General features: G+C 42.6%; 3 protein-coding genes across 3 annotated transcripts; 1 reads left to right on the top strand and 2 right to left on the bottom strand.

Annotated features, from left to right (window-relative positions):
- Nucleotides 1-51405: 51405 nt before the first annotated feature.
- anln (anillin, actin binding protein) lies at nucleotides 51406-79613 on the bottom strand. Its single transcript, XM_078267444.1, has 24 exons — nucleotides 79416-79613; nucleotides 74480-74630; nucleotides 73943-74368; nucleotides 70048-70367; nucleotides 67974-68376; nucleotides 67559-67764; nucleotides 67003-67110; nucleotides 66777-66888; nucleotides 65426-65748; nucleotides 64791-64939; nucleotides 63214-63355; nucleotides 62898-63033; nucleotides 62241-62423; nucleotides 61238-61364; nucleotides 60904-60952; nucleotides 60396-60449; nucleotides 59507-59539; nucleotides 59369-59387; nucleotides 57934-58046; nucleotides 57149-57202; nucleotides 55601-55687; nucleotides 55107-55214; nucleotides 54598-54770; nucleotides 51406-53404 (listed from the first exon to the last, which is right to left on the bottom strand). Exons 1-24 carry the CDS (start codon nucleotides 79431-79433, stop codon nucleotides 53290-53292), a joined length of 3609 nt encoding a protein of 1202 aa, XP_078123570.1. The 5' UTR covers nucleotides 79434-79613; the 3' UTR covers nucleotides 51406-53289.
- A 1069-nt stretch (nucleotides 79614-80682) lies between these two features.
- matcap2 (microtubule associated tyrosine carboxypeptidase 2) lies at nucleotides 80683-97252 on the top strand. The gene is made up of 7 exons (XM_078268211.1): nucleotides 80683-81051; nucleotides 83787-84460; nucleotides 89456-89599; nucleotides 91219-91351; nucleotides 91659-91964; nucleotides 92185-92282; nucleotides 94968-97252. The coding sequence occupies exons 1-7, from the start codon at nucleotides 81027-81029 to the stop codon at nucleotides 95124-95126; spliced, it is 1539 nt and encodes a 512-aa protein (XP_078124337.1). The 5' UTR covers nucleotides 80683-81026; the 3' UTR covers nucleotides 95127-97252.
- Nucleotides 97253-103321: 6069 nt separating this feature from the next.
- Nucleotides 103322-138756, bottom strand: eepd1 (endonuclease/exonuclease/phosphatase family domain containing 1). Its single transcript, XM_078268004.1, has 8 exons — nucleotides 138468-138756; nucleotides 137423-138353; nucleotides 118472-118523; nucleotides 106594-106704; nucleotides 105992-106126; nucleotides 104981-105119; nucleotides 104601-104795; nucleotides 103322-103782 (listed from the first exon to the last, which is right to left on the bottom strand). The coding sequence occupies exons 2-8, from the start codon at nucleotides 138268-138270 to the stop codon at nucleotides 103595-103597; spliced, it is 1668 nt and encodes a 555-aa protein (XP_078124130.1). The 5' UTR covers nucleotides 138271-138353; nucleotides 138468-138756; the 3' UTR covers nucleotides 103322-103594.
- Nucleotides 138757-144179: the final 5423 nt, after the last annotated feature.

Raw genomic sequence — 144179 nt, 5'->3', positions numbered from 1 at the left:
GTAGCTTTTCCGGTTTTCCTGTCCCTCTATAACGCCATTGTTTTGCCCGGAGTTGTTTGTTTCGTAAAAACAACGATGGATCAAGTTGAGGAGCGTCTTATAGAAGAAGTAAGAAGGTACGACCATCTTTATAACTCGTCTTCGGCGCACTACAAAGATTGCCAGATGGCAAACAATTCATGGAGGGAAATTTCCCAAAATGTTGGACTGGACATCACAGAGTGCATGAAGTGGTGGAAAAGCCTGCGGGACAAATTTGTTCTTCTCTGCAAAAAGCTGGCGCCAAGAAGCGGTGATCCAGGTGACAAAAAGGTGCCTGCTTTATACCATTTTCTGTCCTGGCTGGCACCCCATGTCAAGCACCAGGACACCGAGTCAAATTTTGAATCTAAGGTAAATATAAGTTCATTGTTTACCTCTGTTTTGTGTAGGCTACTAAGCGAGCTAGCTAACAATGCTATCAGGTTGTCCAAATACATGTCGCCATGGTACATAGTCTGTAACGTCTGTGCAAACAAAATGTAACATAACATAGCATGCTGAAAATGTTGGTTTGATATGCTGTTTTTATAGCGCTAAGTTCGTTGTTTACCTCTGTTTATGTGGGCTACTAAGCTAACAATGCTATCAGTTTGTCCATATACATGTCGCCATGGCACATAGTACATAGTCTGTAAATGTTGTTGTGATATGCTGTTTTCATAGCGCTGCTAATTCCATATCTTATAACAGACTTCTGGTCGCAAATCACACTGCATAGACCACAATTTAATTACCTGCACAGACAAAGACCAACCAACTCTCTCTTTGTCTTTCACAGGAACAGACCTCAACAACAACATCCTCAGATTCCGACTCTGTGCCATCCACTTCACCTACTGAGCCATCCTCAGTGCCCCCCCAGCCACCAGCCTCACCTGCACAGCCATTGTCAACCCAACCACCACCACCACCTGTGTCTGCTGTGTGTGGGTCCCCACTTTCAATGCTGCCAGAGTCACCTGTGTCCCGAGTGGGGTTGAAACGGAAGAAGAACCCGGATGACTGGCTGGTAAAGCAGATGGCGCAGCTAGATGAACGCCAGATGGACCTCCAAGAGAAGCTGCTGCAGGACACCGGCGACGAGTGTAGCAGATTTGTCCAGACAGTTGCTGATCTGCTACGGAGGATGTCAGAGGGCCGGAGGTTTGACGTCATGTTCAATATGTACAAGATGCTGTATGACAGCAGACAGCAGCATGACTGAACATTTGCACCCTTCTACTGATTCAGTGCACTTTTGTAAATAGTTAACATTTTCATATGTTGTATATTACAGTAAAGTTGTGTGTTGTTTTTTTATATTTCTTGTACTTAAACCGTTGCCCTTTGTTTTTGGCACTTTACTTATTTTTACATTAATAAATCCAAGTTTGTTTTGAAATAAGTTTGTTTATTTACAATTCAACATTCATGGTTACATCATGGTATCATAATCAGAAAAAGCTTCATTTCCAAGTACGTTTTTTACATGAGGAACTTGTTTTGGTGTTGTCACACATTCTCTAAATGTAAGAAGGTTAAGAAAATCAAGTATTAGAATATAAACAATATAAGTATAACATATATACACACAGAGCAGTACAGCAGAGTAAGTACAGTGGCATGTAGAGCCAGAGGTGGAGTATATATATATATATATATATATATATATATATATATACACACACACACATACATATCACTGATTGACCAAGTATGGTCATTCCGAACAGCTATGGCAGCTCGGGTGGAACGGGCCCTGGACATCTGTGTTGGATCTACAGGGGCAAAGTTTGTGTCGTCTGCCACCATTCTGCGCCACTCTCCAGGCTGCACCGTTCCATCAGAGTCACATCTGCAAAATGTGGGGGTACGTATCGGCTCCCTGGGGTGCTCGCTTCGTCTGTGTAGGTAAGGTAGTTATGCAGTACCACACACGCTTTAACTACACTCACAGCTTTGTCTGGCTGGAACTCAATTGGTCTAATGTCACAATGTAGTGGTGACTATCAGGAACCGTGCAAGGTCTGACAGAGACCTGAACATCCTTGAAACGGCATGAAATTAATTAATTATTAATTAAAGAATTGCAAATAAATGTTTATGTGGACATGTCTTTTCTACCTAGGAAATCTTTAAGAGTGTGGAGGGGAGAACACATCAGTGTATGGCGGAGGACATTAATGTGTATGTGTTCCAGAAGCTGGAGAGTGGAGGGTCAGTATGTCATTGATTTTAATTTTAAGATATAAGTACGGTATAAAAGTTACATTTGTTTTGTAGATCTTGGACTATCACTCTTCACATCTAGCAAAATATATCCAGAAGTGGAAAATCTGCTGTGGGTACAGTGTGAGTCCTGTAAAGGATGGCTGCACATAGAGTGTGCAGGCATTGTGGCCCCTAAAGGACAATTCACATGTGGCGGCAGGATTAAACTGCCACTGAATGTGAATACGTATGTGGCTAGGGCATAGCAGGTCGTGCAGCAGGACCACGGCGACAGCTGCAACCATGATTTTGGTGCCACCTTACATTCACTCTAGTAATTTTGTACTCTTCGTGATGTACAGTTAACAACATTGTCACACTTCCAGGGATGAAAGCACCCAAATGCAGGGAGAGGCAGGCAGGCAGGCAGGAGAAGGTTTGAGCTCGAGGATTTATTAATCAAAACACAAAAATGAACCAAGGGAGTCCTGGGAGAAGCAGCAGGCAAAAACCAATTCCAAAATAAGTAAAAGGCATCCAAAAAACCAAGGGAGTAAAAACCCAGGGAAATACAGGAAGGGTAGAAGCTGACCAGAGCAGACACGGGGAAAACACACAAACACACATAAACTGACAGGAATAAGACACAAAACGATCTGACAAGAGACAAAGGAAACACAGGGGCTAAATTAACTAGGTAACGAGCAAACACGGGACAGGTGACACCAGGGCTGGGGAACAGGTGGAGCACATTAGACAATCACACAGGCGGGAAAACACAGGAAGGAAAACTAGACATGACAAGACAGAAAACAGACTATCAAAATAAAACAGGAAACAGAACATAATACAAAACAAGACCGTAATTTACACAAACACAAGGGGCGTTTCTCAATCTTCAGTGTTCTTCTATTGACTTGTGTTCTTGTGTCCCTGTGAAACATCATCTTGTGTTGCCAATGTACTGTTCCAATACACAAGTTCGCATTTCGCCAAGAACAGTTGAAATTCCCGGATGTGAACTTGACACGCCCATTTTACCAAGGATACATCGGTTGGTAACTTGTATGAACTTGGCAGGGCCAGTATCCCAGCATTCAGTTCGGGTATAAAGCGCGGATGGTTTCCGGTACAGAGATACAACAGAAGCGGTAAGTTTTTCACAAGTTTTGTCTATTATTTAATCAGGAATTTTACTTTTGAGATGTTTTAAGGCGAGAAATCAACTGTGTAGATTTCGAATATAGGCAGTTTAACGAAAATTGACAGTGAATTAAAAATGTGCTCCTACGCTTTCGGAGTTGGAAAGCTCCACAATCCCCGGCGGGCGTAGAAAGCTCGCCAGCCGGGAATGACTCTCGCGAGCCGGTCAGTCAGTCAGCTCACAGACCCCTCTTGCTCCATAGACATACCAGCAGCAGCAACAACAATGGCAGAGGAAAGCCAGGTCCACACCTGTAAGATATTTAACATTTTTTACCGCTGTTATTCATTATTAATTCATTCAATAGTCATTACATTCTGAGTTTTGTTCAGTGTATTGTTGTTTTTGTTTTTTTAATCAAGGGACATCTGAGGAAACCATTGAATGGCGCAGCGCCAATGACCGGCTGTTTACTGGTAGGAGGAATTCCTCAAAAAGTGCAAGGGAGTGAGTCTGCTTTTTAACAATAATGATAATAATAATTATATCATTTATTGACGCCATTTATGGCACTCAACATAACCTCCCTTACAAAAAAATCATGCAAGAATTTAAGATTGTCTATAAAAATCCATCACATCCTGCATAATTAAGAATATTCCTTCAGGAGTTCTGCAGGACTTTTTTGTAAGGGCTTTGTCACACCAGCACTGGGCTCTCCCTCAGCCACGCCCACTACACAGTCCCCTCTCAATCAGTATCATCGCTCACTATCCCCAGCCTATTAGCACTCCTCACCTGTTGCCTGTTTGAACTTGTTATCCCATCTACAAGAACCCTCTCCATGGCTCAGTTGTTGTCTGGTCTCATCACTATAAGACTCCACATGTCATTTGGACTCGCCCCTTTTTGGCTGCTGTGCCAGATCTTCCTGGGTTTATCTCCTGGCCTTTGTTCCTTTGAGCTTCCTAGAACTATTTTGACTTGAAGTCTCCAAAGTTTTCTGTGTTTTTTGGAATCCTAGTTTCCTGAGTTTGAGCCTGTGTTTTTGACTGGAAGTTTCCTGAGTTTTCTACAACTGTTACTTTTTGTAACCTGTCCAAGACCTCCATTAAAGATATTCGGATGGTATTCTGTGTCCTGAGTCTGAGTCTGTGACAGAAGACCAGACCACACACATGGACACCACAGACATCGAGGCGGAAGCTGCCAACCCCGATCACTTCAGGGAGTTGATAGCCGAGTTGCGACGAGCCATCAATGCAGCAGCTGCCTCTCCTGCGCTACTTCCAACACACCTTGCCGGTCCTATGGGCACACCCGCTCCATACTCCGGTGCCCCTGAAGACTGTAATGGCTTCCTGCTGCAGTGCTCTCTAGCACTCGAGGTGCAGTCTCACCGCTACCCCACAGACCGTGCCCGGATCGCCTACATCATAAGCCTGCTCACTGGGAGAGCCCTTCAGTGGGCCGAAAGTGTTTGGAAGCAAGCCGGCCCGGTCACCAACTCGCTCCAGGCATTTACAGAGCACTTTTGTGACGTTTTTTGTCTCCCCTCCGGTGATACCACTCTTCAAGAGTGACTTCATAGCCTTCGACAAGGCAAGAGCTCCATCTCTGACTACGCCCTCCAGTTTCGTACCTTGGCTTCTGCAAGTGGTTGGAATGAGCCAGCTCTGCTCACTACCTTCTGCCAGGGCTTAGAACCATCACTCCGTCTGCACCTCTCTTCCTATGATGACAGCATGGGATTGGAGAGGTTTATTCAACTTGCGATCCGGGTGGCCCATTGGCGCGAGAGTTGCTTGAGTAAGTTGACAGCTCCACCACGCTACAACCCAGTTCGCCGTCCCCCAAGTCCATCCTCTGAACCAGGAGGTAAGCCCATGCAGTTGGACTATGTACGCCTGACCCCGGCTGAACATCAAAGACGATTAACCCAGAGGCTCTGCCTATACTGTGGGGCTGGAGGACACCATAGCAGCCTGTACCAGTCGTCCACCACGACCCTTGTTGAGTGCTATTCAAACCCCATCCTTGTGTTCCTCTCCATTGTGTACCTCCATAACCCTCACTGCTCCAAATGGCTCCCTTGCAGCCACCTCCCTCATTGACTCGGGCTCCGCCGGCAACTTCATCTCCGGGGCCCTCTGTCACCGCTTCAACCTCCGTCGCTTCCGGTGCCAGACCTCGTTTACCATCCAGTCCATAGTAGGCAAGCCCCTGGACCGACGTTTGTTCCACCATCTGGCTGGACCTGTTAAGCTGCAAGTTGGTTGGTTACATACTGAAGAAAACACTTTCCTGGTTCTAGAACACTCCACCACTGATGTCATCCTGGGTTGCCCCTGGCTGTTGCATCACTCACCCACCATCGACTGGAGCTCGGGTAACATCCTGAAGTGGGGAACAGACTGTTTTCCACATTGTTTCCCTGACCTACCTCTTACTCGTCCACAACCCCTCCCTCCACCCGTGGCACTCTGCACCACTTCGGTGGAAAGCCCAAAAAGCAACAGCCCGGTAGAGATCCCCCAACTACCTCCACTTCAGTGATGTGTTTTGCCTGCAACAAGCTGCCAGGTTGCCTCCGCCCATGGGACTGTGCCATTAATCTCCTACCACGTGAGCCAATGCCCAAGGGCAAGATTTACCCTCTTTCTCTGCCCGAACAGAAGGCCATGGAGGAGTTCATCAAGGAGGCCCTAAACCAAGGCTACATCAGATCATCTACCTCCCCTGCTGCTTCAAGCTTCTTCTTCGTGGCTAAGAAGGATGGCGGTCTCAGACCCTGTATTGACTACCGTGCACTCAACAAGATCACCGTCAAATACAGGTACCCTCTTCCCCTTGTCCCATCCTCCCTAGAGCTTCTGCGAGGTGCACAGATTTTCTCAAAACTAGACTTACGTAGTGCTTACAATCTCCTTCGGATCCGGAAGGGGGACGAGTGGAAGACCGCCTTTGTTACCCCTACGGGCCACTATGAGTATCTGGTGATGCCATACGGATTAGCTAATGCCCCCTCTGTATTCCAAGCATTTATGAACGAGATATTCCGAGAGTACCTCCACCGTTTTGTGTTAATCTACATCGATGATATTTTGATATAGTCCAGTAATATGGCCGACCATCTCCACCACGTAGTCTTGGTCCTCCAGAAGCCCCGCGAATACAATCTCTATCTCAAAGCTGAAAAGTACTCCTTCCATCTGTCTCAAGTCCAGTTCCTCGGATACAACATCAGCCACAACCACATCAGTATGGATGAGGGGAAGGTAGCGGCGGTGCACTCCTGGCCAACACCCACAACCATAAAAGAACTCCAATGCTTCCTTGGTTTTGACAATTTTTACCACCGCTTTATAAAGAACTACAGCTATCTCACTTCCCCTCTCACCTCCCTCCTCAGAGGTAAACCCAAGACCCTCTCCTGGAACGAAACCGCCACCCAAGCCTTCAAGGACTTGAAGAAAGCCTTCACCACAGCTCCAGTCCTCACACATCCTGACCCGGATAAACCCTTCATCATCGAGGTGGATGCCTCAACCACCAGGCTCGGAGCAGTGCTTTCTCAGCAGCAGGGGAAGCCTTCGAAGCTACATCCATGTGCCTTCTTCTCCAGAAAACTTTTACCGGCGGAACAGAATTATGACGTCGGCAACCGAGAGCTACTAGCCATCAAGCTAGCCTTGGAGGAGTGGCGCCACTGGTTAGAGGGGGCTAAACATCCATTCCTGGTGTTGATGGACCATCGCAACCTAGAGTACCCCCGACAGGCCAGGTGGTCCCTCTTCTTTACCCGCTTCAACTTTTCAATTTCCTATCATCCAGAGTCCAAAAATGTGAAGGCTGATGCCCTATGCCGGCTCTACGCCCCTGAGGAGAGTTGTGATCACCCTGAGCTCATCCTGCCGCCTCATCTAATCATCAGTCCCATAGAATGGGCTCTGGATCAAGACATCGCAGAGGCCTCAGTTGCTGACCCTGCTCCGCCTGGCACCCCGGCACATCTCACTTATGTTCCCAAAGTACTCCGTCTCCAGGTAACCTCCATGGTACACTCCTCACTGGGCACTGGCCACCCTGGGACCAATCAGACTCTCTCCCTCCTTCGGAACTGGTACTGGTGGCCAGGGATGGCAAAGGAGGTCAGCCGCTTTGTTGCTGGCTGGTCACACCTAGGAGTTGACTTCATCACGGATCTCCCTTCATCAGAAGGTCATACATGCATCTTGGTGATCGTGGACAGATTTTCCAAATCCTGTAAACCTATTCCATTCAAAGGCATTCCTACAGCTAGTGATACCGCCCAGGCACTCTTTCACATGGTCTTCTGAAATTTTGGTATCCCAGAGGACATTGTTTCTGATCGTGGCCCCCAGTTCATCTCCAGGTTCTGGTGGGCCTTCTGCTCTCTCCTAGGTGTGACCGTGAGCCTCTCCTCGGGTTACCATCCACAGACGAACGGGCAAACGGAGAGGAAGATCCAGGAGATCGGTCGGTTCCTTCGGACCTTCTGCCAAGGTCAGCAGCACAATTGGCATCAGTTCCTGCCATGGGCCGAGTACGCACAGAACTTTCCTGCAACCAACAACGAGCCTCACCCCGTTCCAGTGCGTACTTGGCTACCAGCCTCCCCTTTTCCCCTGGACGGGGGCACCGTCAGAAGTGCTAGCGGTGGACCATTGGTTCCGTCAGAGTGAAAGGGTCTGAAATGAGGCACACCACCAGCTGCAGAGAGCCATCCGGCACCACAAACACCATGCTGACTCCAGGCGGGCATCTGCGCCATCCTACATCGTCGGACAGAAGGTATGGCTGTCTACCAGGGACATCCGGATCCGCCTTCCCAGCAAGAAGTTAAGTCCTTGTTACATTGGTCCCTTCACCATCACTGAACTCATTAACCCAGTCACTGTTAAGCTACAACTTCCCCCACATTATAAGATCCACTCTACTTTCCATGTCTCCCTGCTCAAACCGTTTGTTTCCTCTCCTACAGAGCCTGGTGCCACGGAGGAACCTCCCCCGCTGCTCCTGATCGAGGATGGCCCAGTCTACGCCGTCCGGGACATCCTGGACTCCCGACGCCGAAGGGGTCGCCTCGAGTACCTAGTGGACTGGGAGGGCTATGGTCCAGAGGAGCGATCCTGGGTATGCCGAGGCGACATCCTTGACCCGACCCTGCTAACGACGTTCCACGAAGAACCTCCAGATCGTCCTGCCCCTCGGGGTCGGCCTCGGCGTCGGGGTCCTCGGCCATCAGGAGCGGCCCGTGGAGGGGGGCGGGGGGGGTACTGTCACACCGGCACTGGGCTCTCCCTCAGCCACACCCACTAGAGTCTCCTCTCAATCAGTATCATCGTTCACTATCCCCAGCCTATTAGCACTCCTCACCTGTTGCCTATTTGAACTCGTTATCCCATCTACAAGAACCCTCTCCATGGCTCAGTTGTTGTCTGGTCTCATCACTATAAGACTCCACATGTCATTTGGACTCGCCCCTTTTTGTTTGTGCTGCTGTGCCAGATCTTCCTGGGTTTATCTCCTGGCCTTTGTTCCTTTGAGCTTCCTAGAACTATTTTGACTTGAAGTCTCCAAAGTTTTCTGTGTTTTTTGGAATCCTAGTTTCCTGAGTTTGAGCCTGTGTTTTTGACTGGAAGTTTCCTGAGTTTTCTACAACTGTTACTTTTTGTACCCTGTCCAAGACTTCCATTAAAGATATTCGGATGGTATTCTGTGTCCTGAGTCTGTGACAAGCATACAATAACCACGAAAGCACCAGGAAGTTGTGATGTAGCTGTGGTATGACAATGCATGTAAGTCCTGCAGGTATTTGTAAAGTCACAGGTATCAATGTAAGTTATTATTTTTTAGATACTCAGTAAATTCTACCACGCTTAAATGTTATTATTTTTGCTTTGTCCAGTGTCTTCATAAACAAGTCTGGCATGGATATCACAGTCAAACAGGCCATGAAGAAATGGAATAATTTAAAACCTAGGTAACCTAACATTGTTGTCTCTCTCTTTCAGTTGTGAAGTTGTAGGACATGCTTGTAATTAAACATAGGATTAGCAAGTTAATGTGCAACTATTTTGACTAGAGGAGAAAACTTATAATGCAAATTCAATAATGTTAATTCAGTAATATGTTAATTTTTAGGAACTTAGGGATCCTCCTACAGGAAAAGGGGTGGAGGCGGGTGGGGTGACTGCTACCACCTGGCAGTGGTACAGTCAGATGGATGCTGCACTCCAGGGGCAGCACTCAATAAGTCCGCCTCTGGTAGTTGCTGCAAATCTGACAGCCACTACAGGTGGAGTTGTCACCTCTCCGTCCTCTTCATCTCCAAATGAACAGGCCAACCTGCCACCAAAGAAGAGGGCCAGGGTCAGTGAGGTGCTCCTGGACTTTATGAAGGAGCAGGCAGAGAGGGAAGAGGAGAGAGAGCAGCAGGCAGTGGCGAGGGAGAGAGCAGCGTCTGACAGGGCTGAGAGATACCTGTCTCGTTAATGACTGACTGACTGACTTGTTAATAAATTATTGTTATATGTTAAAATGAAACATATTATTTTAGTTCCTGATCACCCTGCTGTTTTTCCTCCTCTTCCTCGTCCTCATCCAGAATATTGCCTGTCAACAGACAAAGGTTGTGGAGGATGCAGCATGCCGAGATGACTTTGGGAGCAAATAGAGGCCGGATCTCCAAAGCCCTCAGGAAAATTGTTTGCCAGCGGGTTTTAAGCATGCCAAAGCAGCGCTCAATGATGCCCCTGGCCTTGGCATGGTGCTTGTTAAAGCGTGCTTGAACTTGGCCTGATGAATAAAGAAGAGGTTACATTTAATGTATGTACTGTTTCTATTGCAAGTGAACAAATGTAATATTGTATTGTGTATTCTCACCCGCTACAGGCTGGCGGTATGGCGTCATGACGGTGACCGGATGTTGCAGGCATGGGTATCCCCCATCTCCAAGGAGAAAGAAGCCAGCTGGTGGATACAGAGACTCCTTGTACATCGGAGACCTCCGGAGGACAAGGGCGTCATGGACTGACCCTGTGTTGCCAACGTATGTATCCAGGAATTTCCCTCTGCTGTCACACACCCCCTGAAGGATAACTGAAGGGAAGAGCTTGCGATTTATGTAGCACCTCTTTTGTGGTTCAGCAGGTGGGAGAATTCAGATTTGGCATCCATCTATTGCACCAGCCACATAGCGGAAGGCCTCATGACCAACCATGCGAGCAAAGCCAGCCCCCACCTCCTCCATCTCATCTGGCTTGGGGAAATTAATTATGTTGTGCAGGATGGCCCTCATCTCTTCCACTACACTGTGAACTATTCGTCCAACAGTGGCTCTCGGAATGCAGGATAGGCACGCAGCCATTCACTTGTGCATCTCTCTGAGAAGGACTTTGATCCTGTTTAAAAAAGAAAAATACATATTTAATATCAACTGTTATCATTCTAATAGTATTTATTATTAATCTTGCAATGTCTTTTTTTGTTTATTCATACATTAACGTACATTTCATGTATATTATGTAATGTTACATGTAGTATTTTATCAGGCTCTCAAACATTTACTACATTATGAAATTATGAAAATGTCTGTTCTGTGTGCATTCCATTAATTCTATTCTGGTCATTTATATTTCATTAACAAAATGTACGTTTTCAACCTGTTTATACTTCATATAAACAGTATGCTAATCATCTACCGTCCCTCTGAGGACTTATTGCCATCCTTTGAATTTGAGATTTTTAACATTTCTTTTATGTTTTCCTATAGTCCATTTTAGAATATGGGCTATACAGAAACATTACTTGATTTATGGTACAAAGATTATTAAACTTGTTTTTATCTGCAAATGAAACCTGAACCTCTTGGTATAGGTGAATGTGTGCAGAGTTAGTTATGTAATGTACTAAAATAAATAAAACTATCCATGTTATTATGCCCCTGCCTATTATATGGTTTTTACCTTAACATTTTGTATCTACTGTATCCTATTTTGTCTATTATTGTTGTAAAGGTAAACACTGCTTTAGGTAGGCTAAATTTATATGTGTATATCATATATAAAAATGTATATGATACTTACATTGCCAGAGACAAAAGCTGAAATAGCCAAATGCCGTTCCAGCCTCCTCCTCCTCATCCTGGCTCTCCTCACTCGCAGGTTCCTCCTCAGCTCAGCAGCCTCCTCTTCTGCTTCTCGGTAAAGTATACCGACGGTAGTGGCTATCTTTACCTGGTCCATTTTATAATCTTAATCATTATTTTACCGTTCTTTTCTGCTTTCAATTAAAAGTGAATCACAAACAATGAGGTTTTTTTTCCCGCCATTGTTATTTATACAGTTATTGGCCTGTGAAACTTAATAGCACTTTAAATTAAAAACAAAACAACAAAGGCAGTATGAAAGAAGACCATAAGCTTTATTATAAATACACACATTTGCAACGTCAAAGCAAACTATAAAGTGGCAAGCCCTCTGTGCTGGGGGTGTTGAGCAATAACAGGAAGAACGCATCGTCTCAAAACTGTCAACGTAAGTGTGCTTCTGAACTTGCGAGTTCATTCTTCCAGGTACAACTAGCAAGAACGTTCTCCAGAAGAACACAAATCCGTTCTTTACATTCTTGAGATTGAGAAACGTCCAAGGAGACAAGACATTGAACTAAAATACCAGATACAAATAAGAAAAACAAAGCAAAAACCAAAACCATAAACATGTTATCAAGCACACAGAAAAAATGGACCCACGAAAGCACGACTCAAAAAATGTAAAATACAAAATAGTTTATTTAACAAATTAAATAAACTCAGCAACAGTGTCCAGAATAGGCAGGCAAAGGGGAAAATCCAGAAAACAGGCAAAGATCAAAATCCAAGGGAATCCAAAAAACACTTAGGCAACAGGAACACGGGGAAAAACGCTCAAAAGCTGTACACACGGGAAACAGACGATCTCGCCCTGGGGAGAGGGGAAGACTGCACTGATTTAGCATTAAGCTTTGTATCAGCAGAAACACAGTCATTTTCAAATGACCGTGCTTCCCTTCCTCATGTCCCCCTGAGAACAGAGATCTCTGTATTGTGGGCCTGGAAAAAGAATCTCCTGATGACGTAAGACAAGAGGCAGAGGACTACAGACAGTACTAGGAGCTACTTCCACATAGCCCATAGGGGGTTGGACTGTCGGCTTTTTCCGGAGATTGCCGAGGAAAAAAACGAGTGTCAGCCATCTTGAATTCTCGCTTAGCTTCTCAGCAGAAACTGTTAGATTTATTCATCCTGAAGGAAATTTTAGAACAATAATTATGTGCATTTAAACTACCGCACACGTGTACCACCGGGAGACATTGGTAGAGATCGGAGAATATGCAGGACACTTTATGACAGACGGAATACTCCACACGCTTCGCCTGCTGGCTATCGAGACCAGCGGTGTTGCTCGATGCATCTGGCCGGTAAAGGGACATCATCAGCGGGGAACGTTGAACGAATGTGTCGGTGGAAAGCTAACGCTAGCCGGCCACCTGTTCCATCAATCCTGCTTGCAAGTGTCCGCTCATTAGACAACAAACTGGACTACATCCAACTTCAACCAAATTCCCAACGCGAGTTCAGAGACTGCTGTGTTTTTGTTGTTGTGGAAACATGGCTGTACCGGACTATCAATAAATAGTCACTGTCTGGAAACGGTAGGCGTGGCTTGGGAGTAGACGCTAAAGCAGCAAAGCAAGTGCATTCTGGGATTTGGTGTCTTTCATCCACATGAGCCAAAAACACTTTTTCTAGCTTTTCTCGGCCTAGAAGCCACCAATTTCTAAGATTTTTTTCACATTTCTACTACATAAGTGACCCAATTTAAAGATATATTCATCTTTCCAATGGTGAAATATCCCTTTAAATACACAAGGCAGGAGAGACAATGAGACACAGGTGCAGCACATTAGGGCGGGGACAGATAATCACACAAGCGGGAAAAACTATACAACAGGAAGTAGAACAAGAAAGCACCAGGGAGAACAGATAACTTTCAAAATAAAACAGGAAGTGGAAAAACAAACAGAAAATGTGAATTACACTCAAAACAATAACTTGACAAGGAACGAAGCATGACATGTCTTGGTAGGACTCTGAGGATTCTCCATCAGAATGGGATGGAAGGTCTGTGGAAACATCCTGCCACATCTTTGGAACTTTGACAGCTTTTGCGTCAAGCAAAAATGTTAGCGATTTTGGAAAAAGTTGCATGTATTTATGTCAAATAAGGAATCTGAAGATGACATCAGATAGGCGTGAAATTGCATGCCAGAAAACTGAACTTGATATGAATACAGTACAGTTTTAGTGATAATGCACTGGTTATGAATAACTCTTTTAAGTAAACATACAATTAGTAATGCAAAACGTTATTGTTCTAAGATTCATTTCTCTTTTGTGGCCCCAATTAGTATATTGATACAGGCTGCCATAATCTGCAATGAAGACACCATAGATGTCGACCTTGTGCTCGACATAATGATGCCTGAGGTAAGGAAATATGAATATAAAAGGCCATGTTATAGTATGATCAGTGTTACTATGGTTTCTCCAGAATAAATAAACCAAACTGTACCCGACATGCATGTGGTCACTACATTATTTCATGCTATTTCCACGTTCAAATCTGTTTGCATTTTAAGGTTTCCATCAACATTGTCACGAACCACGAGGGTTTATGGCTGACAGGTTCATGTCCACACATCCGGCATTGGAGTGACAAGCATTGCTGTCTTTTTCTGTATTATTTAGTCCTTTTTTTAATAATTCATTATTTATTAATTTCATTATGTCCTATTGGATTTTAATGTATTCATTTCATGATTTACTATGTGTGTACTGTGGAAATTCTATTTTATTATTTTAAGTTTATGTGTATTTTGCTCTGTTATCTGTATTTGCCAACATGGCCTACTACTAGCTGGCTTCAAGACAGTAGTATTATGGCTCAGTTAATTATCAAACAATTATAGGCTCTGGAGTTCATCATTAGACTGATAGAAGTTGGCACAGATACTGTGATCGGGCATCGACCGTGAATGTTGTTCAGTAGATTTCAATCTACTGAGACAAAAAGCAAGTGGTTGAAACATTGAAGATATTGACAGGATCAGAATGTATGCTGTCTGAAGATATCTGAGATTACACACATCTGAACCTGCGTTTCAGATCGAATTGTTTTTATTACAACAAAGCCTACCAGTTTAGGTAAAACAGAGAGACTATGGTCTAATCCAAGCAGAAGTTTTGTCGTTTCATTTGTAAATATTGACCTGGAGTGAAGTTGGACGGTTTATTTCTGCATTGCACTAAACCCCCTCCAATGTCCAGAAGGTGCTTAAAGAGATACATGCGCAAGGTGAGAGAGTAGGGGTGTGTGTTTCCAAAGTTTTTTGTTCTTATCATGTTTAAGGATTAAAATGTGTTTTATTTTTGTTATAGTCTACATATTTCATGGATGGATAGGCCCACAGATAGGCTAGCCTAAAAGAATGTTTAGCCTCTGACTTGAACAGACTGGGTAAGATGCCTAATTATTTTCAAATTTGCTATAAGTTGAGCTGGCACAAGGAATGCTATTACTTATAATTCCATTTATGAGTACATGACAATAAACTACTTGAACCTGAACTAATGTTGCTTGTGGAAAATCAATTTACATTTAAGTGTTTAGTAAATACATCTTTGTTGTAAGTAAGAAAATTTGTATTTTTCTTGGTTACAAGTAGCCTAGGTTACAAGCTAAAATACATAACTAGAACATAAATAAAAAGCTAGAAAAAGGTGAAAGGTAGCCTATAGGCCTAGGTAGCATGGATATCATTTTTCAATGACATACACATCGTACGGCCAGAGATACTGCTTTACGGCAAGCCAGAGACTGACACAGGTTCCGCTTCGGATGCCATCAAGCAGGATCTCCGATCGTAATCAGTCCTTCACTGACCAATCAGCATTCATTAGCAGAATGCTAGCATGTTATGGGCAGCAACGACTCAACCTGTAAGAAATCAGAAGGACACAAGTACTCGTTCATTCAACTTTTGACCTATAATCCATGTTGAACTTAAAAGAGAAGAGATTTTTCAACGACAGTCAGGGGAAAGAGACAAATGTAGCCGTCTAGCTCCATAGACTCCCATTCATTCATTTTGCACTCGCCTGCGATCACCCCCAGTGGAACTCTGGTGGAACTGCAACCACATTTGGTACAATGGGGCTTAATAGGGAGTGAACAGGCTCTGTAGACGGGCTCTGAGCAGGACAAAGTGGCCGCCCAGCAGCGAGAGAAGGAGGGCGTGATAGTCTCCAGCAGCACTGTCATCTAGCCAGTGATTGGCCAGCACGGCTGTCAGTAAACCTGATGGGATGAAGCAAAAAGCCTCAGGCTATATCTATACTGTTACGTTTTGGTTTAAAACTAATGAAGCTCAGCGCAAATGCTTTCAGGAAGGTGTCATTAACCCAATAACTACTCTTCTTAAATCAAATCAGCTGTTTAGAAGCGATACTTTCAGTTAAACCAATCCACGAAATTCAAGGGCCAATCACGACATTACAACTCTGCTTTAAATCCGTTCTCTCCCTGTGCTGTCAGCTGTTGTTTCAGGCAAAGCGCTCAACCCTCCACCTCCGGTCATCGTGTTTCTCCCGGCTGACGGCTGCGTTGCCTCTTCGGTCTGGTCTCCGGTCTCTTTCTCCGCCGCCACTAGTGTCTAGACTCCATCGGGGGGTTATGTTCCTGTTCTCTACCCCTTTCAAAATATTAATTCAATGAGTCTAATCGCCAAAAGACATTGTACATTTTATTATGCAGTTGTACAATATTTTTGGATCTCTGGCAACAACACACCTTCGACGTTTTGTGTGTGTCGCAGTTTATTGCAGCGCCGCTATGACAATCAGCCAAGCTCACCTCACGCATGAGGCGGTACGGACGGGGCACCGCGGCCGAGTCGAGATGGAAAAATGCCATAAGACTGTTTTAAAGCTGGCGTGGAGAGATTTGCATTATATGAAACTAGACGGGAAGGTGGCTAAATAGGCTACATTTTGGTGAGGGAAAAAAAACTAGCATAGGCATTATATTTTAGGAAGTATGGCTTTAGGTATATACACTGATTTGATTTCTCTTTTACTATTCTTTATTTCTTTTTTACAATTTTGTTCTATTCATTTAAAACTCACTGACTTTAGAGTCTGTAGAGTAGCACTTTGTGTTGACTGCCATAGTGTGTTCTTGTGAAATAAAAAGTACATCCATAAATCAATAACAATTTACAGCATTATATCTGAGAATCTCTTCTGTCAGTCGGCTGATAACGTAAATGTATCAATGTGTGTACCACTGTGACGCAGACTGGCAGCCGTCTTCAGCACGGCTCGTTGGACATCTGTCATCGCCTCTCTGAGTTCATCCAGCAGGGCTCTGACTGACCAGACGGCAGAGTCACACCCTGGACCTTGGCCTCCTTCACACAACGCTGGGATCATCTACACAGTCAAAAAACTGTTTTAGGGATGGAGAAGGCAGTAAGAGGCCCAGGAAAAGGCTTCATAATCAATCAGTAAGTCAAATGTAATTATTTGGGTATTTTGGAAGTAAGTAGCACGTGTCTTCACCCATCTGAGATAGCGTCATCTTGCCTCTCTCCACCCGGCTCATGGCACTGTCCTTCTGGGACACCACACTGGACAGAAAACCACTGAAACCCACAGAGAGACAAACAATAAGTTTACTATCGGTAAATAGGGTTAAATTAGTGGCGGTTTTTTAACTGGGCAGTCGCCCAGGGCGGCATTTTTCTCATGACTCATGGGGGGGCGGCACGAGAAAAATCCTTTGCGCCACGAAGCGGTTTTCTGTTATCATTTCACCTTGTGGGGAATTGGCAAATCGGCACCCCCTGCAGCTGCAAGCACCCTGCTTGCTGAGAGAGGAGAATCTCGCTGCAGCCCGCCGGAAAGCCCCGTCTGAAAGAAATGGCTTTAAACAGAGAATCATGTTGACCGAGTAATATGCCTTGAATGGCTAGGGCAGTCCGAATCTGATTAATATCAGGTGTGATCTCAACGTTACTGTCTGCTGGGTTCATGTTTTGGTCAGATCATACTGTTACGTGTGAAACTAAAGTTGAACCCAAGTGCAGACAACAACGCAGAGTCAAATGAAAGTTTGAACAGGTTTATTGCCAATGTCCAAGTTCAGGAATGCAACCGGGAAAAAGCAAAGTCCAAATCAAATGGATTTCAGATCCAGGGTACAGAGCAGGAGTGGTACCGTAATGTCCAAGTGTCTGTGTCCAATAGTCCCGAGATCCAGTGTGGAGTGCAGGAATGGCAGCTGGCAGGAATGGCAGCTGGCAGGAATGGCAGCTGGCAGGAGTGACGTTGCAGCAGGAGTCAGGTTCCCTTGACTATGATCTGACAAAGAGTGGTAGGTTGACCGGGTATTTGAAGCAGAGGTGATTAGTGTAGATGAGCTGCAGCTGGAACCCTGACTCCCACACACCAGACTTCCCTCCTGCAATTAAGGACAGACAGAGGGGAGGGGGAGAGCAGATACAGAGAGCTACCTAGCAGCAGCAGCAGCAGCAGCAGCAGCCACAGCAGCAGCAGGCCTAACAGGTGCGCCTTATTTTGCCTTCCCCTGAGTGTGATATGTCTCTCGTCTCCGGGGAAAGTTTCTCTGCCGTGTTTAAATCTGCGGATCCCAGACTTTGCAAGGAGCTGTCTATCGGGCACCGTCTGTCTACCACAAAGCCTTCTCTAGTAAATCTGTGCTCTATATTGCCCAGTCCAATGTGCGCCAGAACTGGTCCATACTGGACACCGAGCTGGTTATGATTGCGGGAGGATCTCAAGTGTTGTCGTGCTCAACTTGCGGCGTTGCGGGACACTATCAGTGTGTCTCAAACCGCGCACTTCCCTTAGTGCACTAAGTACACACTTTGTACACTACGTACTTACTTGCATAGTGCGTAAAATTTGACGGGGGAGTGTTGTCTCAAATCGCGCACAGCCTTATGTACTTACTGGAAGTGACGATCACAACATCCCAGCCTTCCTTCTTCTTCTTCTGTGAAATTGTGAATTGTACCCAGGGCAGAGCATTCCCGCCACCTATTGTCCCCTGTTTTACGCAAGGATGAGAGGATTGCGACGACGCCGTCGTATCATCCAACTCCTTTTAGCGGAAAACATACCGGTATGTTGATATTCATACTTTTCCTCTTAATTAATTTTAAAAAATACCCCAAAATGACCATTATGAGTTCTTTCAGCAAAAGTGGAGGAATAAAATTGTGTCCAACTGACATATAGCTAACGTTAACATAGATAATAGTCATATTATATGTTATATATATCATGTTTATATAAGGGTGTTGTGTAAATGTTTGATTTATTACTATAACTAATTCTATTTTTTCTATTTCTTATACTTGATGTACTTTTTTATATAAGCTGGAACTATTGAATTTTGGTTATTTTTGCTTAATTAATGATTCATCTATTAGCTAGCTAACAGTGACAATACAAGAGTGAAAGCATAGGCAGCCCAATAGATTTTATTTTTCTATTAATTTTTCATTTCATGTATGTTACTACAGTCATGCAAAGTGCAACGCTAAAGATAACACATAACATTAAATACATTCAATACAATTTTACTTTAAAAGACTGTACTGTGTTAATTGTTCTACAGGCTCCCAACCCCAGGCAGTACTGCCAGCTCAACAATACGGTGCCATTGCTGGCGATATGAGGGTGGACTTCAGACTCTCCAGGGGATCCTTTAACGGTCTGATGGCCATCCTCGGCATGGCGTGTAACCATGGCTGGGGACCAGTCATCAAGGCCCTTGTCTTCCTTTTTTGGCTAGCCAGTGGTACCTCTTACCGCATTGTAGCAAGAGCCTTTGCTATGCCCTGGGCCACTGTGCACAGTGTTGTCCACAAGACCAGCAGGAAAGTCCTCTCTCTCCTCCCCCAGGTCGTTCGCCTTCCAACAGAGGAGGACTTGCCTCATGTTGGTGCAGGTTTTGCACGGTTGGCCGGGTCAGTGGCCTTCAACAGGGTTGTTGGCAGCATTGAGGGCTGCCACGTCCGCGTGACATCCCCCATTGAGGACGCAGCCTATTACCTGAACAGAAAGATTTTTTTATTCTGTTCAATTTCAGGCTGTGTGTGACCACACAGCCAAGTTTATCGATGTGTTCATTGGCTTCCCCGGGTCAGCTCATGATGCGAGGGTTTTAAAACACAGCCCCCTGTACTACCAGCAAAGGTACCCTCCTCCCGGTTTCTGCATCATTGGGGATGGTGGCTACCCCTGCCTCAGGCAACCCATCACCCTCATGACTCCCTACAGGCAGCCTCTACACAACCAACTCCAGGTCCACTTCAATGGTCACCTGTCTAGAGCGAGGTGTGTTGTGGAGAGGGCCTTTGGCATCCTGAAGACCAGATGGAGGTCCATATTTTTGAAGGCACTGGAGGTGGATGTCCTCTATGTCCCAGAGGTCATGCCTGCTGCAGGGGCACCGACAGGAATTTTGGAAAAATCAAATTGGGCCCCCTCTGCGCGGCTGTTGTCACCACATCTCTAGGACCTAACTGTCCCATCAATCTGTTGTTAAGTCTGCTAAAAGGGGCAGGGACAATGATTTAGTATGAATATCTTGCTGAACGTTTCCTTGCACTGATTAAATGGTGATTAAATGTAGGCTAACACTAGTCTGTAGCTAGCTAGCTTATTTCACTATGGACAACCACAACAGGTTATAGGCTACCCACCTTTCTTGGTGAAAAACTGGGTTACCCTTTCCTTTGTCTTTCCTCTCTCTCCTTTCTCTTTCCTTTTTTGAAAACCAGATTTTGATTTAACGTTACTTGGTGAGACCCTTTCCACACAGACGCCATTCAGGTCGAGTGGGGCGTGGGCTGTGCTGCTTCGTCTGAAGTCTATGATGATCCCCTTGGTTTTTATTGTGTTCAGCAGTAGGTTATTCAATGAGCACCAGGTTGACAGTTGCTGGACCTCATCTCTGTACTCTGTCTCATCTCCACCTGAAATGAGACCGACCACCGTGGTGTCATCTGCAAATTTTATAATGAGGTTGGAGGGGTGAGAGGGGGAGCAGTCAGATGTGTAAAGTGTGTACAGGAGTGGGCTCAACACACAGCCTTGGGGGGGATCCAGTGCTGAGTGTAAGGGGGGAGGAGAGATGGTGGCCGAGTCTCACTTGTTGAGGTCTGTTTGAGAGGAAGTCTTTTATCCAAGCGCAGGTGGAGGGGGGAGGTGTAAACCCAAGAGTTTTTTTAATCAGAATGTCCGGGATTATTGTATTGAAGGCTGAGCTAAAGTCTATGAAGAGCAGTCTTACATAGCTACCTGGGTGTTTGAGGTGGCTCAGCATTGAGTGGAGAGTGATGTCAATGGCATCCTCAGTGGAACGGTTTGCCCTATAGGCAAACTGGTGAGGGTCAAACAATGGTGGGAGGCAGGCCTTGATGTGCTGGGCAACCAGCCGTTCCAGGCATTTCATTACCACTGATGTGAGTGCGATGGGCCTAAAATCGTTCAGGCTTTTACGAGCTGATGTTTTCGGAACTGGGATGATTATGGCGGATTTCCAGCAGGATGGGACGATGGCTTGGGTCAGGGAGATGTTGAAAATCTCAGTGAGAATCCCTGTTAGTTTATCAGCACAGGCCCTGAGTACTTTCCCCGGTACTCCGTCGGGTCCAGCCGCCTTCCTTGGGTTCACTTCCCTCAGTACTCTCCTCACCTGATGTTCCTGGAAGGATAGCGAGATGTTGGTGAAGGCTGGGGGAGGCGCTGATTGTCCGTTTTCCTCAAATCGGGCAAAGAAGCTGTTTAATTCCTCTGCCATTGTAGCATCAGGGGAGGTAGATGTGATGTTGTGACCCTTGTAGTTGGAGATGTGTTGTAATCCCTGCCACACTTGACGTGGATTGTTGTCCATGATGTATCCCTCTATTTTCCTTTTGTATGCTACCTTAGCAGCCCTAATGCCCTTCTTTAGGTTGGCTCTGGCTGAACTGTACTGTACCCTGTCTCCTGACGTGAATGCTGTGTTGCGGTCCCTGATAAGGAGCCGCACTTCACTTGCCATCCAGGGTTTCTGGTTTGGGAAGACCCTGATCCGTTTTGTGATGCAGACATTTCCAGCACAGAATGTGATGTAGGATAGGACAGTCTCTGTATACTCCTCCACATCCAGGCTCTCAAATAGACTCCACTCCGTGGTTGAGAAGCAGTCTTGGAGCTGGGAGAGGGCGTCCTCCGGCCAGGTGTTGATCTTCCTAATGGTGGGCTTATTTTCCCTGATGTGAGGGATGTAGGCTGGTATAAGGTGTATTGAGATGTGGTCTGACAGGCCAATGTGTGGTTGGGGCACTGCTCTGTAAGCATGCTTAATATTATAGTAGACGTGGTCAAGTGTGTTGCTTTCCCTGGTGGCACACTTCACATATTGGGTGAATTTAGGGAGGACAGCTTTTAAGCATGCCTGATTAAAATCTCCAGCTACTATATGTACCCCATCTGGGTGCGCCTGCTGCTGCCGCCGCCCTGGCTAGGTCCCTTTCTGGGGTCACCACCGAGGGGCGTTCCATAACCGCCACGTCCTGGCATGATGAGGCAATGAAGACTACTGAGTTACTGACGGCCTGCCCCCAATTGCCTCATCCATCAAAGGATACCATTTCCAGGACGCAGCGGTTGCCTCACCCCCCTCAGTGCTGACCCCAGTTCTGAGGCACCTACGGACAACAGAAAACACAAACAACACAAAGTGACACTTTGAGTGTACGCAAATAGCTAGTATAAGTAAAGAAGTGCGCGGTTTGAGACACACCATATGCCTCCCTCAGCGTCCTCCTCTGAGACATCCTGTTCCTGGTGTGAATTCCCGTGGGCGTCAGGTTCATAATTCTAGATATACTCCCATTTGCAATAATTTTATTGAAGGCATTTGTACGTTCCCCAACTGCGTTTTCCTTCACGTTTGCAGTGACTGCTGAGATGCACATCCCCGGTCAGTCTGTCCCCGGTGCCTGGCTCCGGCCCGGAGAGCCCAGCAACAGTTTCAACGTGGTTCAAAGATATTCTGAAGATACATCCTTCCACTCCAATAAATGTACAGGCACTAGCATTTGAACTATCATCTCATCCTAATTCTGTGTTTGTGGATCATCTTCTCTCAGGTCTCTCTCAGGGTTTTCGGGTGGGTGTGCTTTCCTATCCTACTGTGACATACGTGGCTAAAAATCTTCTCTCCTCTCTGATCCTGATGCCGTCTTCCTGCTATTAGCAACAGAGGTCAGGAAAGGGTATGTCATCGGGCCGTTCACTTCTTCCCCATTTCCTGTGTTTCACACTAGTCCTATTGGTGTTGCTACTGGCAAATATTCAGGCAAGAAGCGGCTGATTTTCGATCTGTCCGCGATGCGCTTCGGAGGTATTGCTAGTGTAAATAGTCTCATTCCGCTTGTCCCCTTTTCACTATATTACGCCACCGTTGATGAATGCAATCAGACTGATTAAACTGGCTGGCAGTGGGGCTTGGCTCTCTAAGGCTGACATCACCGACGCTTTCAAAATTGTGACCATTCATCCTTCCCAATGGCCTCTTTTTGGCGTCAGGTGGGAATCCAAGTATTATTTTGGGGTGCGGCTGACTTTTGAGTGTAGGAGTAGCCCGTGCATTTTCAACCACATTTCAGAAGCACTGTGTTGGTTCCTACTTAACAGGGTTGGGGTTCCTTCCTTTTGGCTCGTTGATCATGATAGTGCTGGCTCGTCCCTGGGCAAACTGAGGGTTTGTTTTCAGTCCCTCGGTGTACCTCTGTCGGAGGCTAAAACTATTGGTCCCGATACACGCCTGGATTTTCTCGGCATCACTCTGGATTCTATCCGTATGGAAGCTTCTCTCCCGCTCGAGAAATTGGAGCGCATCCGAGGGATAGCTGAGTCCTTTTTATCTGCGGGTAATGTCACCAAACGCCTGTTGCTCTCTCTACTCGGGCATTTGAATTTTGCAATGTGCGTTATTCCGCAGGGATGCTCCTTCATATCCAGGTTACTGGATATGGCTTCTTCTGTGCCGGATCTGCATGATATCCTGTCCTTGGATGACCGGTGCCACTCCGATTTGAGTTTCTGGTCTCGTCTTCTGGGTGAATGGAATGGGGTTTCCTTTTTCTATGATGACGTGGTGTATTCCTCTGACTCGTTGCAGTTGTTTACAGATGCTGCCCCGTCTGCAGGGTTCGGGTTTTTTTTCCTCGGCCAGTGGTTTGCAGGCCACTGGCCTCCCGGGTTCTCCCTGTCTGATTCTTCTGCGTTGTACGAGATATACCCCATTGCTGTCGCATGTCACATCTGGGGCGGTCACTGGAAGCGGAAACGCATCTCTGTACTTTGCGACAATCAGGCTGTAGTCAGTATCATAGAGGGCGCTCTTCATGTAATAAAATCATGCCTTTTATGAGACACATCACTTGGTCAGCTGTCATTAACAACTTCATAATCACTGCCCGTCATGTCCCTGGTCACTATAATACAGCAGCTGATGCTCTGTCTTGCTTTCACTTTCAGACCTTTTGGAGCCTCTTGCAGCCAGCCCTGTACCAGTAGTGCTTCACTCTATGATAGATCTAGCTCTTCATTGAATCAAATACCCCTACAGGCTTATTAAGATTCTGACTCAACTTTAAGAACGTATGATTTTGCTTGGTGTACTTTCGCATTCTTTTGTCTTTCCATTGATGTACCACTAAAACCTGTTCTCATCAACAGTATTTGTGCTTTTATTTGCTATTCAGTATATTACTCAGTATACTCGTGGGTTGCTTACTGGCATTCAGTTCATTGTCAGATGTTATGATCCCTCGTTTCCATGCTTATTTTCGAATCCAGCAATTAAACTTATTCTGAAAGGTATATCTAAAGTGCATCCGTCTTCCCCTGACCATAGGCAGGCGATTACCCTCAGGATTTTGGATAAATTGATATCGACACTTCGTATTGGGGTTTGAGTTTTTTAAAACTCAAACATTCTAAACGTGGAGGCGCTTGTTCATCAATCATTGTTGCCCGCACTGACACACAGTTTTTCCCATTTAAATCTATGATTAAGTATTTCTCTGTCAGGCCTCATGCTAGTCCCCTATCACCATTATTTGTTATTCCTGGAGATTTCCCTATGTCAAAATGTTTGTTTAACCAGCATTTGAAACTCGTCCTTATCAAAGCTAACATTTCACCAAAGCATTATACGAGTCATTCATTTAGAATAGGGGCTGTACTACTGCTGCAAGTCAAGGTGTCTCCAGTACTTCTCTACAACAACTTGGACGGTGGGCTTCCTCTGCCCACTCATCATATATTCGCCCTGATGTCGAGGACATCATCAATAACCAGAGATCTCTTAAACCATGATTTGTGGTAAGATTGCATATAACTGGTGGTGGTATAATGGATGGGTTATGTTCTCAATTTACTGAGTAATCGTCTTGGCAGTATTGATCATTTAATATTCTCTTTACAGAGATATATATATAATTAGGTGATCCTTCATCCGTCTTTAATTTCCTTCTGGCTGGTGTGCCTTAAGTATTTTGCCAACGGCTATTTCAATATTATTTATTTTTATTATTTTGCAACCGGCCCGAATCGCCACCGGCTTGGATCGCCGAGGTTTTGTTTTGCTTTCGGCCTGAATTGCTGAAATTTATTTTGCCTTTATTATTTTTGTACTTGCATGACTGCAGAGGTCTGTGTTTGTTCCGGCCGGACTATTTTGCCACCAGCCTAACTGCCTAGTTTTATTTTGTCATGTGCCTTTGGGGGCGTGATTCATTATCAAGTTGTGGTTGAGATTTATTTAATTACTCTAATTATTCACCTGCTGTATTTACTACATTCCTGTTTTGTATCACTATAAAGATTTGTTGCTGCTATAAGGTACAGTGGTGTGAAAAAGTGTTTGCCCCCTTCCTCATTTCCTGTTCCTTTGCATGTTTGTCACACTTAAGTGTTTGAACATCAAACCAATTTAAACAAAAGTCAAGGACAACACAAGTAAACACAAAATGCAATTTGTAAATGAAGGTGTTTATTATTAAAGGAGAAAAAAAATCCAAACCATCATGGCCCTGTGTGAAAAAGTGATTGCCCCCCCCTTGTTAAAACATACTATAACTGTGGTTGTCCACACCTGAGTTCAATTTCTCTAGCCACACCCAGGCCTGATTATTGCCACACCTGTTCACAATCAAGGCATCACTTAAATAGGAGCTGCTTGACACAGTAAGGTCCACCAGAAGATCCTTAAAAGCTACACATCATGCCGAGACCCAAAGAAATTCAGGAACAATTGAGAAAGAAAGTAATTGAGATCTATCAGTCTGGAAAGGGTTATAAAGCCATTTCCAAAGCTTTGGGAATCAGCGAACCACAGTGAGAGCCATTATCCACAAATGGCGAAGACATGGAACAGTGGTGAACCTTCCCAGGAGTGGCCGGCCGCCCAAAATTACCCCAAGAGCGCAGCGACGACTCATCAAGAGGTCACAAAAGACCCCACAACAACGTCCAAGAACTGCAGGCCTCACTTGCCTCAGTTAAGGTCAGCGTTCATGCCTCCACCATCAGGAAAAGACTGGGCAAAAAATGGCCTGCATGGCAGAGTTCCAAGGAGAAAACCACTGCTGAGCAAAAGAACATCAAAGCTTGTCTCAATTTCTCCAGAACACATCTTGATGATCCCCAAGACTTTTGGGACAACATTCTGTGGACCGATGAGACAAAAGTGGAACTCTTTGGAAGGTGTGTGTCCAAGTATATCTGGCGTAGAAGGAACACTGCATTTCATAAAAGAACATTATACCAACTGTAAAATATGGTGGTGGTAGTGTGATGGTCTGGGGCTGTTTTGCTGCTTCAGGACCTGGAAGACTTGCCGTGATAAAAGGAACTATGAATTCTGCTGTCTACCAAGAGATCCTGAAGGAGAATGTCCGACCATCTGTTCGTGTACTCAAGCTGAAACGAACTTGGGTTCTGCAGCAGGACAATGATCCTAAACACACCAGCAAGTCCACCACCCGAATGGCTGAAGAAAAAACTAAATGAAGACTTTGGAGTGGCCTAGCCAAAGTCCTGACCTGAATCCTATTGAGATGTTGTGGTATGACCTTAAAAAGGCCGTTCATGCTCGAAAACCCTCTAATGTAACTGAATTAGGACAATTCTGCAAAGATGAGTGGGCCAAAAATTCCTCCAGGGACGCTGTAAAAGCCTCATTGCACGTTATCGCAAACGCTTGGTTGCAGTTGTTGCTGCTAAGGGTGGCCCAACCAGTTATTAGGTTTAGGGGGGCAATCACTTTTTCACACAGGGCCATGATGGTTTGGATTTTTTTTCACCTTTTAATAATTAACACCTTCATTTACAAATTGCATTTTGTGTTTACTTGTGTTGTCCTTGACTATTGTTTAAATTGGTTTGATGTTCCGAAACACTTAAGTGTGACAAACATGCAAAGGAACAGGAAATGAGGAAGGGGGCAAACACTTTTTCACACCACTGTATGTATATTCATGTCATTCAATCACTAAACTCTTTTCAAGTTTTGGGGGATATGTTTGGGTTTTTCTAAACCTCTAAAATATATATATACCTTTTTACGATGGAGTCTAATCTCCAAAGTTTGTTGACTATCAGTTGTCTTTTCAGACGAGCGAGGGAGGAGGTGCGACCCACTTCCTCCCCTTCTACCTCCAGGCATCTTCAACTCCCTTTTGGCTTTTTCATCCGGTCTTCAGGTTTTTAGTCGCCACCACCAGTGTCTAGACTCCAACGGGGGATATGTTTGGGTTTTTAACCTCTAAAATATATATATAGACCTTTTTACGATGGAGTCTAATCTCCAAAGTGTATGTACCTTCTTACTTTGCACTTGTAACTTACAAATAAATGTTTGCATATCTGCAACAAAGTCTCTCTTGATTGAATTATTGTATGTAACGCTTTGTGTTGTATTACTCAGGTATGAACTTTGCCAGTAAAGTTCCGACACATTGAAACCAAAAAAGTTCTTGAGGCATTTCAGGAGGATGTTGTGGTCCAAAGTGTCAGAGGCAGCACAAGTCTAGTAGCAGCCAGACAGAAAAAACGGTCAGAGTTCATTGCAACTAGTAGGTCATTAGTTACCCTAGTTAGTGTCGTTTCAGGAGAGTGTTTGGGTCTGAAACCAGACAAACTCATCAGGGAGTTCATTACTGGATAGGTGGGCAGTGATTTGGTTGGAAACCACCTTTTCTGTTTGGACGTGAGGGAGAGATTTGAGATCGATCTGTAATTGTTTAGAGATTGTGGGTTGAGGTTAAGTCTTTTAATTAAAGGTCCTGTGACATGCTGCTTTTTGGATGCTTTTAAAATTTCCTTCGGGATGAATAAAGTATCTATCTTTATATAGGCCTTAGTGGTCCCCTAATACTGTATCTGAAGTCTCTTTTATATAGACCTTAGTGGTCCCCTAATACTGTATCTGAAGTCTCTTTTATATAGACCTTAGTGGTCCCCTAATACTGTATCTGAAGTCTCTTTTATATAGACCTTAGTGGTCCCCTAATACTGTATCTGAAGTCTCTTTTATATAGGCCTTAGTGGTCCCCTAATACTGTATCTGAAGTCTCTTTTATATAGACCTTAGTGGTCCCTAATACTGTATCTGAAGTCTTTTATATAGACCTTAGTGGTCCCCTAATACTGTATCTGAAGTCTCTTTTATATAGACCTTAGTGGTCCCCTAATACTGTATCTGAAGTCTCTTTTATATAGACCTTAGGATTGCTAAGCTTTAAGTAAGGACTGAATCTGTTCGCGTCATCTAGGACACATTTCCTCAGCTGAACAAAGGTCGGTGAAGCTATTATAACTATGAATATCTGTTAAAAACAGTTAGGGATTGTCTACAGTGAGAAACATTTTTTTGAAAAGTATTGTTTTTCTGTCACACGTTGGTTTTGTGTGATTTTATTTTTTTGGGATTAATTCCTGCAATAGCAGAGTTGAAACTGGTCAAATTTAATCGGACTAGGTTTGATTTACAATATTTTAAAGGGTCAGTCAATAAATTTGTTGAGATATCTACTCAGTTGTTATTGCAAATTATATTGGGTTTATATTGCTAGGTATAGGATACAGGGGGGAGATTGTGCAAACTTTAAGTTCGGTTTAGGAGCACATCACACTTCAGGTGGTCACCTTGTTAGAGATACGAGTCCTGAAGCCCATCCTACCATACTTTCATTGCTTCACGTTGATCAGGGAGATCAGCCAGATAGGTGACAACATACTTACTGAATTAGGTACTGGGGCCAATTGCGCTGGGACGTACAGACCCAGATCTTGTACTCTTCCAGTCGTTCAGAGCAGAACTATACTAATAACACCCCTACATAGTGGGGCTTATCCTCCACTACACCAACCAACCTCCTTGCGCGGATTTTCGGCTTTTCAATACTACTCGCTACCATAATCGTGCTGTTATCACGTAATATGCTTCCCATTCAAATACATTAGTTTAAAATTCGTGCTCACCAACACGATAAACAACAGAAAAACGTGTCCCTGTACACGAATCAATAGATTAAATAACGTCACCATTTCACGAACTGCCATGAGACTGGGCTGCACACACAGCCTCTCCTCATCTACCACGATCTGGTCCCAAGGCGAGGACAATTTGTGGTTGGGTACCTTAAAAGAGATTCTGTCCACAAAACAGCATTGAAGCAAAACTTCAATACTGTAAGGAATTGGACCCGGCAGGTACTTAGCCCTATCATCAGGGCGATGATTTATGTTCTGGGAGATGAATGTAAGGTGCTGCAGCTACAGGTGTGGTTGTGCTGCTGATGATGGCATAAGGAAGCGTCAAGCTTAGCTGGAGGGTAATGTTTGCTCGACGCTGATTGCCAAGCAGCGTGAGGCAGTCACTTCCTCTCGGGTGCTTAGGCTTCATTGATGTGTGAAGGTGCGCGGATGCAGTGAGTCTTATAGTCAATGATTCTAGACTGGAGGAGTAGGAGCAGAGTGTTAAGACCTATGCCACTGTTTTGAGGTAGTTAACGTTGTTAAACTGTATCACCATCAAAAGACAAACTAAAGTTGTGAATTGAATAACTCTTGCCTGCTGATAAAATTGTTTGGGGCGTTCATCTTTAATTAAACTGCACACACATTACACAATTATAACTGCAGGATATCTTCTGTTTTATATTGTAGTCCTTTTGTGAGGCTGGATTGTATCTCGTGATTGGGAGGAACGGCCTCCCTGATCTAAACCAGAGTGGTTGTTTGTTGTTGGACTTCTGTGCTAGTCATGGATTGTCTATAACGAACACCATGTTCGAACATAGGGATGCTCATAAGTGTACTTGGTACCAGAGCACCCTAGGCCAAAGGTCAATGATCGATTTTATAATCGTTTCATCTGATCTGAGGCCATATGTTTTGGACACTCGGGTGAAGAGAGGGGCGGAGCTGTCAACCCGATCACCATCTGGTGGTGAGTTGGGTCAGGGGTGGGGGAAGACTCTGGACAGACCTGGTAAGCCCAAACGGGTAGTGCGGGTAAATTGGGAACGTCTGGAGGAGGCCCCTGTCCGACAGACTTTCAACTCACACCTCCGGCGGAGCTTTTCGTGCATCCCTGTGGAGGCTGGGGGCATTGAACCTGAGTGGACAATGTTCAAAGTTTCCATTGTTGAAGCTGCGGTGAGGAGCTGTGGTCTTAGGGTCTTAGGTGCCTCAAGGGGCGGTAACCCACGAACACCGTGGTGGACACCGGTGGTCAGGGAAGCCGTCCGACTGAAGAAGGAGTCTTTCCGGGATATGTTATCCCAGACGACTCCGGAGGCAGTTGCAAGGTACCGAAGGGCCCGAAGGGCTGCAGCCTCTGCCATGAAAGAGGCAAAGCAGCGTGTGTGGGAGAAGTTCGGAGAAGACATGGAGAAGGACTTTCGGTCGGCACCAAGGTACTTCTGGAAAACCGTTCGCCACCTCAGGAGGGGGAAAGCGGGGAACCATCCAAGCTGTGTACAGTAAGGATGGGGACGCTGTTGACCTCAACTGAGGAGGTAATAGGGGCGGTGGAAGGAGCACTTTGAGGAACTCCTAAATCCGACTAATACGCCCTCTATGGTAGAGGCAGAGCTGGAGGATGAGGGGGGGGACTGGCATCAATTTCCCTGGTGGAGGTTGCTGAGGTAGTTAAACAACTCCACAGTGGCAAAGCCCCAGGAATTGATGAGATCCGTCCAGAAATGCTTAAAGCTCTGGGTGTGGAGGGGTTGTCTTGGTTGACACGCCTCTTCAACATTGCGTGGAAGTCTGGGACGGTGCCTAAGGAGTGGCAGACCGGGGTGGTGGTTCCCCTTTTTAAAAAGAGGGACCAGAGGGTGTGTGCCAATTACAGGGGTATCACACTTCTCAGCCTCCCCGGTAAAGTCTACTCCAAGGTGCTGGAAAGCAGGGTTCGGTCGATAGTCGAATCTCAGGTTGAAGAGGAACAATGCGGATTCCGTCCTGGTCGTGGAACAACGGACCAGATCTTTACTCTCGCAAGGATCCTGGAGGGAGCCTGGGAGTATGCCCAACCAGTCTACATGTGTTTTGTGGATCTGGAGAAGGCGTATGACCGGGTGCCCCGGGAGATACTGTGGGAGGTGCTGCGGGAGTACAGGGTGAGGGGTCCCTTCTCAGGGCCATCCAATCTCTGTACGACCAAAGCGAGAGCTGTGTCCGGGTTCTCGGCAGTAAGTCGGACTCGTTTCAGGTGAGAGTTGGCCTCCGCCAGAGCTGCGCTTTGTCACCAATCCTGTTTGTAGTATTTATGGACAGGATATCGAGGCGTAGTCGGGGTGGAGAGGGGTTGCAGTTCGGTGGGCTGGGGATCTCATCGCTGCTTTTTGCAGATGATGTGGTCCTGATGGCATCATCGGCCTGTGACCTTCAGCACTCACTGGATCGGTTCGCAGCCGAGTGTGAAGCGGCTGGGATGAGGATCAGCACCTCTAAATCGGAGGCCATGGTTCTCAGCAGGAAACCGATGGAGTGCCTTCTCCAGGTAGGGAATGAGTCCTTACCCCAAGTGAAGGAGTTCAAGTACCTTGGGGTCTTGTTCGCGAGTGAGGGACAATGGAGCGGGAGATTGGTCGGAGAATCGGCACAGCAGGTGCGGTATTACATTCAATTTATCGCACCGTTGTGACGAAAAGAGACTGAGCCAGAAGGCAAAGCTCTCAATCTACTGGTCAGTTTTTGTTCCTACCCTCACCTATGGTCATGAAGGCTGGGTCATGACCGAAAGAACAAGATCCAGGGTACAAGCGGCCGAAAATGGGTTTCCTCAGGAGGGTAGCTGGCGTCTCCCTTAGAGATAGGGTGAGAAGCTCAGTTATCCGTGAGGAGCTCGGAGTAGAGCCGCTGCGTCGAAAGGAGCCAGTTGAGGTGGTTCGGGCATCTGGTAAGGATGCCCCCTGGGGCGCCTCCCTAGGGAGGTGTTCCAGGCACGTCCAGCTGGGAGGAGGCCTCGGGGAGACCCAGGACTAGGTGGAGGGATTATATCTCTAACCTGGCCTGGGAACGCCTCGGGATCCCCCCAGTCGGAGCTGGTTAATGTGGCCCGGAAAGGGAAGTTTGGGGTCCCCTGCTGGAGCTGCTACCCCCGCGACCCGACCCCGGATAAGCGGATGAAGATGGATGGATGGATGGATGGATTGTATCTCTGTATTTTCTGGGCCAATAGCGCCATCTTGTGAATGTCAGAGGATGCTACAAACATTGACAGTTACAGGATGTGGTTATGCAGCAAAAGTGTAAGTAAGACAGACCAGGAAGACATTGTGCACAAGGCTCCTTGTAAGGTTAGATTTAAAAAAAAAAAAACATTGACTTCCTAACACAGAGAGAACCCCACTAAACCTCACTGAGGGATAATAAGCTTGCATTGTGTCATACAGGTAAGTGTAAAGAAGAAGATCAGAACATTATTTTAAAAAGGTAGATTGAGAACAATATACCATACTGTACAGGCATGCCCCTTTGTTTTCACTTATCAATGTACAAAGACTAATTTTAAGAAAATACCTGTGGATGATGATTATGTCAATGCCTGCAGTGTCGTTGCATAACTTTAGTAGTGTGGTGTCTTTAATAGTAATGCTGTGATGCTGTATGAAGAGGAATCCGCCGACACGGTTTCTTGGTTATAAAAAGGTTTATTACATCCAAGAATTCGGCATCAATTTACAAGCTTCTGCAGGAGCTCGGCGAGACGACGGACCTGATCTTCTAAAAAGTCGCTCTCCCGTTTTGCTGTTAACACATGGTATATATTCTGTGCATTGTATAACATAAGTGGGAGGGTGTATGTGTGTTCCTGGGGTCCCTCTACTATTGTAATCAACCTTACAGCATAATCTTATAACAAACATGTTCCCATACGCTGTTAAACATGGGTTTCCTGTAGGCCTCTCCAAGGTCATAGGTTAACTGTGTCTAAACTTGTTATTTAGCTGTAGAATGACATAATACATATTTACCAGGACATATACTTATCAGGGCCCCTTTCCTGTTATCTCCCAGACCCAACATCTACATCCTCTCTCATGTACAGGGCTCTAACTCTCTCACCATGACCTCAATAACATATTACAATATGGAATACATTGGGATACATGCAAACTTGATTAAAACTTAAGTCAAAGTGTAAATCGTCAGATACTACAGTAGCTCACCTAATCCACTCTATTAAAGATTTAGGACTGTTTGAGTAACATCCCAGCCCGTCTCACTGGTCTAGCTATATGAAATAAGTATTGATCTCTGTGTAAACATCATGGCAGAGTACTAGTTCCCGATCAAAACTGTAAAATGACCCACATTCATTGTTTGATTTGACAATGATGTGTGCAAACCTGGTGCAACCTACCTAGCTGTATTCATGGATATTTTTTTAGACCGGTTGTAATTGTGTTACTTCCTGTACGGGCGGCTGCGTTTTATTTTGAAAGGAACAGTCTAATGTGATTAACTGACTGTAATGGAAGAAAGTAAGAAAAAATTGACGGAGCTCGCGGTCTTTAAGTAAAATTAAAACATTATGAGAGATGAATGGGGTCGTTTCTTCTTCCGTCTAAGATAAAACAAATTGCGTTGAGATAGCTAAGTAACTTGTATATTTGTAAGTATTTTAAGCTACTTGTTAAAGTGATAAGTTAACTTTGTGTTAACGTTAGCTAGCTAGCTAGCTAGCTAGTTGTTAGCAAAGTTTATGTTAACATGAAGTTAGCCTAAAACTAAAGGTTGAAGTTCAATTCAATTAAATTGTTTTTATAATGTCAAATCATAACAGGAATTATCTCAGGACACTTTACAGATAGAGTAGGTCTAGACCACACTCTATAATTTACAATAACTCATTACTCCCTAATTATATGTAAGCTTTCTATGGGGAGAAGCAGAGATAGAGTGGGGGTGCACCATGACTGTGGCTACACACCCACCCCCGCCAGTCTAGGCGAACGCTGCAACTCCTCACTCCCTAACTATAAGCTTTATCGAAGAGGAGAGTTTTAAGTTTACTCTTTTCGGGAGGCAGACACCGTCTGCCTCCCGAACCCAGACTGGGAGCTGGTTCCACAGGAGAGGAGCCTGATAACTAAATGCTCTGACTCCCAATTCTACTTTTAGAGACTCTAGGAACTACAAGTAACTCTGCATTCTGGGAGCGCAGTGCTCTAGTGGGACAATAAGGTACTATGAGCTCTTCAAGATATGATGGTGCCTGACCATTTAGAGCTTTGTAGGTCAGGACAAGGATTTTAAATTCAATCCTGGATTTTACAGAAAGCCAATGGAGAGAAGCTAATACAGGAGAAATATGATCTCTTTTCTTAGTTCTTGTCAGAACACGCGCTGCAGCATTCTGGATCAGCTGGAGAGTCCTAAGAGTTTTATTTGAGCATCCTGATAATAGGGAATTACAATAGTCCAGCCTGGAAGTAACAAATGCATGGACTAGTTTTTCAGCAATGTTTTGAGACAGGATGTTCCTAATTTTGGCAATGTTAGAAAGGTGAAAAAATGCTGTTCTAGAGGTTTGTTTTAAGTGGGCGTTAAAAGATATATCCTGATCAAAAATAACTCGTGCTGGAGGCCATGGCAATGTCATCTAGAGTAATTATATCTTGGGATAATGATGTTCGGAGGTGTTTAGGGCCCAGCACAATAACTTCAGTTTTGTTTGAGTTTAACATCAGGAAATTGTAGGTAATCCATGATTTGATATCTCTAATGCATACTTGAAGTTTAGCTAACTGACTGGTTTCGTCTGGCTTGATTGATAAGTATAATTGGGTGTCATCCTAATAATATTGCCTAGAGGAAGCATATACAAGGAGAAAAGAATTAGTCCAAGCACTGAGCCTTGAGGAACGCCATGGCTAACTTTAGCGTACCTGGAGGATTTATCGTTGATATTGACAAATTGAGATTGATCAGAGAAATAGGACTTAAACCAGCTTAGTGTGATTTCTTTAATGCCAACTAAATGTTCCAGTCTCTGTAAAAGGATGGTATGGTCAATAGTGTCGAATGCAGTACTAATACCTAATAAGACAAGTATGGAGACAAGTCCTTTGTCAGCAGCAATTAGTATCGTCGTTAGTAATTTTCACCAGTGCCGTCTCGGTGCTATGATGCTTTCTAAATCCTGACTGAAAGTCCTCAAATAGACTATTCCTATGTAAAAAGTCACATAACTGATTAGCGACTACTTTCTCAAGGATCTTGGAGAGAAAGGGAAGGTTGGATATAGATCTATAGTTGGCTAAGACCTCAGGATCGAGGGTGGGTTTTTCAGAAGAGGTTTTATCACAGCTACTTTAAATGACTGCGGTACATAACCTGTTAATAAAGACATATTGATCATATCTAGTAATGAAGTGTTAACCACAGATAACGCTTCTTTAAGTAGCCTCGTTGGGATGGGGTCTAATAGACAGGTACATGGCTTTGCTGAAGAGACCTTTAGCATTAATTGTTGAAGGTCTATAGGAAAAAGTATAAGTATATGTCAGTTCCTGTCGTTCTTTCTAGCATTCCTGCATTCAAATGTGAACCGTTAGAAGTTAATGGCAAAAGGTGATGAATTCCATCCCTAATTGTTATAATTTTATCATTAAAGAAACTCATGAAGTCGTCACTACTAAGAGCTAGGGGAATAGATGGCTCAGTAGAGCTGTGGCTGTCAGTCAGCCTGGCTAAAGTGCTGAAAAGAAACCTTGGGTTGTTCTTATTTTCTTCTATCAATGATGAGTAATAGTCTGATCTGGCATTTCTGAGGGCCTTCCTATATGTTTTCAAACTGTCTTGCCAATCTAAACGAGATTCTTCCAGTTTGGTGGAACGCCATTTACTTTCAAGTTTTCGTGAGATTTGTTTTAATTTGCGAGTTTGGGAGTTATACCAAGGTTCTAGTTTCCTTTGCTTCATCATCTTCTTTTTGAGGGGAGCAACGGAGTCTAAAGTAGTCCGTAGGCAGGCCGTAGCACCGTCTACAAATTTATCAATTTGGGAGGGACTAAAGCCAACATAAAGGTCCTCTGTTATATTAAAACACGACACTGAGTTAAATGCTGAATATTTTCCTTAAATTTAGCTATAGCACTGTCAGATAGGCATCTAGTGTAGAAGGTTTTATTTAATTTCGTATAGTCAGGTAGTAAGAATTCGAAAGTTATTAAAAAATGGTCTGATAATAAGGAATTCTGTGGAAATACTATTAAATCTTCAATTTTGATGCCATATGACAGCACAAGGTTGAGTGTGTGGTTAAAACAGTGCGTGGCCTTATGCACACTCTGACTGAAACCAATTGAATCTAGTAGTGAGTTGAAGGCAGTACTAAGGCTATTGCTGTCAAAGTCCACATGAATATTAAAATCACCTACAGTAATTATTTTATCTGATTTTAGGACTACACATGACAAAAACTCAGAGAATTCAGATAAAAATTCAGAATACGGGCCTGGCGCCCGGTAAACAACAACAAATATAATTGGCTGTAATGTTTTCCATATCGGATATTGAAGATTAAGAACAAGACTTTCAAACGAGTTATAATTTAGTTTAGGTTTAGGATTAATTAACAGGTTTGAGTCAAATATGGCTGCAACTCCCCCTCCTCGGCCTGAGCCTCTAGGAATATGAGTATTATTATGACTGGGAGGAGTGGCTTCATTTAGACTAACATATTCTTCATGGCCCAGCCATGTTTCAGTAAGACAGAATAGATCAATTTGATTATCTGATATCAAATCGTTTACCAATATTGCATTAGAAAACAGAGATCTAATATTTAATAGTCCACATTTGATTCTCCTATTCTGTTCTATCGTTGCAGTGGTTGTTTTAATTCCAATTAGGTTGTTAAGTATAGCACCTCGTTGGTTTACGTTTGATTTTACCGATCTCAGTCGGGGGACAGACACTGTAGTTATGGGATTATGAATGGGTGGCTGCTCCAAAGGAAGCACAAAGGAGCGTGTAGCGCTGTACCTGTGATTACTGATATTATTGATTCTTACTGGAATGATATAGCTGGATTAGCCGAGTTATTTGTAAAGGAGTGAGAGCTTATGGGAGAGTGTAACTGGGAAGTGCGCTTGTGCGTTTGTTTACGGGGTGCAAACAGTCAATCAAAGGTCTGGGTCTGCACCCAGGTCTTGGTCTGCACGGCGTGCCGCAGATTCTCACATAGCATCTGGCTGCCGCGTCTATTGGGATGAATCCCGTCCCTGCTGAACAGGGGAGCCACGTTCCCAAAACAGATGAAAATTGTCAATAAAACCTATCATGTGGATGTTGCATGTATGCTGGAGCCAGGTGTTGAGGATGAGTAGTCTGCTAAAAAGGCATACTCCGCGACCTCGAGATGGAAGTGGGCCCGAAATAAAAATCTTCTTCCCAGTGCTTTTTAAAGCTTCAATGAGAGTACCAAAGGCTTTCTTTGTGCGCTCACTCTGCTGATGGGACATGTCGTTATGTCCACAATGAACCACGATGCGTTTAATAGAGGTCGAGGGTATGAGGAATGATGAATAGAGGTAATGAGGGTATCAGGTCCACAGCTTTAGCCAGGATGTCTACAACTTTGGCTCCAGGAAAGCAGTGTGTGTGACAGCATTAAAAAAACGTATAAACCGGGTGATGGAGTCACCAATAATTATTGTGGTTGGGGGGAAGAGCGGACGAGGAGTGGGGGGGCGTGAATGGCCGGTGGCAGGAACAAAACAGCCAGTATCGGTTTCAGATGGACAAGGAAAAGAAGAAGAATATTGCTTACCATTCAGTGGGGGAGATTGTTTTTGAGGAACGTTGTCATTTGGCCGGTTCAGGCAAGGGAGGCCATCGGACCGTCTGACTACTGCATCCCTCAGAAGTTTTCGCCGCGAGGCAGCGGTCCTCTCCCGTGACGACAGCTGGTCAGTCGACTTTGAAGCGGGGCGAGTCTGGGTAACCACATCAGCCGTTACCGGGGGAACATTCGGCTTCGACAGGGCATCGAAGCGAATGGAGAGGCTGAGGGCAGGAGGCGATTGAGCCCTACCCGAGGCTCTCTTTCGGCCACAAACCACTTTAGTCCAGGATGGCCTGATGGTCGGTGTTGAGCAAGAAGATGGATGTGGGCAGGTGGATGGGTCCCAAAACGCAGTATCCTGGAAAGCCGCCAAGAGAGTTGTGATTTGGAGCGATTGATTTTGAGCAACGTCCAGCTAGGCTGTTAACAAGGCATCTTTGAGCCGACAAACTTCTTCCCTAAGGTCAGAAATTTCTTTGTTTGCATTTTCAAGCAACCAGGAAATCCTGTGGGGAAGTGGGGAGGTAGCCATGGAGCTGGCGTTAGCCTGAAGCTAATGTTTACTACTCGTAGAAAATGTGCAGTCCTCCACGCACAGGTACGTAGATTTGCGTAGATGCTGGCTTTTTCTAGAGACTAAAGGCTACCAGGGGGTTAATAAGAAACAAAAAACTAAGCAACTAGTACAACATAAAATATAATAAAGTCTATCTTATCGCATCATGTTTAGTTACATTGACAGAGACCCATGTAATAAATAATGTTGTATATTTCTATTCTATACTTAAAAAGAACATTGGCATGTACTGTCTTATGTTTGGTTGATGTTAAATTGTAGTGTTTTTCTTTTCTTTTTTTAGAGAATATTTACTTTGAATGACATATTTATAAAGTGTTACTTTTTCAGCCTTGAGTAATGTCTATAGGTCTCATTCTCAGGCTGCAATGACTTCTTGCCTTTAACTTATTTGATTACTTGATATCTCCGGGAACCATCACCTTATCGTGGTGGAGAGGTTTGTGTGTCCCTATGAACCTGAGGGCTGTGTTGTCTGGAGCTTTGTGCTCCTGGTAGGGTCTCCCAAGGCAAAGTGGTCTCAGGTGAGGGGCCAGACAAAGAATGGTTCAAAAATCCTATGAAAAATTGAGGAAGGGATGAAGTGACCCTGCCCGGAGGAAGCCCGGGGCCCCCGTCTGGAGCCAGGCCCAGATGGAGGGCTCGTCAGCGAGCGTCTGGTGGCCGGGTTTGCCACGGAGCCCGGTCGGGCACAGCCCGAAAAAGCTACGTGGCGGACATCCCTCCATCCCATGGGCCCACCACCTGTGGGAGGAACCGCTGGGGTCGGGTGCACTGCCACATGGGTGGCAGTGAAGGTCAGGGGGCCTCGACGGACCAGACCCGGGCAGCAGAGGCTGGCTCTGGGGATGTGGAATGTCACCTCTCTGTGGGGAAGGAGCCGGAACTTGTGCGGGAGGTGGAGCGCTACCGGTTAGATCTGGTGGGGCTTACCTCTACGCACAGTCTTGGTTCTGGAACCATACTCCTGGATAGGGGTTGGACTCTTTTCTTCTCCGGAGTTGCCCAGGGTGTGAGGTGCCGGGCGGGTGTGGGGATACTCACAAGCCCCCGGCTGAGCGCCGCTACGTTGGAGTTTAACCCGGTGGGACGAGAGGGTCGCCTCCCTACGCCTGCGGGTTGTGGGGGGGGAAAAACTCTGACTGTTGTTTGTGCATATGCACCAAACAAGAGTTCAGAGTATTCGGCCTTCTTGGAGACCTTGAGTGGAGTCCTGCATGGGGCTCCAGTCGGGGACTCCATAGTTCTGCTGGGGGACTTCAACGCACACGTGGGTAATGATGGAGACACATGGAGAGGCGTGATTGGGAGGAACGGCCTCCCTGATCTAAACCAGAGTGGTTGTTTGTTGTTGGACTTCTGTGCTAGTCATGGATTGTCTATAACGAACACCATGTTCGAACATAGGGATGCTCATAAGTGTACTTGGTACCAGAGCACCCTAGGCCAAAGGTCAATGATCGATTTTATAATTGTTTCATCTGATCTGAGGCCATATGTTTTGGACACTCGGGTGAAGAGAGGGGCGGAGCTGTCAACCGATCACCATCTGGTGGTGAGTTGGGTCAGGGGGTGGGGGAAGACTCTGGACAGACCTGGTAAGCCCAAAGCGGGTAGTGCGGGTAAATTGGGAACGTCTGGAGGAGGCCCCTGTCCGACAGACTTTCAACTCACACCTCCGGCGGAGCTTTTCGTGCATCCCTGTGGAGGCTGGGGGCATTGAACCCGAGTGGACAATGTTCAAAGTTTCCATTGCTGAAGCTGCGGTGAGAAGCTGTGGTCTTAGGTGCCTCAAGGGGCGGTAACCCACGAACACCGTGGTGGACACCGGTGGTCAGGGAAGCCGTCCGACTGAAGAAGGAGTCTTTCCGGGATATGTTATCCCAGAGCGACTCCGGAGGCAGTTGCAAGGTACCGAAGGGCCCGAAGGGCTGCAGCCTCTGCCGTGAAAGAGGCAAAGCAGCGTGTGTGGGAGAAGTTCGGAGAAGACATGGAGAAGGACTTTCGGTCGGCACCAAGGTACTTCTGGAAAACCGTTCGCCACCTCAGGAGGGGGAAGCGGGGAACCATCCAAGCTGTGTACAGTAAGGATGGGACGCTGTTGACCTCAACTGAGGAGGTAATAGGGCGGTGGAAGGAGCACTTTGAGGAACTCCTAAATCCGACTAATACGCCCTCTATGGTAGAGGCAGAGCTGGAGGATGAGGGGGATTGGCGTCAATTTCCCTGGTGGAGGTTGCTGAGGTAGTTAAACAACTCCACAGTGGCAAAGCCACAGGAATTGATGAGATCCGTCCAGAAATGCTTAAAGCTCTGGGTGTGGAGGGGTTGTCTTGGTTGACACGCCTCTTCAACATTGCGTGGAAGTCTGGGACGGTGCCTAAGGAGTGGCAGACCGGGGTGGTGGTTCCCCCTTTTTTAAAAAGGGGGGACCAGAGGGTGTGTGCCAATTACAGGGGTATCACACTTCTCAGCCTCCCGGTAAAGTCTACTCCAAGGTGCTGGAAAGGAGGGTTCGGTCGATAGTCGAATCTCAGGTTGAAGAGGAACAATGCGGATTCCGTCCTGGTCGTGGAACAACGGACCAGATCTTTACTCTCGCAAGGATCCTGGAGGGAGCCTGGGAGTATGCCCAACCAGTCTACATGTGTTTTGTGGATCTGGAGAAGGCGTATGACCGGTTGCCCCGGGAGATACTGTGGGAGGTGCTGCGGGAGTACGGGGTGAGGGGGTCCCTTCTCAGGGCCATCCAATCTCTTTATGACCAAAGCGAGAGCTGTGTCCGGGTTCTCGGCAGTAAGTCGGACTCGTTTCAGGTGAGAGTTGGCCTCCGCCAGGGCTAAGCTTTGTCACCAATCCTGTTTGTAGTATTTATGGACAGGATATCGAGGCGTAGTCGGGGTGGAGAGGGGTTGCAGTTCGGTGGGCTGGGGATCTCATCGCTGCTTTTTGCAGATGATGTGGTCCTGATGGCATCATCGGCCTGTGACCTTCAGCACTCACTGGATCGGTTCGCAGCCGAGTGTGAAGCGGCTGGGATGAGGATCAGCACCTCTAAATCGGAGGCCATGGTTCTCAGCAGGAAACCGATGGAGTGCCTTCTCCAGGTAGGGAATGAGTCCTTACCCCAAGTGAAGGAGTTCAAGTACCTTGGGGTCTTGTTCGCGAGTGAGGGGACAATGGAGCGGGAGATTGGTCGGAGAATCGGCACAGCAGGTGCGGTATTACATTCAATTTATCGCACCGTTGTGACGAAAAGAGAGCTGAGCCAGAAGGCCAAGCTCTCAATCTACCGGTCAGTTTTTGTTCCTACCCTCACCTATGGTCATGAAGGCTGGGTCATGACCGAAAGAACAAGATCCAGGGTACAAGCGGCCGAAATGGGTTTCCTCAGGAGGGTAGCTGGCGTCTCCCTTAGAGATAGGGTGAGAAGCTCAGTTATCCGTGAGGAGCTCGGAGTAGAGCTGCTGCTCCTTTGCGTCGAAAGGAGCCAGTTGAGGTGGTTCGGGCATCTGGTAAGGATGCCCCCTGGGCGCCTCCCTAGGGAGGTGTTCCAGGCACGTCCAGCTGGGAGGAGGCCTCGGGGAAGACCCAGGACTAGGTGGAGGGATTATATCTCTAACCTGGCCTGGGAACGCCTCGGGATCCCCCAGTCGGAGCTGGTTAATGTGGCCCGGGAAAGGGAAGTTTGGGGTCCCCTGCTGGAGCTGCTACCCCCGCGACCCGACCCCGGATAAGCGGATGAAGATGGATGGATGGATGGATTACTTGATATAAATATATATTTTTCTTGTCATCAGGAAAGTCTGTTACCGAAGGCGCTGAACAGCTGATGGAGTCTATCATCAGAGACTTTGAGGCCGCTGTGTGTCTCTCTCTCTCTGATATTCAGTCTGCACGTGTCTGTGTAAAATGTAGTAAATAATTACTGCTTTTTTTCTGTCTCTCTTCTTTGTTACAGTTTTTTTCAGTTGCTTAAGCACAATTCTGAAAACAGGGACCGTCTTTTTCAAAACACTACACACAGTTAAGCAAAATGAAACACTCTTGCAAAAACTATACACTAATTTATAAAAAACATATTTTGTTACCATATGAAACGCACACGTTTCATTTGACTTAATTATGTTTGAACCAGATACACACTGCTGTTGCTGACCTAAAACACTTTTAGCAATTCTACTTCTCAGTGATTAGAGTACTATAAATGAAGTACACAAATATACAATAAGTTCACCAAACACTACACAAGACCAATGCTGCAGACTGAGGAAAATATCATTTATTTCTCCCCATATACCCAAATCAGTCAACATGTCAACATGGAGAATCAACAACAAAACCAGTCCCAGTTTTCATACAGCTACTACAGTAGTGTGCATAACACTGTTAGCTCAGCAAACAACAGACAAACATAAAATACGGTATTCAGTACAGGTTACACTCACAGAAAAAACAACAACAAACAAAAATATGATCTGAAAAAGTACAGAAAATACTAGACATTATCTCTTCGCCTAGCTGGATCTGGCCAGAGAATTTCATCAACATCACAGGCGACATCCTCATTGGCGAGACAACGTGGGAAGAACCGTCTTGAATGTCGAATCCATCCTTGCACATCTGCGGCGTCGACTTGGTCACAGGCGTCCTCCATGGCCTGAATGAGGGGTACCTGAGGGAGGGGCCGGAGATCGTAAACCCTCGCGTGAATATGGGCCCCCTTCCTCCTTGTCGTTCTCGACCCTCAACCCTACGTAGAAAATAATACATGTAACCTACTATAAAATGTCACAGGGAGGGGTATCAAAAGTGCTGATATGGTGCATACAATGAGCAGCTGATTACTGTAACTGTAGACAGATTTTCTTTTACCTGTTTCCTTGTCAAAATGTCCTTATGACACATGCCACTGTATATCTGCTAAGATTTGGCTGAACTCTTAGTCCAGCCTCCCTCAGCGTCAGTCCGTGGTTCACAACGTGGTCCACTAGTGTTGCGCGACTTTCATTTGATAAATTTGGTCGTCTTCTTCTTTGAGCATATTCTCCGGCTTCAGGTCTTCCTCTCCCTCTCCCTCTCCCTCTTCCTCTACCTCCACCTCGGCCTTTACCTCTGGCTGGGCCTCTTCCTCTACCTCTTTCTCCTCCTCTGTGGATTCCCCCTCTCACTCTCAGTCTTCTTCTGACTCCTTCCATTTTGGTTGAAGGCAGGTGAACATACCTGCTGCATTTTATATAGTGCTTAAACCTGATTGGTGTGTCACAATCACGTGTTTGCGTACCTGGTGGCTGTGTTTAACCAATTGGTTCATGGGTGTGTTCATTTGAAAGCCTTTGCTTTGAAATTGCAAGGAAATGACATCATGATACATTTCTGTGTCAAATGCATACAAGTGTGTTTAGTGTTTCGCAAATCACTGTGTGTAATGTTTTGCAAAAAGTGTGAAGCTGACAATGTGCTTACAGTTGTGCAAATCTAGGCCAGTGTTTTGCTCCTTGAGTGTAAGGTGTTGCTAATTGTGGGAAAGTTTTAATTTTAGTGTGTAAGCAATTGAAAAAAACTGTAATGCAGTTTAAGCATTGTTTTTCGGATACTTTTGAGTTGGTTTTATTGTATGTTATAGTGTCATTTTTCATGAAAAAAGTATGCAATATACCTCACTAAACTAACCTGTGTCTTTAGTTAAGATGCTACATCACACCCATCCTTCACTCTCTCCACTGGCTTCCTGTCTCGTTCAGGATCAAGTACAAAATCTCGCTGCTCACCCATCCATGGAAACGTCCCTCCCTACCTCAGAGAACTACTCACACCACACACCTCCTGGCGTAACCTCCGCTCCAGAAACAAAGCCCTTCTTGCTCGGCTGCTCCTCTTCTGTGGAGTTCCTCCCAGACCACCTGAGGGCTCCGCTAAACACCGACTCCTTCAGGGAGGGCATGAACACATTTCTTTTTCAGAAAGCCTTCTCCTAAACTTTGTATTTTTATGCTCCTGTTTTTTAAACCTGTTTTTAATATTGTTTACTCATTACAGTAAATGAAAATATGACTGTATTGCCGGTACTAATACTGTGTTTGACGTCCGTTTCTGTGAAGGCTGAGAGCAGCCGGCAGTGTTTGATAATAATAATCTGGAGATCATGATTTATCTCTGGTTCTGGAGGAATCTTTTATTTATGATTGACACCTCTGAGATTTTTCTGTTGGGATCATGATTCAAAACAAATTTTTGTACTTTATAACAATGTTTTTGTCATTTGTGATAACACGTCAGGATCTCAGGAGAATTATCTTAAAATGTAAATATGAGTCTAATAAGGGGAGAACTTCCACTCTCTGGAAACTTCCGGCTTCTGAACTGGCTGCAGTCCCCCTTCTGGTTCCATATGAGGGCGCTCACGGGTGAGTGCAGAATGAATGGAGGTCTATGGAGCTATACCCCTCAAAATCCACTTTTCTCAGGATATCATTTTTTGTCTAGTAATTTGAATGTTGCATTTGAGAGGGGAGGCTAAGAAAAGACACACTGCTGGGTGTTAGATTTTTTTAAAGTGGCTTTTTTGTTCTAAAAAGCTTTTTAAAATGTCGATGACATCATACACATCGTACGGCCAGAGATACTGCTTTATGGCAAGCCAGAGACTGACATTCTGGTTCTGCTTCGGATGCCATCAAGCGGGATCTCCTTCACTGACCAATCAGCATTCATTAGCAGAATGCTAGCGTGTTATGGACAACGACGACTCAACCTGTAAGAAATCGAAAGGACACAAGTACTCGTTCATTCAACTTTCGACCTATAATCCATGTTGAACTTACAAAAACTACAATAACATCTGAGATTTCTCAACGACAATCGGGCGAAAGAGCCGTCTAGCTCCATAGACTCCCATTCATTCATTCATTAATTTTGCACTCGCCTGCGATCACCCCCAGTGGAACTCTGGTGGAACTGCAACCACATTTGGTACAATGGGGCTTAATAGGGAGTGAACAGGCTCTCTGTAGACGGGCTCTGCTATAACTGTAACTTTGTCCAGTTTATTTTTCCGAGGCGAATAGAATGGGCAGCTACGTGCGGGGTCCAGCCATCATAACGTATTTGTTTATATATATATATTATATATATATTAGGTTTATAAAGGACGCACTCTGCTGTCGACATACTGTGGCAGATGTGACGCATTTGTGCTCCGTGTATTTCTGCTGTAATTTTGGTTTTCCACCGCCGATGTAGAGCAGCGTACACACACTTCCCTAAACTTTGTCTCATTCAGAGACCAGAGACCGAAACGGGGCTCTGAGTCTGTCAGAAGGTCTGAGATCTACCATTTGATGCAGAAAAAGGTAGAAATAAAATCAAAATTAACCAGAGTGCAGGAAATGAAGTGTTTAATGCTCAAAATTATGTGGGGGACGACCCCCAGACCCCCAACATAATAAGTCACCACACAAATCTGGAAACAAAACCTTGGCCTTTGGATTGCCAAGCCAACTAACTGGAACAGCTGAAATGAACATACACTGGCTATTGAAGGTGCTCTAAGCAATGTCCCGCGTTTTTTTTAGGCTACAACATTTTTTGTCACATACAGCAAACATCTCACTCTCTGCTAGCTGCCTGTCCCCTGAACACACTGTAAAAAAACACAGCCCAGGCTCCACAAACGGCAACAAAAACAAACCGTGCCAACCTGCACCACCAAACATAACAGTGTTCCAGCCAATAACCGACAAGAAGGATGGGGGTTGGGGGGGTTAGTGCGCGGAAGCATGGAAGGGAGGGGACGGGATGAGGAGGAGGGAGGGGCGAGCTAGCCTTCGTTTTGTTTGACAATACTTCGAACGTCAACAAGAAGTGACGTCACCCAACATCGTTTAGAGCACCTTTAACAAGCTGGGCAATCGCCGTTTTGCATTGCATTCTGTTTATTTAAATGTCCGGGCTAAGCCCCCAACCTCCTCAAGTCCTAAAAACAGCCCATTGCTGCAGAGGAAGGTCTGGCTAGTCCACACAGCATTCCTGGATGGGAGAAAAACGTGCGCTGGTTTATTGGCATTTCTTTAAACCAATCGTCTTGGGCGTTGCTAAGAAGGGGTGTGCAAAAAAATCGGCATCACCCAGAGATTAACATTAAAGACGTGGATGAACAACAACCTAAAGTACCTCCTCCTAACGTGCCAGTCAACCAAAGCACTCTCTTTCATGCTCTAAACTTCCACCCAACTCTGAACGAAAAGCTCTTTTTATGTAACAGTTTTATTTTATACTTCAATTAAATGTATTTGAAAGCTGGCCAAAGTTTTTATTTTTGTATGAAGACATATAAAGTAATATCAAACTACATTTAATTTGTTGTGTTTCTTTTCTTTTAAATTGTATGTCTACTGCAATCACATGGGAAAAGTAACTACATTTACATACTGTGTATCATTTTTTAACAGAGAATCGTTTTTTGAATCAAAAAATCGATTTTGAATCGAATCTTGAGCCTAAAAATCGATATTGAATCGTGACATTTTCTGAATCGTGCACCCCTAGTGCTAAGCACTGGACGGAGCCACGGTGCCTCTGCAGAATAGTCTCAGGAAGGAACTTGTTTTGGTGGAACATGTCTACGTTCAAAAGTAGTTTTAGTCGTGCGAGAGAAAACTCCGATTGGACAGATAGTCTAGCTAGCTGTCTGGATTTACCCTGCAGAGATCTGAGGAGCAGTTAACCATAGTCCTCACAAATCCACCGGAGGTTAGAACGCCAACACAAAAGAAGAGGAAGGGGACGGACATTTGTGGAATTTCCAGCGGCACCAGAACAATCCCAGTGTCATGGTTGTATGTTTCTGTATATGTTCTGTTTCCTGTTTTATTTTGGTAGTCTGGTTTTCTGCCTTGTCTTGTCTTGTTTTACTTCCTGTCTTGTGTTTCCCGTCTGTTTGATTATTCTGCCCTGTATGTGTTTCACCTGTCTCGTTACCCTGTGTATTTAGTCTTTGTGTTGCCCTTGTCTTGTGTCAGATCATTATTTGCTGTTCAGTTTATTCTCGTTTGGCTATTTCAGTGTTTGCCTGTTCCTGTTTTTGGGTTCCTACCTGCTCCTGGTTTTTGTATTTTGCCATTAAACCTTTGAACACTACACTGCCTGCTGCCTCTGCAATTGGGTCCACCACATTCTCTGGAAGACTGTGACAGAATAATCTGACCACAATATGGGCCCAGCAGAGAGGCGTTTCTTTAAGGAGAAGGTGAGGAGAAGGTGGAGTCTTTTAAACTCTAAACCTAACCAGCATGCTCCTATCCTTCATAAGATTTCTACGCAGCAGAAGTGGTTTGAGGAGAGACCTTGGGTGAGTCACTTTGTTCCCAACCTCAATATTATCAAGGAGAGACTTGATAATTTCCTTAAAACTAGCCATTATGACTCACCCACCAGCCTGTCTGTTGCTCGGCCTGCTAGCATCTTAGCTACAGGTACTTTGTTTTTGACCCTGCGTGCCCCTTTGCCTGCTTCTCCAAGGCCTGATGTTTCTCCACCTGGAGGAGAGGCAGAGACACTGTCTGTGGAACTTTGTAACTTATTTTTTGACCTGGTGGAGCTGAAAACCTTGTGGAAGGAGGCTACCAGTGAGTACCTTAAGGAGTTAATTTTGTTGGAAGCTTGTGAGACGGTGTCAAAGAAACCCAGGCTTAATGACTATTCCTGACTGGGCTAAACGTTTTCTTTCCACTCCAACTCCTCCACCTGCTAATGAGATCTTTTTGCAGTGACCACATCTCCTGCAGTGGAGAAAACACGCTCTGCAGATACACTTGTGGCAGGGACACACAAGTATTGCTTTGCCAGCTGAGCGAGGAGGGGAAATATGACCTTTTGTACCTGCCGCCAGTTCAAGGGGTCCTCAGTCAGAGGCAGGGGTGAAGCTTTGCGGTATTTGTTCATTTCCTCCTCAGCCATGGCATAGGGGGTCTTTGGTGCTACTGCTGTACCCTCAGTATCACTGAAAGACTGTCCCAGCAAACTAACAAGCAGTGATGAGGCCTTTTTTTTGGGAGCGGGGGGGTGCAGCCTTGGAGCGTCTTTAAGGACGACCCTCAGCCATTTTGCTCTGGCACGTATGCGAACCGCTCACGCCCCTTGTTTTCTTCACCTTCAAAATAAAAGCCCGGCTACTGAGAATGTTATTTTCATTTGAATGTTTATGTTAACGAGCGACATCATTGAGTTATAATCGATTATGGTCGGCCACTGCATCGATGCAGCATCGTCCATGTCCGCGATGCAATGCATCGATTATTTGATTCATTTCAACACTTCTAACTCCAGTGCCAGCTCGCACCCACCAGCTTGCCTGTTGCAAGGTCTGCTAGCATTTTGACTTCTGAGTTTTTGTCTGTTACCCGGTCTGCTCCTTTGCCTGCTTCTCCTAGTCATGAGGTTTCTCTACCTGGAGGAGAGCCAGAGACGTATATGACTTTGTTCCAGTATTTTGCCATGTTGGCTAGAAAGACAATCCCAGCAACAAGCAGTCCTTTGAGGGTACTCGCCTGGCAATTTTTCCTGGGAACCGTGGAGGCCGCAAGAGAGGACGTGGTCGATATGGGTCCCGACGCCATTCCCCGCTTCAACCTCTCTTCAGCCCCGAGCCCGTGCTCTCCAGTGTTTCCGAGCTGTCCAGTGTTTCCGAGCTGTCCAGTGTTCCAGAGCTGTCCAGTGTTCCAGAGCTGACCAGTGTTCCAGAACCTCCGCTGACGTGCAGCCGCCTAGAGTCTCAGCTGACGTCCAGCCGTCCAGAGTCTTCAATGACCGTTCTCCCAGAGTCTACATCGACCGCTCTCCCTGAATGTTCATTTACTGATGCCCCAGTGACTATGCCGGTTTCTGGTGTCCCAGAGACTGCCCCTGAGACTTTGCCAGTCTCCGGTGTCCCAGAGACTGTGCCGCTCTCCGGCGCCTCAGGGACTGTGCCGTTCCTCGGCGCCTCAGAGACTTTGCCGGTGTCCGGCGTCAATGAGGCTCCTGTCCCCAGTGTCCAGTCGGCGGTCCGGCCGACTCCTGTGGCTGCCCAGAGTCTCAGCCGGCCGACTCCTGCCCCCCGTGTTTTGTCTGCGGTCCGGCCGACTTCTGATCCTGTTGTCTTGTTGCCTGATATTATTCCTGTTGCCTTGTTGGCGGAACCACCAACTCCTGTTCCTGTTGCCCTGTTTCCTGTCGTGGTTCCAGTTGCCCTGTCGGCGGACTGGCCAACTCCTGATCCTGTTGCCTTGTTGGCAGACCCTGGCCCAGCTGTATTCAGCCCAGCTGACCCGTCGCCTGGCTCCAGCCCAGCTGCCCCTTCGCCTGCCCAGCCCACAGAGGGGTTTAGCCTTCACTGGCCTGCCAGGTCTCCTGAGGGATTCAGCCTGAGCCGTCCTGCTCAGCCGCCTGAGATCTTGGTGCCTTTGACTCAAATCGGATTTCAATCAATTTTTTAATTGGGGGTATCTGCAAATATACTTAATAAATAAAGAACTTAGAGTATATTTCATATTGTTTATCAGAAACTGCTTTATTGGCCAAGTAAGTGTAAACAGAAGGGAGTTTGAGTCTGGCTTTGTGTTGCTTTCAACGCAGAAACAGACATAACGTTACGGCTAAAAACAAAGATGAACAAGGTAACGTTAAACATGAACGTTTGACTACTATGTACAGATATAATTTGTATATAATAAAGTGTAGACATGCATACATATACACATACATACATAAAGTTACATGTAAACAGATCTATGATGCTAATAAACACTAGTGTAAATGATCCAGTAGATGGCGCCAATGTTCAATCAATGTTAGAGTTGCAATGCATTCTTCCAACAGTGTAGGTCACATAAGCTGATGAAGTACTACAATTTAATTTATCGTATTATTTTTATACTGTCAGTACTTTTAGAGCAACTTGTATAATGGATAAAGGGCCTGGAACATGTATTGAATTAATTGAAATACATTTAAACCTAAAGGCTATATCATAGGCTTACTGTATAGGCCTATTGATTGACTTGAATTCACTCAATACATTTTTTTTGGGGGGGGGCACGTCTGGCGACGACGCTTAGGTGTGGCGGCGTACTTATCAACTACGATGTACACTGGCGACGGTGTAGTCAATCCACACGTTAGAGTCACAGGACAGTCTCCTTCGTTAGGTTATCCTTGGCACTATCCACTCGCCATCCCTGCCCGGCCGCCTGAGGGGCTCTACCTTTGTCGACCTGCTCGGCCTCCAGAGGGATTCTGCCTTCGTGCTTGGACGCCAGATGGGTTTCGTCTTCGCTGTCATCGCTGGACTCCAGAGGGTTTTCAGCTAATTTAAGTAGCTCACGTTCTGTATTGTGTCAACAGTTAACTTCATTTAATATTGTATGAGGTGGGGTGGCATCTAGCTTAACTGATAGAGTGCGCGCCCCATGTAGGCTAAGTCCTTGCCAGCGGCCTGGGTTCGAATCCAACCTGAGGCCCTTTGCTGCATGTCATCCTCCCTCTAGCTCCTCTTTTCAGTCTCTCTTCAGCTGCTCTAAATAAAAGGAAAAAGCCCTAAAGAATATCAAAAAAAAAAAATATTGTATGATGCGTTTTCTTTTGCGGGAAAGAGAAGTTCCTTCCCAGCACTATTTAGCAGAGCCACCGTCGCCGCATGCCGTCCAAGACGATTGTGATTGGTTTAAAGAAATGACAACCCAGTGTTTTTTTTCTCCTATCCCAGAATGTATCTGTGGTATAGCCAGAGTAGGGCTGCACAATATGAGGAAAATATCCAATATGGGATAAAGTTGTTGAATATTGCAATAATGACACTACTTGTGATAGATATTTTGTAACCAGTTCTGCTGCTCTGTCTTCTGCTCAAATACAACAAATTGCTTGTTGAATTTAAATCAAATGAAAGGAAATCATTTCCAACATTCTTTTATTGAACAAATTGAACATTAAATTGAATGTAAAAGGCACCACTGAAAAAAAAAAGAATGAGTTACATTTAAAGTGTAGTTTTCTACTGATACTTTCAACTAACAAAGAATCTCAGTATCTTTTGCGATATGTCGCAGCCTTTCGCAATGTGTTTATTGCACCAGTTGATTACTTGATGGCAATAAAAACAAACATATTGTGCAGCCCTAAGACAGACCTTGTGACCTGTGGCGATAGGTCTGCCAATATGGGACTAAGGTAAAACAGACTTTAACACAACACAGTAGCCTCCTGTTGGAACAGTAAAATGTAAGACAGGCCACCTGACAGTACTCGTTAGCTTTTTGGTTAACCTTATAAATGAAATTAAAATATCTCTTAGCTCTCAAAATGCATTGTAGACTCAATTTAATGTTACATTTCAATAAAATGACAAAAGGAACTTAAGCATTAGTAACCTGGTCCATTTTGTAGGCATTTATTGATAGATGCACAAATACCTGACAAACTGAAGTCTGTTAAACTCTGTTGAAAGCAGTAACATATTACCACTCACTTGCATGCTTCATGATGAACTCGTATGTAGAGAAGGGTATGCGTAAACAGTACATCTGGTGTACTTCATTACCAACATGATGAAAAAGTGTCGTCTTCTACTTGGACTAATGTGAAATTCTCAATCTGAAATTACATTTACCAACACCCTGCAGGGTCACTGTAAAGTCTGTTACATACTCTGCATAAGCACTACAAGAGGAGGGGGGGGGCACACAAATAAGTCTCCTTTAAAACTAAACAAATCCGCACATTGACAGGATACAAAAGGTGTAAACACAACTTTTGGTGGCCATTGCTACATACACCAAAAAAGCAAATGGCTTCTTTTGTGTAAACGAGCCATTCTTTAAAACATCAGATACAGAGTAAAGGCTGGCTGATACATTTTGAACTGTACTGTACTGCAGTAGGATGCGTTTAAAGTCATGAACAAGCAGTGTCGCTGTTACACAGTCTGTCCACCAGAGAGCACTGACAACTTTGTGTTTACACTGTACAATGTTCAGATTTGTAAATCATTTATTTACACCTCTGTTATATCCAAAATGGGACCCTTATCAAACAATGTTTGTTTAGCATTTTCATAAAAAGGAGTGTTTGGTCAGGTGATATGGCATGGAATATGTAACAGATCTTACCCCCCCCAGTTATCCAAAACTTGAACTTCCACACTGACACTTACAGAACAACAATACACAACACTAAACAAACATTTCAAAAAGAATAAAAGCTAGGGTATAACTGGTATCAAACATATGTGCATGACAATGAAGAAACAATGTGAAAGTCCTGCCGCAAGTTATAAAAGCTAATATATAAAGTAAAAACTTAGCAGTATTGTTCTGTGCCGTCAAGCAGGATAAAATGAGATAAAACTGTGGTGCCTCAAATTATTTCTCTGTTATTCAAACACCATTTATATATATATATATATATTTTTTGATTTTAGCTTTAAAACCATATAATTTAAAGCCATGCACTTTTAACATAAAAAAAAAAATTCAGCAACACAAAAATACCCCAAAATAGAGTATCAAACCGGTCTAGAGGTGTATTAAAAAAAAAAAAAAAAAAACAGTGCCAAACCCCGACTCCTACACAAAATACTGTACTGAAATGTTTCAAACGTATGGCTTTATTTACTTTCCTCTGATCTATAACTTAAACACTAATGTGTTTGATTACTAATCTCCTGGAAAATATCCACAAGTTAAAAATATTTAACAATTCTTATAGTGTATTGCACTTTGTATGGGCCATGTGTCCCTGATATTGACAGAAAGGCTGGTTGTGACAGAGTGCAGTGATTACAGCGGCCTGTAGCAGGCGTCTGGCTGCCACATTCGCAGATCCACCACAATCTGGTTCAGTTTCTTCATCCACAGATTCCTCTCGTCCTTGGTGTCTGCACACAGCCAGTTTCTGCACAGAAAAACAATGCAGGTTATGTAGGTAGCTGGGTATCGTTCAGAGATTTTCAATACCGTGACTTCACTACCGGTAAGTAACCACACTTTATTTTCCGATTCCAATTTCATAAAACAAAAAGATTATTTTCATAGTCAATTAATCTGTTGATTATTTTCTCGATTATTCGATTAGTTGTTTGGTCTCTAAAATGTCAGAAAATGGTGAAAAGATATTCAGTTTACTGTCACAGAGGAGAGAAGAAACTAGAACATATTCACATTTAAGAAGCTGGAATCAAAGATTTTTTAATTTTTACTTTTTGTCTTCAAAAATTACTCAAACCGACTAATCGGTTATCAAAATAGTTGGCGATTAATTTAAGAGTTGACAACTAATCTTTGCAGCTCTAAAATACACATCACAACTCTTAATTTTTCAGCTCCTACTACGTGAGCCCCGTCTCTGTGCGTAACATAGAGTTTTTCCTGTGTGTCTCTATGACGTGTAACGTTAGACAGCCAATCAGACATTATTAGATCTTGGTAGAAGCATGCTGCGTGCTGATTGGCTCAGAACGCTGATGAGATTTACTCCTTAGATATTGAAATGGGGTAGCTGTGCCTAAAACATTAGTTATCTTTACATCCAGTTATTTTCATACTTATGTGTTGAATTATAAATGTTGACTGGAGATTGTGGGGTTCAATAAAGTTGGAATTATAATAGAAATACAATAGTCAAGTAAAGAGTGATAAAGTGTAAAGCCGTGTGACTTCCTGTGAATGTTTTTATTTAATAAAATGTTCCACATAATGTTATAAAAAAAGAAGAAAAAAAAAAGAAGATGAAATGGGGTACTGAGTGACGAGGCATGTGGCCGGGTTGGTCAGTGGGTAGAGCAGGCGCACTTATATTTAGAGGTTTATGCCTCGACGCAGAGGTCCAGGGGGAAGACTGCACGTCTTCCCCCTCTCTCTCCCCTTTCTCACCTGTCCTGTCCATTAAAGGCGGAAAAGCCCAAAAAATAAATAAAAATAATCTGAATGACGAGGCATTTTCGATACTAGAGGGTATTCGGTCGGTTCCTAAAAAGGATCGAGTTCAGTACCCAGCCCTACTGTTATTTATAGACTAACTTTTTTAATAGACATGTTAAGTATATATATACACTTTTAAATATGTATATATAAATGGTAGGCACTTACTTGGTGACACACATGGTGTTCTTGCACTGGCTGACGAGTGTTTCTTTGTCATCCTCTCTCTGTGGCCGGACTGTGATCAGCTCAAATGTGTTGGGTCTGGCACAAAACTCTCTGTTGGCTGGCTCCACCTTCTTACTTGTGCAGTTAGCCAGGTTGATGCGACCAATGGGATTCTGAAAGAAAAAAGAAACGATAAAAAAAAGGGGGTTAACACAGACAGACAAACTGTCAGGTGCCTCAGTCCATTGATTAAGACACTGCACTGGCTACCTGTCTCTTTTACAGTAGATTTTAAAGTTATTTGACTAAGGTCCTCCACTGTTTTTTTCCCCTTTTAAAAATTTTCCTAATAATAATAATAATAAAAATGTACTAATAAAAGTACAGGTGAAGGTGCATTCTTTGATTGAGTAATTCAATAAAATAAAACTAATATATACAAACACCCCCCAAAAAAACAGGAACCACCAGTCAATAAAAAAAAAAAAAAAAGAGTTTTGCTCAGTTACCTTGCGCTTCTCATCATCTGGGTAGGTCCAGTAGGAGATGCAGTATCCCGTCAGGACACACCACCTCCGGTGCCAGGCTCCAAATCCACTCACATCTTCAAACATCGTCTTCGGGGGGGTGGGGGGAAGAGGAATTATAATCACAACATAAATATTTGTATTGGGAAATAGCATCAGCAAATCAATGCCAGCCTGAGAATAGCTTAATTCCACGCTAATGATTTGGCATGGGCCGGTTACCGGTCTCAAGATATACTGCTCACGGTTTCAAAACAGCTAAAAGTTCCCATCATACCGTTCCTCTTTTTAATGAGTCTTCAAGGACAGAAAGTGCAGCTTAGAAACCCCTGTTCCTGCCAGCGTGCAGTGCGTTTTAAAATAAAATGCATTGTGTACAATGAAAAAAAGTTTAAATCTTTTTGCTGAAGGTTATCATACTGTCAGAATCTTATACCGGCCCATGCCTAGTGGTGATTCAATCTGATTGCACTCACCAGGAAGCCCTTCTCCTCCACCTTTGAGCCAACTTCACACTGCATGGTGAGGTAGACGTGGCCCTCCAGAGGGCACAGGAACGGCACCTGGAATCCAACGTACAGACACTTAATGAAAAGCCCGGACATCACGTTCACCATTCAAAACACTTAAAGTTACAAGATATGGTTAAACAAATAAAAGGTTTAAGATGGTAGCAACTAGGGCTGGGTACCAAATTCAAGTGCAAGAACACCATGTGTGTCACCAAGTAAGTGCCTACCATTTATATGTACATATACTATATATACATATATATTTTTTAACATGTCTATTAAAAACGTTTGTCTATAAATAACAGTAGGGCTGGGTACCAAACTCAATCCTTTTTAGGCACCGACCGAATTGCCTCCTTAGTATTGAAATGTAATGCCAATGTCATGACCATTTCATTGAAAATCAGTATGGAGTGCTTAATTTAATTAATAACATTTTATTATAATACTCAGATTTTGTTTTCCCACTGTATGTTTTTGTGTCTAAGTGACTGATGGGAACAACAATCTTTGACATTGGTCCAGTATTAAGAGAGGTCGCTGCAGTCAGAGAAACAAGCTACAATGTGAGTTAACAGGGTAATTGTCCAGCTTGTATTTACCTTCACAAAATGTTCTGTTTTTGCCACTGACAGACTCAGATTAATATTCTAAGTGTCTGACAACATTATGGAAGGGATCCCTTCAGAGATAAATCTCTCTAAAAGCTCTTTGAGACCTTTCTGTTCAACCAGAAACAGCGCTGAAGTCGATAGTGCTAAACCCACCAGACTCCATTTAAAAACGCAATACTTTTAGCGTGTATTGAGCCAACATATTTTCACATGTAAATCGGTAAACTATGTGTTTATTTCAACCAAAACTAGAGTTGTGATGTTTGGAAAAATGGAAAGACGACCCAAAATGGCATTTCATAGTTTTATTTAGTTTCTGTCGACTTTGAATGAAGTGTACTTTACGATGTTAAAATTACTGTTTATTTCCATGGAGTCTGGTGGGTTTGATTGATTGATTGATTGATGTTTAAAACGGACAATGCACAAATAAACATTAAACTTGTTTAACAAGAGAATATATCTTGGGTCAGGTTATAGCAACAATTGCTAATTTCCACCTGTAGTCCCTGGGCAGGTTTAGCGATCTTGCTTAATACTGGACCAATGTCAAAGACTGTTGTTCCCATCAGTCACTTAACATACATAACATAGGAACATATGGTCCAGGTTGAAAAAACGGTAGTTACCCTTTAAAAAGTCTTATGCTATAGACTGAAAATACAAAATAAATAGAATAAAAAATTCCCTTATTATATGACGTTACGTATTTATTCGATCCCATGAAAGGACAAGAAAAAAAGACCTTTGTGAACAAAATGTAACACTGCACACAAAATCCAATACTTTTTTAGAATATTACATGTAATACGTTTAAGACACCCTATTATAGTGACTTCACCCTCCTTCCCACACAAAGAGAGAGAGGGAAAAAAAAAAAAATAGGGCAAGTAGTAACCTTGGTACGAAACATGTCACTGAGTAGTTCCCTTTCCCTTGCTTCATATTTGATCTAAAAGAAAGAAAGCAAGGTAGGTGGCACAGGAGTGCACCGGGAGACCAAACAGGGTTACTGTGAGTCTCTGTAAAGCCTGTACACAGATATATGACTACGGTCCAAGTGAACCATTTGCTGGCGTCATCCACACAGCATGGATACTGTGCCTTCAAACAAAGGGCAGCCATATATTTGAAAATGCAGAATAAAAACAACCTGTAACAAAATTACATAATTGTCCAATTGTCAATTTTTGTTTAACCGCAATGAACTGCTAACATTAGCTAAGGTCTTAAGGAGTATGACTGGTAATTGTTGATTTTGTTTAGATATGCCAAACTGTAATTATACAAGTGATTATTGGTCAGACTGTTGAGCTAAAGCTATGCTAGTTGTTGGCACGTGACCCTATACACGTTCATAGCAACAAAAATGGGGACACCGTTAGAAAAAATGTTTTATGATTATAAAGAGGCGTTGTTTACTTCATCGGCTGTGTACCTGTGTTATTACATTATCTGGGTCACATGACAGTGATATATAACCAAAAGACATAACCTGGGCTTCGTTTTAAACTTGAAATTATTATAAAAAGTTATAAATAAATATTTTTTTAAATTTGACCAAAAGACAATTATATTGTTAATCACAATTATTTGTGAAACAATTAATTGTACAGCAACATTTGGAATGGTTACAGCTCTATGTGGAAAAGGGACATGAGGTGACATTAATGGCTTCCATACCTTCTCCAAAGGGAACTTGTTTTTCCCGATCGAGGACAGGGTGAGCTTGTGTGATCCGACCAGGATGAAGTTACTGGTACGAACAGCGTTGGGGCCTCCTGGACTGGCCACAACTACACACACAAAGAACGACATCATGAATATGAAACTTAAAGGGATAGTTTTAATTTGTTTGACGTGTGATTGAGGTACTTCTCCATAGTCCGTGTATTACCTACAGGAAACAGCCCCCGGTTTGGAGAAGCAGGCAGGAGTACCGACACCAAAGCTAAGCAACGTGCTGCTGTGGACCGGGGGGCAGCAGCTAAATGGATTAATCCACCCTAAATGGCTCATCTTATATTAAAAAAAAAAAAAAAAATCTGTTCAAGTGTACGCTATATTAAGAATAGTTTCACTGCTTTACCTTGCCATCTTTCTAAAGTCGTTATGTCCATCTATGCCACCAGACTCTTTTGGGGAAAAACAAAAAACAAAAAACTGTAATCTTACCTCACAGAACACAGGACTTGCTGGTTTATTACTGCCTCCATCAGTTAGTTAGTTAGTGTCATTGCTTGACTGGTGAATCCAAACTAACCCTTTTAAAACCCCAAAGTCACACACTAAAACAAACTAACCGATGGAGGCAGCGGTAGACCAGCAACTCCTGTGTTCTGCGAGGTTAAATGAGTCTGGTGGTAAGGAAGGAAACAGAGATAACAGCTTCAGTTCCCCTTCGTAAAGGACTGTCTGACAGCAAGGTGAAGCGCTGAAAATATTCTAAATATAGCGTTCACGTCAGCTGAAACTGACTTTTTAGGTGTCTGAAACCTGTTTAGCTGCTGCCCCCCGTCCACAGCAGTACACTGCTTATCTTCCGTGTCGGTACTCCTGTCTGCTTCTCCAAACTGGGGGCGTGCCGACCGCCATCTTCTGTAGCTAACACACTATGGAGAAGTAGCTCATACAACCCCACTTCAAAAGATCGGGGCACACCAATTTTACACATCAAGATTAGTTTACTTCCTCAGGAGTAATATTCAGCCAGTGAAAACAGTTGTATAATGTCTTCTTTGTCAAATCTGAGAAAATAATAATCAGCTTTGGCTTGGAGACAACACATTCATAACAGAAAGTCTGCGTGACAAAGTAGAGTTTGGGGGGGGAGAGAGCCTTAAACAACTTAGGCATGGAGGGTGGATGTAGTGTAATCAAGAGGAGTATTCCAGTTGCATTATAGGAAGTGTACATGAAGTGGTTTTGGAACTTTATTCTAGGCAATCAAAAATAGGAATCTGCTTCTGCTTCTTCAGTTTCAACAATTATATTAAAAAAAAGAAAAACATCTTGTGGCCTACATTAAGCATGTCCTTAAGCTTTTTGTGGAATGCTTCCATTACATTTGACTTAACAGAGAAAAGTGGTTTTAGATTTATTTTAAAGTTTGACATACCTGGTGTCTGGCCACTTTTCTGCAAGACAAGATATAAAACCAAAAGAAAATTAAAAAATACATTCCAAGTAGATGAGAAGAGTTACATTCTGATATAAAATTCTTGAGGGTAGCAGAAAATAAATTGGAAATACTTACAGTGATGGCGAGGAATCTCTTTGGAGTGATAGCCTAGAAAGATAAAAGTAACGCAAATAATATATTTTTGATTCCAAGAAAAGATGGTCGTGACAGTGCAATGTGTCTGAGGGATAGGTCTGCTGCCGGCCAGTTAACATTCTTTAAGCAGGATTTATGCTTCTGCTCCACAGCGAGCTTTCTCTGTAGCCTACGGTCTGAAGTTTATACTTGTGGGTTGGTGCGTGCGTCGAGCTCTTGAAGAGAATAGCAGGCCCGGCATGTGTGTGCGCGTGGGGAGTGTGTGGTAGAGCGAGTGAGAGAGTGACGGTGATTATCTTCAGAGAGAGTACCGACTCTAGAGTCATAGCGAGAGAACCAAAGTGTCTCCCCTGTTCTTTCTGACCACGGTGGGAAATCTGGAGCAGGAGAAGTTAACCCTCTCCTTGATGTCGTCATGTTGTTTATGGAGAAGGAGAACCAGGAAATGAGTCGGGGGAAATGCAACACCACCAAGCCACGGCCAAACGGACCAATCACAGTTGTTGCAGTCTGTGTTGCCGTGACGTGTAGTTACATCTTTTGAGAGGTGCACGTCAGGCTACGGCATACAGTCCGTATCTCCAAGTACCTCATACGTACGTACCCACAGCGTTGATTTAACGCAGACGCATAAATTAACTTTTATCCACTAAATGAAATGACCACCTGAAGCCGTGCCACACAGTGCACACCCACCAACATGTGAGGGTATCTGATGCAGAAATGGTTCATACCGACATACACAAATCTTGGGCCTCGTGAACCTGTCTCCATATTCTCTGGACACACACACACACTTAAAAGTATTAAAGCATGCTCCATTATTGACTTGACAATGCGTTTTTCATTTGGTAAAAAAAAGATTTACCTTAGACTTGCTGGGTTTCTTCTTCTTGTCACTGCAGACGTCACGCTTCTGCACCTGAGGATGTCATCAGTTAATGCACAAGACTCAATCAGTGGCCAGTAATTCTAGATAGCAGCTCAATCAAAGTTATCCAATGTTTCACAAGGCTTAAAGCATCTAAATATACTGACATGAAAAGATAAACTGGAGAAATAGCAGCAATTATAATACATTTTATTGAATTGTAGGTGCTCAATGACCAGCCTCTTTCTGTTATTCTGTCTTTCATCACGCCTTTAAAAAAAAAAAAAAAATAATCATGAAATCAACAGATCTGCAAAGAAATTGCAGATTTTAGTTCCCCAGATTTTTTTTTAATTTAATATGTGCCCTATAAACTGCAGATCTGGGAAACAGGGGGAATGAATGCCTAAGAGAATATCACAGCTGCCGTTACAAAATGTAAGACTTCAAATTAAATAAAGTGCATATACATCGTTATTTGGCATCTGTAAACCAAGACACTCACCAAGCAATAGACCTCTATATCAATTACAAAGTCACTGGAGACATCAGATCTGAAAGTGAGGAGGAAGAGGAACAATCATGATCGACATAGTAATTCAAGTACACCAGTATAGAATCGGATCAAAATATTGATTTGAATAACGCAAACTGTGTTTTTGTAATAAAATCATTTCTGTTCAATATAGACTGGTTAAACTGAATGTGTTGAATACATTTGTATCAAACAAGCACACTAAACTTCATCTGTCAACTGCAAACAAAAATGTCTGAATCACAGTCATTTCAGAAAATATGATGCGTGTTCTCCTTAATATGAGCAGGAGTGCAGGATTTACATGGTGAACTTGGTAGGGAAAGCCAGCGTGTCCCCACTGAGGCCGCGGTGTGTGCTGGCTAATGGTGTGGCCACAGTGTTCTCTGCTCCAGCCCGAATCATTACGAAGAAGGAATGTTTGGTGGACTCTGAAGAGAGAAAGGAGAAGGGGTTGTAGTTTTCCTTACTTTGATTCCTAACACTAATGTCACTGGCAGTCTATTTAAAGCCCACAATTAAAGCCCAGTTCAGACCAAAGATTAGCGACGAGACAAAACCGTTTTAGAACGTTGCAGGGAGAGTAAGTTGCAGCGGTCTGAACCGGCCTGTCTCATGCCAAATGATGGTGTCGCATGAGATTCAGCTGGTCAAGTTGCCAGTGGCTGGTTTTAGAATGTAAGGGACGCCACCTGTTTCAACAGCCAATAGAGAAGTCTGCAGGTCAAGTCGGTTACAAACTGCAGAAATAAAATCATCCATAATACAATTTAATTCTATGTTACAAACTGTCGAATGGTCAAAATGGCAGAGTTGTAGACGATGCTCAACGAGCTAGAGTGACTAAAGAGAGGGAGCAGCATTAGAACTAAGCAGTTAATCACAAACGAAACGTTTTTGCCGATTCCTCGCTAGAAATGCAACTGTAGCAAGCACTACTCACTACCACTAACGTTATGCACATTCATATTTAGTTGCAACAAATGATACATCCAGCTACAAAAAAGCCTGAAAGTCGGAAGTTAGAATCGAAGTACTAAGAGTCCTTGCTATGGAGATGATACAACGTCTTGTCTCATTGGTGTAAACTGGCAGGTTTCAAAAAGCTGCAGACCGGTAGTTGCAAGTAGTTGTAAGTTTCAACTGGTCTCATCGCAAATCTTTGGTCTGAACTGGGCGTAAGAAGAACGAAATGGTGATGTACAATATCGAGCATTAGTGACAACAGAGATCTGGAGATAATGTTGAACAACAGTGGGCTGTTGCTTTGAATGACTGAACTGTGGTTATATGCATTTTGAGCCTACCTGGCTTGTTGGCAATGGAGCAAACAAAGTCTGCCTTGAGAGGCAGGCGCAACTCCTGCAGGGTGACGGAGCCCTTGGAGGCCGCCATGCTCATAGGTTCTGGGGCCACAGAGGCCTTTTTCTGGCCTGTTGGGTCTCCTTTCAGACGGTCCAGCTCCACCTTCAACGCTTCCCTCCTCTCCGCTAAGAACAGTCACAAGGACAGAAAGTCAAGCTTTGACACTAGCCCCTCAAATCCTACATATAGGGGCTTTAAAATATATACAGACGGGCTGTAGTGGTGCTGTTGTATTATGGCTTTATTATTTATTTAAGGCAGATGTCTATAAGCCTAGAAGCGGCAGCTTGAATGCATTAGCGCTTTTGTATGATTGTGTGGACTCAAATATTGTATGTTGATTTTTTTTTCTCTTCACATTCAAAATTGCAGTGTGTGGTTGGTGACAGTTTTAGTTAAGTATAGACCCCAAAATAAACCCCATGGACACGGTTTTAAAATTTGAAGAAAGAAAAATATAATAAAGCATTTTCAAGGATAGCTACAGGGTTGTTGTCTTAATACAATTTATAAATACAGCTAAATAATTTCTAAAATCAAATGCAAGTGTGCCTAGCATGGGTATGCATAGTATTCGTCTATGGTGTGGATGAACTCACTTGCCACCAGCAGCAGCCTCTCTGCCTCAGCCTCCACCTGGGATCCTTTGCCGTGCTCTTCATCAGTGCAGCAGTTGAGTGCCTGACTGGCCTGATGAATGACTGTCTGTTGCAGGTTCAGCTCATTTGTCAGAATCTACAGAAACGTACAACAGAAAGCTTAAAGCTTGCTCTCAAAGCTGTTTGAAACCATTGTTTCCCCCCCCCCAAATGTAGAAAAACCAAGTCCTAAGTGCATAACAGAGTTCCCATGAAAACGACACACTCATACTGTAATCTGGCATGAATCAAAGTTAAAAAATGATTCATTCCAAACCTTCATCTTCTGTTTGATGCTAAAGAGGCTTGTTCCTCTGGGTTCCTCCGCTCTGTGAGAAACGTCCTCTTTCCTCACAATCACCTGTTTTACGTTGGGTTTCTCTGTCTCTTTCACCCTGATGGACCTATATGCATCAATGCTAGCACACACACAGAACAAACGGATGCATATAAGATACACATGTACAGCCGACTTGAATCCATAGAAGTGAAATGAAGCAGTTCATTTATAGAACACCTTTCGCAGACACCAGTCACAACGTGCTTCACAGTCAAAGAAATAAAATGGAATAAAATTGAATACAGTCAAATAAATAAATAAAAATACCAGGGCCCCATTTCAGGAGTCTAACCCTGATGTCTGAGTTGATTTACCCTGAGAAGGGAAACCCTGAGTTTTCGGTTTCAGAACAGCTGATATGAGTTGGTTCAATCAACTCAGAGTAGGTTCACGCGCGTGCACCACCACAATAAAAAGGCAGCATGATGTGGCCATGGTAACAACCACAAACACACAGCTCGGCGGAAATACTCATGTGCACATACAGCGAGTTAAAAAAAAACAACACAGCGACTGCTGCAAAAGAGAGAGAATTTGCGTGGGAGAGAATTGCTGCTAGAGTAAATATTCCAATACGGTGTATCATATTTAATCATAAGTATAGCCTAATATTAGTGGTGAAATGGTATTGAACCTATAATCTATTTCATTTAGGTGCAATACTGCAGTCCTAGGCTTACTAATCCCACTGAGGCTGCAGCACAATCATTAACAGAATTATAATTCATAATCTTTTATTTCAAAGGGTTTACATCATTCACCTGCAATACTGTGGAACTCCTTTTTAAAAGGCTCTTACTGGTTTGTGTCCAGGGAACACTACAAAACATTTAAAAACACATTTCAGAGCGAGTCACACTCTTCTGACGGCGCTATAGTGGCTTTACTAAAATGCTCCGCATCACCAATGTTGTAAAGAAAAATGTATGTGACACAAATAATCTGCTGGGATGTAGAGCATGCCCAAAATGGGTGACGTTAGTGATACGAGGACGGATAAGGTTATGCAGCCTAGGCTGCATAACAGACTGGGAAGAAAAACGATACCGCTCAAATAGGAAGTTATCTGAAAATTCGGGGCTTCAATATCATCTCCCGACAACACCCTGCGAAGTAAAGCAGCTTCTTCATCAACGGGATCGTTGACACAAGGAAATGCCATGTTTTTAGAAAGAAAACGTTTTATAGTCTGCCTAACATGGTTAATAAACCAACACAATTTTTTTTATTCATGCCGATAAACTAAAATGCTCCTGATACAGACTGAATGAATGAATGAGGAAATGAAAGAGACTTGAAGAAAGAAAACCTGCTCCTGACCAGGTTAGGTTCACAGGCTCAGTTACCATAGTAACTGACTCTGAGGTGAGGTTACCTCTCTTTCTGAAACAGAAAACCCAGAGTTACCCTCATCTCAGGGTTTACAAACTCAGAGTTTTCACTAAACCTGCTTTCTGAAATGGGGCCCCGGTAAAATATACAAGGAGATAAATAATAAAACTGGGAGCACTTACCTATATGGCAGTTTGGGGTCCTCGCCGAAGGCCTCAACACTGTCTGAAGATGCAGCCCGCATCACGTTGGCTCTCTGGAACTTGCTAGGTTTGGAAACATTATCCGGAGTGTTGCTCTTCACGATGAATGAGCTGGCCGGAGTCGACGTCTGTACAAAAGACCCCGAGAAAATGCACACATGCATCACAGTAAGTACATGTAAGTGGTAGACAGACCTCGTGTCCGTACTACCTACTATTTGGCCTGTTACAGTTATTACATAGTTGTCTAATCGCAATTTATTTTTACGTTATCGCCATTTCTTTGTTTAACCGCAATTAATTGCTAGCATTATCTGGGCTCTGACTGTTGATGGCAATTGTTGATTTTGTGTTCATTTAAGGAAAAAAATCATGATAATAAAGCAGTTTATCTCATAGGCTGTGTACCTGTGTAATTACATTATCTGGGTCACATAACAGTGACCAAAAGATGCGTCCTGGGATTTATTCAAAACTTTTATTTGTTCGAGAAAGTAATAAATAAATGAATGTTCTCAAATTTGAATGAAAGAGACATTTATATTGTTAATCACAATTATTTCTGAGACAATTAATTGTACAGCAACATTTGCAATTGTTCCAGCTCTACCTACCATCATTCTTCTCTCTGGACTTTTCACCACAGCAGCCACAGTCTCTGCTAGTGGAGTGAGGAGCGACATGGAGGAGATATTTAAAGCATCTTCCTCATCATCATCATCATCATCATCATCATCATCATCATCATCACTCTGCTCCAGGACGCCATCAAACAGCTCGTTGATAACTGCAGAGTTGATGGACTGGTCCACATTCATCTCTTTCTCTTTGACCACCTCCTCCTCTGGGGTTTCATCACTTGTTTTCTCTAGAGTGTGGCCGACCACCCTCAGAGGACTGGATGTTGAGGCTGGAGGCGAGACCATCAACCCATGACCTGCTATTTAACACAGTCCATGTTAGAAAACATTAGATTTTACCTTATTATCCACACTCAAGAGGTACATCTAGCGATTACAATCGGGGCAGAGGGTAAATTGCTATTTTATACGACTAACAAGGCTCAAAATAACACCACACTTCAACGGTAGCATAATGAGGGTCCCTATATGTAAACCGAAGCATTGAGAACTTTGTAAGTGTACAGACAGTTTATTAAAAAGATAGTTTACAAAGACAGTAACGTTCACGTATACAAGCAGGCGCCATCTTGGAAATGAGCAGTCGAACAACGAACGCCGTGCAACCAGTAACCAGGAACAAAGCTCAAAATCGCCCTCCGATACCAACAGAAACGGAATAATTCTGCTGCAATGAATGTCAGCGTGGGCTTTGGGGGCTTTGGGGAAGTAGCAGGAAAGGAACTAAAGGATATTTAGACTGGGTGCTGCAAGAAAAATGCTAGGAGAAATCATTAAAGATCCAAAACACCCAGATAAAAGGCTTTTCTCTCTTTTAAGGTAGTGGATACACCAGGATCCTAATGGGGGTGTAAATCACGAGTTTTATCACGATACAATATTATATAGATTCTTTGGACAAGGATACGATATTGGCTAATATCTTTAGGTCTGTCACAATACGATTTTGATTTGATTCAATTCAGGGGCCTGATTGATATGAGACAATAACATTAATGCCCATTTAACACAGTTACATTTATAGCAACTCAAAAAAAAAAGAAACTAAAATATGAGTGACAATTGTATTACTGAGCTCTTCCAGACATTTAAATTTAAAAAAATATATTCTTTTTAATGAAAAGAATAATTATAAAGTTTATCGATCCAGATCGATGTATGATTACACCCCTCCATCCTAAACGAGGACACTGCCTAAAACTTTCTTCAAGTCAAGAGAGCCCAATGGATGAAATAACTGCCACTGTTAGTAACACATCACTTAAACATATGTACAAAACTGAATATAAATTTCCAAACCCCTGAAGGAAATATTGTTGAATACCTGGAGGAGTGCACTTTGTGGGTGTATCTGTACTCTCAGTAGAGGGTGCTGCGGGTTCATCCTGTGGCTCACATGGGGCAACTTCAGCCTCCACTGGCTTGTCAAGCTGTTCCTAAAAAGCACACTTTTATTAACTATAATCTGGCATATGCTACAGAAACATGTCTGTATTGTGAGATGTCAAACACAAATGTGGCATTTGTGTGTCCAATGCTTGTTGGCCAACCTTGATGTCTGCGTTTTTATTGGTTTCTGCCGCTTCATCTCTGTTTTTCCACATATTGTTCCCCTTCTGGAAGCGACTGCGAATCTGAGCCAGCTCAGACTCGCGCTCCTGAAATGAGGGGGTTGATTTAAATCTCATTTTACTATTGCTATATCAAACAAAATGATTGCAACAATACAATTATTATTATATTAATAGTAGGGCTGCACGATATAAGGAAAATATCTAATTGCGATTATTTTGACCGATATTGTGTTTGCGATATGATTCGCGATAGTGGAGGGAATGATGATATTTGTATCATTATTCTCATTTCAAAATGATTTTGTGATTTTTGCGAGGATCTGTACCAAACATATTTTTTTATTTAGTCTGTAGGAAAGGATTTGTAGGCCGTCTCTGCAGCACCACAATACTTCATTCAGAATGGTTTGACACATGTTGCCTTTAACCATGCCCCTGCGATTTCAATATTGCACTAGTCCATATTGCGATTTCGATAAAATTGCGATTAATTGTGCAGCCCTACACAATAGTATGTCCAACATTACTTTACCAGCTTCTGTCTTTGGGCGAGATCAGCAGTGGTTGTGCTTGCAGCCTGGGCAGCTCGGAGCCTCTCCTGTACCAGCCGGGTGTTTGGTGTGACTGCTGATGGAGTTACAGTGGGAGTCTTGGCATGGGTCGTGCCACCTGCTGGGGAGCTCTGGTTGGTACGCTCCTGGCACCTCTCGCCAAAACGCTCCAGAAAAGATTTTACACCTGTTGGGAAGGACGCAAAAGAAATATACCATGTTCTTTTATACATGTGGAGGGGACTAACTGCACCATCACATACTAAACAAATCTAGCTGCAATATTACTGCCTTCTGCATACGATTACAAATATTTCACTGACAGTGAAGAACTGAATCATCACTCTGTATTCAATTTCATAAAATAATTCCAAAATGAAGTTCAACATGACTCACCAGGTGCACCAGCAGCGGCCATTTCCTGAGGACCAGAGGGGCCAGCAGTGGTGGGCCTGGCACGGAGTTCTGGCTTCTGGGGGCTGGAGGTGGGGATGAGACCCCTGGAGAGGGCCTGACTCTTCAGGGGGCTTTGAGGCACTGATGCTGAGGAGGACGGGCCAGCCTTCTGGGGACTGGAGGTGAAGGCAGTTCCCTGGATGGAGCTCTTCTGGGGACTGGAGGGGAAGGTTGTTCCCTGGATGGAGCTCTTCTGGGGACTGGAGGGGAAGGCCATTTTCTGGATGGAGCTCTTCTGGGGACTGGTTACTGCCTTAGGTGCTGGTCTGGCTGCAGGAATGTCAGCTTCATGAGGGCTTGGTTGAAACACTCGGCCTGGCTTTGCTGGAGAGTACAAAGCCTGCTAAAAAGACAAACAATAGTTCCTTTAATTTTGTGCATATTCAAAAACAACACAGGTTGAGGCTTCCTGTAGGTCTAGGGGTTTAACTGGTAGATCCTAAATCGGATCTGCTAGAATGGTCGACGTAGTTAGGTTTAGGCATGGGGAGTGGGGATTGGTTAGGGTCGGGGTAAGCATACCACGGTAAGCTAGTCAGAGGCAGAATAAGTTATAAGTTAGTAGTTATGGGAAGTGAGGCTCTCCTGTGTGTAGAAAAGTACCGTAAGCGGCAGCTGCTGCTGACACAGTGATGCACATGCTTTTCCATGTAGTGAAGCTACAGTAGTCAGTGTGTTATGTTCGCTGCAAAGCCAAACTAAATCACCTGATTAATGCAGCATAATCACGACATATCCCGGCCATTTTTCACCGCAGAAAGCTGCTACAAGCCAGGCTAAAGCTAACATAGTTAGCCTGAAGAAACAAGGCGTCTGTCCCAACTAACGTTATGGTTCGGAGCTGCGGCGCTGGAAACGTAACACTAATATACAACAGCAGTCTGTTTCTGATATAACGTCATTTACACTGATCTAAGTGCTCTTGTTGAAGAGTGTGACATACAGGCTCTGCATGCAAAGCAAACTAACAATCATGATCTATTTTAATCAGTTTATCAAACAACCAAAGCAGCCCCGCTAGTCGACCACAACCTGACATTTAGAGGAAGCAACATGCATTATTAACATCATTCACTTTAGCCTGGATTGATATTATATGAATACAATGGTGTCATGTCAGTCAACCAGTGTATTTCTTCCTAATTTTCCTCTCCAAAAATCACTTCAGAAGAGTAATCACTACTTGTAGTACTTGCTTTGGTTTTTGTAAAGCATTAAAGTTCAACAAAGATTTTTTTTAATTATTTTCCATGTAGATGCACTCCCCTACAAAAATCACCCCAGTAGTTGAGAATGATTTAGTATTTCTAAATAGGGCTATTTATGTCCTCTTGTAAAAATTTGTCTTTTTTTCATATCGTAATATATATTGCAGGGAAAGAAAATATCGCAATGTAAGTTTTTTTCAATATCGTGCAGGCCTACTGGACATGCAGAACAAAAAAGAAACATGCCAGCTGCTGCACTGGCAGGGGCATGTTGCGTCAGTTATCGTTGCGACAAAGAGCCCTCAGCATCGAGACCCCGCTGTGCGAACACAGTTACCACAGTCAAACTAATAAAGGGGATGATTTGTCTCTCACTGTCCGCCTTACATGGCCTAATACGGTGACCATGTAGTTAGACTGAAATTATATTCATTATCGATTCATCTGCAGATTAGTTTCTTGATTAATCCAAAAATAAGTGTCTGGTCTATAATATGTCACAACATTGAAATCCTGACAGTTGAGAAGCTGGAAAAACCTAACGTTTGGCATATTTTTTCGTGAGATTTACTTATCGTTGCAACACTTATCACGCAGGTAATCACTACAAAGTCATTCAGCATCTTGTGAGCAAAGTAACAAAGCACTATCAGTGGATTTAATTTGTTTTTAGGATCTTCATTTCAGATCTGGCAGATTAGATGAAATGAAAAAAGCAGCCAAACTCACTGAAGCAGACAGCTCGTATAACATCATACATAACAGACATAACTGGTTATGAAAAAGAAGAAGAAGACAATATCTACCTGAGAGCTGGGTGTAGACCTGCTGCTTGCAGTTGAACTGGCCGCCACATGGCCTGCAGCACTTGGCTTAGTGCTGGCAGCCACAGTAGCACCTCGGACTGCAAACTTAGGAACAGCTGTAGCGGGCTTCTCTTTTGCATTCTCGTTGGGAATATTAGCGTGGCTAAGGTCGTCCTCCCAGGATCCGATAGTGGCAGCAAGGTTGGCGAGTCTGCCTCTCCTCCCTACCGGAGTTCCCGAGGAAACGGCAGCTGATGTGACCTCAGCTTGTCTCTGCAACAGGGACAGGGGGGTGCAGTCTGGAACTGCCTCAGGGGTGTCTGAAAAGGTGGCAATAGGTTAGATTTGGGCAGGGACATATGATGAATGGACAGCAGTGCTTTTCCTATAATTGTACAGAAAAAGATATTTTTTCAATGCCAAAAATAACACCAAATATTCATTGCGTTTCCCCTATATTCAGCACCATGAACTGCAGCGACGCACTGCTGCGAGTCAATGGACGAGGGAAATGTCTGTGGTTAGTTCACGTCTGTAACAGACGGACAGTTGGGTGTGTTATCTAAAGTGCAGTCAGTTGAAACATTGTTGGCAGCCTTACAGTTACAAACAGGCTCGATAGTGAACAACACGCTAACGTGCTGATGCTGTTTTTAGCTGAGCTGGACTAGATAATATTCTGTTAAAACAATAAACTGTACGGTTAAAACAGATCAGTGATGCCGTTTTGCCCTCATTGATCCCTGTGAAATTTATTGGAAATGATGTAATGTTTACATGCGTTTTATGTGGAGTGAGCACAGCACTGGAATAAGTTAGTATTGTAGTGAAATAACAGAAGTAACTGGTGAACCTGCTTTAAAAGTGATGTATTTCCTCTCTAACTTTTCTTGATTTATAGTTAGATCATCTCAAACCACTCACAAAATATTCTTACCATCGCCATCCCAATACTTTCTCTGCTCTGCCAGCCTCTGAGGGGGCTTTGAGGCACTGATGCTGAGGAGGACGGGCCAGCCTTCTGGGGGACTGGAGGTGAAGGCAGTTCCCCTGGATGGAGCTCTTCTGGGGACTGGAGGGGAAGGTTGTTCCCTGGATGGAGCTCTTCTGGGGACTGGAGGGGAAGGCCATTTTCTGGATGGAGCTCTTCTGGGGACTGGTTACTGCCTTAGGTGCTGGTCTGGCTGCAGGAATGTCAGCTTCATGAGGGCTTGGTTGAAACACTCGGCCTGGCTTTGCTGGAGAGTACAAAGCCTGCTAAAAAGACAAACAATAGTTCCTTTAATTTTGTGCATATTCAAAAACAACACAGGTTGAGGCTTCCTGTAGGTCTAGGGGTTTAACTGGTAGATCCTAAATCGGATCTGCTAGAATGGTCGACGTAGTTAGGTTTAGGCATGGGGGAGTGGGGATTGGTTAGGGGTCGGGAGTAAGCATACCACGGTAAGCTAGTCAGAGGCAGAATAAGTTATAAGTTAGTAGTTATGGGAAGTGAGGCTCTCCTGTGTGTAGAAAAGTACCGTAAGCGGCAGCTGCCGCTGACACAGTGATGCACATGCTTTTCCATGTAGTGAAGCTACAGTAGTCAGTGTTTTATGTTCGCTGCAAAGCCAAACTAAATCACCTGATTAATGCAGCATAATCACGACATATCCTGACCATTTTTCACCGCAGAAAGCTGCTACAAGCCAGGCTAAAGCTAACATAGTTAGCCTGAAGAAACAAGGCGTCTGTCCCAACTAACGTTATGGTTCGGAGCTGCGGCGCTGGAAACGTAACACTAATATACAACAGCAGTCTGTTTCTGATATAACGTCATTTACACTGATCTAAGTGCTCTTGGATACACAGTTTGTTGAAGAGTGTGACATACAGGCTCTGCATGCACAGCAAACTAACAATCATGATCTATTTTAATCAGTTTATCAAACAACCAAAGCAGCCCCGCTAGTCGACCACAACCTGACATTTAGAGGAAGCAACATGCATGCATTATTAATATCATTCAGTTTAGCCTGGATTGATATTATATGAATACAATGGTGTCATGTCAGTCAACCAGTGTATTTCTTCCTAATTTTCCTCTCCAAAAATCACTTCAGAAGAGTAATCACTACTTGTAGTACTTGCTTTGGTTTTTGTAAAGCATTAAAGTTCAACAAAGATTTTTTTTAATTATTTTCCATGTAGATGCACTCCCCTACAAAAATCACCCCAGTAGTTGAGAATGATTTAGTATTTCTAAATAGGGCTATTTATGTCCTCTTGTAAAAATTTGTCTTTTTTTCATATCGTAATATATATTGCAGGGAAAGAAAATATCGCAATGTAAGTTTTTTTCAATATCGTGCAGGCCTACTGGACATGCAGAACAAAAAAAGAAACATGCCAGCTGCTGCACTGGCAGGGGCATGTTGCGTCAGTTATCGTTGCGACAAAGAGCCCTCAGCATCGAGACCCCGCTGTGCGAACACAGTTACCACAGTCAAACTAATAAAGGGGATGATTTGTCTCTCACTGTCCGCCTTACATGGCCTAATACGGTGACCATGTAGTTAGGACTGAAATTATATTCATTATCGATTCATCTGCAGATTAGTTTCTTGATTAATCCAAAAATAAGTGTCTGGTCTATAATATGTCACAACATTGAAATCCTGACAGTTGAGAAGCTGGAAAAACCTAACGTTTGGCATATTTTTTCGTGAGATTTACTTATCGTTGCAACACTTATCACGCAGGTAATCACTACAAAGTCATTCAGCATCTTGTGAGCAAAGTAACAAAGCACTATCAGTGGATTTAATTTGTTTTTAGGATCTTCATTTCAGATCTGGCAGATTAGATGAAATGAAAAAAGCAGCCAAACTCACTGAAGCAGACAGCTCGTATAACATCATACATAACAGACATAACTGGTTATGAAAAAGAAGAAGAAGACAATATCTACCTGAGAGCTGGGTGTAGACCTGCTGCTTGCAGTTGAACTGGCCGCCACATGGCCTGCAGCACTTGGCTTAGTGCTGGCAGCCACAGTAGCACCTCGGACTGCAAACTTAGGAACAGCTGTAGCGGGCTTCTCTTTTGCATTCTCGTTGGGAATATTAGCGTGGCTAAGGTCGTCCTCCCAGGATCCGATAGTGGCAGCAAGGTTGGCGAGTCTGCCTCTCCTCCCTACCGGAGTTCCCGAGGAAACGGTGGGGACGGCATGGTGTGACCTCAGCTTGACTCTGCAACAGGGACAGGGGGGTGCAGTCTGGAACTGCCTCAGGGGTGTCTGAAAAGGTGGCAATAGGTTAGATTTGGGCAGGGACATATGAGGAATGGACAGCAGTGCTTTTCCTATAATTGTACAGAAAAAAGATATTTTTTCAATGCCAAAAATAACACCAAATATTCATTGCGTTTCCCCTATATTCAGCACCATGAACTGCAGCGACGCACTGCTGCGAGTCAATGGACGAGGGAAATGTCTGTGGTTAGTTCACGTCTGTAACAGACGGACAGTTGGGTGTGTTATCTAAAGTGCAGTCAGTTGAAACATTGTTGGCAGCCTTACAGTTACAAACAGGCTCGATAGTGAACAACACGCTAACGTGCTGATGCTGTTTTTAGCTGAGCTGGACTAGATAATATTCTGTTAAAACAATAAACTGTACGGTTAAAACAGATCAGTGATGCCGTTTTGCCCTCATTGATCCCTGTGAAATTTATTGGAAATGATGTAATGTTTACATGCGTTTTATGTGGAGTGAGCACAGCACTGGAATAAGTTAGTATTGTAGTGAAATAACAGAAGTAACTGGTGAACCTGCTTTAAAAGTGATGTATTTCCTCTCTAACTTTTCTTGATTTATAGTTAGATCATCTCAAACCACTCACAAAATATTCTTACCATCGCCATCCCAATACTTTCTCTGCTCTGCCAGCCTCTGCAGACGAGACTTCATGCCAGCAGCAGATGGAGCCGAGTCTTCCACCAGCTCCTCCTTGTTCCTCTGCAGGGCTGAACTGGCAGGCACTGCCTCTACTTCTCTGCTGCTTGGAGGATTAGGAGCAAGGGTGACAGCCATCTTCTCTGGCTCTGGAGCTGCCTGCTGCCCTGGCTGAGACCGGACAACAGGCCGGTTATCAGTCTTCTCCAGGGAGGAGGAAGGTCGAACGCCGGCAGGCCCCACCGGGGGTTTCCTGTCTGTGGGAGGATCCGAGAGCATAGGAGCCACAGCTCGTGTCATCGCTGGCTCCTGGTTCTCCTCGCCGGCTACATTTTCCTCTGAGCACCTGCGCTTGGATGGAGAGGGCTTAGAGGACACCTGTGGAACTGGGAGGAAGTGACAGGGAAACATAAGCAATGAGTAGAGCTGCAGCTCAGTGTTCAAACTGGCAGGACAAGTCCCAGCAGACAGCAATCCAACAAACGTGTTATTCATACCTTTAGCAATGGCTGGCTCACTGATCACACTGTTGGTGTCAGCCAGCGGCTCTCGGGGCCTTTTGACCATCTGTCGGTTTGCTGCATTTGGTCTCTCCGCCATTTTCTTCTGCAGGTTTTCTCTGCGAGCCCGGGTCCGCTCCAACAGTTTCTGGTTCGACAAAAACAGTTAAATTGTTACTCCAATGGCTGCTTTACAGTATACAGAGGATGGACAGTACAGTATTTTATAAATCAAAGAACTGACTGTTATGTTACATTATAAGTTGCACAAAAGGTATTATTATTATTATTATTATATTAATGCATTACATTTTTGCCCAGGTGTTTATTATGTCCATCCCTTGTGTACAGAAGAAATGTTTTTATCCAAGCCATAGGTTTTCCTCACAACCATCAATGTGTGTTCTGTACATTCTGTCCCACACAGTCCATTTACTATTACAGTAATTCAGAGTATGTGCTCTTTTGCTACATCAACAGGAACAACTGAAAATATTTGACAGTTCAAATCTTGTAAGTGTTCAAAAATATGAAATCTCCTGCAGGCTTTGGTTGCTCTTTATGTTCAGTTCAATTTTATGTATATAGCACGTTTAAAAACAACCACAGTTGACCAAAGTGCTTAACAAGCTTAAAAAAAAGAATGGATTGAAAGCCAACGAATAGTAGCGGTTCTTAAGCAAGGACTTAAATGTTTCAACGGTCCGAGACGTTCTTATATGAATCGGTAGACTATTCCAGAGGTTTGGAGCAGCCACTGGAAAGGCTCGCTCACCTTTATTTTTTAACCTGGATCTGGGCACATCGAGGAGCAGCTGATTGGAAGACCTCAGTGCTTTGACAGGTGTGTGGACATGTAAAAGCTCCGATAAATAAGAAGGTGACCACCAGGGTGGGAAATTAATGCTCAATGTTACCAGCCACTTCTATTTTTACCAGCCACTTTTTCCGGAATTAAAATTTATAAAAAGTGCACTAGTATTACATTATTTTTTTATTATTAATATAGACAAATAAAAAGTGATATATAAAAAGTAGGGCTGTCAAACGATATATATATTTTTTTTTTGATTGCGATTAATCGCTGAATTTCTATAGTTCTATATGCGATTAATCGCATATTTTATCACATGATTAAAATTCTATTATTTTGCATTTCAGAACAGTTTTTAAGTACATATTAACAATCGAAAGCAATTCTTACCAGTGTATCTTGATTGGGAATCAAATGAATGCAAAGAAAGTTACTTTATGAACTTGATTTTGAGATTTGTATTTATTTATTTACTGTAAACAAAAGAAAAATGTGTGAATCTGTCATTATTGCACAATTCCTCCAAGTACCTAACTAAAAAACTAAAAATCCCTATCCTTACCAGAGTCAATCTAGTGTTTAGTAACTCCTAAATAATGTTGTTACTCACTGACGTCCAGTGATCACCGGTTAATGAGACAGCGTTTAAAGCACCTTGCAGCAGTTCCAGTGTGGCTGCTTTCTCCGTGTCATACAGGCTGTGTGTGGGGGGGCTGCTGTCCCCCTCGATGGCAACGAGACGGGTCAGAACATGCCAACCGTAGTACGTCTTTAAGACCCGAGTCCTCTACGATGCTGACAGGTCTGCAGTTAGTTGCCACCCGTTTCACAAGAGCTGTAGTAATTTTTTGGGATTTGGTTTCATCCGCAGGTCGGCAAGTAGCACTCTCCAAAATACTGCTTTGCCTGAGTGGGTAGCATGCTAGTGGGTAGCATCACGTTAACTGTACTACTATGCTTAGCTTGTAGGTGGTAGCTCAAGCTTGACGTGCTTCGGTGATATTTTAATTCTCCTTTCCACAACGTGCATATGGCTTTCGACTTGTCTACGAGCCGTCTGGGAGTTTTGGAAAATAAAAAGCTCCATTCAGAGTTATTGCTGCTGTCTTTCTCCATCATGCCTGCAGCCTGCAGCAGCAGGATGTGTTACGAGGAAGTGGCAGCTTGATGATAAGTAACGGTGCTGCAAAGGGTCAAAATAGAAGCCTGTTAGGCACGACGCAAAGCCGAGTGAAGTGTAAAATAAATTAATAAATGCTGGCATGGGATTAAAAAAAAAATGAATCGCATCGCGCCGGCCCTTAACCGCATCGCGATTAACGCGTTAACGCTAACAGCCCTAATAAAAAGCCTGCGAGACCTTGGTAAAATTGTGTTTGGTCAGTTAGGTCATATTCTACAGTAATAGTAGGCCTACATGTTTAATGAACAAAAAATATTGACTCATCTCTCAGTGACATAGCATTAAACAGTCCCTCCAGGATTTTGCAGCCCTTTTTTTGAGATTGTTGCAGCCCAAAATGCCCGATTTTGCGGGAGCTTTTGTAAAAAATTGCGATAAAAGTTGCGACGTCTTTTGTATTTCTGTTGCAATGAAGTTGCGAGAGACAGTGCAAGTTGCTTTTTTGTATAGTTCTTTAAAAATAAAAAGGAAACTTATTTTGGGGAGAATAAAACTACTCTGGGCTGAGATTTCCTAGTAACCTTACCAAAAAGGCTCAGGATGTTGCAAATGTTGGTATAATATGAAAATGGCTGGTGGATTCAAGACAAAACATAATAATGTATTGAATGAATCAAATTTGAACATTTCAGTCAGTGGCTTGTTGATCTTTACATTGTTAGTTAATTTCCTAACCTGGCCTGGGACACATTCATACGGTTTGATAAAGTACTTATTGCACTTACAATAATGACCGTAGCTGTCCTCAATTTAGGTCATTGTGTACTCATCTCCGTTTTTTCCTGCGTCCACGGTGTGTGTGTGTGTGTGTGTGGGTGTGGGGGGGGGGGGGGGGGTTGTGGGTGGAACTGAGCAGCAGAGAGCCGACAGGATTAAAACAGCAGCAGCTTTCAGCGACTGAAAAATCGTTACAGCGTACATTGATGTTTAATACAAGTTGGCAGGACGGTCTGAAATGTTTTGCACGGTCTTTCTCTGTACGTTTTGTCAATGCGCCACTTGTTCAAAAAGTAGGCTACCTTCTCTTTTTCTTTACTTCGCCCTCAACAGTTTGTACATTCATAGCTAATGCTGACTCCGCGGCGGGCCTCTTAACACCGGGGATATGTCGCCAAATGTTTTTAACCGATAATTTTCGTTTTATCTGTACCTCCGCTCAGCTACATGGTGTCACGAACGATCGCTGAAAACTACTCGACAAAAGTCTGGAGTTGACTATTTGTGTTGAACCATCTCGGCCACCGTAGGAAATGAAGCGTTTGACGCTCAAAATTTCCTGGGGGAGGAGTAGGGCTGGGAGATATGAAGAAAATCAAATATCACAATATTTTTTGACCAAATACCTCGATATCGATACCGCAACAATATTGTAGTGTTGACTATTGGTGCTTTCACAAAATATTTACACAATGAGATTTTTGATAACCATCATCAGTAATGTGGCTATAATGACTAAGTGGTTAAAGGTAAATAATAGAACAGTTACAACAGTCTGGTAAGTTCAGAAAATGACATCACTTCACTGTAATACAGCCTTTAAAACCAGGAAAAGACAACATCTATGCCATATTACGATATCCAAAATCTAAGATGATATCTAGTCTCATATCACGATATCAATACATTGCCCAGCTCTAGGGAGGTGTTCTCTTAATACATCCATTGGGAGACGTAAATTAGGGCTGCCCCCTCTTAGTCAATAATCACGATTTATCTCCATGCTTAATGACTTATATTTAAAGAAATTCATCAGCACATCTGTGGTTAAAACAAGACTTAAAGTGGTTCTTTTGCATGGTTATGGAGATCTTTTTTGCAGATCTGTCAACAAAATCAAATAATCGATTAATCATGCAAGTGTTAAACAACTCAGAATTTCTTTAGTCGAGGACAGCCCTACTGTAAATGCCAATGTGTGGAACAAGGCACATCGCATTGTCTCTCTACATGGGCTACTTTAACAGACAACACCCAAGACACACAACAACAGTCCTTCTCAACCGAAGATAAAAAAAAAAAGGCCTCTGCTTGCTTGCCCTCTTTTCTTTCCATGACATCCCCTTCCATTGGACATGTCACACAATCTGATTTACTGTGCTGTACGTTAACTGTGCAAGCCCAAACAGATTCCTGCTGCAGCACCGCCTTCACATTTCTCCAGGCAGTGTGGAAAACTTGAGGTCACATTTAGCAGCATTCCACATGAATGAGCCACTCCTGCTTATAGTTCCTGGATTTGAAATTTCAAACCATACTGGCCCGGATACTGGAGCAACAAGAAATGTTATATTCAATATGAATCATTTCTAGTTTTAGCTTGTAACAACAGCATTAGTGCATCAAGGCAAAGAGAGAAAATCAAGCAACGGTTGGAGAGTTGGAGAATTTCCAGTGCTGACACATAACATTGCCTTAAATGGAGACAAATCCGTTTCATTTGAACGACGTTACGTTATATGGATTGTAGTGTGCTTTTGGCTGAGTGAATTTATAAAGTGCATAGATATGAGTGTTCTAATACTGTATGGCCAGTCCGACGCCTGGCTATATTAACGTTACTTGTAGAACATGTGAACTGTGTAACATGTAGAAAACTACATACATTTATAATGTTAGCTAGCCGCTAGAAGATTATGTTACCTGACAACTGACAAGACAAAGAAACAACACGTGACATTATTCCCTATTCCAAAATATTACGCATTTATGTTTTGGTAACGTTAGCAAGTACTATAGAAGTAAACAAGTTGGTCTCCTGCCATAACTTAGACAGTCTATAACAATAGGAGATGTTACGTAAGGTAACGTTAGGTTAGCATTAAGCTAGCAGGTAACATTAACGCCGCTATTTTAACTCAACATTACGATAGCTAGCTAACCTTACATATGACGTTAGCTAGCTAGCTAGTTAAGTTAACGTTAGCTCAACGACTTACCTCAGTAAATGGATCCATTTTAGACAGTTTATCCCGAATCGAGCAATATTAAAACAACGTTGTATTTTACAAGTGTTATACACACTTAGAGTGCAAAAACAGGACCTAAGCGAGGCAAGCTGTGCGGCTCTCAGCTTCTCTTCTCTTTTTTCGGTTCCTACTTCTCTCTGCACAACAAAACAACTGTTCAAATTTGAATTTCAGCGCTGGACCTACTGCGCAGAATCTAACAGTTGAACGAAGTCCTTGACAACCAATCAGAATCAACGAGCCGTGCTATACACTTGCACAGCCAATCGCAGCCTGAGTGTAAATGCCACGTTACAGCAAGGCACCGCCCAGGTCGGAGACCACTCAATCCATCATCACATTTTTTATTATAATCGGTCATCTGTGTCTTCTGGTTCGGAACCGTTCTGCCATACAAATGCTAAAAAAAAAAGCGGTTTAAACGTACGCTGACTAGTACACACATGGATGTATTAACGGATTCTCTTCCTCGACTGCAATGTGATCTGCAACATGCCAGATACGGTTTAGAGGATCTTTGAACATGCATAACACACATTTACACACGTTTTGTTGTAGTTTTAACTGTAAAACGAGTATGCATACACCGGTGGACCTAACTACCAAATACGATGTATAGACATGCCAGATAAAGGAGCAGTATTTTCTATTAAAAGTCCCTATAATTTGTAAAACATAACATGTTGTACAATCCTGCATTAACTTTTCAAATGATCATTTCCTGGAAATGGCACATTGAATGACAGTATGAACTGAATCATTTGCTAGCCCCTGCAATGTAAAACACATATAGTCTTGTTTTGTTGTATTTGAATTTGTAAAAGGTCCGTTTCTGTGTTAAAATGTCAAGGCAATGTTATTTTTTCCCCCACATATTTGAATTATAAGTAGTTACACGTGTGCCTTCAAAACAATTATGCTCACGTCATTTTTACAAATGCCAGAAGGACAAAACTATGGGTTAGATTCTTTTTTTATTGTTAACATTACATTTTAAAACCTGCAACCATGTCCATAGAATAATACAATAATGGCGTCTAATCGAAACAATAATAGGAGAAATTGAATCAATTGACAATCATTGCTAAATTACAAAATATGTATGAATCTCCGACCATTTAAGACTAAACCATGATATATTTTTTTCAAAAGTGTCTCACTCAACCTATTCTTAAAGGGACTTCATTTCCCATGCGTATCTATGTGCATTGCGTATCAACGAAACCATAGCAACAGATCAGAGCCTGTACCACACAGACCACAGCAGACAGCTCGGCTCTTTCTTGCCAGTTTGGCTGGGGCTCAGTGTAGGCGGCGGCACGGTTAATGTTAGCTCAGCTGATAGCCTTATATACTTTATATATTATACGTATATATATTTCTGCGTGTCGCGTAACATGTAACGTAAGTCATTACAGTTAACTCGCTTAAATCGTCGGGTTTCTATTTGGCCAATATTAGCCGGCTAATTAAGCTAGGTTAACTTTGCTAGTTAGCTTTAAGTAACATTAGCTAACGTTTGTATTCTTCGAACAGCACAGGTATTTTAGGTTTAACGTTATATATATACCTGAAAAGAGCATGCTGGAGTCAATTAAAGTTACAGGTACGTTAATGTAGCATTTTTATGGTGTTTCACTTATTTTCTTGTGACCGTTGCTACTAATTCGTTACTGATAAAAGTAAAAATTAAACTAACTAGCTACTTATGTAGCAGCTTGTTATTTAAAGCAAGTAAATTGAAATGTGGGCTCCGGTAATTTGTGGCCCTAATACACGTATTATTATATAGAGGGGAAACATTTACAAACCTAAACTAAATTGACTTTATTTTAAGAAAGCATGACTTTATTTATTATTCTCCGTTTATAATATATTTGCCTGTATAAGTGCTTAACTTACTGTATTTTTGTTTTGTAAAGAGCTAACGTTACATGCTGATTTTTGCTAATCATATGCTTGAAATGAACACTAGTGCTTTGATATTTTGATTAATGGTGATGGATGAGATGGAGACGCTTGAGCATTGATTTCATTTGTTGTGCAGTTGGACTACGTACATTTAAGTTTACGACTGCGTTTGCTTTCATAAATTTGATTTCATATGGTAACTGGCATGACTGTCCAAAATAACGTTCACACACCCAATATTCAGTCTGATAGGAATTCTGGGTTGGTTACTTCTTTGCCTACAGAATGATGTGATAACAGCCTATCACATTAACATGTATTAGGTAATAGTAGATGTATTAGATAATAGTATTTGATTTGGTGGCTGAGCAAGCCAGTGAATCTCCAATTTGTCCTTGTCCCTCTTCCAATCATTACTGTGCTGTTGAGGTCATTAGTTTGTGCTGTCAGTGGTTGCATGGATTCTGCCTCAGTGCTCCCGTCGGAACAGAGAGAGAGCCTGCTCTCACTGTGATGATGTTCCAGGTCACCTTTTGGAAATTGCAAAGCCCCGCACTCTGACTCCTGTGCTTCACTGCCAGTCTCTGGAGACAGGATAAGAATAATTTCCTCCGTGATATCAGGATACTGACTCATGAAACTGACTGAAGTTTATTTGAGTCAGAGCACATCATCATCATGATTGTAAAAAAAGAAAAAAAGTTGCTACCTTGCTTACATACGTACGTAGATGTAATCATGTATATACATGTATATACTTAAAGCTATTGTGTGTAGTTTCTGTCTCCACCATGAGGAATTCTAAATAATGACAACATGAAAACTGTCGGCATATCCAAATGATACAAGCCTTCTGTGATCACGCACCACCCCCAATCCTCCTCCACGCACTTGCTAGTAGCCAAGGAGAAAACGCAGGATTAAAAAAACATGATGGACTCTTCAGAAGAGCTCATTATCTTCAATCGAGTTTCTGCGCGGGAAAGTCAGCGGACGCCACAATCTTGTGAACATAGTCACACTGAGAAATCCAGAGAGAGTTGTGTGGAGCTGATAGTCTTAATTAGCTTTGTAGCAACTCATTTGGCAATGGCTTGAATGTAACGGACGTTCATTAATATAAAGAAAGTTACGCACTAAAGCTTTAACAGAATGGTTAAGAAGCCTGGCTAGGGTTGTAGCAGTATACTGGTTTCACGGTAGGCTATGTGGTTTGAAAATTGACAGTTATGATTACCCTTAGTCTCACATTGCCAGACTTTCCTCCACAGCGCTGCGGAGGAGGGTCTGGCTAGTCCACACAGCATTCCTGGATGGGAGATAAACATGCTCTGGTTTATTGGCATTTCTTTAAACCAATCACAATCGTCTTGGGCGGTACTAAGCACCGGACGAAGCAACGGTGCCTCAGGAAGGAACTTGTTTTGGTGGAACATGTGTATGTAGGGAGGCGAGCTCTGGAATCAAAATGGCTGTCGAGTGTTTAATGAGAATTTTACTCAAAAAAAAAAAGGTAAATATTATTTGATTGTCGGTTCTAGCTCGAGTTTAGAATGCCAACTCAAAGAAAGCGGAAGGTGAGGGACATCCGATGGAACCTCTGGCGGCACCAGCCAAATCCCGTAAATGAAACGTTGTCGATATAGACTATGATAATGTCTACATTTGCTTATCTATTGAAATTTATCTATTTAATCTATTTATTTGTTTTATGTATTTCCAAAAGGGAGACATTTTACAAATACTTCAAACACTTGATATTTTTGAGACAGTTATTGTACCTTTAAAATCTCATACCGCTGCAACCCTAGTCCTGTCATGGCCTCCTCGATCCAGTGGAGGTGGTGGGAGATGGAGTATGATGGCAAAGCTATCTATCTCTGAGGGACAACATGTCCCACCCCATGTAGGACACTCTGACAGCACTGGGCCGCTCTTTTAGTGACCAGTCCTTCCTTCCTTCCTGCTGCTGTCAGACTTTACACGCACATACCAAAACTGACAATTCACTAATGTGCAATATCTATGTTTCAAGAAACTGTTCAGTCTGTGTCTATTTGTTATATTTGGCTTTTTTTTTTTTTACGGTTTACTTATTTATTATCTTGCTTTTTTATTGATGCATCTTGCTATTGCACTATCCCCTTTGCTGCTGCAAAACTGCAAATTACCCCGCTGTGGGACTATGATCTTATCTTAGCTTATTTTAAAGTATTGTTCATCACACAAGTTCAAGTTATGGTATCTATATTTATTACCTTGTTTTTTTTTAGCTTGGCATAGGAATAGATCTAATTTTAGCCTGCCTTGATAAGAGGATTACTACATCAAGCTATCTGTAGGAGGTCTGCATGTGAAGGTGATTCTAAAGTAAGCAGCACACAGATTCACTGTCCTCCCTTACTGGTCTCTCATCTTACTTCTTTTCAGAAAGACTCCACTGGCCAGAAGTAGAAATGTCCAAAAAGTACATTTTAAACTCTGCTGACAAGGCACTGAGTCCAAGCCAAGTATACCTGGAAAAGATTTCTTCCAGTGTTCTCAAAGATCTCTTCAGCACTGGCTCCAGCAGCTACAACGTCCTGCTGCAGGCTGAGGAGGAGGAGGAGAAGAAAAGTCAGAAGCAGTCCCCGTACAAAAGGCCAAAAACATCGGTGAAATGTGGCGCCACATTTAGTAGAAGAAACCGCCCAGGCATGGCTCCTAAAAAGTTGCGTGCAGCAGAAGGTAGTGGTAAACCTGCACAGACAAATCGTGTTCTCTCAGGCAACTCCAATCTGTCTAAACCAGCACGGAACATCGCACTAGTGGGAAGCACCATGGGCTTGATCCCTCGTACAGTTCCGCAGCTCAGAAAGATGTGCATCCCCAATTCCCCACGCACTAAACTTCCCTCGTTGCACAAAGCAGCAATCACACGGGAAGTGGAAAATGCCAAGAAGCTCTGCATCCTTACAGCCATAAAGCCGTCTAATGTTGAGAAAGAGAAGGCCAAGTTTTTCAAGTCTGACTTCAACTATAATCCACAGTTTGCATACAGCAACCCAGTTCCTCCACTTGTCCTGGCACGGCATAACAATGCCTCAGATCGCTTCCTGACACAGGTAAGGGTGCGGTTGTGTTTGGTTTAATTGAATAATTTTAGATTGGTTCGTTGGGTGAGAGCAATGACATCTGCAACAAATAACCTTTATTGAAATGCTTAATCATGTTGTGTTATATATGGATAAATCTATCTATCTATCTATCTATCTGAATCTGTCATTGAGGACACTGACAACATGTCCTCTCATTTACATATATACAGTATAACAATGAATCAAATGACTATGTGCAATACGAAAGAGGTGTCTCTTAGAGATAAACCCACAGAGAACTGTTATCTCTGCAGTTTCCCACAGCTCTTTAAATTATTTACCGGTCTTTCAATTCATTGTTAGGGGCCGAGCAGCAAAGCTGCATGGACCCTATTGTATTTGCCTGTATTATTTCTTCTTCTTCTTCTTGTTCCTAAGAAATCCATGTTCCCATGCAAGAAAACTCACCAAACTTTGAACATAAGTCCAGTCCAATGCTAAACGTAATCAGTGCGATTTGTATGCTAATTGTCCTGATGGTGGCACTACAACAGCCATCTAAAATTATAAACTTTAAAAATTCATAACAAATCAGCCGTACATGCTACAATGTCGCAGCTTATGCCAAACTGTAGCCCCAATAGAGCTGAAACTATGCTCTGCTGTTATCGTGTAGCAATTTTGAAGTCCATCACTCTACTTTTTGCAAAAACTGCAAAACTTCTTAAACCTATCTTCTCCCACGTTTCAATTGACACCAAATTTAGGCAACTTCATCTTCAGACAAGTATTCACATTTTTCATTTATCAAAAATTGAGCCCACAGTGCATTCAAACGTTTTACTGCATACAGTAGTGTAAACAAATACTGCAATTTCTTCCAAACTAAATCTTTGATGTTCATGGAAAAAATTCTCAACATTCGAAGGTCATTGTAGATTTGGTGTGCAAAATCTCCGAATGTTATCTCAAAAAGTGAGTTTTTTAATTGTGTCCCCATCTACGCATTGCAGTCAATGCAAAATAGAGAATCTTTAAACATCAATTTGGCATTTATTGATCTTTTTGAAAATAAATGACAGACATCTAGGCTTAACCAAGTACACAAATTCTCAGAATTTTCTAATAAGAAATTATTATTTTTTACAGCAGAATTTTTTTTAAATTCTGCATTTTCATGCAAGCCTGCTCCTTGTCTACTAGGTGTTGCGATGCCACTTGTGATATCACCCAGATAAAAGCTCCCTGAGATCAGAAAGTGCCTTCGGCCTCAATTGTTCCGAGTTCGAGCCCATGGTGTTGCAAGATGATCATACATATATCTAATCAGGCATTGTGCTGTGGACAGCCGTCGTGCTAAATGTGTGTCTGCATTAACACACCTGATTCTGATTAACAATCAGTCCAGTTGCAGTTTAGGTAAGTCATGTTATTGAGTCAACCCATGCTGACTCAATACAATATAGCCCAAAGAGCTAGATACGTCATCATCTGGATAATAGCTCTCTGAGATCAGCGTTTACCTAAGGACCTGAAGATTGCGAGTTCAAAGCTCAATGGTCCCAATTTCATGTTATACATAATCAGCCATTGTGCTTTGGACCACTTTCCCTGCGAGTTTAAAATGCTCGGCCCCGACCATCGCTGCAGAGCAGTGATTGTTTTGTTTTTTGCAAATTTACTGTTTCGATTCTATCACCGCTCACATCAACTTAGTTTCTAGCAGTTGATAAACCCATCGTGCACTATGTACTCATATTCTCAGGAGTTGGAGGAAACCAAAACACAGCTATAAGGAGAGTGAATATTGGACTTGTGTGTGTGATGTTCAACTTGTTGTAAAGTTTGCCCCCAGGTTGCCAATAATTAAATATTAACTTGAGACCCATTCTTACTAATCTTAAACACAGGTTTATCATCAGTCAATTTAATTAAATAGGCTTTATTGGCATGACATCTGACATGTTTTGCAAAGGCACATAAAATAATATATGTACAAGGTAATGGGATAGAGAAACTCAGCGTCCAAAACATGCTTGAGAGAAAGTACACTCAGTATGTGCAAAAGTCAACCAATTTTGGTGAGAGGCAGTGACGTGTCATTCATCACATCTATCTACAACAATGTCCATAGTGCATGAGGTTGGTGCTGAGCTGGCTGGTTTGAGATCAGCAACCTCGACAAGCCAGCAGTCAAGCTGGCTATTGTGATCACAGAGACTGCCAACGCTGTTTAGCGTCAGGGCCGATCAGAGCTGATGCAGTGTGAGTCTGGTGCCTAAGTGAAAGTGGAATGAAGCTGGGATGAAGTAGTTCAGGATACAGATGCAAGACTTTGTCCAGCAAACACTAGAAGATTCACTAAAAACTGCCTCAGTTGGTGTCTTAAATCAACATTAAAGGCAGGGTTGGTAACTATTACCAATATACACTTTTTCTATATATTGTATGAAATGATCTTTACACCCCGACAGCAGTAAATAACTTACGGGCTCTAAAAAAGGAGCGAAAAAGATCTGTCATCTGTAGCTGCTATAATCCTCTAAAAGTGGCCACTAATCACTGCCTTGTGGAAAGAACCAATGAAATGCCTCCTTGCCCTGCTGCATGTACTCCACCCCTCCTGTGTATGAGCCTGAGCTCAATGTGCGCCATCGCCGCATTGCTAACAGTAGTCATGTTTGTTTTAAACATTCGGTGTGTGTTTGCCCACCGGTGAATGAGACCTGAAGTAAAATTGCAGTCCTTTCTCCGCTCTGCTCTGAAGCGGCGATGCAGAGGAGCTGCTACTTTCAAATCTTGCTAGCTTTTCAATATTACCAACCCTGCCTTTAAGAGTACATTTCCAATGAGCAACACTGAAGCTGTAAAAGAGTCACACAGTGTTTTCAAGACCAAGAATTTAAATTCATGTTACGATCAATCCCCTCTATTAAACAGGAAAAGAGCCCTGTGGTGTTCTGTTGCAGGCTTTTTTAGTAAGACAAGTACACAGACAGTAAGACAAAGAAAGAGCGAGTGAGTTCAACCGGAAATGCAGTAAAATGATCCTGTGTGGAGGATGCTTTTGTTTGCAATGTTGTTTCTTCCTGGAGTCTGTCCTAGTTTCTTACTGCATTGAACTGTGAAAGGATTGCCACTTGAATCCTATTTTCTTACAGTATGATAGTTATTGCATTTTTCGTGGGGGGATTGGAGGACATTGAAAAATGAAAAAAATCATAGAAATGTAGATTAGCCCTTATAACATAAATTAATATTCAGCATGAATTAATTTAATGTAAAGCAAGACTGTAAGCTAGAGCTATACAGAAGCACAACTTCAATAACATTAACGTTCAAATTAGTATGAGGATAGACTATTGGCAAGAATTCCTCTCTACACACTGGACATGATTCAAAACCTAAGAGTAAAACATCACCTGCCAACTCAACAGCTTTTTTTCACCATTGCCACCCCTAACAGCTACTACAGTAGACAAAGTAGTTCACACACAACACACAAACACACACACAAAGTGCACACTTTACTAAAGAGACGTAACGTGGTTTGTGGATAATGAATCTATATCAGTTATGATAACAGTGACTTATGATAAGTGTTTTCGTGTCAGCTTAATGTAGTTTTGTTGTCCAGGAAACTATATGTTAATACATGCCATCTTTTTTTGCACTGTACTCCTGCCTATTGACCTACTTCTTCAACATCACTTTTAGAGTTTTCTGGTGCCAAGCAACATCATCTGCCCATTCAGTTTATTGTAATTATTAGTAGAGCTAGACAAATTGCCAGGCGGATATAAGCTTATTGCAGAAACTGGTATGTTGGCTGATTATTAACAAGTAATTCCATAAAAAATGCCAAATTAGGTTTGAGGTAATTTAAAAACAGTGTCTCTATTATGTAGCGTCAAGTTTATTTTTTAACTGTAAGATGTCCTGATTGGTATGTATCTCGGTCAAAATCCTTAAAACCAAAAATAAATCTATGGGATCCATATCAAGATTGTTTGTTTATGTGAAGAAGAAAAAAATTAGTCTCGGCTGATATGTTGTTTTTTACATTTTTTAAACTCTCAAATGTCAATATCAGTAGCATCCTCAAAAATCCAGAATCGGGTCAGTATGTAGCTATTAGGCCCTTGGAGGGTACATTAAAATTGCAAATGTCTGTGATTACTTAACATTTTAATTGTGATATTTTGTGAGTAAAATCCAAATCTGCAACATAACCAATAACATTTCTCTGTCAGGTAAATGCAATAGTACAATGTTTTCCTCTTAAGGTGAAGTACACAGTAGGTCAGTAGTATACAGTGGGCTTGCATATTAATGTAATGTACAGTTGGCCGAGGCGGAGGCACAAAAACAGAGGAAGGCCCATGTTGCAGTCTAGATGTATTTATTCACAGGATGGTAACATCTTTCTTGTGCAACCCTAATTTACAGTGCAAAGCACGGCCAAAGAAAATTTAATTAACTGAAGAGAAAAAAAAATTACCAATAGAAAAATATGTAATAACTAAATGCAAAACTGTGAGAAACAAAAAAAAAAAACCTCTACACAGGCTTTGCCCCTTTAACTATGGGCCCTTGGTGCTCTCCACACTTGCTTCACGTTTCCATGCTTGTCCAACTAATCAGAGTACCAGTGAAAAGAGATTTTGTGTTTTTTTTCATTTAATGAGATCTAACAGCAACATACAGTATAAATAGAGAAAAACATTGGACCAAGTACAGAACCTTGGGGAACCCCATAGGATGAAGAGGATTTGCCAGTTAGTGGCAACCTCTCTTCCCACAGTTGGTTCGTAAAAATAATAATAAAAAATACTGTTTGCCTTTGTTTTAGTTTTTTTCGAAACAAGTTGTTTGACTAACTGTTCACTAACTCTCATTATCTAACTGTTTGTGTTTCTTGTTTGTTTTGTTAGCCTATTGCCAAATTGCCTAGTGATGCATGTCAAAGACAGTCATTAGTCATGTCACGGGCAACTTTTATGACTTTCTCATCTCTTGCAGGCAGTGCACATCATGGAGCTTGCCCTGCAGCGATATGGCAGCTATGAGAAGTTTGAGCAGGCCACTGGGGGCAACCTCCTCAACAAGAGTCGTATCTGGCACAACGTCAAGAAATACATGGAGAAGGAAGGCTGCTTGGGGGAGGTAAGAGGACAGGCGACACAGATGCATTGCTTTTTATCATGGTGTTGTAGTATGTATTTATTTTATTTATTTCATTATATTTTTTTCTGTTTTTTTCAAACACGATGACAAACACACAAACATAGTTCTGACCATTCCCACGCTAGAGCATTTGACATACAGTAAAAAAGTCATTAAGAGACTGTAATTTGGAGCCTGGTATTTTTCTGTGGCTGTACTGCAATCTTTGTCATGCTGGATTTGCACATCATTGCAGAGCAGCAGTCAGCAGGGCATCAAAGTGAATAAGCTTCAGGGAAAAGTAAGACCGCCACTTCACTGAAGTCATCCTGCAGTTTTCTTGTGCAGAGCTGTGTTTATGTAACCATCAACAAATACATGTTACATCATCAGGTTATTAATGTCCCACTGAACACATTATACCACACGTACCTTGTGTATACTTGGTAAAGTCTTAATGGGGTTAGACATACTAGACAGTGGAAAGAAAATACAAGGGAGTGGATAGATATCTAGATCACTAGATATCAAACAAAAGCCAGACACCATATTGTAGTAAGTTGCTGTGAGCTGTAAGTTCGCCACTGCTAAGCAGAAGGCAGAAAATAACATCATCTTGGAGCCTGTCCTGGCAAAGAGAGCTGTCTTCCTTTGTCTTACTCAAACTCACCGGTTGTGTAAGTGTGCTGCTAACTTATAACACTATTAACATTACCGTCGTCAAAATACCTCCGCTAATTAAAATCCATACTTTAACGTTACTTTATAACCGTCAAGCCACTAAGCCTGAAATTAAAACCTCTGCTGAAGTGTTACAGTCGTTAAAGATAATAATGACGAGACATCACCGCCGTCATTAATCGCTGACTGTGGCGATATCAACATGCAATATCGTTGACGACAAAGACGACAAAAAAAAAAAGGAAGTTTAAACAAAAACTCTTTATTTTCATTGCATTCCACCTTTTCTTCCCCGCTTTCTTTCTCTCTGACAACACATCCCACACTCACCCACAGAAGTCGGCTGAGTCCGTCTCTGTACTTGGTCCAGTAGTTCTGGTGGTTGATTAACCCAATTTTTTGCTGATTGGCTCTCATAACGGGCCGGATGGGTGGCACATGGCTCACCGCCATGAGTCCATGAGGCAAATGTCTGTACATTTTAATTGTGATATTTTGTTAGGAAAATCTGAATCTGCAACATAACCACTGACATTTATCTGTCAGGTATGTAGTTGTACAATGTTTTGTAGTACACAGTAAGTCAGTAGTATACTGTGGGGTTGCATATTAAGTGCTTTGGGGGCCTTCTGTAAGTTAATTTTGGGGTACAATGGTTCTGGAGAAAGCTACAAGCAGCAATACAGGAGGCCAAGCAATCGGCCCGTTCCAAACAGGCATGTTTTCAACGGACGCTGCACTAGTTGTAATGAATGGGGAGTACCTTGCTTTGGGTGCATTCACACCAAAGACCTAGCTATCTTTCCCAGCCACATCCTTCAGCTCTAACTGGGGAATTCCAAGAAAAGAACACACGTACCACAGCTAACACAATGGCCATGCAACACCTTTTCTAATTTTATAGTAAAAACGTAATGTTGAATTCTATCTGTTGATAGATCGTAGTCCAGGTGACAGACGACCTCCTGTCCAGAGCCTCCATGACGGTGGTGAACAGCAGACCCACACTGACCATCAACATCTCCACCGCCCGAGAGTACTGGCTGGAAGGCATGCTGAGGCATGAGATTAGTGGGTACAGTAGCTCCCATACAGGGCTTATGTTTTATTTTTTAACGTGGGCTTCCTGGAGGTCACCAGCTAAATGGAAAATCATTTCAATTAGACTGTAATGAAGTTCATCAGAAGGCATTAACCTCTCTAATCACTGGTCTGATTAGCTGTCATCCAGTATATATTACTGAATGATTAAGTGTAATTGTTATTGATACACTGTGTAGACCATTTCATGGATCTAATTGATGTTGCTACTAATAAAGGCGGCTTGAAGTTGAACTTGAATACAACCATATAAATAGTCCTTGTCTCTGTCCACCAGGCACACATTATTTCCGTGGCATAAACAACTGCCACCAGCCATGGAGCAGCAGCGCAGGTAGGAAGAAGCACAACCTGAAGCCTCTGAACCCCACAGAGGAGGGCCTGGCCAGCATCCACAGTGTCCTGTTCAGGAAAGACCCCACACTGTGGCGTGCCGCCCTGCTCTACTACACCGTCTACCACGCCAGCCACATGTCCTTCTCTCAGCTCTTCCACAATCTGGGACGCTTTGTCCAGGACCCCAACACCCGCTGGGACTACTGCGTCCGAGCCAAGAGGGGCCAGAACGATACAGCACAGCCAGGTCACCATGTCACCACATAGGGCTTTAAGATTCAAAAGAGAGCGTTTGCATTGATATATGCAGCCAATGTTTGGATTAACTACACATTTAATGTAGAGACAATCCAACACAGTTATCTCCTGAATTGATTCAGATGTGATACATTTAAAATAACATAAAAAATGAATATATAGCCTTTTAAAATTCTTACTTTTTTCTTTTCTCATATCTGTCATTGCAGGGTGCTTCAGTAAAGACCAGGTCTACCTGGATGGCATCCTGAAGATCCTGAGATACAGAGACAAGATCAACTTCCCACTGCTGATGGCTCTAGGAAAGGTAAGGCAGCTCAACTATCAGCACATTAGGGGTGTGACTCTTCACTGGTCTCACGGTTCGATTCGATTACGATTCTCCTATCAACAATATGAATCGATTCGATGTCCTGATGCATCACGCTGCATCACAATGTGTCACCTCCTCAATATTATTATATATTGCTCCACATGGTTTTCATCAACAAATTCAAGCAGTCAGATATACAGTATCTGAACTCCCCTTTTTATTGTATCTGCTCTTAAAAAAACACTTCCTGAATGTCGCGGAGTCTGAACACAGCAGACAACAGACAAAAGGCAGAAACTAAAAACAAACGGAACATCAACAAGTAACATCAGCAGGCAACAATCGATTATGGTCTGTTACTGCATTGATGCAGAATTGTCTAGGTCAGCATCGCGATACATCGATGCTATGATTAATTTCAACACCCATACTCCATATGTTGGTACTGTGGTATTTGTCCATTCACTGATTTACTAAGCAGCAGCCACATTGAATCCATAGGTGAGAGTTTTTTGATTGGATGTTTCGATGCTGTTGTACCTGAATCAAGCTGCTGGCTCCTTCTCTCAGCCAGTACGTTCTCCTCTTCAATCAGTCATTTCTTCCCTTGTCAACGTCTCTGCTGAATCAGCACAGGAGGGCAAAGAAGTGACAGTTTTCCCCCATATATTTGTATATTAATGACCTCTTAAAGGGCTGGGCCCCCATCATATTAATTACTTGTGTTTTAATGATGCCTGATATGTTTTTTAACTTTTGTCATCATGTTGTTTTTGTGTTGTCTTTTTAGTTGTTGGAGCTTGTATTGCAAGACAAATTGCTATGCCTACGGACAATAAAGTCTTGTCTTATGTTATCTTATCACCGGCTGCATCCAAACGTCCACCCTTTGGACTTGCAGACCCTTGCAGACATCTGTCATATGTACCGTGATGTGTTCTGGAAGTCCGCTAAAATGATGAATCATGTACAAGTTGAAGGACTTGATGGGATAACATTTCACTGGAATTGTGCATCGTACGATTTCATGTGGCAAACGAGATTGATTCCCAGCCACAGCAAATTATATTTGACTTCCTGAGTTCGTTCCAACAGCCCTATTTCCACCTTCCACAGGGAAGTGTCTTTCTAATCAAATGCCCTAACCACATGTACAGTACCTCAACCACAACTCCTTTCAATGTGAAACATACAAGCAGACACTTGTATGTTTAACTCTGATATTTCGGTCATTACCCAAAGCACATGACCATAGATACAGGTCGGAGCATGCATCGATTTGTAAATCAAGAACTTCACTTTCCGACTAAAGCTATATCTGAACAAAACACTCTAAGGATGCAATCAGACAGAGCGTGTTTGCAGGTTGCAAAATGCGAGCCAGCTATGTCTTTTTGTTATTCTTTCTAGGCAACCACTGAATCCTACCTGTTCTCTGCCAACCATTAATTTGCTGTGGAGGTAAATGGCGACATTTTTTTCCACTCTGAGTACGTTTATTTTTAACTTCAGGGATTCAGTACACTCTTGCAAAAAAAAAACGTGAGGTGTTCAGCAACGCAAAAGCAGCGAGCAAATCGCTTCACTCTCATTGAAAACAGTTACAAAAAGCCACCTCAGGCTGCAAAAACACGCTCTGTCTGATCAGAAACCTGAACCTGCAAATTCAAGTTTCTGAATAAACCACCATAGTGTTGCACAAAACAGCCTACACAGTGGTAAATACTACTAGTGTACTTCTTTACCTGATAACCTCCACTGCCAGAAACTTCTCTTTCTATCTTCTCTGGATGCACTCATTCCACCAGAGGCTGATATTTGTACAGCCTTCTCTTGAATGTCTGCAGCTCCAACATACAGCGATGGTGATGGTGGTTGTGTTGACAGTGTCCTGTAGGAAGGTGCATCTACTTTCCTTCCTTTGAGTGGCATCATGTTTCTAATGGTATCTTGTCTCTGCCAATGCTTCTACGACACCACTATGAAATGATGACGCATGAAATAAAAGTTTGACTACACAGAAGATGGTTACAGTTCAGACATAGAGTAACATGAATGGGAAGGCTGGATGAGGCTTATATAATAACCTCTCTAAGAGGGGAACAGACCATGTTCTTCTGCGTCAAACAAGCTGAATGCATTGATAATAAATGAAGGTGCTCCAGCTGTAGATCTTAAACCTGACGTAGGAAGTGATGTGCTTTTATTAACCACAGTGGTTAGGGCGGAATACACAAAATGTTATCACTTTTTTATTTAACAATAATTTATTTATTTTTGAAATGAAAAGGTCAAAATCATAGGGCAATATGAAGAAAATCTAATATCATGATATTTTTGACCAAATACCTCGATATCGATATTGTAGAGTTGACAATTGTGCTTTCACTAAATATTTACATAATGAGATTTGTGATAAATAATCATCAGTGATGTGGATATAATGATTAAGTGGGCAAAGGTAAATAATAAAACAGCTAGAAGGACATGTAAACCAGGAAAAGACAACACATGCCATTTTACGATATAACGATATCCAAAATCTAAGACGATATCTAGTCTCATATCACGATATTGATTTATATTGATATTTTGTCCAGCCCCACGAGAGATCGAGAGTGCCGCTGCTAGCGTGGCTGTGTCCTCATTCTGTCTCTTCTATTTTTACTGTGGGCTCAGGTGTCTTTTGAAGACGTGGACCGCCTGAAAGCGCTGGCTCAGATGGAGGACGTCCGCATCCCACACTTCATGCAGGACCAGGCGCGGTACGCCGAGCAGCTGGCGAAAATCATGGCGGTCAACCAACTGACTGACGAGGAGCTCAAGGCCGTCATCTGAGCCTGTTGCACTCCACCTGCACAAACCTGATCACACCTGAATAAAAGCTGTCACACCCCTGCCAGCCACGGCCCGCATGCCTTAACTCCCATCACCGCGCATGGTAGCAGTGTGTGATTTGTGCAGCATGCTGTGTTGCATGTAGTGTAGAGTTGTGTCAGACAGACATGGAATTAGAAATCTGTTATAGGCCAGTCATGTATCCACTGATACTGTAGGGATCACTCCAAGTATGTGTTGTGTTGTGTTGTGTTTAGGGCTGGATGTAGTTCGTTTTTTTTTTTACCAGTGCCAATACAAGAATACCATGATTGCAGATCAATTCATCAATTCATTTGAAAATGAATTTCTATAACATTTACCAAGCACTTTTTTACTTGACAGTGACTCTGATAATCAGTTTAGTTTGTAGTTCAATACCCAGTCTTAGGTTTGGGAGGATTTTCATGAATATATTCTCTGTAGATTATAGTTTCTAAAAGAGAGATTCAATATCCCATGATGACCTTTTTACGTAAACGCACCACATGAACAAACGCAGGCGGCGCCTATAGCGGTAAGCGGTAATCGCAGGTGCCATCTGGGATCTCACTTCCCAGAGATCCAAACAGTACGCCACCTCACTCAGCTTTAGATTATTATAACAGTTAAATAATATATTTTAAAGTCCAATAATATCAGTTAATGTCAGTGCTCTGTGGTGGACAAACTATGTAATGGTGAGACATTTCTGTACTTCAGTTTCTTGGTATTTATCCAGCCGGCATTCGTCCATTGCATGTCCTGTTGCCCTAAGTAATCTAGGCTATTGTTCTCCTTTTGCTAACGTAAAATGGGGAAAACTAGCGAGCCGTGCTGTCATCACGATCATAACGCCAAACCATCTGAGAAGTGACGTAAACATTTCTTTTGGAATTAACACGGGATGGAAAATCTGGATAACTGGATGACTTATCAAATACAACTGCCTTACATTAAAGCTACATTGTGTAAGAATCTCTCCCATCTAGCAGTGAAATTGTACATGACAACCAACTGAATATTACTTTCTAGCCTTCCTCCTACGGTTGCCGAACCCGAAATGATCTCTTAGTATCTCCATCGTTTACACGAAGCTGTTCTAGCCACTCCAATATTAACTTTGGTCTTGTTGCTTTGTCGTGTTAGGGTTAGAATGTATTCCAAATGGAAGTGATAGCCCTAATGTATTGGTATGTAATAAACTACATTAGCCAGTGATATCAGATGTGACGTATCTGTCAGGCTCTATCTAAACGCCCCAGAGGCGATCTCAAGCAGACAATGACATTCTTGGAGACAAATTCTTGTGGACTTGTGCATGAATATGGTTAGTTTTAGCATAAGCCATCAAAAACGTATTGATCTGTTCCTAATATGAGAAATATTTGTATTTCTCTCATGTACCTAATCTCATGATCTAAGTGTACTTACCTAGTGTTTTATATCTGTCTCTTAAGTGAAGCTAATGGACACATTCTTGCACTGTGTTTTCTCTAGTTACCACTTAGGGTTACTATTTTTGAAGTACATATGTTGGGCATAGAAAATAGAGTTGCTTGAGCAAAAGATTATGAAAGCAGGATGGTTCACAACAGCTCTGTCTTACTGCAGAGACAGATAACAGAACAGCGTAACACACAGGCCTGCTAATTACAGCTGAGCCTGTCAGCATTGTTCTACTGTACATGGGCTGAAAAGAAAATGTACCTGAAGTGTGAAAGTCACTTGTAATACAGTATATTTTCAAGGTGAGTTCTTCACTATGCTCTATGAAGCCCTAGTGGTCCAAGCCCTGTACTACTTGCACTTTTTTACCTTGGATCTACCTTTTCAAACTGCACTGATATGAGCAGTTACTGTGTTGGTGTCATTTATGATATATTTATGTTTTACAAACCAAACCAAATGCCTTGTGGTTTTACTGTGATGAGTTTCAGTGGCATCAATACCAAGATTGACCTAATGTAGAGAGCACGTGTGCTTCTCTGCTTCCTCAAAGACCACTTCAATGGTACAGTTTAATTACATGGCATTCCTATGTGATGTTTTCTATTTGACTTTTTTGTGATATTCGTAAATAGAATCTTTAAATAAAGTGGACTACCTGAAAATGAGTAATGTGCTTTGTATTTTCCAAAGTGTGTGCTTTCTCACAAAACAACTGCATTTTGAAATTCTATTCATACTGTAGCAGCTGGATGTGATGTCGAATGGCCAGTCCCACACTGGTTGCTTATAATAAGCCATTTTATAGTCTATATCTACGACCTTCCACTTCCGGGATTGCCCCGTTGTTGCTGGAAATTCTGCCGTATGTCCTTCTTTTTGGCCGGATTTCCTTTACCTAACGCTTCCTTTGTGTTGGCGTTCTAACCTCCGGTGGATTTGTGAGGACTATGGTTAACTGCTCCTCAGATCTCTGCAGGGTAAATCCAGACAGCTAGCTAGACTATCTGTCCAATCTGAGTTTTCTGTTGCACGACTACAACTACTTTTGAACGTACACACGTTCCACCAAAACAAGTTCCTTCCCGATTGTGATTGGTTTAAAGAAATGCCGATAAACCAGAGCACGTTTTTCTCCCATCCCTGAATGCTGTGTGGACTAGCCAGAACAGAATGCCTGAGTGCCTGAGCTCTTGTCAGTGTCAGAGATCAATGAGGAGAGTTTCCATAGTTGAACATGCTGACCCACAATCTGACTGACGGCAGTAACTAAATCAGTCACCACACACACCCTGTCCAGAGATGTTCACCAGCGTCTGGTTTCACTGGGAAACTGGAAACCATTGAGGGCTCGAGTGGTGACTGACGGCTACAACCAGTGACATGCTGGACAATATGTATCAGTCTACAGTAGACAGCAGTCACACACACACTTACACTTGGATCTGCCATGATGAACGCAATGTGCACAAAAGCTTGCCTTACGACTTGTTTTTAAAAGATTTTAATGGAAACTGTAAAACATGCTATCTCCCAGTGCACTGGGAGATAGCATGTTTTACCATTTTTAATTTTTGCATTAAATAACTAAGTTTTCATTTTTTTCTTCACGGTTTTGATCAACGTGTCTTACCCTTCACAAACTATGAGTTTATATAGTCTGTATTTACATTTTGTGTTTTTGCAACCAGCAGTGGGTGGTTAGGACTGTCATTTCCATGATTGTAGGAGTTCTAGAATAAACCTTAAACCTTGTTATTTAGAAGACTGTCCGGCTGAAGTAGAACATGTTTCCATCACAAGAGGAGCAAGGTAAAGTCGTTATTGTGCAATAGAGCCAACCCCCCACTGGAGGACAGTAGCACTTAAAATGTTCAAGAAGTGACCTACGACTGAAGAAACAATCCAGAGAAATCCTCAAATCCCACGAGTCACTCACAATTATAAAATCCAGCAGATAATCATTTTAATTCTAGATGACATGTCACTGCCACCTGAAAGCAGGACACATAAAGTATGTGTTAAATAATGGACTATAAAAGTTCACATTTATGAACATATTCTTTGATTCAATATCTGTTCTTCAGATATACAGTATTATACTATTTATAGGCATTCATGTATTTCTGATACATATTGTTTGAATGTATTGTGCAATATAAACACATATACACACTTTGAACTGAATAATACTGCATAAACTGTATATTGACTCTTTACTACAGCTCAGCATTTTATAGACTTGTCTATTCATGCATATCGTGTTATTTCTGATCTACATCATTACCTAGTCCACTATTTGCACTAACTGTGTATTGACTTTTCACTCCATTTCAGCATCTACATAGACTGTCTATTCCAGTTAACTGTGTTATTACTGACTTATATCACTAACCAGACCACAATTTGCACTAACTGTATATCGACTCCCAGACTGTCTATTCATGTATATTGTGTTATTACCACATCACTTTCACATATCCTTCATCTTACTTACACCTCACTTTTCACCGGCTTTGTAATGCCTACTTAATCTGCACTTTATGTAGCCTTTTGTATTCTGTATTCCTGTATTGTATTGAATGTGAAACTGTATGTTGTCCTGCACGCTTATACTGTTCTTGGCCAGGTCGCCGTTGCAAATGAGAACCTCAACGGCCTACCTGGTTAAATAAAGGTTAAATAAAAAATAAAAAATAAATATATTCAGTATTTTGACAATATGGCTATACAATAAAACACAAATTACAATATCAATTCTAATTTTTAACTTTGAATGACAAAGAAAGAAAGGGCATGTTGACAAAGCTAAAGCTATCCTGCCTCCTGTTATTATATGTTGATTGTATTGTTTGCACATGTTGTGTTATCTTGTGGCGTGTTAAGTGTTTTACTCAGACTTTAATGTGTTTTTATAATTACATTTGGCCTATGTGAGTTTTTAATCATCAAATTAATCAAACAAACAAACAACCAATACTTAATATAGGTATGCACAATATGAATTTAAACTACAGTAAACCAAGCATCACATGCAAAATGTCAGCAAGATATTTAAAGGTATAATCTAAGAACCTAAAATAAACAGTAAAGGGCCTTTCAGACCAAAGGCGGCAACAGCACCATTGCACTCTAAAAGCCACTGTTGAGTCCATCAACCTCGTACATCTTCATTTGGTACGCTGCTGCCACTGCCAAGGGCAAAGGCAGACTGTAGCGTATCATTCGCTCCGCTGAGGCTGTAATCTCGCATTGCCAGACCTTCCTCCACAGCGCTGTGGAGGAGGGTCTGGCTAGTCCTCACAGCATTCCGGGATGGGAGAAAAACGTGCTCTGGTTTATTGGCATTTCTTTAAACCAATCACAATCGTCTTGGGCGGCGCTCAGCACCGGGAAAAGCCTCAGTGCCTCTGCAAAATAGACTCAGGAAGGAACTTGTTTTGGTGGAACGTGTACGTTTAACAGAAAACTCAGATTGGACAGATAGTCTAGCTAGCTGTCTGGATTTACCCTGCAGAGATCTGAGGAGCAGTTAACCATAGTCCTCACAAATCCACCGGAGTTTAAAATTACAACACTACTAAGAAGGCTGCAACCTGCCATCCCTCCAGGACCGGTACACCAGTCCAGGGGCAAGCAGGGAAGATTGTGGCCAATCTCTCCCACCCCCATCTTTTTAAAACACTCCCCCAGGCTGTGATCCATCAAGACCAAAAAACCTCACGTTACAACAACAGTTTCACTTTGACTTGACTTTTGCAGTACTTTTTTTTTTATTATGCACCAAACTTCCACATTTCTAAACATTTAAATTTTTTCCTGAAAGAAAAGCATTTATGCAAATGTAGAACATATACAAATATCAGTGCATGGTTACCATCTATAAACAATGTCGGTAACGTTTGCAGGCTTCTAGAAGGAGCATGGCTGGAGTAAGCCACTAGGGGGCTCCATGAGCTGCAACATGACTGACAGACCATGGACAGGTATTCAGACTGGGCCAGGATGCTGACAGGCAAGAAGGGCTAGAAGGGCTAGAAGGCTTGGGCAAGGAAGCAACATAGATAATCTGACTGAGGCACTGGGGCTTGATGTACTGTTGGAGGAAATGAGGGATCTGATATGTGGGGCACATGCAGATGCTGCTCTCATTATTAGCCTTGTTTTCAGCAGCAGGAGGCTGTTCTCTGTGTAAAGGCTCTTTACACTATCTGCTCAGCAGCAAACAGCACACAGACAAAGTAAGCAAATTGGTAGCACGGTGGCTCAGTGGTTAGCACTTCTGCCTCACAGCAAGTTGGCACTGCAAAAGTTCAATCACCGGTCCAGGCAGAGTTTGATCCCAGGCAGGGCCTTTCTGTGTGGAGTTTGCGTGGGTTTCCTCCCACCATAAAGACATGCATGCTGGGTAACTAGGACTATAATTGAAAAAGCAATCTGGCTAACACTGGCGCATTTACAGAAATGTTGATTAATGTGCATTGTCCTAATCAAATAAAACAAATCTTAACTGGGGAACCTAGTGGAGCATTTAGCTGCTAAAGAGACAGATATATTTTTCAGGAGTTGATAGAGACCAAAATATGAGCTAAAAGGAGAGTGAATATTGGACTTACTGTAGCCTACATCCATCAGTTGGATGGACTCTAAATAAATGCTAATGTTGCTCAGTGTCTGCTGGATTTAAATTGTTTACTGACATATTTGCCATATCATAGAAAAAATACTCAGATATCTGAGGAAGAGCCTGGTGGCTTGGAACGGCACTACTCTGGAGTATTACTAGTAACAGGAGCTATTTTGGTGTGCAGATCTTTTAGTTTTTTTCTACTGTATTGCTTTGATCCAGCACCTACCTCATTGGGCAACAGGAACGTGTACGTCTTCTTCATCGTTTCTTATGTTTGCCATATCAACTTTACAAGGTGGTAATATGTTTTCATCTTGTTCCACTGCTCCCAAGTGGCCAACTAAACGTGAAGTAAATTGTGATTAAGTGGTGTTCAACACTGGCTGCATCCATAACATGAGTAAATGTTACTAATCGTAAAGTGAATACAACTTTAATACAGTTACTTGTCCGTAAATAGATACATTTTCATTGGCAATGATAGGTAACAATGAAGACAACAATTCCCGTGATTTCACGCAACTTTACGAAATCAGCATGTTTCAATTTAGAGACCCCAAGTGGCAGAAAACTAGCCTGGGAAAACCCTGACCAACTTCTGGCAAATTTGAGATTTGCTCTGCAAGTCCGTCTGGCCAAGAGCCCATTCAAGCCCAGTTCCAATTTTTCCAAATCGAGACACTAATCACAACCGTTGCTCTGCATACGTCATCTCCTTCATCGCTCTGATTGGTTTTAGGTCTATCCAATTGCGCCCAGAGGCATTTGAGCGGCGTCCGTTGGTGACGCCCGTTTGGAAATGGGCTGTGAATGAACCTTCCCCAGACCCACTCTCAGTTACAACTGAGAAGGGTCTGGTGTCAACCAGGCTAGCAGAAAATTACATATTGTACGTTATCAAAGACTGTTTATAGTGCGTTCCAACTGTACTCGGAAGACGCCCCAACTCAGAGTAATTTTCTGTATTTGTGACGTGGGTTTTAGGAGACTAGCGGCAGGTCCCGGGTGTATTGATTGATGGGAGAAGTGAACGTGAACACAGACTATGAGCGATTCTTTCACCCTGTAGTCACCAAAGTTAATATTGGACCCCTTCCTCACAAGCCACATATCTCCAGAACATTATGACACTAAAATGGCATTTTTCAGACGGACACATCAGGAGAAAACTAACTTTGTTCGAGACCCGTTTCTGTCTCAGGACCAAACTCTCGTGAGATCTGGCGACACAGAGAAACTAATGTCAGCTAACGTTCGTGAACGCCACAAAACAAAACAAATTCTTGTGATGCTTAAAATGGCTTTTAGCTATGTAAATATCTAATGTCGGCAAAAGAAAATATTAGCAAGTTATACAAATATAACTTTTCATCCATCCACATGACGTTCACTACACATTCAAATGAGGTCCACAGTGTGTACGTAATGTGCTATCTTTAGTTATAGAGAATCTTTGGTTTAATCAAATTACCACAAACCAACGGACTCACAGTGAATGCGGGGCCCCAGGCCTGGTGCCTGCTTTGCTTGTTTGGTATTCCAGCAATGGGAAAAACAGATTTCTTATGTAGTGTGTACAGCCGAATGCAAGGATTTAGCTCTCTCAACCAAATGTGAAGTCACCTGCACACAGATCATTTCACTCTTCTTATCGCCCAGTATGGACATCTCCATTCTCTACACATACAAAAACGGCCAAACAAATTCTGTATATTCTCTTAGAATAAGATCTTTTCCATAGGTTTTGTAGTGTGGATCTATTCATATCTGTGATCAAAGATTGAGTTTGGTGTTTGGCCCTTTGAAAGCGACACTGTGGAGCTGGTTAATGAGCAGTTGAGACAGCAGCAGTGTCCTCTGATGGCACTCTGCCCTGGCACCTCATTTCCATCACAGAGGAAGATGGCAGCTCACACGTGCACACAGAGGCCTGGCTTACACCATTTAGGAGCTCAGCTTTTATGAGCTCTAAAGCTGGGATGTTACCACCCTCTCAAATGATGAGCGTCACAGCAGAGCCTCTGAAGAGCTGCGTCACTCAGACAAGTCGGATTAGATCCTGCACTTATTTGCATTAATGAGAAGTCAGACACAGCTGGAACATCTATCAATTTCTCTTTATTTTATATACATATAGAAAATGTTTGGCACATTTGTTTTTAAAGTATTATATATTTTTTTCTTTCTGAACATTTTATGGCTCTTTCAACTAGTTAATATTTTTACATCGATAAATTGAAACCCAAAAGGCAATCTTGGCACATTCATCAGGAAACTCTTTGCTCCACAGCTAACCGTGACAAAGCAGGATCCCAGGCAGGACAAAGTCCCATGTCATCAGCTGCTGTCTTTACTGTGACGGTGGATGCTGTCACCGCTCATGTTTGGGCATGTCCACTCTGTCCACCACTGCCATACCAGGCCTAGTCAACTCCTTAGGGGATACGTCTGCGTAGAACTCGGCCACCACAGGACAGTGATCTGAAGCCACACCGCCCCATGACCAGTTGTCTGGGATCCAAGGGTTGGTCAAGCCCTCCCGAATAACCATGCAGTGGCCTGTCGGAGGAAAAGACACAAGGAGATGGGAGAAGTTAGCAGACATGTGGGACTGCCTGCAACTTAGACAATGTACCGAAGGATTTACACAGTGAGGCCAACTGTAATCTAACAAAAGCTGCTGAATTTGTGAGGACCTGAGACTTGAATTAGTTTTGACTGTTGTGAGACCACTAAACAATCAAGTTCTGACCTGGTATATATATCCCAGAACAATAATAAAAAAAATGAAGCAACTTGCATGCCTTGAATATTTAAATATAAGGCCTGTGCATTGACCAAGTGGTCTCAGTCATGTAAAAACGTCATAGCTTTCACATGATTAGAAAACCCTGCCATTTTCATTTTCAAAGTCCTGAAAAACGCATATCTTGCCTTGCAATTTGCTTTTTAGAGACCTGACTTGTCCCTGTCTCAAATAACTTCATAACTTCAGACTCAATGTTCACTTATCTTAATTGACTTAGACTTGACTTTAAAAAAAATCTCAAATGACTCAAAATTCTACTTGGACTAGTCTTGAATGACTTGAAACCTTACTAAGACTTGTTTTAATGACTTGACATGGACTTGAGTCAACATTTTAGTTGGACATGTCTCCAATAACTTGAGAATTGACTTGGCTTGTCTCTACCGACTCTGCCTTGACTTGTACCCGTCTCAAATGACTTTTTCTCTTAGAACTTGAGTCAAATTATGTTTGTCTCCAATAATTTAAGACTTTATTGACTGACTCGAGACTTGACTTGTTGGGAACAACTTCAAATTTCTAATTCAAATCTACCACTGTCCAAAACACACCCATGCAGCACACCTACCAGAGTAGATCTTCTTGAGGGAGCGGCTCAGCCAGATGTTGTCCAGACAGCGGGTGCCCTGCGGTGAGCGGGTGCTGATGTTGGTGAACTGGGAAGACGGTATCAGAGCACAGAGCTTCTCCTTTCTCAGGATGTCCAGCTCTGAGCTCTGAGCAGGGGAGCCAAAATCTCCCAGCAGCACCAACTCCTTCTCAACTGCAGAGAAAGAAATGGAGAAGTTCTCATAATGTAGTCTCATAACTCTTCATGCAGAGATGGAGGACGCAGGTAATCTGCCGGAGATTATTGTAGTTTTTGATCCGTCACTCCAAATTGTGTGACTCATTCACCGCGTCTTACACGTGGTGTGATGTGTGGAAGAGGTGACGTGACAGACTGACCTTTGAGTGTTTCCTGGATGCTGGGCGGGAGGTGCGGACACTTGGCTTCGTCCGTGTTGTGGTTCTTGCCGTTGGACTCTCCTGATGCAGCTGTGGCCTGAATGTGGACGTTCACCACCGTCAGCTCGTATGAACCAACCTAATGGAAAAAAAGTCAGTCATTTAACGTCGGTCAGAATACAGTCGGCAACTAAACAAAACAAAGGGGTATGTGTGTATATGCTGTTTCTCACGTTCTGTCCGAATATTTGTACAAATTGTATGTTGATGCTCTGGCAAAAAAATGATTGAAACTTTCATGGCAATGTGTTGTTGTTACCATAACTTGGACATCATGCTGGTCAACTGTAAAACCGTTGTTTACAACCCGTCGTATGGCCTGACTGCCGGGTCTCTTGCCCTGTCGGACTTCTTTTTAGCAATATTTGTGTGTTCCCAGATCTCAGCAATTACTTTGGTGAGGTAAGTGTTATCATAACTATTAGAAATGATCACCCAAACTACAAAAATAGGACCCAAGTTGTAATAAACTGGAATTATCCTTAAACAAAACCAAAAATGAAGTTATGATTTTCTAAACATTGAAATTCCTGTCCATGTGTATTGCAATTTATCCAACTACAGTACAACAAAATGTGTTTTCATGATAAAATATAGCATATTTAGCCATATTTTTCTATTTACGTACAGAAATACCACTAATGCAAATAGAGCAAAAAAAATAAAATAAAAAGCCTGTAATAATATACTTGACATGACGCTCATGGAGAATCACATATCGTTCCTGCTGCTGTATGATAGCTACAGAAGAAATAATCCTACAAACAGCTCTAAGCAACAGAACTCTTTTTAACCTTTCGTCAGAACCCAGGGTACATTCATTCGCACAAGGAAAATGTGGTTTTTGCTCTCTCTTGTGTTTGTTTATGGACCAATATATTGATTCCATTTGTCTTAAGCAAAGATATCTCATCTGAATGCTACAATCTGTTTTGGGAATCCATCACTTACAGAGAAGTGAGCCAGGTACAGTCGAGGGTAGGAATGATTTCCGTTGCCATTGACAATAGGAGACTCCAGCACCGCAGCATCCTTCAGGTCAATACCAGACGAAGCGTCCCACAGAAAGCCAGAGTAGCTCACTCCCTGGGACAAGAGGATCATGGGAAATGGAGTCAGATATATATATACTGTATATTTTTTTTTAAAGATTATTGTATTTTCCTACTTAAATACTTTAAAACTATTTAATATGTAATTCACTGCATCACAAGGCCATCTATATGAACCAAGGTTATAATTGTGTGTTTAATATTTAAGTTTTGACTTTTGAATTTCATTTCATTTTAGATTTCAGAGTGTGTGTGCTAGTTTTAGTTTAGTTTCTGCCTAACGTTTTTGAAGCTGAGGACTGATCTCTAACATTTGGGGAATGATTGGCAAAAGTTGGGGTTTGATATATTTTGGTATTAAAAGGCTGATGATAGCAATACGTCTGAGTTAAAGCTGCATCAGCTGCCAAAGGTAAAGAGCAGAGCAGCAGTTTTCTGTCCCATGACATTCAGTGTAAACCTCTTATACTGTATCAGTGTTGTTCAAAATGGCTGCCATACCTTGCTGGAGTGTCCAGTGGGTTTTTCAGACACAACACTTTTCCACAGCCCTCGAGGCGATTTCCACTTCCGTACACTGGCCAGCGTTCCTTGGTTTAACTCCACACAGAACTGCAACATAAAACACAGAGGACATGTCGTCAGCACTATGCACAAATACCAGATCTGTTGTTATTTGCACTTCATTATTTGGCAATGATGCAAATGTTGATTGTAGTTTTAGTTCTGCTAACTCCTTTTAGATGGAGAACCACTGTTTATTTAGCTAAGTGTGAACAAGAGAGTGAACCCGCTAAAGAAAATCTCTTGTAATTCAGGTTGTACTTAATACCTTAATTTAAGCTAGTATCTAAAATTATGAAGAGTTGCTACCTGAAAAACAACATTACAGTCAGTATAGGACTATGACAAAGTTACAGAAGTTATCCAAAGTAGCTTCAGTATGACCGTGCTAGACCTTCGTAATTAAGCTAGCCATGCTAACTCTAAAATAATCATCATTTTGTTAGCCAGAGCTAAAGTTAGTAGTTCTTGAGTGAAGATTTCCATAACTACAGTCCTATCTAGTTTTCGGCAGCATACATATACCTATGTCAAAACTCAAGGTGGGAGGTGAATATTTTTGAAAAATATCTATTATAAAAAAGGGTTAGTGTATGCACAATACACGGAGGTTAATGCGCAGCAGCACAGAATAGCTTCTGCCTGAAGGTGGGTTTTTACTTTTTACAATTTACGCCTCTATGGGTGTATAATGTTTATAAGAGTAGACTTTAGGTAAATTATAAGTAAACCAGATATATTTCAAACTGAGCTAAAGTAAAATATATCGGCCAACTAACCAACCTAAGATTCACTGGCTTGTAAATACTAGCTTCTTTTTTTACAGTTGAGAAGAATCCATTTAAACTTACATTAATTTCTGTAATGGGGTGATAATAGTACACAAGCAGGGTTGTAATAATTAATAAAACATTTATTAAAATTATAACGGGCCAGAACAGTGCAGTAATAACATGGCAATGATGTACAATGTTAACAAAATGCTTCTACACACTAAGCTTTCCTTAAACACGGGTTATTACTGCTGTCAGAGCAGCTCTGTCTGAGAAAGATTAGTAACTGTTGCTGTACGGCTCAAATTCAGAACTGTGCATTATAAGACACCAGTGCCAAGGACACTGTGAGCTGATGATTATGAGAATCAGAGCATGGTATAGTAAACACAAAGACTTAAATAAAGGGAAACGATCTCCTGATGTTCATCGGATAATTAAATGCCAACACGGCTTCATCTCTGCTTCTGATTCATTTCTTATCTGTCTGAAATACATGACATTGCAGTTCACATGGAGAGTTGTACTATATTTTAACACTTGAGGGCAGATTAACTGGTCGTCAGCAAAAAACAGGCACTGAAAAACAATGCAGAGTTCAGTGAACTCTAATAGCCTCATCTTACAGAGGAACTACAGGAGAAAGAGGAAGCCTCTCGTTGACATCACACGAAGAAAAAAGAAAGAGCTAAACCAGTAGTGGTCTAATGTTCTGGAGAAAAAGGCAAAGGCCCTTGGTGTGAAATGAAATAAGTAGGAGAAAGGAGAGGAATAGAGGGAGCGGCACAGACGAACATGCTCATAGGCTCAGGTTGCTGCTCTGGCTGACCTGCCACTGGCTCTAAATTTAACCTGAGGGCTCCCTTTGGGACACCGAGAGTCAGAAGAACCCCACCTAGTGCATGCATGCAGGCACGTACGGTACATGACCTCTCCATGAGGAGGCCATGCTAAAATGACACCTATTCATATTTAAAGTGACAATCTGCCACATTTTAATAATAACTGTCTTGTACAGTAGAGCAGAAAGTCTCACAAATACAAACCCCAATTCCAATACGAACCTTAAGTAAGGAGAGAGGGTGTTGTTTGATGTAGCAGTTTGTAAAGCCCTTTAATTCAAATTTATGTTATGTGATTTTGGCCTACAGAAATAAAATTGACTTCTAAATATTGTTTAACATAATGCAGGGCTGCACGTTATGAGGAAAATATCTGATTGCGATTATTTTGACTGATATTGCGATTGCGATATGATTCACGATATTGGAGGGAATCACAATTGATTTATCATTATTCTCCTTTTCACTGAAATAAAATGATTATAGTGTAATTCTTGCGAGGATCTGTACCAAACAAAGATTTTTTCTTCAGTCTGTAGGAAAGGATTTGTAGGCCGGGACGTCTCCACAGCACCACAATACTCAGAATGGTTTGACACATATTTTGCCTTTAACAAGTATTGCGCCACCCCCCACCCCCCCCGCGATTTGGATATTGCACTTGTCCATATTGCGATTTGGATAAAATTGCAATTAATTGTGCAGCCCCAACATAATGTTCTGTTACTGTTTTTGTGAGCACTAAATTGTGTGCTATCAATATATTGAATTTCTCTTGGTCTGGGCTTCAGGGCCTTGTAACATGATGACATGAGTTTTGGTAGATCTCTGGAATCTACTAAGTGTTACATTTTGTCCTCATAGAGCCTTGAAAAACCCATAACACTTTCACAAGAGCAGTTCAAAGCTAGATAACACTAACTGACACTGAAGTCCTGTTACAGAGTCTATCAGGTCATCTCACAGTGCTACCATAGCTCTACCGGCTGCAGAGAGATATACAACCGCATAGAACTGCATTCAGGCCCGTCACTGAGTAATGATATTAATAATAAAGCAATCTCAGAGTGCCAGCATGTTAGAAACCCTCAACAGATTTACTTTAGCTGTAGTCCCCAGGGGCCATTGAGGCTGTAAAGAGGACAAGGTTGAAATGCTCACAGGTATAACTTTGCCAAAACACCCTCATAACTCAGTCTGTGAGGAATGAAGTGCGGGCACAGCATGTATTCAGCGCCCTGGCGCGGAGCCCAGGCCTGGAGGAATCACCCGGCAGAGCTGGGGAGTCCTGCGACACTTGGGACTAGACCATGCGGGAACAAACTGGAGCACAGGCTTGTGTCTTACTGCCAGGGATAAAATTATCTGATTATTAGAATGAGTGTTAATCCACAGTACAGACAGAGGATGTAAAACCCCCTAACCATAAGGGCACGTTCACACCGGCAAAAGGGGATCTGGCAATTTGCTGCAGGGTTGTGCGGCGGTGGGAGTGTCACTGAAACGGCCCATTTGTGTGACGTCCTGTTGTGTTCTTTAACCCCCTCAATGTAGCACAAGTAGACTTTATATTTGACAATTACTGTTTTTTCGTCAGATCGTTAATAGATCTCGACATTTCCGGCCGCACTTCAAGGCAGCTTCATTTGACGGAGAAAGAGACGGAGGGACTGAGGAAACAGTCAGCTGTTCCACAAACTCCTGGACAGTTCAATGCTTGTGTTTGGTGTTTTAAAACTTTATTGTGGCAGCGATAGAGGTAGTGATGTTTCCTGTTTCTTGTATGGGGCTCTCACACCGCCTCAGAACCGAATGACAAGTCTGATCGCTGGTTACATGATTGGCCACCGCAGTGTGACATCGGATTAGCCTGGGAAAACCCTGATGAACTTTCTGGCAAAATTGAGATTTGCTCTGCAAGTCCGTCTGGCCAAGAGCCCATTCAAGCCCATTTCCAATTTTTCCAAATCGAGGCACCAATCACAACTGTTGAGGCGGGCTTTACACGATGACGATAGCGCAGCGACGGCAAGCAGCTTTTTGTTTATATTTAACATGATGGCCACCGAAGCGCAGCAACCTGTCGCTGCTACGTCACCCGGATCGTTGGTCTGATTGGTTGAAGGACTATCCAATGGGCCCAGAGGCATTTGAGCGGCATCGGTTGGTGACGCCCGTTTGGAAATGGGCTGTGAATGAACCTTCCCCAGACCCACTCTCAGTTACAACTGAGAAGGGTCTGGTGTCAACCAGGCTAACGTTGGATTGCTTTTGTCCAAAAGTTGAATCGGTCTCAGCTTTTCACTGTAGGCCGCTGTGTTTTTTCCCGGCTCCCCCTTCTTTTTCCACTACCCCCATTCAAAATGAATGGGCAGACCTGCGCTTTGCGACCGTCTGGCGGCCGACGCAGTCAGTGTGAATGCAGGCTAACTGAGAAAGCCCGATACAATAAACCTTAAAAAGAAGCCTGTTACAAACTGTGGAGTTTGAAAGATTTGGGGTTTTCTAGGATCTAACCAAACAAGACAAACAACACTTACGAGTAGCCATTTGAGCCATCAGTTACAGTGGTGTGAAAAAGTGTTTGCCCCCTTCCTCATTTCCTGTTCCTTTGCATGTTTGTCACACTTAAGTGTTTCGGAACATCAAACCAATTTAAACAAAAGTCAAGGACAACACAAGTAAACACAAAATGCAATTTGTAAATGAAGGTGTTTATTATTAAAGGTGAAAAAAAATCCAAACCATCATGGCCCTGTGTGAAAAAGTGATTGCCCCCTAAAACTAATAACTGGTTGGGCCACCCTTAGCAGCAACAACTGCAACCAAGCATTTGCGATAACGTGCAATGAGGCTTTTACAGCGTCCTGGAGGAATTTTGGCCCCCTCATCTTTGCAGAATTGTCCTAATTCAGTTACATTAGAGGGTTTTCGAGCATGAACGGCCTTTTTAAGGTCATACCACAACATCTCAATAGGATTCAGGTCAGGACTTTGGCTAGGCCACTCCAAAGTCTTCATTTAGTTTTTCTTCAGCCATTCGGTGGTGGACTTGCTGGTGTGTTTAGGATCATTGTCCTGCTGCAGAACCCAAGTTCGTTTCAGCTTGAGTACACGAACAGATGGTCGGACATTCTCCTTCAGGATCTCTTGGTAGACAGCAGAATTCATAGTTCCTTTTATCACGGCAAGTCTTCCAGGTCCTGAAGCAGCAAAACAGCCCCAGACCATCACACTACCACCACCATATTTTACAGTTGGTATAATGTTCTTTTTATGAAATGCAGTGTTCCTTCTACGCCAGATATACTTGGACACACACCTTCCAAAGAGTTCCACTTTTGTCTCATCGGTCCACAGAATGTTGTCCCAAAAGTCTTGGGGATCATCAAGATGTGTTCTGGAGAAATTGAGACAAGCTTTGATGTTCTTTTTGCTCAGCAGTGGTTTTCTCCTTGGAACTCTGCCATGCAGGCCATTTTTGCCCAGTCTTTTCCTGATGGTGGAGGCATGAACACTGACCTTAACTGAGGCAAGTGAGGCCTGCAGTTCTTTGGGACGTTGTTGTGGGGTCTTTTGTGACCTCTTGGATGAGTCGTCGCTGCGCTCTTGGGGGTAATTTTGGGCGGGCGGCCACTCCTGGGAAGGTTCACCACTGTTCCATGTCTTCGCCATTTGTGGATAATGGCTCTCACTGTGGTTCGCTGGATTCCCAAAGCTTTGGAAATGGCTTTATAACCCTTTCCAGACTGATAGATCTCAATTACTTTCTTTCTCAATTGTTCCTGAATTTCTTTGGGTCTCGGCATGATGTGTAGCTTTTAAGGATCTTCTGGTGGACCTTACTGTGTCAAGCAGCTCCTATTTAAGTGATGCCTTGATTGTGAACAGGTGTGGCAATAATCAGGCCTGGGTGTGGCTAGAGAAATTGAACTCAGGTGTGGACAACCACAGTTATAGTATGTTTTAACAAGGGGGGCAATCACTTTTTCACACAGGGCCATGATGGTTTGGATTTTTTTTCACCTTTAATAATTAACACCTTCATTTACAAATTGCATTTTGTGTTTACTTGTGTTGTCCTTGACTATTGTTTAAATTGGTTTGATGTTCCGAAACACTTAAGTGTGACAAACATGCAAAGGAACAGGAAATGAGGCAAACACTTTTTCACACCACTGTATATAAAAAAAAAGATTGCTGAATCTTTATTTTATCTGTTACATTATTTGAATGGCCCCATGCTCTTTCCAAACCCTGAGAATATGTTTTGTTTTTAAGATTAATTTGATTTTTTTGAACTTTTCCACCTTTATTCGATAGAACAGCTAGGTGAGAAAGGGGAGAGAGAGGGGGAACACATTACAGGTCGGTTTCAAACCCTGGACCTCTGCGTTGAGGCATAAACCTCCAAGTATATGTGCGCCTGCTCTACCCACTGAGCCAACCCAGCCACACTCTGAGAATATGTTTAACCCCATTCCAACATCATAATGTAGCACTGCTAGCTGTTTTTGACAATATTCTGCACTATGCATATTTATTTATTTATTACTCCGTGTCACCTCCTACTGTGCAATATGACATTACTATTCATCCGCACCTTACTCATGCGTATATCTGTGTATATATACTGTCTGTTTATAGTGTACATATTACTTTTATTATTATTACTCTTATTCTATTTCTTATAATACTTTCTGTAAAGTCTATTTAATGTGTATTTGTGTTATTCTGATGCGTGTGATTTTTTTTTTTGAGTTGCTGTAACAAGGGAATTTCCCCAGTGTGGGATTAATAAAGTCTATCTTATTTTATCGTATTACAGGTAGGGCTCTAAGAATGGCACAATCATCTTTTTATTCTATTCAATTATTTGTGGCTGTAATGAACACTGCAGCCTCTGGGAGCTGCTAGCAGAACTTGGGCATAAAGCAACAAAGGACTTGAGCTTGTACAGTACAGTACAGTATGTCTCTGTATATTACCTCATGTTTTGGATGTCTATACTGTTATGAGCAAGTTATGTTAAAGGCTAACAAAAAAACATCCAGTTGTGCGATTAAAGCTTCTTTCATTTCCCTAGATGAAAACCACTCACTGTCACCCTGACATGAAACATGACTAAAAGAAACTCAGCTGCCTCTTTAAAGCAGGATGGACAAATGAAGACATTTAGAAGCAAACAACTGTGAATCCACTGAACCTTCAGATGAGTGCCAGTTAACTGTGTCTGAGGTTGCCAGTAGCCACACAACACAAAACAAGGAGAGTGTGTGTTTGCACTTGTGTGTGTTTTTGAAGTATTTATAAGGTGGAAAGCTAGGCCATTGGTCCAGTTATTGCATGCTATTATTTTATTTGCACAAATGCTGTTTGATAGTAACCAGGAAGGCCTTTTACAGTGTGACTAATGATGTCGTTGAAACCTAACCACAGACAGGGGTTTCCTTAGCGACAACAGGACAAGAGGACAACAGTCTAAAACCGGCACACACTCTCTGTATGACTAATCACGTCATGTGTCCAGAAAAATATCAAAGTTACAAGGGCAGTGGCCGGTTAGCTCAGTTGGTAGAGCGGGAGCACATGTGCAGAGGTTCATTCCTTGCCGCAGAAGGTCCAGGGTTCGAGTCCGACCTGTGACGGTTTTCCTGCATGTCTTCCCCCCTCTCTCTCAGCTTTCCTCTTTAATAAAGGTGGAAATGCCCCAAAAAAAAAAAAAAAAAAGGAAGTTACAGGGGCAGTGTAGTCTGGCGGCCAAGCTCAATCTTTTAAGATTGAACATTAGTCTGGGGAGTCTCTGTACGCAATTGGATAGTCCTTCAAACGATCAGACCAACGATCTGAGTGCTGCGCTTCGGTGGCCGGCTTGTTGAATGTAAACAAGAAGATGCTTCTCTATCGTCATCGCGTTAAACCCGCCAATAGCGCGCCAGGTGGATAAGCCAGTTTGTGATTGGTTCCCGCAAATTTGTAACGGAAGCAGGATAGATAAACGCACAGGTTTCCAGCCTGAGCTGCAGGGAGGAATCAAATCGGCGGCAGATCGGGCTGGGTTTACCCAGTCTAGGGGCAGTGGTGATTCTAGACTGTTTCAGATGGAGGGGCCAGGCTGGGGCCACATACGATTTTAGGAGTACCAAATACCACCAAGTGTTACATACCACCAACCCTCCATAGGTCTGGTTCTACAAAAGACTAACATACACATTTAACAATTAACACAAGAATACTCATTCAGTGTTAACCTACATGTTATATATTACTGCACATGAATAATACCCCCTCTTTGGGGATAAAGGTGGGGTTAAAAATGTATGAAAATATTTGTCACAGTTAGGGGGGCCAGAGGGGGGTTGAGGCTTAATATTACGGGGACACTGGCCACCCCCCACCAAAACTTAGTTATGCTATATGATCACAGAAATCCTCATGATGCACATTTTCACACATTATGTTTTATCAAAGTGATGTAAGTTATGATAGTCTTTTTTAAGAGGCTGTTCAGCCATGCTAGCTGCAGCCTGCTTATCTCAGCCCAGCTCAAGTGAACTTAGCGTAAGTCCGTTCAGGAAGACTTCTATGCTTCACATTTTGTGTTTCACTCTCCCAACCTAGTCAGCTGACTGGGCGTTCACTCTTTCAGTTAAACCAACCAGATTTTGCCACGATCTCTGTGAGCTATCGCGTTGTTGCATCCAAACTTTAAATCTGTTCTCCTCTCGGCTGCTGTCGATTGTTCTCACCATTCCCAGCGCCCAGGGTTCCTCCATCACCAGAGGCCCTACTCCACACAAACATCCTTCCAGATTTTAGGCTCTTCCTTCATCACCTCCATCCGTATCTAGACTCCATCGGGGGGATATTCATATATATCCATGGCCTCCATTTCCCTTATAAATGTAACATTGCAATGGAGTCTAATCGCCAACTACTCTAACATATCAACCCATTATGCACCATGGTAATCCAGTAATCCGGAAAATCCAGTCTTCAAAAACATCCCTTCAAAAGACTATGGGTCATTTCACTGATGTTACATCAGTGTTATTCTACAGTTGATGGTTCAAACATTGATGGAGTGAAGGAACGTACAGCCCAGTATTACTTAACTGTTACAGGCTATCATAATGTAGAGAATTGGGTTTAATATTTCCGATTGTTAACTTTTCTGCATTGAGACAATCTTCCAAGAGAGAATTGTGATGCATCTGAATATATTTCTTCCCCCACCCCTACGATAGATTGTCATCCTAAGTAATGCAAGGCTATTTAAAAAAATAAAATGCCTATTCAGGTCCCCAAAAAATAAATCTTCGGAGGTTCAAACAAAATGTAAAACTAATGCATAAAATATATTTTGGCAAGCTGCACTGCACCAAGTGAAGTGAAAGATCTAAGAGAGAATGGAAAAACTTCTCACGTTCACTCTGCAGGAAGAGACACTGCAGGGATAGAAGATGAGAAGAGATGATGCTTATGACTAAGACAAGACAGAAGAGATGAGAAAACAGGCCCAAAAAAATCAGCGTGGGAGGCTGGCAGGAGTGTTAACACTGCAATGTGGGCTACAGTACCTCTTGTCCAGAGGTAACTCATCCTCCCACCATCTCCCTCTCTCTGTCCAAAATACTCTGTTGCTGACCTACTTCCCTTTCCACGGAGCTCTGCTTTCTCTGCCAACAATCCATCTGGTAGCCAACACAGAAAGTGTCATTGCACACGTGCAACAAGTGTGTAGGCTGAACAGGAATACATCATTCTACTCAGAGCGTACTGTTGAACTCTGACATTTAATGTATACACAGACATCTGTGCGTCAATGCAGTCGCCCTACATCTCTTTTCAGTACTACATATATCGTATAAAATGAAGTTGCATATTAAACTGGGCCAACAATAACATGTGGGGCGGCCTAAAGCCTTTATACATACCTTTTTTTACATAGAATCCTAAGCTATTAAAATAGCCTAATAATTGTTGGCATGATTTTATAAATCATATTTTAATGTTGAACATACATATGGCACAGGGAATCCTTAGGATTATAATGTATCTGTGGATGGCTACCTTATAGTGACTATACCTTACTTATAGGCCAGTAAGCAGTGGGGATTTATATTAGCTAATAATATGTTGGATTCATGTTAAGACTTTTTCATTTTTGAAAAAACTTTCAAAAATTAACAATAATTTGGAGGCTCCCCTTCATTGACTCTGACAACCCCCTAGGGGTCCCGGACCCCCAGTTGAAGAGCCCTGCACGAAACAGTCAAACACTCTAACATATCAAACTATTAGGCATCGTTTTAATTCAACTAATTTCACTCTTAAATGAAGTCTCTCCTGATTTAACTACACAACAATCCATCTGGTAGCCAACACAGAAAGTGTCTTTGCACACGTGCAACAAGTGTGTAGGCTGAACAGGAACACATCATTGTGCTCAGAGCGTACTGTTGAACATTTAATGGATACACAGACTTCTGTGCGTCAATGCAGTCGCCCTACATCTCTGCTCAGTAGTAGGAGTGGGTGATCGGACTGTACATCGTGCGATCTGTTCTCCGTACTGACTGATTGAGGTCCCAAAATGGATCGGTCACACTATAGACTGTAAAAAATAGTGGACGTAGCAGCAGTGACATCACCCATTGGTTTGTGGACTGCTGTTTTGAAACCTCGAGTTTGCCAGTTTGGCCGTCACCATCTTGTTTTTTGGAAATCGGACGTGACGATTTTTGACGAGAGGTTGAAGCTGGGGAGGATGACGTGGCCAAGCCAGTGTTGTTTTTGGTTGTAATGGCGCTGCGCTAAGCTAAACGCTAAAGAAGGAAAAGTACAGCAGAACAGAAAATAAGTTACCAGTAAGCTAACAGTAGCTTGCTAGCTTGGTTGGCAGAATGCTGAACAAGACATTTTTAGGTGAGAGGGTCAAAGTTTAAGACAAATACATGGTCAGCACCCAAAAACAAGTTCACGGCTATTTGATTATGACAAGTTGATGTGTAGCCACGCCCTAAAGCATCCCCTGCTCTATCGTCACAGATTAAACAAATGAGACACGTGTTCATTAGTGAACTTTTGAGGTGATGGTAGGTGAAGCTAGGTAAACCACATCCTGACTCCGGCTCCGAAGATTTATATCAATTTCCTTATCCCACTTTCATAAAGGAAGCAAGTATGACTATCAAAGAACTCTGTTGTAAAGCTGTTTCCAACCAAGCACTTGGGCGTCGGACTGGGGGGAAAAAGGGGACTACCTTACCCAGGGCCCTCATGTGAGGAGGGCCCAAAAAGATGCTAGAATGGATAGCTGTGGATGCGGGGAGAAAATGCCTTTCTAAAGGGCCCAGAATTTTGTGCTACGCCCCTGCGATCATCTCTACAATGATAGTGGGGAATGCAAAGTTATGCTAACCTTTATCAACCAAATCTGTTACAATAAACCCAGGTTGTTATTATTATTTCTTCTGTAAAGTTTACAGAAGGACTAATGATTTAATACCCACATTTTTAACAGTAACCCACCAGATTAGCAGAATATAACGTTAAGTAATAATGTAATGACTGCATATTTATCACTGGAGTTGTATTTGAATATGATGTCACGTGACAAATAAATTGTAAAACAGTGTTTACTGTTGCATATTTCATATTTTCCTCTTATAAGATCAGTGCAAGTAATGGAGTGATCAGGTTTAACACGGTGAAGAAGGCAGTACAGCGCAAACATCCTCTAAGCCAAAATGTGCCGGCATCTTTTAACAAAATGACTTTTTCTTAATTAAAAAAACAAAACAATCTTAACTGCTGAAGAGGACACCTTCCAACGCATGGCAACCCTTGTAATATTTATAGTAATGAAAGCCCAGATGAGTACTAACACAGTTCAAACCCAAATGTGGGCCTTGAAATAGAAGCCATTTACACTCTGGAGATAGAGACACAGAGTGGGAGAGAGAGAGAGAGAGAGAGAGAGAGAGAGAGAGAGAGAGAGAGAGAGAGAGAGAGAGAGAGAGAAAAATAAATAAATGAATGGGAAACCCAGAGTTTCTGAGTACATTTCCCTGAGCGGTTGATCATCTCATTTACACTGCTGCAAATCAAAGCAGGCGTCAACCCCTACAGTGGCAGGCCTCCCAACCAACCCAGTGACTGCAGCCGAGAGCAGTGGGGTGCACAGCTCCACTTTACCTTATCAAGAGCCTCCCGCTCCAGTAGGTCCTGCACGGCCAGTAACTTGACGCTGGAAACAAAAAGAGAAGATCAGTTTGACATTAACATATTCACATTTTGACTGTATATATACCAACACCTATCAACTGACATCTACATACCACAAACTGTTTGACTGGCTGAATCTGTGGCCAACATGTGTAGCCAGAGTAGAATTGTTTTTAATGTAATTATATCATCTGATGGCATTGGTTGTTGTCCATTTAAAAAAAAAATAAAGCCGTCTATGGTTAAAGTTAGCTAACATTAGCCACCTAAGCTACTGGTCATACCAGACCAAGTAAGGCCGTAGCTGCAAAACCCTTGAGTGTATTGAAATAAGCAAGGGTCTGTTTTGTTTCGTAGGAGTTCAACTTTTCAATTGTGTAAGATTGAGTTATTTCCTCTTTCAAACGTCTTTTCAGCCATTTTGGTCAAAATGACTTTGTGAAAACACCCTGTTTTGTGTTTGCCCAGTCAAATTAATCCATTAATAACCCAATGTATTACTTAACCTTTTTCACTAACTGAATCAGTTCATTTTCAGAATCAGAAAAAGCCTCCATGTTCTCTGACTAAACCCACAGACAATACTGTGAACACTCTCAGAGGAACTACTTTCTATTGAGGAAATGGTGTGTTGTTAGTTAAAATCAACTGAACCTTTACGGAAACAAGCATTACTAACCCAAAGGTTTACCATACCCTATTACGTATAATACATATTTAGTCTACGTACATTGTTTAACATAATGTTCTTAATGCTAAAACCAGCTCTTCATTTTATTATCATGTACACAGAGAGAGTCAGATAGTGTTGACACTCTTTAAACTGGATCCTCAACATAATAAATGGATTAAGGCAAACTCAATGTTTTTTTAAAGTGTCAGAGAGCTGAGAAAATCACACCAACTCTTACTGAGGAGTTTGGACTGGTGTCCTAAATCCTATCTGCCAACACGTCATTGCACTGTGAAGGAGGGGCCTTTACAGCCTAATAAACATGTATCTCTTTACTTTTTAAATGATTTTCCAGACCAACAGTCAGCACAATAAAAAGCAATACATTTCTGAGAGGCCCTAGTGCTTTCACTCTTGCCTTTATTTGGCTCTGAAGAGGAACTGCTTTGCAAAGCAATTTGCGACAGAAGTGAGGAAAGCATTCCCCAGTATTTCACTTGGATTAATGTCTTTTACAAATGGCCTCTACTTGAAGAAAGTCTTATATACTAATAAGTAGGAAATCAAAATAAGTCCCCCAAATCCAGCTAGTTGACACCCAGAATCTTCTAGAGCTCAATCCAAGCCGTTTATTAGAGCTCGATAGGATTGGGCATCATGAACGGGTTTCAACTTGGAACCGTTCCAATGGCATCGTTTTTTTATTGGAATCGTTTGGAAAAGTTGGTTTAGAATCTGATCATCGGTTCCAAATTCAACACAAGTAACTAACAGCCATGGAGCCTAGTAAGTGGCGCTCTAAAGTGTGGCTTTATTTTACGTTGGAAAAAGCCTGGTAGAACTGTAAATCACTATTGAATCCAAATAAATACATTTAAATACATGTTCCTCTTATTCTCTTATAAGTAATAAATAAGCATGTGACCTGTTTCAACTCCACCCCTCAAAGAATTGGAATCGAGAATCGATAAGAACCGGAATTGAAAGGAAGAATCGGAATTGAAATCAGAAAAGTTCAATTCAAAACGATGCCCAACCCTAGAGCTCGAGGAGAAAAAGTGCTGCTTGAGCTGCACAAGGCATTATTCTAATGCACACACTCTCAGCTCAGCATGTAGTACCTTATTCTGAACTGATTCACTGTGATGCAACACACTGAAACCAAGTTGGTGGCAATGCTTTGACTTCATTCACCTATAACCTACTACGGACGACACACAAATTTACATAACCTTATCGCCAGGGGACTATAGCCCAATACAAAAACTGAGTTAGTGCATTGAACAAATTAACGACTGGATGTGCCAGAACTTTCTCAAATGAAATGATGAAAAACTGAGGTGGAGGTTTTTGGAGCAAAAGAGGAACGATTAAAAGTCAGCACTCAGCTTCAATCGACAATGTTAAAAACAACAGACAGAGCCAGAAATCTTGGTGTAGTCATGGAATCAGACCTGAATTTCAACAGCCAAATTAAGACAATTACAAAGTCAGCATAATATCACTTTAAGAATACATCAAGGGTTAAAGGACTTATGTCTCAGCAGGATTCGGGAAAAACTTGTCCATGCTTTTATCTTCAGTAGACTTGACTACTGTAACGGTGTCTTTACAGGTCTCCCTAAAAAATCAAATCAGCTCAAGTCCTCACTAAGACCAATAAAGTGGATCACATCACTCCAGTTCTGAAGTATTTACACTGGCTTCCTGTCCCTCAAATAATTCATTTCAAAATACTTATGAAGGTTTATAAAGCACTAAACGGTAGTGCTACGTTATGAAGCACCCAGACCTCTCAGGTCGTCTGGGACACGTCTGCTTTCTGTCCCCAGAGTCAGAACTAAACAGGGGGAAGCAGCATTCAGTTTTTATGCACCAAATATCTGGAACAAACTCAAAATCTGGAAAACTACAGGTCTTGTGAGCTGGAAAAACCAAATTCTGGCTGGGCCAATCACATCATGTAGAGAGTCGGTGGGCGGGCTTATGGCTGCTGCTGCTGGCGAACAGCGGTCTTTTGAATCGGCTTTGTGACTCTGGAAGACTTGGAGTTAAGCTTTTCTTTGAGAAAAGAACAAACGGCACTGAAGTCATTTTTAAAAAAGGAAGATGTGTTCGGAGTTTTGCCGACCGGATACGGCAAAAGTTTAATCTATCAACTAGCTCCTCAACCTTCTTCCTTGCTCTGCTTGGTTGTAGTGCTGTCCTATTGCGTGCAGAGGGAATTTGAAAGACAACCGTTTATCCCGCCCCTCGGATTGAGCCCTGCCAATGGTGAGTTCCCAGACCCAACATCTGGATGAGGGTCTGGCTTGTCAGGCTACAGGTCCGTCGCAACTCTCTGTTCTTCTAAAACTTTAGTGTGTAACTTTTTGATATTAATGAACGTCCGTTAGCATTCAAGCCATTGCCAAATGAGTTGCTACAAAGCTAATTAAGACTATCAGCTCCACACAGCTCTCTCTGGATTTCTCAGTATGACTATATTCAGAAGATTGTGGCGTCCGGTGACTTTCCCACGCAGAAACTCTAGTGAAGATAGTGTCCTCTTCTGAAGAGTCCATCATGTTTTTTAATCCTCCGTGTCCTCCTTGCATACTAGCAACTGCGTGGAGGAGGGGTGGGGGTGGTATCATATGGACGCACCGACAGTGTTGTTGTCATTACTTAGAATTCCTCATGGGGGAGACAGAAACTACACACTATGGGCCCTATCTTGCACCCGGCGCAGCGCAAAGCCCGATGTAAGTGTCTTTGCTAGTTTAAGACCGACACAGTTGTCAGTTTCCCGTCCAGCTCCCGTCGTTTAAACAGCAAATGCACCTGCGCCCATCTTTGAGCCCATGGGCGTGCTGGTCTTACAGGGAGGTGTGTTCAGGTGTGTTCATGTGCATTCTTGGCGTATTGCTATCTTGAGGCAGCGGAAAGTGATTGTGCCATTGGCCAACAAAAACCTGGTCTAAAGTCAAAAACGCAGCATTTCATTGTTATTATGACAGCAAATTAGTAAAATGCGTCTAGGCTTATACACAGCGTGCGCACACTATGCTTGTTACACACACAGGGACGCACAGCAGCACACACACATGCAGAAGATTAAAAATAAAAATATTACGGTGCAAATCCTCCATCATAATAATAATAATAATGCTCCAAGGTCCAAACGCGCCTGGCTTTTAAAGGGAATGGGAGATGATCTCTGATTGGTTTATTGCATGTTACGCCCAAAACACACCTCTGATTAATGAAGACACTAAGTACAACCCTTTTGAACCATGCGCCCGGCGCACGGACCCTTTTTTCCACCGTCAAACTAGCAAAAGTGGATTTGGACACGCTCTAAACACACCTGCGCCAGGCGTTTCGATCGTTAAAATAGGGCCCTATAGCTTTAAATCAAGGCTGAAGACCTTTCTTTTTTATGCTGCCTTTCTTTAAATAATTGTTTATTTTTTATACTGCACTGTAACTTTTATTCTCGTATTTTATCTGTTATATTTTTAATAGTTTTTAACTGCTCTTTAATGTTTTAGGTAAAGCACTTTAAATTGCCCTGTTTCTGAAATGTGCTATACAAATAAAGCTGCCTTGCCTTACTAATCCAAGATCAGCCACACAGAAAATCAAATTGCATGACAGTCTTTTCTATTAGTGTTAAGTCTATAAGTGCTGCTGCTGCTGCTGCTGCTGGGCATTACAGGAGCTCTCCAGACTGACTCACATTCACTTCCCCGAGTGTTCCACTAAAGCTCAGTGACCAGCATCATATGTAATGTCCGTCAGCAGTTGTAAGGGAGAAAATAGAAAAGTTACAACACAAATTCAAAGGCTGTAAAGCTGTCAAGTAGGGCAGCCATGAGGAGTGCTCTTTCTGCACCCCTAGACACTGCCATGCTGGTATGCTGCATTCAGGCCATACAGGAAAGGAGGCAGAGACCTCCCTACCTAAGAATATCATCCTCCTCGTGTTGCAGGTTTACAGAAAGTGGAGACAATTTCTTCTTTCTTGAGGAGCGTAACAGTAGCACACACCGGACATGCAGAAGTAGTCAAGGTACAGAAGCTGAGATGTGTCGATCCATGGAGCCAATATGTTCCAACAGGTGACAGTGGCAATCTCTGCATGTAGGGCTACTAAAAGTACTGCTGAATATTGATTGTGTCCGTACCAGCTGTTTGGTCCGCATCAGTTTGATTGACAGCTTTCAAATGAACTGAGCCAAAAACTAAAATGAAATGTTCCAATACCATTTTTTCCTTTCACAGTATTCATTCCAATACCTGCCATTAGTGCTGTTGGCAAGCCCCGTTTCCTCCACCCTCTCTATGCCTTTGATCCGCTGATCAGCGGTATGAGTTCTGCATTAGCACATTGATTGATTTAAAAATGGTTCGCCAGAGTCTTTGATCGTCCATGGCAACGGTCTGTTATGCAGAAAAAACAGATCGTAGAATGCTGTGATTGACCAATCAGAATCAAGGAGGCCTACCTATCAAGGCTGTGCAATATACTGTATATATAATGTTAACAGATGCATAACACAAACCCTGTATGTATATGTGATTGTTGTATGGCCTGGCTCGGAAAACAAATACATACAGAGAATGAAAGTCATAGAACTTTCAGTCATGACGTGAAAAGACCATAAATAAACTACTTTGCAGAGACCCGCAAACTCATTTTAGGCAGTATTGTAAATGCTACTGTATGGGAACAACAAGAGTTTTTTGAACGGTACCAAACAAGCTCAAGTTAGGTGTGAGGAGAGAGTTTTCGGAATATCATCAAGGGGCATTTCAAACGCTTCAGTTGACCTTACTGATACAAACAACTAATGTGTGCTAGTACCCTCTTCATTCAGCTGATGTGTCATTAATGCATTCTGACAAAAACACTAAGCATTTCATTGTACCAGGACTTAGAAGTGAGCTTACTACAGCTACATTTTTTTAGCAGGCCACAGTACAGTAGGTGAAGGATAAAAAGGCATGGAGGTGAAAATGCCTAAGTAGGGCTACAAATGTAACGTTTGTCTTGATGGTGGTGATGCAAGTAATGCAGTATACAATAATTAGGGTTCTTCATTGGGAAGCATAAATTAGTCGTAAATTTAAATTCTGGTAAGAAGATGAGTGGATATCTTGTAGGCATTTTGCCAAAGGATGGCACTAGAAGATGCATTAATTGTCCAAATAGAAAGAGTGGATCCACGGCAACATGCAAATTACATTCTGATATTACAAAGCTATGTCCACCCACCAAAAAACTGCATTGCATGAGGTAACAATGGATGACAAAAAGAGTGTCATCAAGTGAGGCGATTTTGCAGAGGCATCGCGGCTCCCTCCGGCACTTAGCGCCGCCCAAGATGATTGCGATTGGTTAAAAGAAATGCTGATAAACCAGAGCACGGACTAGCCAGACCCTCCTCCTCAGCACTGTGGAGGAAGGTCTGGCAAAGCGAGACTAAACTATCAATAATCCTTATTTCACGTGTCTACTGCTTGAACATGCTGCCCCACCTGAGTTAACAGCCTCAGGTAACATAACACTGCAAGTTGGAGCAAAACCTTTGTCGCCTCGGTAATCAGCGAGTCTACAGATCCTGTTTTCAGAACAAACAGGCCTGCAGTCACAGAGATAATACTCCTTTTCTCTGCTGTAGGTGTGATCTCTCTGCACAGTGAAGGAAACTCTCACAGAAACCCTGCTTCTCTCCTGCTGGCTAAGATCCTGATCCTCCCGTTTCTACTGGCAGGGAGTCAATCCCAGCATACCCTGAGCTGACCTGAGCTTCGGCCATGTCGTGGATTATGCTGAGTCAGTGATGCAGGACGATAGAATCTGCTGTGTCTATGGGAGATTATCCTGATGCAAACAATACGTAAGAAATGAAAATATGCACAGTCAGGCACACGTAAGGGCAGATATACAAACAAAAGGTTGCAGACAAACTCTGTGACATCGAGCCTAATCCGTCAGTGTCACCGTGAAAACGGAGCCTTTCGGCAAAGCAGTGAATCTCTGGGCCCCATATCTCGTGCTGTTGTGCAGACACAAACACGACATGATGAAGCAAAATAGTCTGCTTCAGCATTTGTCAGATTAAAGCTAATCTGAGGGCAGACACAAGGTTGCATTAGAAGTGATGAGCGGCAGCAGGGGACATGACCTTAAACATAAATAATTCCTCAGGATTTCATAGCCTTGAATGAGGAAAAGGCTCCAAGCTGCAGTTCACCACACATTTAAAGAGCACACCGATTTTCAAGCTATATACTGACTAGGTTTACATGCATGCACAAAAATAGTGTGATGTTAAAAGAAATCTGCAATTCTTCAAATGATATTCCCTCAAAATCTTTCACAACAGATTTTCTGAGAAAATGAAAAAGAGTTAGTATGTGCTTGTTATTATCAATTTAGACAACGTAATTGTAGATCACGTAATCTCGATATGATTACATTGAAAGACGATAAATTATCACATTGAATTATTGCCCAGCCCTAGGTTTACTATTCAGATCAAGTATTCAATTTAGCAATTTCTGTATTTAGCCTGAGCCATAATTTCCTCACTCTCTCCAGTACTCAATCCCACTGATTAAAGTGGAGTTGCATTTAGCTTACTAGTGACCATAGTAAGTCAGTTTGATTTGCTGCTGCAGGAGACAAACAAGCCCAAATCAGCTTTGTTTAGCAAGAGAAACGGGGTTGGGAGCATAGTTTTGGCCCCAGTGACTCCTGGCTAGCAGGGCTTGCTGGGCAATTTCCCTAACTCACTGTCCAACCACAATAAAATGCTGTGCCAATGGAAATTTCCACATGAGCACCCAACACCCTGCGTCAGCTCAGCACAGACCTCCTTTGCAGCACCCCATCCTCTTAACCTCAGCACCCATGCTGGCCTCAATCTTGCTTGATTCCTTTATTAAATCAGGTTGGCTTAGTGAGATCCAAGTCCAAATTATTAACATCACTGAAAATGTGAACACCCACCACGTTTGTGTGTGTGTGTGTGTCTCTGATAGTTCTGTCGGTCTGTGAAGGGATTAAAAGAGCGTGTGACGCTGCTGCCAAACTCTGTGCCTGCCTATCTCATAATCCAGGCCTACTGTACAGATCACAGATGTTGGGTACATCATCTCGACAGCTGCACTGGGCTCGTGTATGTCAACAGATTTGCAAGCAGAGATGTGCACAGTCTAGGTCACTTAGCCTGGGAGTGGCTCAGCAGAGCCATAACATTTCTGTGGTATCAAAGAATGGAAGGGGCTTTGTGTAGAATCGTTTACCCAATACTACTTTCAAATTTTTGGGTAAACAAGTGACATCATGGTTAATGAATACAGGCCATTACGACATGCAATTAGTGTAAGTTTGTCTCAATAGTTCAACAATTTGGGAAATACACTTATTTGCTTTTTCCCAGGAGTGATATGAGAATATTGATATCACTCTCATGTCTGGGCTTTAAGTACAAAGCTTCGTATTAAGCTTTCCCCTGCTTCCAGTTTCTGAAAAATATAAAACTTAACTGTAAAAATGAACCAGAGCAAGACAGAAATATCTAGCCTACGTCCTCCAAATTGTGTTCTGGGTATGTTATCTTTTTGCAGTCACACGTAGGCTTTATTAGGCCATTCTTTATGACTTAAATGACTTTATGGTGTATAAAAACTTGTGCCAAATGCAAACCTGAACTGAACAAACAGTTCAATCAGAAGATACCGCTGCATGATTCACTCTCCATTACATATAGCTTGGGTCACTACATCACATTTACTGTATTTATCCTGTTTTGCGGTCCAAAGTAATGTCAATGTGATTATTAAATTCATTGTAAATTATCTAACAAAGAATAAAAGTTACTTGGGGGTGGGGGTAGCGTTGGGCACCGAAACACGGTGCCAATAGGGCACCGGTTCCGACGTAAACGGTAGTAACGAGATCGAATAAGAACGAAAATTTTGGTGCCTGACTTTTTTTTTTTCAGAAGCATCGCTGCACGGGACACTACGTTACCATTAGCTAGTAGCTGGATTAAACACAATGGTTAAAATGCTGACAGCGGTGTAAAGTGTGACTGTATTTCTCTGTAGAGGATTCCAACACTGGGACGTAACAGTCTGCAGCTGCCGTTGTCGGAAAAACAACACAGACGGTGCGTTACCCAACCCTACTTGGGGGTTTATTGGAAATGCTTTTTTCTCAAGCCTCTGAGTAGGCGTGTCAGTGTCCAGGGGAGCTGCCAGGCTGAGCCCCGGGAAGGGGCATGGAGAGACAAAGTAAGCACATTTGTGCTGGTAACTACCTTACAAGCCAAGGACAGGCTGCATTTTCTTAGCAGTGGTACCAAAGAATTAGGACCACACCATTTAGCATATAAACTGAGAGGTTTTGTAGGTATGTTTCTGGCCGTTCTATGTGCTACAACTAAGTTGCTTCATCCACACACTCCCGTCATAGCGTAGAAAAGCACATTGCTATCGCCAGATAAGTGACAACTTTGTTCGGCTCCTTAACCAGTGTGGCAATAAAACATGCTGGAATTAGAAAGCTAACTAGCTAGCTGTTCATCTCAGGACCTGCCGTCATCTCTCATTCTGGCTAAAGTCTCTTAGTGGCTGGGAGCGGCAAAGAGACAGCGGAGGGGGCTAGCTTGCTAACTTGCTAACTTACCATTAGATGAGATGACTACCCATACAGCTACTGTAGCTAACGTTATATGGCAAATTCAATCAAGGGGTGGCCCAGCTCTGTTATCCCAGGTCAAAACTCAAAAAAAGCATATAAACTAAGCCACACAACCTCCACCGATAACACCAAGGTAAACAATACAACTTCAATATTTACTGTAACTTATGAAGTTAGGTAACATAATATTAAGCAGTATGTCATTTTGTAACATATTTAACGTAACTGTATCTAGCTAGCTAAAAAGCTCAACATATTTTATGGGAAATAGTGCTGGTATACTAACATTAGCTACGTTACACGATGATTAGTCTATATCGGCGACGTTTCATTTCCGGATTGTTCAGGTGCCGCCGGAAATTCTGTCGGATGTCCCTCATTTTTAGCCTGATGTCCGTCCCCTTCCTCTTTCTTTGTGTTGTAATTTTAAACTCCGGTGGATTTGTGAGGACTATGGTTAACTGCTCCTCAGATCTCTGCAGGGTAAATCCAGACAGCTAGCTAGACTATCTGTCCAATCGGAGTTTTCTGTTCCACCAAAACAAGTTCCTTCCTGAGGCTATTTTGCAGAGGCACAGTTGCTCCGTCCGGCACTTAGCGCCGGCCAAGATGATTGTGATTGGGTTAAAAAATGATCTCTGACGTTCATAATTTCAACTGGACAACTGTGCTGCTGCATAATTGTGTTTTAATCGTGATTGAGCGATTAATATGTCTCTGTTAATGTCTGTTTACGCTACATGATGGAGATGGCGAGTTTTTGGAGATACCTCTACCATAAGGTATGAGGAGGGGTGGAATGTATTTGTAGTCGCTTTATTGTTTGCAGTTGTGTCTCACATATTGTATTTATGTCTTGTGTCTGTCCATGTATGTATTGTATTATATGTATTTTTATGTGGCAGCCTTTTGTCCAAGACAAATCTCCTTCGGGATCGGTACAAATAAACAAATCTTTAATCTTGAATCTCTTGAACATTAGCATTTGGGTTGTTTTTGTTTGTTGTTGGTGATGTAATACGTTTAAACAAAACTGTTTGATTGGCTATAGGCTAAGAAGGTTTACATCTACTCAGCCGGAGAACCAATGGCATTCCAACTGGTTAACAGAATGAAATGCTATGTGTAAATGCAGACGTTCACAGATTCTCTCTAGTGGTTTTATAAGTGTGTAGTTCTCAGTAGAGAATTGATAAACTAAACAAATAGCAGAAGCAGATCTGATTAAAGTAATATGATTATCAAGAGAGCGACGACAGCAACTGCCATCTGTACGCCTGTCACTCAAAGACTAGAAATATCACCAGCAACTCATTAGCATATAATTGGCTTGAGTGGCTCCAGTGTAAACATAGCCATCTGGACAATCATCTGTTAGCCACCTCTGCTAACAACATGAAGGAATGGTGGAGATATGAAGTGTAAAAGGCAGGAGAGTAAGGATTTCATCTCCTCATCAGGCCTGGATTTCAGTCAATATACAGGTAATAGCTATGGATTCTGTTTTGTGCTAAGATACATGATTTTGATAGATGTATTCTGTCAAAATAATATGCATGATGTGTATATATGAGAAGCTATAAGACTGCTTTGGCTGACTCAATCACTCCTTGTCTGGTTTCTTTTTCACTCTGTCTTACAGCTATTTACAGCTAGCTTTTAGTAGCAACCCCCCACTTCATGTGTGATGTCAGCCCCATCCCCTATCATCATAATCCCTGTCAGCAAGGTCAGGGACAATCCCTGGTGACTGGACATTGTGATGGGAAAAGTAAAATCAACCTTGAGTAACCTTATGGCTTTAAGGTTTAGCTTGTCCTTGTGAGGAAACTGACATTCCACCTACGTGATCTAAATACAAAGCTCATTTCTCTTTGACTCGTGTTTCAGTGAGGACAAATGTTTACAGTGCTCATAGTAATGAGACGTAACTGAACATTTTGATGTTTAAAAATGTATGGAGCTACAAGGTGTCCAATTTGTTTCAACAAGACGTGTGAGATAACATTATTGATTACTGATTGCAGTGCAATTTTTTGTTATCTGGGCTGAAAGGAAATTCCAGTATTTTATTAACCTGGGTCTTATTCTTATAAATGCGGCCATTCTGATTATAAATCACTTATAGAGATATAAGTCCGTTAGAGAGACTTGGGAAACGGAATCCGGCAAAAACACTAGATTGGGCCAAGCAGCACGATCCTGCTTACCTTGTCTCGGGATATCACAAGATCGCACAAGAATCGTGGGATCACATATCACGTAAAAGTCCCTCTTGTCAGGCTTCAGGTAATGCGTTTGTGACCAAACAGCAGCTCCCCGAACCAATCAGTGCCATGTGAGGAGCTACTGGCAGCTACGGCCGTGGTTTAGGTGTGCGTGACGGCCGCGATAACAGACAACAGTGCCGAACGTAATAAACAGATGGTTCATCCAATCGCCTGCCAGGTATTTTTTTGAAAGTGCAGTTTCCAATGACGGCTTCTCAGATGGTTTTGTGTAACAAACCATCTTGCGCGTCAGGTTACGAGCCAGCTGAAGCTTTCCAGCTGAAGTTTCCTTGTTTCTGAGTCTGACTGAAAGTAGACCCAGCAATTAACCCCCTTCATTAGCTATGGCAGCCAACAGCAGAGGCATCTTCTGGGACTGCTTGCTGGCTACCAACAACACACTCAAAGGTTCAGACAGAAAGCACAGCGAATCTTAACCAAAGCAGTCAGTGTACCAACTGCAGAGACATTAGCTGCAAAGCTAGCAACGAATGCGCCGACTGTGTCTGCGTTCAGCTCAGCCTTTGACTGAACACAGAACTCACCAGAAACTCCCGTTCTTTTTGCCATTTCCCTCAGCTCTCTCTCCCTTTTCCTCTTCTCTCTGTATGTTTATGAAGATTTATAAAGCCCCAGGATATGTGGCAATTTTTGGTCTAAACGGGTCTTTCCGTAGACTTTATTAATCGCAACACCTCTAAAAATCCCTTTACATTTCGTCTGTACACACAGTAAAGATCACTAATTTAAACAACAATTAATAGTGCTTGGGCTAGGGAGTTATGTGGTGGAACTATTTCTTCACAACAAAATTGTTTATCCAACTGCCCAATGCCCAGCAGTGTCGAGTCACCACCTATCGAATCCGAGTTAACTCTCGAGTCTCCAGTGTTTGAGTCCGAGTCTAAGTCCGAGCCACCAAAGAAGAGTCTGGGTCGAGTCCGAGTTCAGTCACCATTACCTGAGTTTGAGTCCAAGTCAAGTCACAAGTCTGTAGAATAGCGACTCCAGTTGGACTTGAGCACGAGTCCAGGAATCGAGTACTCCATCACTGCCTATTACACATAAAAGTAATCAGAAACTTGATCCAACTTCCGAGTCCTATTTCATGAATGCTTGTGTCCAGTTTCATAAATCGTTAAGTCATCTGTAGGCGAGTCCAAGTCGAGTCACAAGTATAGAGAATAGCGACTCAAGTACTCCATCACTGCTGCCTAGTACTACCTACCTAGTACTGAGATGCTATAGCCAGTTGTAGATAACAATCAGTGAGCTTTTGTTCTCTGTTCTCTCACTAAAAGACTTTGGGATGATGTGCACAGTCACTGCACCGGCTGCAACAACTAGTTCCAGCACGTAGAATAAATACTTTTTTTTTTTTTTAATGTGGAACTATTTATTTTTCTTGTTTAAAGCCATAACATGAGTCATGTCAGTAAATTGCACACTGCAAGCTCTTGTTTACCGGCCTGGCTCGTCGATAATGACTCATACAAAAGGAAATCAAAGAAAGGACAAAAAATCTAATGTAGTTCTGTGTTCTATGGACAGACCACTTCCTCACAGCCGTCCTATAACTCAATTTCATGTTTTGATACTTCTCATGTGCAGTCAGGTAGGTGGGATGGTAAACTGGATGAATATAAGCTGTCACGCTGTGTGGATGTTCTCCCTTGCAGCCCTGCTTTACAATTGGGAGGAAGAGAGGAAGGGATGTTGTTTGTTGCATAAAATTCGTGCTTCATTGCAGCTTGGAAGTTGCACAGTACTGAGTGTGAGGCTGACTAAAGGCTGGCTGATTACTAACATCAGCAGGCTGTGGTGGCTGAGCGCAGTTTGCAGTGTAACCTACAGTAAGTGGGAGTTCATTGAACTCTAGAAGCTCTCTGCTTGTGCCTGGAAGAAAGCCAGGAAGTGTGTAAACTCAGCCTGGATCTTGCGATTGCTCACACAGCTGAGCCCAAGCACTGCGCAAACACACCAAATCTCCTCTACAGCCTCCTCCTCCATAACAATGATCCCTACAACATTACCATTAGGGTTGTTACCCATGGCTTGGGAACATAGGAAGTGGGAGGCATGATGGAGGGAAGTGGTGGAGATTTGCAAGAGATTGGGGGGGGTTTGGTAGGAGATGAAAGGCGAGGGAGAAATGGAGGAAGATCTAAGATGGCGCCAAAGGTAATCAGACACTTATAATAACACAACACATCCTTGTTCCAAGGCTTCACCTAAGGCAGTTTGCACTGGGTGTGGTGGCGTTTATGGATGGCTTAATAAATATGGATGATTACGATCCTCTCATATGAAGGACATCATACCACACCAGACTATTCTCAGGAAATTGTGTGTGGCCTTCATTATCAAGTCCATAGCTGGCCAGAGGCATGAAGGCATCAGTATGTCAAAGAAAATGTGTGTGGAGGTAAGGAAGTAGTCAGTGTTTGAACTCTCTCAAGCTCTCTATTTTCGTTCCTCGCACAACTACTTCCATCACTTTTCACGTGTAAAACCAAGTGCAAGACTGTGAATGCTTTCGAGAGAGAGGACTGTCTGAAAGTGTGCGTCGCTTTCCATTGTGTCGACTGTCAAGACTACAAAGACAGAGTTCTTGGATTCAACGCGATGCAGATGCCTCATACTGAACGCTTAAGGGTCCTGATACACCAAGACAGCTTTAAAGAACTAAACTCTCTCCTCGAAAGCATTCTTAGTGTTGCACTTAGGCTACATCCACACTAATACGTTTTAAATAGGGCTGTCAATCGATTTAAAAATGTAATCTAATTAATTACATACTCTGTGATTAATTAATCAAAATTAATTACATACATAATTAACGGTGCCTGAACCCAAAAAAAGTAAAGAAAAAAAAAGGGTACTAAACAACAGTTGGTGACATTAAAGAACGGCTTGTTTATTGCTAAGGCCATATGGTCAACATTAAATGATTAATAATAATGTATAACAATAACTAATTTCACTAGTAAAAAATCTGCTATTGAACGACAAAAACAACCACCAGATGGGAAAAGGACATTTACAATAACTTCAAATGTACCACGACGCTGTAGTTTACCAGTTTCATTGAACGCACTGTTTTTCCGACAACAGCAGCTGCAGATTGTTACATCCCGGTGTTGAATCCTCTACAGTAAAACACAGTCACACTTTACACCGTTTAGCGTTAGCTGTCAGCATTGTAACCGTGTTTAATCCAGCTACTAGCTAGCGGTAGGCTAAGGTTAGCTGCTGTCGAGTGTTAATTAGCGTCACGTGCAGCGGTGTTCGTGTTTCCTGTATCGTCTTCAGAGCATCAGAGAGAAGAGCAAACATATCAGTGGCACCAGATTTCAGTAGCGAGGGTTGGCAGGAAGAAGATTTTTACAAGTAAATGTTCCAATCAATGATCCAGGCAGAACATTCTCGTCTCCCTCCTTCATTTTACAGTCCAATGGTGGCTAGAACGGCTCCGGGTCAAACCTCAATATGGAATGGATTAATCTGCGTTATTGTTTTTAACGCGTTATTTTGACAGCCCTAGTTTTAAAACCTGCGTTTTAGAACCCCTAAAACGGAGAATTTTGAAAAACGCTGCTGACCCCATTTTAGTTTGAAAACTTCTCCTGTCTGGACGGGTAAAACAGAGACTTTTAAAAACAATGGCGCAGAAAGCCATGTTTGCTCCCTGATTGCATCTTATTAGTCATGATGTGTCCGTCCCCCATTCGTCACGCCTCTATCACGTGACCCTGTACCGGAAGAAAACAACTCCTTTCCCATTGCCTTGACTTCTTCCAGCAATGGATAATGTTCCCGTTAATATGTCACTTTATTTCCTTTTCAACAACTCCCAATCTATGTTCCCCACCGCTTTATACTCATGTGTTACTTTCAGTTACAGTTGCACCTCGTCGTTGGTCAAAGAAATACATTTTTGGTCTTACTTTTTGCATTGTTGTTATTCCTCTTTTGTATTTTCTGCAACTAAGCAACCAACCGCTGATTAGACAAAAATTCAAACGCTAATCAAAATCATTCTAGATACTGTTGTGGTGTGCAAAACTACAGCTGATAATAAACATCTTTCTGTAAGTGCACTCTCCTGTGTATCTGTAGCAAATACAGGAATGGTGTTGTTACCACTAAAGGAGAGGGTAATAATACAAAGTTTCTGACCTATTTTTCTCCCTATCCTACCATCCACCTCTCACTCTCTGCCATCTGTGCGGTCTGTCTGACTGACTGACAAGTGCACTGAGGTCACCTATTCTTCTTTCTGTTTTATGGCGGTTGGCAACTAGCGTTAAGGTGCATTACTGAGGTCGCTGATCCGCTAGGTAGCTGTTAATGAAACCCATTGACACAAAAAAGGAAACCCTGTGAGAGTTCGACTGTTCGCAGCTATGAAGAAAATGTGTTTTAGTCATTGTTTGAATTATTAAGAAAAGGGAACACATATACACATTGTTGAAGGCTGAGCCCCGGCCCTGCTTGTAGCTACCTAGCTTACTTGATGCCAGTTGGTGATTTAAAAACCTGTTGCAGAATCCTAAATTGTTTGGCTCTGATTTCTACAGTCCATGGCAGTTCATTTTGTCAGGATTGTATAAAAAACAGGTCTATAATATAAGGTCTACTTGGTGTCTTAAGACATGAATTGATGGTGAACTGATAAACGGAGGCAGTGGATTCGACAAATGTCTTAAATCATGAAGTACGCACGTTTGTTTTCTTTTAAGCAAAGTAACATTAAAACGACCGATTTTCAAATAGAATTTGGTAGGGATGCACCAATCCATCTTTTTCAGTTCCGATGCAGATACCTGGGCTTTGGGTATCGGATGGGTACTCCGTGTCAGCCGATGATGTCAGCGACAGTAGCGCCGTGTTTGAGCCATGTTCCTGGTTACTGGTTGCACGGCGTTCGTGGTTCGACTGCTCATGACTGTTTTCCAAAATGGCGGCCGAATGTAAACATGAACGCTACTGTCTTTATAATCTATCTTTGTAATAAACTGTCTGTACACTTACAAAGTTCTCAATGCTTTGGTTAACATGTAGGGACCCTCATTATGCTACCGTGGAAGTGTGGTGCTATTTTGAGCCTCGTTAGTGGTAGAAAATAGTGATTTACCCTCTGCCCCGAAAGCTAGCGTTAGCGGCTAACCACCGGTTTACGGTAGCTTATTAAAAGCTAGAGACACATTCGATAGCATGAAAATATATCCCAGAGAACGGTCGACTTGGTACACATATGTTATTAACCCCTAGGTTCATTTTACGCCGGAATTGTCCTTTAAACTGGCAAACTGACAGAGAGAATGAGAAAGTCTGGTCACAGCCTCCTCACGATGAGTGTATTACAGACAAACATTGATTTATGTGAGCAGTCATGTGAGCAGAGCAGAGTAAATATCCTGTATGTCATATCATGCTGAGCAATCTCAGGCCTGAGCTAATAGAGCTTTTAGACGAGGTGAGCCGAGCAGCTGGTTATCAAGCAAAGCACACGTAGAATCCAGTCAAATTCATCTCGTTATTTGTTGACTGGGGAACGGGACGCTGGAACACTGATTAACCTGGATTCACAGAGGCCCGTTTTCCTGCTGCCTGCACAAAAACACAAGATCGTGGCGCTCTGTTCACATGCCACCTTTTCTTGCTTTGTGTGTATTTGACTAAGTTATACACTTCCTAAAATGAATATATTGAATGGGTACGAGAAGGACTCGATGCGGTTGTGTCGTGTACTGACAGTATTGTTCTTGGGGTTATATATTATGTCTAGTTTGGATGGGTTATTATTCGGTTTGATATAACTGACACATGAATAGCTGTAAAATAAAAATAATGTGTATATGTATGTGTGTATGCATGTGTATATGTGCCTGTAAGTAGGTATATGCATGTATGTGTAAGTATACATGTATAAATAAGAGAATCATTACATTGTTTGTATATAACTAAAGTAGAAAAGTAGAAAAAAGGGGTAGGGCCAGAAAAGTTTATTTTGAACTTCTTCCTACTCCTTTTTGAAGATTGAAATCCTTATTTGAATCATTTACAAAAATCTTGAAAGATATGTTTGCTGAGTATTTTGTTTGTGTTGGTTTTCTCGCTTGTACTGAAATGTATATATTCATCTTTTTATTATTTTTTAACATGTTCATAATAAACTTAATCAATGAATCAATTCTTGTCATGTTGATGGGAAATACTAATCCCAGTTGCCCCTTTTTACATTAAAATGAGGTATACTATTAGTAATGTGTAATCATTTTTGTGCGTTTTTCTTTTGTAATATTTGCACGTTTTCTAATAATCTAATATATAACTGGTAGGGGAGCACGATTCAGAAAATGTCACGATTCAAAATCGATTTTCGATTAAAAAAACGATTCACAGTATGTAAATGTAGTTACTTTTCCCATGTGATTGCAGTAGACATACAGTTAAAAAAAATATGAATCGATTTTTGGAATTCTATGAATCGATTTTGAATTGGTAGAGTCGAATGTGAATCGATTTTTTTGCACACCCCTAACTGGTTTCTACATATTAGTACAATGTTATTTAATTAACCTTCCATTTCAAGCTTTAAAAATGAAGTTTTAATAAAATGCTGCAAGGTAAAAAAAAAAAAAATGTGTTTTTGGACGCCTATAATGGTTTGCATAATTCTTTGTGAACAATTAGTTGTTGTAGGTCACCACAACACAAGTCAGGAATTTTGGAGTGAGTTATTATAGCCTAAACATCCCGAGTACAGTACACTGATCTGGCTTCTAGGTGGCACTTCTGGAACACAGTCAGCACTGGCATTAGACATCTGGGCCTCGAACGGCCCCGATGGCACCAGATTAAAGACGGAAAGCACATCTTTTTGGTAGAGCCTCCAAAACATCCCTGTATATCTTTTCTTTAAATTATTTTTGATTATTTTTTGACATTTATATGGGCGCGCGTTCTACCACTATGCCATCCAGGCACCTGCACTGCGTCTCTCAAAAAAAATATCATATTTGTAATGCAATATCTAAGTTTGTTTAATACTTTGTTCAACTATAGAGATTTATTATTATTATTATTATTAGTTTTTAATGGCTTTTAAAGCCTTTTGAGTATTCCCTAATCTCTGCTCTCCTACCTCAATATTAAAGGATTAATTTTGGCCTCACTTTTGACATCTAGGCCAACCACGACACATCTGATAATGTGTACCAATCATACTTTAGATGTCATGACTTAGTAAAGGAAGTTCTGAATGTTTAACTCACTCATTTTCCAGCAGGGTCATGCACACCACCTCTTTGACCCCCGGGTTATTGGCCTTATCGCAGGAGCAGCCCTGCAGGCTCCAGGTGGCCACACGCACCACGGGCTTCCCGTCCCGTAGGCCGGACGGGGGCTCCACGTTGGGCCGCACAGAGAGGATCTGGGTCGGCCCTCCGGGCGGGAGGTCCAGGTCGTCGCTCCGGAGACTGAATGAAGTCGGGCTGGGGTGGGACTTGGTGGTGCAGGTCAGCCCTGCATTAGTGTTGGTGGACGGCGCCCTGGAGCGCTCAACGAACACCTGGAAGCGGATTTTGTCCAGCAGGGAACTGTTGATGTGGTTGACCCTCACCAGGTCTTCGATGCTTCTGAACGGGCCGTGTTCGGCCCGGTAGGCAACGATGTTCTTGGCTATTTTCTCCGTGATGCCTCGGATGCTCATGAGCTGCGCCGGGGTGGCGGTGTTAATGTTCATCCCGGTGCAGGACTGGTGATCCAGGTCTTTGCGCAAGGAGGACGGGGAGTGCTGTGACGAACTGGTCCTGCTGGAGACGCATATTTCCAGTTTGATCACCTCCAGTTTGGTGGCCCCAATCCCGCTCACCAGAGCCAGGTCTTCCACCTTTTTAAACCCTCCGATACAGTCCCGGTACTCCACAATATTCTGTGCAACAGCGCGGTTGACTCCCGGTAGAGTCATGAGTTCCTCCTCCGTGGCTGTGTTGATGTTCAGTCGCTCCTGGTTCACCAGGATGTGGCCAAAGTTACACGCGGCGCTGAATTTGCGCTTGCCGCAGCTGAAGTCTGTGGGGTCCCTGGGGATGGAGCGGTGGCAGCCCAGACTCCCACCCATGGCTCCGGCAGCAGGTCACCGCGGGGCTCGGATCAATGCAGCGGACGGGAGCGGACAGAGCGGCACGGCATAGAGAGAACAAGCTGTAACACAACCATGAAGGGGACCAGAGAGGTGACAGTCACTGAGGTGTACATACATATATTTTTCCTTTACTCACAAACTGGCTCGTTAAAACTAACGCCTAGCATACGCACCATAACGTTAAAACAGTCCTCAGTCCGGTGCTAAGTTAACGTTACATGCTTCATGTAGCCTAGCTTTCCCAAACGCCGGTTCGGTGTCTCACTGCTCCTCGTGCAGCTGAAGCCTGCCTTGTGTTTGTCCTCAGTGGGAGACGATAAGAACTGGATACGGACAGCTCTCTGTAGACTTTGCCCTCCGACAGCCCGCTGTGTGACTGACCACAGGTCGGCCTCCACACACACTTATCTGACAGGAGACGTCAGCGCTCACATCAATACCAACCATTGCGCCCAACGTGCGTCAAGTCACACAGGTTCAGACAAGCAAATACCGGAACACTTGGTATCAGTTTTCAAAATAAAAGTAGCATCATTAAGAAGGTGAAGCACGCAAGCCAGTTTAAATATTGAAACGTGCACACTTCACTACAGGTTTAGTCTCCTCAAATAAGGACACAGAACATAAATAAATAGGCATATAGCCTGCCTATATATATAAATAAATAAATGTGCATATTCATTCCAAATAAATAGCCTACAATTTAAATGATGCCAATAAAGAACAAATATAGCCTATGGAGAATTAATAAAGAGTATTATGTATTTCTGTATTTTTATATTTATCTCCACATTTAGGCCTATTTATTACCACAATCATTTTCTCTACAATGCCATATTTTCATTTATTTCTACACTATGATTTTTATTTCCACCTCTACTTCCACATTTTGAACTTTGAACACATTTAGTCAAGGCTATTTCTACAATACATGAGTTATGTATTAATGTATTTATTATTTTCAGCTGCATTTAAATTAATTACTTAATTTTCAATTCATCATGGACATTTTTTTCTATATGTAGGCTATTTATTAATTTCCCATGTCCCATCTGGGGCCCCAAAATAGAAAACCTTTAGTCTTTAAAAGTCTTTAAAAAATAAATTTACGTTTATGTGATCTATCCATAAAATGTATATTGTAATTTTGTGGTGCCCACAGCTAAATACAAAAAAAGAAAAAAGAATCGTGTGTCAATCCGGCTTTTATTTTGAACCCAAACCCCTTTCCTGTTCTGTCTGTGTGTATGATCTCTTCATCCATCAGCAGCAGCAGGAGGCGTGGCTCCAGGCATGACAACCTAATGCTTTTTGCCGCTGGGAAGAGGAGCTTATTACATAGCCTACATGTACATTTTCATAAAGGCTAGATTCACATTGAGATTTGTTTATCTTTTTTTTTTTTTGGTTAATAATTGATCCTTCAAAAATGGATGTCTGGTCTTCTAATGTTGCAACAAAATATTTAAATATTTTTCATCTGCATTTAAAAAAATAAGATATATTGTATAAAATTAAGATTATTTTATGTTTACTTTATCAGTATTTGTAGATACCTTTCACACTAAAGCTTACATGTTCTGAACTGCATTACAGGAAGCTTTCAATTTTAAAGGAAGTAGGACTGACATACGAGCTGTAACCTGCCGTTTCCCCAGTAACCCCTAATAATACATCCATGAGTCCACACGCTTCTGCTAGTTAAAATCGTGATTTTGGAAAAGGTTAGTCAGAAGGGAATTCCTGCCAATATGTGGTGGGTGTTACACGATTTCATTGGGTTCATGGGTTATTATACGCTTAAAATAATGTTGTCTAATAAAAAATAGAGATGTTTTAAAATCAAAATCTTACGGGAATAGCGGTCAAAGCGTTCAGTGTTTGAGTGTGGCCTCCATCAATGGAAGGATGTAATTATCACTCCGGCTCCCTCTGCTCTGATCCTGCCTGATTGAATTACCAAAGCATTATAATTTCAGATCTGACACATGCTTTGGTTCTATTCTTTATCAACAAAGCATGCCATTATCCATTGAGCTTATGCTTTCTCTATTCTGTAGAAAAACACCTAATTCATAGACAGAAGGATTCACGAATCCAATGGCCTTAAATGTATTCCAAATGGAAATAAGAAACATGGTCACAAAGGGACAGATATATATGCACCTATCTGGGACTAATCCATATGTGCACCAATGTTGATTTCAGTGCTAAAAGTATGTATAGTTTTTGTAAATATGCCACACCAGCCATTTTCAAAGGGGGATTTAGAGACCACCGTAAGTTGATGGGGTGAGTTCCAATAGTTCTTTAGAGGGTTTCAGGGATCCATCTTGTAGGGCCCGCATTAAGATTTAAAGAGTTCCTTGGGTTCTTAAAATGGGAACACCAGTTTCTGAACAGGTTCTATGTGTGGGATTGTTAATGGGAGTCCTGTGGGATCTTATATGGAGCTCCCTACAGTAGGTTCTTGAGTAGTTCTATGGGCTCTCGAGGGCTTTTGGGAGGGAATTTAATAGATGTTTTAGGAAATCTTCCTGAGGGGGCTCCAGGTGTCTTGTGAAGATCAAATGGTAACACGGGGATTACCTAAAGGAGCTCCCTGAGATCTAGATGGAGCTCCAGAGGTTTTTGAGTTGTTCTACGGGTTCTTGAGGGCCTTAGGCATTCTTAAGTCGCCAACGTAAAAACCGTGAGGTAGGGCGCAGAGCCAAGGGCAGACACTTCATTCATCATCAGTTTAAATCATTTTTTTTCTTTAAGATAGTTTTTGTGGCTTTTTTATTGCCTTTATTGATAGGATAGATTAAGACAGGAAAGTGGGAGTGAGGGGGAATGACATACAGCAAAGGGCCGATCCCGCTACGACAAGGACTGAGCCTCTGTACATGAGGCGCACACTCAACCAGGTGAGCCAAGCAGGCGCCCCAGAGTTTAAATCATTTGAACTTTGAGCACAACGTTCAGTAGCAATTTTGAGCAGTGTGCCACGCCAATGGCAGCGCTTCCTCCGAGTTGTCGCCACCGCTTTCCCTTGGCCCAGCCAGCGGTTTTGTCGCTGATCATGTATAGGCGGCTTAAAGAGTAATTTATAGCCCAAGAGAGGACTCCACAGGTTCTGAAAGGGTTCCTTGTGAAGACCACAGGGGTAACTGGAATTCCTGAAGGAGTTCATAAGTTCTTCTTAAGATTCCAAGCAGATTATAGGGGTTGCTTCGGGGATCCTTGAGGTGCTTCCTGTGGTTATGAAGTGGTTTGGCGCTAGGGTTGTACAATGTTTTATAGGAGTCTTAAGGGGTCTTGGGCCCTTGGGTAAGGTTGCAGCGGTTCTTGATACACTCACTTGGGTTCTTGAGAGGGTTCCAGGGAGTCCAAACCAAAATGAGGACTACTGGTAGTTACATTTGACAACTGTTTAATTGCATAGTTTTCCCACAACGAAAGCATGTGGTCTCATTATTTGGACTATGGTGAGCATGGTTTCTTCTCCACACAGCAATGAAAAATCATATCTTACGAATGCAAATTCTGTCACCTGGCACTCTGTTTACTTTGACAAATGAGTGTAATGTGCAATTAGTAACCAGTGACATGGATGTCTAGCCTTGACAGAGTGTTGTGCAGTCAGCTGTATGTCAGGATCTTCTAGTAGTGAAAGGATAAGCCGCTGTTCACATTACAGTTCTATTTACAGACAGGATGCCCCATTACATAAATACTGGACATTGCCACCTCTGCTTGACCTCAGCTCTTATGAAACATGGATACAACAGAAAATCTCAAGCACAAATATGATCCAATGAAACAATCCAAGAAAGGACTCCAAACAGAATGGTAAATGGTTAATGGGCCGCTTTATATAGCACTGGTCTACCTTACTGGACAAGTTTGCCTCTTATTCACCCATTCAAACACAGATGGCAGTGGAGTGGCCATGCAAGGCATTTGCCTGCCCATCTGGAGCAACTTGAGCGCAAAATGCTCTAAAAGAACCTATTGGCACTGTTCTTCAAAAACACTAGTTACCAAGCTATTCTCCTGTTCCCCTTGCTGTTGCTTTACTATCTAGATAGCATGCTTTCTCTGAAGTGCCTAAAACATATTCAGACAGAGAGTGCTGGCAGCCTCAGCGGCACAGTTCCTACAGTCTTATCATTTTTGCCCAGAGCTGGAGCTAACCCAGAAACACTGCAGCTCTCAGTGAACCAGGTCAATGTCAGAACAGCAATTAACTAAACATGAACTGACTCTGATCCACCAGATGAGAGGGAATTTGGCACCAATTGTGGAGGTAAAGTGGAACGGAAAGGGAGGTATGATGGGTTCTCCAATCCCCAGCTCATAGAGATCTCCCTGTCTTTTTGGGCCCCTATAGGCAGAATTAGGGTAGATTTGTGACCAGTTGCTGTCTTGTCATATGGGCTGACACATGGGTTTTAGTGTTCGCTTCTGTAATTGGCTCAAAGTGTCTTCACCTGGGAGACCCGAGGGCACAGCTGGCCAATCGGCAAGAGGAAAGGCTGAAACAGACAATAAAAATAGTTGTCAAACATGAAGGGCTGTGGCGTGATGCTGCACTACAGCTGCGTGTGTGACTCCAGCTGGGAGTCCAAAGGCTCCAGCTTTTATTTGAATAAGCCAGAGGCAAAGACAAATTAAAGGTTACAGCAATAGATTACAGATTTTTGAAAAAAAAAAAAGTCTGTTGACCATATCATGTTGATGGATATGATACAGCTACTGCATTGTGGAACTGATCTTTGTATTGGCTGTCAATGGAAATACCTCACTAAATGGGCCCACACTAATCTCCTGTTGCAGTGTTTGCTAAATTTAACAGTGGACAGGAAGTAAACCTGGGCCCAAGCTGTTTCCTAGCAACACAATTCCTGTGAAATAAGTTTCGGCAAGGAGTGTCCACCGTTGGTCTAAATGTAGTTACAATTTTCCATCCCCACAATGGACAAATAATGGGGGGTGGGGTGGACTTAATACCTCAAATCTTCTGGCAAGAATAGAAAGACACTGACTTATATTGATGATAAGCAATATACCAGTTACTTTTTAATGATTTGATGAATAATTTAAGGTGACATTGAAGATATAATGCATTTATTTTGGTTTGGTCCTCATCCTTTAAAATGATCAAACTAGGTTAACTTATGCAGTTTATGATATGAGCACATGTCCACAAACAGCAACAGTAATAGGTGTTCTTAAGACGTGCCATCAGGAGGCCTGGCTCTTCCAAAAGAACCACTTCATAACCCCTTGAAAATCTTCAATGACCCAAATCCCACAAGAATCACCCCTTAAGAACATATAAACCTCTAGAGCACCATTAAAAGCACCTAGAACTCCTACAAGGGTTTAATCAATAACACCAAGAATCCCCCATTAGGGGGAACCTTGTCAAAAAACCTGAAATCATATCATGTCGACCTGGAATCCTCTTGTGATCCCCTAGAATTATCTTAAGTTGCCTCAAGACCTTCAACAGATCCCCTGGAACCCCTTGGGAACAACTTACCAAATACCTCTGAAAGCTCCTTTTGGAATCCCTGGAGTATCTCAAGAGCCTAAAATCCATTAAGAACCTCTAGATCCCGATTAGGGGCCCCAACAACTCTCACAATATTTCAAGGAACTCTTTTAAGTATCCCGTTACTCCTATGACCCTCACAAGGAACATGGGAACTACTTCAAGAACCCCTTTAAGGACCTCTGGAAGAACTCCAGGAGCTCATTCAAGAATCCAGGTACTTGATTCACAAGGACCCCCTCAATATCTCTAGAATCCTTTAGTGGGGCCCCCAAGGAACCTTGGAATACCCTCAACAATCTCTAGAACCTCCTGAATGACAGGTAGCACCCCCTTTAGAGTC

This window comes from Sander vitreus, chromosome 14, assembly GCF_031162955.1.
Source record: "Sander vitreus isolate 19-12246 chromosome 14, sanVit1, whole genome shotgun sequence".
In the NCBI taxonomy this organism is placed as follows: Eukaryota; Metazoa; Chordata; class Actinopteri; order Perciformes; family Percidae; genus Sander; species Sander vitreus.
Note: the sequence above shows the minus strand (reverse complement) of the source record. Positions and strands in the feature narration are given on the sequence as shown.

What these genes read in the sequence shown, in the direction of transcription:
- anln (XM_078267444.1), bottom strand. An exon ending in CTCCATTGCCAACAAGCCAG is followed by an intron (nt 61,365 to 62,240) that starts GTAGGCTCAAAA and finishes TTCTCTCTTCAG; the next exon opens with AGTCCACCAAACATTCCTTC. An exon ending in TGGAGGAGAAGGGCTTCCTG is followed by an intron (nt 55,215 to 55,600) that starts GTGAGTGCAATC and finishes ACCCCCCCGAAG; the next exon opens with ACGATGTTTGAAGATGTGAG.
- matcap2 (XM_078268211.1), top strand. Translation starts at nt 81,027, where the DNA reads ATGCTGGAGTCAATTAAAGTTACAG. An exon ending in AGGAAGGCTGCTTGGGGGAG is followed by an intron (nt 89,600 to 91,218) that starts GTAAGAGGACAG and finishes ATCTGTTGATAG; the next exon opens with ATCGTAGTCCAGGTGACAGA. An exon ending in TGCTGATGGCTCTAGGAAAG is followed by an intron (nt 92,283 to 94,967) that starts GTAAGGCAGCTC and finishes CTGTGGGCTCAG; the next exon opens with GTGTCTTTTGAAGACGTGGA.
- eepd1 (XM_078268004.1), bottom strand. Translation starts at nt 138,270, where the DNA reads ATGGGTGGGAGTCTGGGCTGCCACCGCTCCATCCCCAGGGACCCCACA. An exon ending in TGTACCTGGCTCACTTCTCT is followed by an intron (nt 105,120 to 105,991) that starts GTAAGTGATGGA and finishes TTTTTCCATTAG; the next exon opens with GTTGGTTCATACGAGCTGAC. An exon ending in CCTCAAGAAGATCTACTCTG is followed by an intron (nt 103,783 to 104,600) that starts GTAGGTGTGCTG and finishes TTCCTCCGACAG; the next exon opens with GCCACTGCATGGTTATTCGG.